Source organism: Cyanistes caeruleus, chromosome Z (assembly GCF_971803275.1).
Source record: "Cyanistes caeruleus chromosome Z, bCyaCae1.hap1.1, whole genome shotgun sequence".
Taxonomy (NCBI): Eukaryota; Metazoa; Chordata; class Aves; order Passeriformes; family Paridae; genus Cyanistes; species Cyanistes caeruleus.
The window spans coordinates 2,265,160-2,409,338 of record NC_141732.1 but is presented as its reverse complement, the minus strand read 5'-3'; the positions used below and the strand labels follow the sequence as shown (position 1 = coordinate 2,409,338).

General features: G+C 36.9%; 5 long non-coding RNA genes across 5 annotated transcripts; 2 read left to right on the top strand and 3 right to left on the bottom strand.

Moving 5' to 3' along the window:
* The first annotated feature begins 53,067 nt into the window (after positions 1–53,067).
* Positions 53,068–59,976, top strand: LOC147647980 (uncharacterized). Its single transcript, XR_015280534.1, has 4 exons — positions 53,068–53,197; positions 53,928–54,048; positions 54,149–54,279; positions 56,203–59,976. It is a non-coding gene; the product is annotated as an uncharacterized LOC147647980 (long non-coding RNA).
* Positions 59,977–66,704: 6,728 nt separating this feature from the next.
* Positions 66,705–68,510, bottom strand: LOC147647979 (uncharacterized). Its single transcript, XR_015280542.1, has 2 exons — positions 68,273–68,510; positions 66,705–68,091 (listed from the first exon to the last, which is right to left on the bottom strand). It is a non-coding gene; the product is annotated as an uncharacterized LOC147647979 (long non-coding RNA).
* Positions 68,511–77,466: 8,956 nt separating this feature from the next.
* On the bottom strand, positions 77,467–82,480 carry LOC111941563 (uncharacterized). Its single transcript, XR_015280541.1, has 3 exons — positions 82,412–82,480; positions 80,071–80,257; positions 77,467–77,547 (listed from the first exon to the last, which is right to left on the bottom strand). It is a non-coding gene; the product is annotated as an uncharacterized LOC111941563 (long non-coding RNA).
* On the top strand, positions 81,855–91,757 carry LOC147647978 (uncharacterized). The gene is made up of 6 exons (XR_015280535.1): positions 81,855–82,110; positions 84,860–84,967; positions 87,776–87,827; positions 88,553–88,741; positions 89,291–89,454; positions 90,749–91,757. It is a non-coding gene; the product is annotated as an uncharacterized LOC147647978 (long non-coding RNA).
* Positions 88,457–100,433, bottom strand: LOC147647977 (uncharacterized). The gene is made up of 2 exons (XR_015280540.1): positions 99,891–100,433; positions 88,457–91,523 (listed from the first exon to the last, which is right to left on the bottom strand). It is a non-coding gene; the product is annotated as an uncharacterized LOC147647977 (long non-coding RNA).
* Positions 100,434–144,179: the final 43,746 nt, after the last annotated feature.

The following is a 144,179-nucleotide window of genomic DNA, read 5'->3' as shown; positions in this document are numbered from 1 at the left end:
GTGGGAGACGTCTGAGCACCCCAGAAGCGGTCTCCTGCGCACAGGGAGATTGTCGCTTCTTCCCCTGGGAGCGCTGCCGGACAGAAACCGGCCTGCTGCAACCAGGGTAGCTGCCGCCCAAAGAGTCTCTATAACTCCACACAGACTCCTCCGGGGGTCTCCACGGGCTGTAGAGGCCCCACGTTGGGCGCCAGCTGACGCTGCCCCTGCCGCGGCTCTCCTCGCCCTGGCTAGCTCCTGCTCCCTAGCCGCTGGCAGCGCCGGGAGTGGGGAACGGTCCGGGAGCTCGTTGTCCCAGACCGAACCTTCAGAGCCTGTAAGCTACCAAGCTCTGCGGTCTCAGGTGCGTCGTGGGTGCCCGATGAAGGCAAGGAGGAGACTCAGAGTCCCAGGTTCTCTCCAGAAACCAGGTTTTATTCCAGGGTCGGGAGCAGTGGATGGGGGAAGGACTGGAAAGGTCAAGGGTAGGACGGTCTGAGCAAGGAGCACCTCTGTGCGCTCCAATTTAAGGTGGGGAGGGTGCAAACACAGGAACCAATCAGGGCATCTCAGGGGAGGAGTTGGGGGGGAGGGTTTACAATGTTGGGGACCAATAGGAATAACACGTGGGAGGGGCGGCAGTCACAATGCCAATGGGGCTTCGAGTGAGGGATAAATGACAGGGAAGGCGCTAGAACAAGAGGTGGGGTTTACATAAATTGATGGGATTCAGGGGCAGGAACAGGGTGATGGGCAAGGAAGGTTCAGGAAAAAGCGGAGGGGTTTACAAAACTGACAAGCGGGTAAAACCATTACAACTCATGGGGGAATAACATCAGGAACAAACTATTTAATTTAATAACCTGAACAATAATAAACGGACGGCAACATACCAGGATGATGGCCATGGGTCAGGACACAAGACCTATGGATGTGGAGGCAATTAAATGAACACCTAAAGACACAGGAAGGGTCTGACCTAGAGGAGATGCGGTATGCTGCATGTTGGATAGAAAATGCGATAAAAGACAGAGGGACGAAAATCTGTAGGATGCAGCATAGAGAGGAGAAGAGTGGGGAAGGGGAGGGGAATGGGAAAAAGTGGGACCCCCTTGATTACTTGCCCCCTCCGAGTTTTCCTGCTATTTCCCAAATCTCCCAAATCCCAACCTCCGGGTCCCTCTCAGGTTCACGTGACCCCTCCTACAGCAATCCTTCCTCTGCCACCTCCGCTCTTCCCAATGACTACCCCTCCTATAACTCCTTCCCCAGTCATCATTCCCTTACCTCCTCCTAATTGGGATTTGAGCAAGCCAACATCATCATTGTCACCTTCACCTCTGCAAACTTCGGTGATCCCCCACCTACTGTCACCCCACAGTTTGGTGCTACTACTAGCCCTCAACAGAAACTTACCTCTCAAGCAGATGGTCCTAAGGCAGATGACAGACCGTATTGTAATACTCGGTTCAAAACTTGCAAGGTAGAAAAACTGTTCCCTCTTAGGGAGGTCCCTATAGGGGGGGGGCAGCTGGTGGCATTGGGTTTGTGAATGTTCCTTTGACTGCTTCAGAAGTCAGAAGTTTCAAGAAGGAAATGGGGAACTTGGTGGAGGACCTGGTGGGAATAGCTAATCAGGTGGACCAATTCCTGGGACCCAACCCATATATGTGGGGAGAACTCAATTCAATTTTTAACATACTGTTCTCCCCGGAGGAGGTCCGACTAATAAGGATGGCGGGAATACGGATTTGGGAACGAGATAATAACGAGGGCCCCCGGGAGATCAAGAAGTACCCTTAGCAGATCCCAACTGGAACCCCAATGAGGAGGAAGGGAGGAGAAACATGAGGGAATATAGGTCCTTCATGGTGAGGGGCATAAAAGAGTGTGTCCCCAGAGGGAGTAACACTAAACTGGCATTTGATGGTTCGCAAGAAAAGGATGAGACTCTGGCGGCTTGGCTAAACCGGTTGAAATGAAACTTCCAGCTGCATTCAAACATTGACCCAGATGGCCCGGAAGGCCAGATGCTTCTAAAGATACAATTTGTGACAAGGGCTTGGCCGGATATCAGAAGAAAATTAGAAAAGATGGAGGACTGGCAAGAAAAAGGTATTAATGAGCTCCTAAGGGAGTCCCTCAGAGTGTATCTACGGAGAGAAGAAGAGAAAACTAGAACAAAAGCTAAGATAATGGTAGCAGTTGCTAAAGAAAGTGCAGGATCAGAAAGGGGACCAGTGGCAGCAACCAGTCAAGAAAGGCCAAGGCCAGCAAAACCGTGGAAGAGTTATCCAGAAAGACCGGGGAAAACAAGAGTAGGACGCTGCTTCTATTGTGATGAGATTGGGCATTTTCAGAAGGACTATAAAAAGTTAGGGTTTGACAAAGCCATTGTCCTAGAACAAGATCTTTTGGAGAAAGTTTTAAAAGGAGATGACTAGGTGTCGAGGGCTTTATATAGTGGAGGACCCCATGAAACATCTGATGGAGCCCTTGGCAAGCTTTGAAGTGGGTCCATTGAGGGAGGATATGGAGTTTTTAATAGATACTGGGACTGAAACATCTAGTATAAACAAATTGCCATCGGGAGTCACCTTAAGTGAGAAGATGTGTGAGGTGATATGAGTGGAGGGGAAACCATTTAGAGCTCCGGTGATTGAAAATGTAGAGATATGGGGAAACTCTAAGCAATGCAAAGTGAATTTTATTTACTTACCAAAGCTGGAGAGTAACTTACTGGGTAGAAACCTTCAAATCTGTTCAGGAGTGGGAGTAATCCCTGAGGATGGGAGGATGATAGTAAAGATCATGGCACTTACCCAAAATGAGATGAAAGAAATTAACCCGGAAGTATGGGTTGGGCAAGGGAAAAGGGGACTCTTGAAGATACCCCCAGTAACAGTGGAAATGGTGAAAGATACCCCACCAGTGAGGGTTAAACAATACCCCATCTCACTGGAAGGAAGAGAGGGGCTAGCCCCAGTAATCAGACAATTGTTAGAAGAAGAGGTCCTAGAGCCCTGTATGTCCCCCCATAACACACCTATCTTGGCAGTGAGGAAGGCCGATGGAAGTTATCAGCCTAGTGCAGGACCTACGGGAAGTCAACAAGAAAACTATCTCTAGGCACCCAGTTGTGCCAGACCCTTACACACTCCTCAGTAAGGTGCCAAGAGAACATCAATGGTTCACAACCGTAGATCTGAAAGATGCTTTTGGGACATGTCCCCTTGCAGAAGAAAGTAGGGACTGGTTCGCTTTTGAGTGGGATGATCCCACTACCAGGAGAAAACAACAACTTAGGTGGACACATCTTCCCCAAGGATTTTCAGAATCTCCTAACCTCTTTGGGCAGTCATTGGAGAAATTGTTAGAACAATCTGATTTGGAAGAAGGGGTACAAATCCTCCAGTACGTGGATGATCTACTGATCTCAGGAGAAAGCCAAAGTCAAGTGAAAAATACCAGTATACGATGTCTGAATTTCTTAGGGGAACAAGGATTGAAGGTATCACAAAGTAAATTACAATTTGTAGAACCAGAGGTGAAGTTCTTAGGCCACTTGATTGGAAATGGATATAAAAAGTTAAGCCCGGAGAGGATTTCAGGGATCCTATCCATTGAGTCTCCAAAAACTAGGATGTGAGGAAAGTGCTGGGGTTAGTAGTAGTTAGTACTGCAGGTGGTGGATAGAACGATATTCAGAATGTGTAAGATTCCTTTATGGGAAGTTAGTCAGCCCAGAACTTACACACTGGACAGAAGAGGATGAAGCGCAGTTGCAAGGCTTGAAAAGCAAGTTGTCCACTGCCCCAGTCCTGAGCCTACCAGACCTAAGCAAGGGGTTTGATTTGTTCATAGATAGAGAAGGTGGGACATCATACGGGGTATTAACCCAGGAATGGGGAAACTGCAAAAAACCGGTGGCATATTTATCTAAATTACTGGATCCAGTGGCCAGGGGATGGCCAGTGTGTCTACAAGCAGTTGCAGCCACTGCTGTCTTGCTGGAAGAGGCCCAGAGATTAACACTACATGGGAAGATAAAAGTGTATACCCCACACGATTTGAGAACGGTGCTCAGTCAGCAAGCACAGCAGTGGCTCACTGATGCCCTAATTTTGAAATACGAAATCATTCTGATGAATGCTGACAATTTAGAGATTGCCACCTCCCAAGTGTTTAAACCTAGCCCAGTTCCTTTCTGGGGAGCCCCTAGAGAACTTGGAACATGACTGCATTGAGCTTATATCATTACAAACAAAGGTGAGGGAAGATTCAGAAGATAAACTTTTACCGCACAGTGAAGTCATGTTTATAGATGGATCTTCAAGGATGACAGGTGGAATGAGGGTCTCAGGGCATGTGGTAGTAGATGGGAGAACAATGAGGATAATAGAAAAAGGGAAATTGCTATCGAACTGGTCAGCACAAAGTTGTGAGCTCTATGCTCTAAAAAGGGGTTTGGAATTGCTAGAAGAAAACTCAGGAACCATTTACACAGATTCGAGATATGCATTCGGAGTAGTGCATATATTTGGGAAGATCTGGGAGGAAAGAGGTTATATCAACTCAAAGGGGAAGAATATAATTCATGAGAGATTAGTTAAACTACTTTTGGAAGCCCTACGAAAACCATCAGAAATAGCTATAGTTCATATAAAAGGACACCAGAGAGGTAATACTCTAGAGGTGAGGGGAAATAGGATAGCTGACCAGGCAGCGAAAGAGGCCACATTGGGGCTAGAAGATCCAGTTAAATCCCTCCACTTGAGGGAGGCACAAGAGCAGAAGGAAGGGGACATGGAACCAATATATAGTGAAAAAGAGAAAGAAGCAATTAAAGAACTGGGATTACACCAAGAGTGAGGGGGAAGATGGCTGACTCCAGATGGGCAACAGTTTTTAAACCAACTTTTAGCCAGGAAAGTACTCACTGAATTACATGAACAAACACATTGGGGAGTACAGGGGTTATGTGATCACTTCCTGAGGGAGAATCTATGCGTGGGAGTGTATGGGCTGGCTAAAGCTGTCACTAGGGGGTGTGTAATATGTCAAAAAGTTAATCAGAAGGTCATGAAGAAAACAGAACCAGGGGGGAGAGAAATAGCTCAAAGACCATTCCAAAGTGTACAGATAGATTTCACAGAGATGCCTCTGTTGCAAGGTTATAAACACCTCTTAGTCATAGTTGATCACCTGACCCACTGGGTAGAAGCCTTTCCTACAAGAAAGGAAACAGCCCAGGTGGTAGCCAAGATCATACTGGAAGACATCATCCCGCAATATGGACAAGTAAATTGCATAGATTCAGACCGGGGTCCACATTTCACAGCAAAGGTCTTGCAACAGGTTACGAAGGCGTTAGGGATGAAGTGGGAATTACATACCCCCAGAGCTCTGGCAGGGGGGAACGAATGAATAAAACTTTGAAAAATGTACTTACTAAGTTGATTGAAGAGACAAAAATGAATTGGTTAAAGTGCTTGCCCCTAGCTCTTCTACGAGTCAGGACCAGACCTCGAGCAGACCTAGCGGTCTCCCCATATGAGATGATGTTTGGGCTTCCCTTCCTCACTACTTCCTTCAGGATTGGGAACTATTCTGATGGAGAAACAGCTACTCGGGAGTATCTAAGAGCTATAGAAAGAACTTTAGAGGACTTACGTAAAAAAGGTTATCTCCCTCAGACTTCTCCATTAGATGTCAGAGTGCACAACATCAACCCGGGAGATTGGGTACTGGTTAAATCCTGGACTATTGCCCCACTGACTCATAAGTATGAGGGGCCTTTCCAGGTCCTCCTCACGACGAACACTGCAGTGCGAACGCAAGAAAGAGGATGGACACACATCACTAGAGTAAAGGGACCAGTGACACCCCCTGACCCGGAACAAGGCCATCCTAAACCTGCAGCGGAACCCCCTCAGTGGACAGTGTCTAAGGACCCAGAGACCTTAAGATTAATTATCAGAAAGAAGACCTCCAGTAAGAAAAGACCTTGAACTTAAAACCAACACTAATTACATTTCTGAAATTATAAACATTGTTAGAGATTGTTATTGCCTTCTTGAAACTGTAAAAGGTTGTTGCATCCTTAGTTGTAAAACTGTTATGAGGTTGTAGGTACACTTCTAACTTGAAGATTGTTACAAGGTTGCTGTAGTTCAGTGGGAAAGGCAAACTTTGCTTCCATGAAAAAGAGTATCTTAGGGTCCTCCGGAGTTTAGGCCAAAACCCCTGCTAGGATCTCCCCTATAAGGAAGTTGAGAAGAGGATTCAGAACAGAAGGAACTTCTCCCGTGCACCCCTTTGGAAATCCCAGGAGGCAAGACCGGGTAGGCTGATCTCCAATGATGGCCTGTACCGGACTCCTAGGGGGTATGGTGTGGCTCCTGCTAATTCAGGTCTCTGAGGGAGATCCATCAGGACCATGCACCAAGTGCTATCAACCTCTTTACCACGAAGAGGAGAAGCGTTCCTTGCTACAGATCCACACAAATCTGAATCTTAGATGCATAAACTCTTCTCTAGCCACGCCATGTCAGGAAGATGGACGGCGATATTGGATGGCTAAAAATACTGCCACATATTGGCAGAGAATACTGGGGGAGTGTCCTGTAGGACAATGGCTGTGTTTTGAGAATGAATTAAGGCAAAATAGACCCATTGACCTGGTAAAAGAAATAACTAATCCCAAGGATGTGGGAGGAGAATTAGACCTTCCAAAAGGGAAAAACCTATTTGTGGACCTAGTGGAGAAAGTCGGGAACTGAATGTAACCAACTGCTGGGTGTGTGGTAACACTCAAATGACTGATATCTGGCCTTGGGAAGGTATTAGCCTAGGACCATTGGAACTACTCAAGTGGAAGAAAAGCAAGCCAGAACTCCGGTCTCTAGGAATAAGAAAAATGTAACAATGGAGTTTAAAGAACAAGGTCATAGGTGAGGAATGCATTTTGAGGAGAGGGGAAGGACTTGATGTCCCAGTAGGAGACATGGCATGTAAACATTATCTGAAGGTTAAAAAAGCAGTAACTCGATGGGTGCCTAGGGCCCCTGTGAGGTATTGGTCTATAGAGGAGAACCCTCACAGTTGCACCTTTCACGAAGGACATCAATTATATGAATGTGCAGGCCAGGAGATAAACCCCTTCTGGGCGATAAAGGAACTGTCTAAATTCTGGCAGTCCCCTTCAGAGATCAGTAACAATTTCTGGGAGACACCAGAACACTTGTTCTGGTTTTGTGGAGACACTGAATACACGAAACTTCCAAGCAATTGGGCAGGTACCTGCACGATGGGGATAGTAAAGCCTACTTTCTTTCTATTGCCAAAGGAACTTGGGGCGAATCTAGGGATTCCACTATTTGATGATTTAAGAAAGAACCAAAACCGACAAAGGCAAGGGACCATCCAAATGGGGAGTGATCAAGAGTGGAAAGGGAAAATCTGAACCCCGGAAGAAATAATCAAAACTTATGGACCTGCTACCTGGGTCCAAGATGGGTCCTGGGGTTATCAGACCCCAATTTATATGCTGAATAGAATAATTCGGCTGCAAGCTGTACTCGAAATAGTTTCCAATAAGACTGCCCTGGCTCTTGATCACATTAGTGATCAACTAACTCAAACTCGGTCCGTAATCTACCAAATTAGGCTAGCAGTCGACTATCTACTCGCTGATGAAGGAGGAATCTGTGGTAAATTTAATAATTCTGAATGTTGTCCGGAAATAAATGACAAGAATGAAGTAATTAAAAATATATCCCAAGGAATTAGAAAAATTGCCTATGTAGGAACCCAGCAGTGGACACCCCTAGTCAACACAAATTGGTGGGACGGGTTCTGGTCTTGGAAGGGAGAGTGGTGGAAGAAAATCGCATTTATTACCATTTGTGCAGTTACTGGGTTAGTTTTCTTGCCGTGCATACTTCCTTGTGTGACCCGATTGATTACTACCACAGTAAAAGCAAGCCTTATGGCCCCTGAAGAATTAAAGCAGTCAGGAGAAATGAGTAAAATAATGGCACTAAAAAGTCCTGACAACACAAACCAGGAAGGCGCTAAAGAAATCTATCTCAGATTTCAAAACCTGAAAGGAATTTACATCCAAGATTCTGAAACAGCAAATTGATGTGGGTTTATAACCCGATCAAAGAAATAGAGTTGGGACTGATATGAGTAGGCCTTACCTAAAATCGGGGTTTTTGCAAAAGTGTTCTTTACAGCCTCTGTTCCAGGCTCTGAGTTAGAAGTGTTCCGGTTCTGAGTTCCATGTCAAAGTGTTCCTTGTTACCCCTGCCCTATCACTGCCGGAGTTGGAGACTTCCCAACATGGCAACCGGGGTTTATGTAAATTAGACACCGAAAAACACGATCACGGACAAGAAACCCGATCCACGGAGTATCGGAACACGAAATAGAAGAACCAAGAGCAATGCCCTAGAGTCGGAATTGAGAGGCACTACCCACCAACTCCGCTCTCCTTGCCATGACCGATAAGAGACTCGCTAAGAATGACATCCCTGGACTTTGGAGCCAAAAAGGGACTCTGGGTTTACCCGTGAGGACAGAGATCCTGGCTCTGCCTACATTGCACCCCGTAGGAAGAGCCGCATTCGTCCTCCTCCGAGTCGCTCCTGGGAAGCAACGGCGGTGTGCACGTGATCATCAGGCCCCCACCCCAAGCTGATTCTAATAAAGGCTTTAAAACAGGAGAAGAAAGTCTCCTAGCCCTGTTTTTAGCAGTAATATTAAAAAACTATGAAAAAAAACCATAGCAAAAATAAGCATAACCCCCCCCCCCCAAAAACCACAAGAAGCTCAAGAATAAGAATAGGAATATTAGGAAGAGCAGGAAGCAGATGAAGAAATAGTAGTACTAGGAAAGAGAAAGATTAAGAATAATAAAAATAAAAGGATGCGATTAAGAAAATGATCAGAATTGGAGTGAATTAAGGGAAATACTAAGAGTAAGAAAATGAAATTAGATTTAAGAAGTATAAGAAATATAACATGAATAACAAGAACAAAAAGAACAAGAACAAAATGTGTATCAATTGACAAGGACAACTTAAAGAATAACATGAAGAAGAAAAAGAATAAGAACAAGGAAATGAAGAAGAACAAGAAATAAAAAGAGTAAGTCTGAGAGCAAGAAGTATAACAAGAATAAGAAGAAAACAAGCGCAAGAAGAAAAGATCAACAAGCAGAGGCAGTGAGAACAAGTCACAATCGCTGCAAGGTCCCCAGAGCTCTCCCCAGGCTCACTGCTGAGGCCTTGCAGCACAGCACTGCACGGGATGCAAAGCCATGCAGCAGATGCAGAGTTTGCTGCACGAGGCTGTGTCCAGGTTCCCCCAGGCAGGGCAGGTCCCTGGGTGCTGTCCCTGGCCCAGGTGTCTGTCACTGGCTGAACTCGATGTTCTCGGGGGAACTCTCAGCACTGAGGAGACCTGATGGAGAGCGTCAAAGGGACGGCATTGGCATGCACAGAGGGGGGAAACTTTCATTGTAATCCCTTCCCTTCCCTTCCCTTCCCTTCCCTTCCCTTCCCTTCCCTTCCCTTCCCTTCCCTTCCCTTCCCTTCCCTTCCCTTCCCTTCCCTTCCCTTCCCTTCCCTTCCCTTCCCTTCCCTTCCCTTCCCTTCCCTTCCCTTCCCTTCCCTTCCCTTCCCTTCCCTTCCCTTCCCTTCCCTTCCCTTCCCTTCCCTTCCCTTCCCTTCCCTTCCCTTCCCTTCCCTTCCCTTCCTCCTTGTCCTTTTTCCTTTTTCTCATTTTCATCATTTTCATTGTCTGTGTGATACATTTGTTCCAGTATAGAAAAGAACCAAAATTACCTCATTCCTCTTTTCTGCTGCAATAAATTGTTTTAAAATAAATCTGCCTCATTTAGACAGTGGCCATTCTGTGTCCTTTCACCCCGAGGGGTGAATTAAGAGGAACCCAAGTTGCCCTGCCTCAGAGGTGGCTTGAAAAAACACCTTTCTAAATTAAGAAACCACTGCTTCTTATCATGTAAAGGAAACACTGAATCTGAAGAAAAGTTAGTGCCATTTTCAGGCTAAAAGCAAGCACTTTAATTCCAAAGCGAGAACACTTTCAGCAACTCCTTGTTACGACAGAGCTTTGCTTTAGGTGGTGGTGTCTTCATGTCAGGCTGAGCGTGGGTGATGTTCTGGCTTGTTTCCATCTGTATAGGACTCTAAAGCCTGCCAAGCAGAAAACTAATACCTACAGAATACAAATTTCCAGATGAAATCATATCATACTGTTTGTTTTTCATGTTTCCTGTGATTTAGGCATTTTCCTTTGGATTTGCTCTGACAGAGAAGTCCTAATGCTTCTGAAGTTTGATCTTTTACTCCCTCAATAAAGGCAGGTTTTCCCTTCAGACACTTGGCCTCTGGTTAAAGCATCAAAACCAATTAAAAAAAAAAAAATAAATGTAATACTTGAGTAGTGTAAATTACGTCTTCCCGGGATGATCTTAGAGCTATCTAAAAAGAGAGCTAGTAGAAAAAAATGGCAATTCAAGATTCTATATTGCTTTCCTTACCAGCATCTTTTACCTATTGGTTGTCTTCTGATGAGAAAATCAAAGGAAATCTAATGATACTAATTTTCTGGCCTCCGTGAAATCATTAGTGCAAGTTTATTGCAGGATCAGTGGTGTTATTTGTGGCCTGGCTTTGTGTCACTTTGGATAGTAATTCCAACAGGTAGAATGATCTGTTGAGTTTGGACTCTGTAAATTCCTTCCAAGCAATATTTTAACAATTCCGTTATAGTTACATTTTTTTTTTTTTTTTTCCACTGTGTCCTGTTTTCATAGAAGCCACCCATTTTGTTTTACCAGTGCTCATTTGTGCATTAAATTCAGTATTCTTTAACTTCATGGAAAATAATTTGATCATAGGATGTCTTTCCAACATTAGTCACCTGTGAATAATTGTGATTTTGATAATTCTTTGTTTAAGTGTGTGACTATGTCATGTAAGAAAAAAATGATGACTACACTTCATCTCTAAGTAGATGGCATTAAAAAAACAAATATGGTTACTATAATAATATGTTTATAGAGTCCAAAAGTTTTAAAGTCTGAAACTACAAACCAACACAAAATGTGAAACATCGATTTTTATTAAACTGATAAATTGGGGTTTTTTTATTTTCCTGGAAAGTGTGCTGTAGCAATGGAAATATTTCACTTAGCTTGAAGATTACCCCTACTCTAAAAAGTAAAAAATTCAAAAATCTTCCAAAAGTACATAATGGAAGTTACTACAAAAAAAAAATAAAAGTTTAATATGTTTTAAGAAAAACAATTAGGTAATGCAGGTGCATCGTTTCTATTATTTGAGAAATAAACAGAATAGATTAAGCAGCAGCCATGCTATGAAGAGCATCTTGCTGCATTTTAATTAATCTTTAAATAGCATGGGCATTTAATTTATTGAACTTTCACAGAAATCAACAGTAGCCTTAGAACATACTTCAAAGGGAAAAATAGTGGCCCAGGAGCTAGATACACATCCTCCTAAGTACCCACTTGGCTGGCAGTCTGGAAAGTGCCAGCTTCAAAGGATTAAAGCTTTTTTTGAGGATCCTAATTTGAAGTGTTACTGTGGGATGTAATGGTATCAGTGGTCATGGCTTCAAATAAAGCAGAGAGGTGTCACTAACCCTAATTGACAGTCCCATGAAATGGGAGATTAAGGCAGCCTTTTTGATTCTGATGCAGAGCCCTTTATCCCCTCGGCTCCTGAGTGGCTCTGAGGGACAGCGCTTTTCTGGCACAGTAAAACATTTTGGGTCACTCTGCACCAGGGCAGTTTAAGAGTACATTAACCTGCTTGGCGCAAAATTCCTCTAGGCTCCAGTCAATATTTGTGGAGTAGGTGCTTCTTGGAAACATTACAAAGTTGTTTTTTGGTTTGTATTTTTTAGCTGAGTATTGTTCAAAAGAGAAGACAAGGTGCAGCTTTCAGATCTAATAACAACAGACAGAGACAAAATGTGAGCACCTGAGCCCAAAACATGAAATGGCTGAAGTTACCATCAGCATTCCAAAGATCCGGGTTCTTACTTATGGTTGGCAGAGGGCTCATCAGGAAGTTATTGTACCAGAAATACACTTTTCTCTTCAGAAAAAAGAATATTTGGGCTCTTTAGTCTTTGGTTCATGTCTTTCTCCTACAAGAAGGCTGAAACCTTCTGCTTCTCTTTTACTATTATTGATATTATTATTATTATTATTATTAGTAGTAGTAGTAGTAGTAGTAGTAGTAGTATTGATAATAAATAATAACAATGAAGTTATAGGTGCAGTATTATTGAGTTCTCGTCCCCCACTTTGACTAAATTACACTTTTCCTTCTTTGTTATGTAGGTCAAAACAGAGAAAATAACAGAAAATTCCGACTTTTTTTTTGAATCACTGTGGAATACAGTAATTTATTGCCAAGGTTTAAAATTTAAAAGAGTGACAAGAAGTTAAAATAAAGGTGAAAACTCCCATAAAACTGAGACACTGAGTCCTGTGGAACTCAACGTGAGCAGAGAAGAGAATAAGCTGACAGCAAGTCACTGTGATACCATTACATCTGGAATCCCTCATTATGAAGTAGAACTCCCACTCACTAAACATTTATGAGAATTAACATGCGAGTGTTGGGTCAAATACTCTGCTCATATGAAATTCTGTGCTCCATTGACTTGGATGTTATGTTGATTTATATCAGAACAAAACTACTTTTCCTGTGGTAGAACTCTTTTCAGGTAATTGAGTCATCTGATTATTTCTTATTACTTCTTTTAGAAAACTTTTCCTTTAAGAATCTGAAAGATTTAGAGCCATTGAGTCTGCTCAGTTAGAAATTAAATTATAAAATGTGGAACATAACACTTAACAATAAAGCACATAATGGTAACAAAAGCTTAATGTATTGCAGTCCTAAGGGGCAACAGGAGCTGTTTTATTCTATACTACTCCTTGTTCAGATTGAGTGGTGCACTTCAGTACATATTGTCTTTTCATTACACTCATTAAAATGAATGAAAAGAAGCTGAGATACATTTTGCACCCACATTATTTGAGAAATGTCACCAGACACAATTTATAAGTTCTAGATAGGATTTTTCTTTTATTTTGAAAATTAAAGTTTCAAAAGACCTTGGCAGAACTGGAGCTTGGCAGAAATACTGTCTAAGTAGTTTTCTGTTACTCTCTAAAATATAGGACAGAGAAGTAGCCAGGAATTGCTCTAGGGGGAATGTAGTGGAGCTCTAAAGCTCTCAGGGTTCAAAGGTAATAGAATAATCCCATAACATCTTTACTCTTTTGAAATGCTGGCTCCTTTTCAATGTCACTAGTTATTTTTCTCTATAGTCCCCAGCATTTAAGCTGTGTCTTCAGCTGAAAGACACTTTATGTTCTACGCTTCCATTCACCCCTGGAGAAAATTTCAAATAGACTCAAACAAATGAGGTTGTGGAAGACACCACTCAAAACACTCAGCAGATGAAGGGACAAGCAGGGACTTATTTTTTCTTTTTTTTTTTTTTTTTGCTGAAACACTAAAATACAGAAGGATAAAGCAAATACAGAAGGCAGGAGCGTGCACATTTTTCCTGCTGGCAGAGCAAACGTGGCATCGTCCTGACAAGGGACGCTCAGAGAAGGTTTCCTTTAAAACACAGCAACACCAAGCTGTATCTGATTCATAATTTCATGGCATGCTGAGCACGTCCTGAAACACGCCTAGGAAAAAATTTTCAGCAGCTCTAAAAGTATTCCTCAGATTGATCAGGCTCTTCTGGAAACAAGCTTCACACCACACCATGTAGCAGTGGCATGCTTTTTCTGTCTTCCCTTTGGACTGTGAGATATAAAAGAAGTGTAAAAGAGGTGTTGCAGTTTTTACCGTATTTTCTGGTCAGTTTTGTGCCTTGTACTTTGTGAAGGGGAAAAAAAAAATCATCTAAATATTTAAAACAAACAGCATTTCTTGTCCTTATTTGTGGTGTAGTCACAGAACATTTATTGATCTCAATATACTGGAGCAAATTCATCACTCTGTCAGCTCTCTTTCATAAGTGAATTGGCTTTAAATGAAAATAGTGATTCTTAGATTGGTGTAATAGCTTTTTACAGCTGGGGTAATCTTAATCCAATACTCCCTATGGGTTCATATAAATGTTCCATTTATTCAGTGCTCCAAGAACTTGAATCTAGTTTATCTGCTGTCACAGACATTGATAAAGGCAGACTCATGATCAGATGCATTCTTGCAATCCTGAGTTGCTCAGGAAGTGCTAAATAGAGTTGCTGCTTCTTTCAGGGCAGTTTCTGGGTTTTTTTGTGCAGTAACTTGGGTATTTTTCTTTGAACCTGTACTCCTGAGACAACAGGTGTGGGGCATCCATGCAGGTGAGTAAAAAAACTGGGTTACTTATCATAACCTGGCTGGTGTCCCCTTCCAAAATGGAGAATTGTATATGGCACAAGTGCAATTCCAGTTATTCTTGTGAGAAAAAAGGGTGATTTTTTTTTTGTCATTGTTGTTATTTTTTTTTTCATCAGGTGTTTATGAAAACTTCAGTTAAGTGGGATAATTGTACTCTGTGTGGGCACATGTGCATATACAGACGGGGGAAAAGAAAATTACCAGGACTTCATACCTGAAATCTCTAATATAACATTGTCTCTATTCACAGAGTAATGGAGTATTAAATTAGAATTGAATTTCATACCTATTATTGATTGTGCTTGCCTATTAAGAAGTCTGATTTAAGGGCCTGATAAAGTCTTTGTAAAAATCTAATCTGTGATTTCACTTTTACACCAGGTATGTCACTCATTATATTGATCATTTTTTTATGCATTTACATTCTTGTCTTTAGAAATTTTTTTCATATGATTGTACTGAAACTTTATTTTAAATTAAGTTATTAAACATTTTATAAACTGATAAGCTTTCCTTGATAAGGTGTTTTTTGTCCCTACTATATGACAAGAAGAGCAAGGTAATTCAGGATTTTTACAGGTTTTTATGGGTAGTGTGAAATGTTTGAATTGGTATAGTTTGAATTAGTTTACTTAATGCAAATGTAATCTCTTACTATTGAAAAATTACCATTCATTTTCAGGTTTTTTCTTCTTCTTTTTCTTTTTTTTTCCTCTTTTAAGAACTAAATATAATACAATTATCAGCTCAGTCCTGGTCTATCGTCTGCTTTCAAAGTGGAATTCCTGAATCTTTTTCTGAGGCATATCACCCTACAACTACACCTACTTTCCATAACTATTCTGGTGACAATTTCCCCATCACCCCAATTCTAGATGATGTTCATGGCTGCTATTATACTGAAAAAGAGGTATTGTGCAGAAAGAAGAGCCATAACTGCTTTTGGTGCATTACTGGCAGGGTATCAGTCTTTTTTGAGAGGAATTAGAAATTACCATTAATAAACTTAATAAACTCTCTTTCCACTTTTTTTCCTTCAAGCACTGAGAAAAGTGCAGCTCACTACTGAGCAAGCCAGGCAATGTACACACACACACAAGGAATTCTTGTAATTAATAAAGAAATGATGTAGCTTGTAAGAAACTAATGTTTATAAGGTTGTAATAATGATTATTGCCTTCAGTATTTGGATAGCAGCCTGGGTTTTGGTTTTTGTTTTTTTTTTGTATTCTTCCTTGATAGTTCCTTTGACCCTGTGCCAGCTTGTTAGAGGAGGCTGCCAAGACTTATTTGTGTATGTTAAAGCTGGGCTGGGATGTTACCTCAATATCAGCACTGCCAGCTAGAGAGACAGTGTTAATTAACAAATGTCTATTGCCCTTGAAGCCTTCACATCCAGACAGAAAGAGTAGCAGCACTCTGCTCTATCACCTGTGAAAACAGGGAAGAGAAGGCTGGATTTTGGAAAGCTGAGGCACGCTTTATTTAAGAACCAGATCTTGCAGAAGTTGGCAGCTCTGCTGAGACACAGAGGGGAAAAAAAAAAAAAAAAAAAAAAAAAAAATTTTGCAGACTTGCAGGTTAAAAAGAAATCACATGTTCTGAAAACAAGCTGGCTAGTGTTCGGATGGTTACAGCACCAGGGTACAAATCTGCCACGTTCATAACAGAGCTGCAGGGATGCAGAGGGCACGTCTGTGACTGAAGATCTCCTGCCCACACTCAGATCTGACAAGGCACCAGCCAAACCCTGCCTGGGAGCCATATGGCTCCCTGTTCTCTCTCCAAGGCTAGCACCTGCCTGCTTGGCATCTCTGTGAGTCTTTTCCTTCTTCACACCACCTCGCATCCACCCACAGCTGTGTGGATAAACACGCTGCTCCGTCATCCGGACACACGCTCAGCCCAGTCCTGCTCCTGGGAGTTCAGATTTGGCACTTTTTCATCACTATTTATCCTTAATCTGAACCCACAGGAATTAGCCCTCCTGCTCTCTCAGAGACCAAACCTGCGGATCCATCCCCAAGAGCTTCAGAATGTATCTTTAAAGTGAAAAATCAGAATATTGGCAAAAGCTGTAGCTGAAAAATAAGCAGTGGAACATAAAACTTTAAGCAGACCCCCCCCTCCCCCTTCAAGTTATGGACTTCTGACATTCAAAAATATTTTTGAAGACAACTTCCCTAGTGTAAATGCAATGTATGTATCTTCATTGTTCAATAAATTACATAATTCCTAAAAAAATGACAAATTACTGAAAAGTAGGTCATGGTGAGGCCATTAGCCTCACTTTGGGATGGCCAGAACTTGGCTTTGAAACAGAAATTTAAAACAGGTTTTAAGTCAAAAAATATTTAAATCATTAAGGAACATGTCAAAATCTTTAAGTTAAGCTAATTTTGTGATTCCTGATGGAATTAAGCATTAAAAAAAAAAAAAAAAAAATCTTGTTAGGTACTTGACTGTAACACAGATATTTGAACAGATTTTATGTTCAGCATTTCTCCTGCTCCAGAGGAGTGGCTGACACAGATGTCAGCAGTATCTGGATACAGGTATTTTTTGATCATCCTGTCTGAACTTCTGTTCTTTATCACAATATAAAATGTAAAGTGATTCATTGTTTTGCTAAGGAATGTCAGTATGAGGTGTATGTAAAAATGCAGATTGGCTGGGCACCCATGAAAAGGGCAGACCTTTAACTAAATCCCCTACAAAAGTTACTTGAATCCACATTTTAAAATAAATATATATACACAAATATAAATATATTATGAAAAATTTAATATTTACAATAAAAATAAAGAGAAAAATTACTCAGCATATTGAGGGGAAGGACTTTGAGTCACTCTTTGGCTGCACAACCCAGGCAAATATGCACCAAGCATTGACCCAACCATGATGGTCTGGAATCCAGCAGAACTGTGAGCACAGAACCATTCCACTTAATAGTTTAGAGAAAACACTGCTAAACGCCTGTGAATAACAAGAATACTGATTTTGAAAGCAATTATCTTATCCTTGTCAGCAAGGGGGTTTATTTGCTCAGCAGCTCTAAAGATATGCTGCCTTTTATAAATTATTAACCAAAATAAAATAAGGAAAAATTTGTCAAATATTCGTCTTCCTCAGTTTTGTTGTAAAAGAATTTAGCTAGGAACACCACAAAAGATAAATCAATGAAAATGCGTTTTAGATACTTACCCTTATAGAAATGACGTGAATTTAAAATTAGATTTAAAAGAGGAAGCAAAAACTACAAATGCATTTGAATGGAATAATTTTGAGATACAGACAATATTTATTTTCCCTGCCATGCTAAGCAGCAGGAATATATATTTAGAGTAATATTTTTCATTTTGAAGAACTGCATGAGAAACAGTACATAATGTAGCAATATCGTAGCAAAAGAAATAGGCTTTGAGGAAATATATTTTACACAGAGAAAATGGGGGAAATATATTTTATTCTCCTCTGTGAAACTGAAATTAACAGGTCTAGTGCAGTTGCCAGTAATTCAAATCTAAAAAAAAAAGCCCAATTCTTTACAAGTCTTGTATAATACTGAGATATTAAAGATAAACAACAGATTTAGCCATTCATCAAAAGGTGGAGTTTTGTTTTACACACAAAATACTTTTCAGAAATTATACAGGGAGATGAAAGATACAGAGTTTTTGCTAATCCATCTGGAGCCATGCAAAGAAGTTCTTTCCTCTATATGGCAGAACCCTTTTAGAATATTTTGTTCCTAAAACCATAATTTTTATCCTTGGCACATTCTGAAATTTTACCTCTTATTTGTGCTTCTGGGAGAAATTCAGGAATTTTTAGCATTATTAATACTTATATGTTTTACTTATGTGCACTTCAGAAGAAACTGAAAAAAACCTAGAAAACCATAATAAAAGTCTACTGATAAAAACTGCATCTGTTACATCATCCTTTTGAAGGGGTCTTTCTTGGGCCTGATGTTATAAAATCTTCATAGAATTATTTTATTTTTTTTTTAAGCCAAACCAAAAAACCCCAAACCAACCATTATGAGACTTAAAATAGAAAGTTTTAATGATAAAAAACGTGGTCCGTATTTTTTTATCAGGGTCCTACATTGTCAATCTCCAATGTCAACTTTTGTAAAGTCTCAGAAAATAGTTTATATTTAGAACATGTGTACTGGATACTTTGAAAAATGAAAGAGTTTTGAAAAATTTGGTAGCTTTTCATGAGAAGGATGCTAATGCTCTCTTCAGTCTTGTTATAAAAAGAGGTAAAAGAACCTGTCAGAAGGCACTCTGAACTAATTTCACAAGTATTTAAAGTAGATTTTCATAGTTAACTGAAGGCTTGGCTGTAATATAAGAAACTCTTTGGAAATTTAACCCATCATTTGAGATAAAAAAATGTAGTAAAATAGGATCTTTACAAAGGTATATTGTAGGATTTATATTAATTTCTTCACTTAGACTAAAAGAAAATAAATGCAACTAACATGCAATGAAAATAAATTGATAATTTGAATAGAGATAAAAATGTGTAAGCAGTTGGCTTCAGTTTAGGAAAAGAAAATAAGATGACACTAAGTCTGGAGGAAAGTTAGTAAGAATAATGAAACTAAAGAAAGATTTGTATAAAAATTAATACACTGAATTACCACAGAATCGAAACTGCGGTAACAATTGATGCAAGAAAAGGTAATTTGAGATCAGTTTATTTAAGAATAATAAACTTTCTCCCTCTCTTCTGCAGCGAGGTGACTGACCTGATTTTCTAGGAGCTGGGTGGATTTAATCACTCTGGGTTTGGAGCAATGGATGTGGGAAAAGAGGAAACACCATTAATCAGTTTAGCAGCACATGAATGCAGGAATCATCCCACAGTGAAGAACCTGGTGTAGAGGTGGAGGAGGACCATGAACACACACTCAAAAAAGAGGGGAAAATTAGAAAAGATGTTTTTAACAGCAGCCTCCCCAAGTAATGAGCTTTGGTTAAACAAGTCGCTTATATCACACGAAAATGTGATGTTGCCAAAATAAACCAAAATAAATACATTATTTTTTTTCTTTATATAAATATATATATTTAATACATAAAATTACATATATATTTATATTTATATATATGATACAATATATAATATATATATATCTATTTTATGTATACTTTATATATATATACATATATATACATATATATACACACATATATATATATATATACACACATACACACACACACACACACACATATATATATATATATATATATATATATATATAAAAAAAAACTCTGGACACCAGTCTTCAAGGAAGAAGTTAAAACTTCTAAGAAGATTTTTCGTAAGATAATTTTAGATTCATTAAGTGAAAAATACACTCTTAAGCAGGGATCAGTCCTAAGAAATGCTATGACTGCAGCTTATAGATGCATTGGAAGTCAACTCTAGACCAGAAGAAAAGCTTTTGAAGCCAAAATTTGGTGATGTGGGTGTAAAATGACAGTGAATGTATTTAGGCTGGGAATACAACCCGAATTTTGGGAGAAGGTGTTTCTAACATGAGGAAGGGGAATTCATGTTTCAGAAAAACTGATCATTTTTAATTTGTCCAAATAAGAACCTGACAATCTCTACAAAACAAGGCAACAAACTGCATGCTCTCAAATTACAAAAAATGTGATTTTTTTCTTTCTGAAGGAGCAAATTCATATTAATGTCTGTCTGAGCCTAAAATTATAATTAAAGAAATAGGGTTTATTGGTTAAACCTTTTTGCCACATTTTTTCAGAAACGTGGCCTTTGTATCAGAGCTGAATTACGGATGTTCATCTCAGACAGAAAGCAAAACAAGCCTGAGATTTCTATAAAAATGACATAGCCATGGATTTTGCTAGTTGTATTTCCATTAAGCACTGCCAAAGAGAAATAACATATAAAAATTGAGTTCCTATGGGTCTCAGCAGAACACATGTTGCTTCTCCTGTTGTTTAAAATCTTAGATGCTCTATGAAATACTTGCTGGTCCTGTAGAATTTATTGCAACTGGATCTGCATTGAGTGTAAGATTCCCATTATGTGTCTTCAGCAATCTTAAAATCACAAGACCTTCAGAAAATGATCACATTGCAAATTACAGTTGAAGTGCATTTATGCAAGACATAGAACATAAGGACACCTCAGAAAAGAGACACTATTTTGGCATTAAAAGCTGCTAATTAATTGATAACTTATCTTGCAGCCACACCATATTCATTTTGAGTTGAAGAAAACCCGAAATTATAAGTAGGATTGATAATTGTTAGAGTGAGTTAATTATCTGGAGTGCAAGACGCTTTAATAGGAAGTGTCTGCTTCTCACAAGATCCTTCAAAAACTGTACAGCAGAGTTTTATTTCTTAAATTACTCTATCCCTTTGAGAAATCACCACTTAGCTGGTTGAGGATATCTTCAATGTCAGAGGTTTTTCAGGTTAAAGCATTAACAACAGTGTGTATTGAATAGATATTAATAAAATCTTTAGCAATTTTAAGGAATTTTTAGATTTTTAGAAAGTAAGTTTCACATTCTTGAAGTGCACCTCTACATTAAGCTTTATAGTAGCAGAAAGTTTATTATGGCATTCCAGGACTATTATTGTTGTTGTTGTTGTTGTTGTTATTATTATTATTGTTATTGTTATTTTTACTGTTACTGTTGTTATTGCTGTTTTTGTTAATGCCTTTTAAAACAGACAGATAAATTATTACCCATTCAAGTTGTGTCTACTTAAATCTTGTCAAATGTGAACAGAAAGTTATAAACAAAGCCATAATTTGAGGGAAAATACCGTGTATAGTTCTGAAATCCAGTTTTCACAGAAATAGTGATAGTCCAAGCTCAACATTTAAATGGAAATGGACATTTCTCACCTTCTTTGTAAAAGGAAAGATTTTTGACACCCCTGACCATGGCTGCCCTAAACTATTGCTTCAGTTTAGAAGAATCCCAAGGAAACACACTGCTTTATCAGGTTTATCAGTAAAATTTGGATTGAAAAAACTTTATTTATAGAAAAGTGAAGGAAAAAGCCTGAACTGTAAAACTGGATAACACCTGTTTCTGAAATTCTTGTTTTTCTTACAGAAAGCGCAGTGAATCATTCTCTGGCACATTAACAGTAGAGCAATGTTTGTAAAGCTCCTTTTGAATGTGAACAAATAGAAAAATGTATTTTAATGTCACCAAAAAAAACCCCAAAAAAGGTGATTTTTTCCTAAGTGGAGAGAGGAAAGCATCAGGAATAATGTGCTGGAAAGTGCTGTCATTAACGCTGTTGTTTTTACGAGGCAAGATGGAAAAACACCTTAACTCTCAGAAATATATCAGCTGAGATGGCCAACATAATTAAGGTCAAATTGGTAAATCATTACATCCTTCCAGAAATTTCTGACAGAAGACAGAATGCATTTTGCTGCTGCCTAGAATTGTTAATTAATATTTCTAAAGCTGATTTAATATTAGTGGAGGCTGGATAGATTATTTTTTTATTTTTACATATCTATATCTATATCTATATCTATATCTATATCTATATCTATATCTATATCTAATCTATATCTATATATCTATATCTGTATCTATATCTATATCTATATATATTAGATAGATAGGTAGATAATTTATGTATATACATATATATAAATATTTCTATTCTTCTATAAAAATATATATATATATATATATTTTTATTTTTTTTTTTAAATGGGAAATATGAGTGTTTGTTCTGACTTGGATCTTTTGGTGATTTTGTATTGCTACCTGAAATAGATGCCTAAAAGCCTTAAATCTGACTCTTTTAAAATCTTTTATTACTGTCCTGACCAGACTGGAAAGGTTTCTTCAGCTGTCACAGCTTCTACGGTCCTTCTAAGGGTGCATAGCATTCAAGGAAAGCATCCCAGACATTTTTAGAAGGGAAAAAAAACCCGAAAAAATGTCTTTATCAGCGTAAAGGAAGGTACAAAGCATTGCAGCAGCACCCACAGTCGCACCTAATTGGGAGGGAAACTTCAATTTAATCTCTCCCTGGCAATCAGTTCATGCTCTGGAGCAGGAAAAGTGGTGGCATTTCCTCACCTCTGTGTTTGCTGGTGTCCAGTAAAGGTCACAGATTCTCTAAAGGACAAACATAAACCAGATGTAGCTGCTCTTCTCAGGGAGCACAGCTGACAGTCCAAAACTCTCAATGGGGATTTTTATCCTGTGTGAGGAAGATGGTAAATTCTCTGATGCAATAATTACTGAAGACAAAGAGGACAAGCAGCAAACAGACCAAAAATAAACCTCCTAGAAGTGCACAAGCAGAGCATTTGCATCCCTGCAGCACCTGCTCTGCTCCACAGTCCCTTTTTATCATGAGGTGCTGGCCTTGCCACAGAGGAAATGTCCAGTATGAGCAGCCAGAAACCCAGCTTCCAGAATTAAACTTGTATAACCCAAAATAAAATAATAAGATATATAAAATATAAAATTATAAAAGTATATAAAAATGAAAAAAAATTAAGAATATAAAAATTAAAAATATAAAAGAGAGATTATCTATATTAATTAATTATATTAATTAATTATATTACATTATATGTATTATATATTATTATATTATATTATATTATATTATATTATATTATATTATATTATATTATATTATATTTTAAATAAAATTAAATTATAAAAATATATTAAAATGTAAAAATATTAAAAATAAAAAAGTAGAAATAAATATAAATCATTATATTATATTATACTATATTATATTATATTTATTATATTATTAGTTAAACAGAAATACATAAAACATATAAAATATAAATATACTAAATAAAAAAATGTAATATTTTTGAGGAAAAGCTGCTTTTCCTTTTTGAAAATGCTCCACAAATATGTTGTGTACATTATAGCTGAATCATAATCAAACACTCTGAAGAGGGCTGGGGATGGGGGAAGGAAAAGGCTTAACTATTACTTTCAGTGACAACAACAAGAACAACGAGGAAAAATAAAATGTCTGAGGAGAACAGCAGCATTACTTATCTTAAGCACTCTGTTGTTTGGCTTTTTCCAAATGTTTAGAACTTTTAGTTCTCTCCAACATTGTCAAAACCACTTATGGGCATCCTATCTTCAACTCACAGCACTTGTCACATCCCCAGCCCGTATATGAAATTTTAAACACATTTGGCTTCTGTCTGTTGTGGTGTAAGGGAAAGTTTTCCAGCTCCATTTGTCACATTTAATGACCATAACAGAGAAAATGGGGGAAGTAAGGATTGTCATCTGAATTCCTCATCCTGGTGTGGTTAATCAGGGAAAAAGTGAGTCAGCAACCTGAGAAACATTGGCTGTTCTACACACCTGGGCAATTAGAGGTGATATAGAATTAGTGACTGGAAAGCAGCACACAGGAGGTAGAGAGGAATGATCAAGACAACTTTTTTTCTATAATCATTACTATTTCATCCTGAGGTCTTGTGTGTAATTTATTGACATTAAAATAATAAATTTACTGAGGCTCAGGGATCCTGGGTTTGGTCAAAAATGGGTTGTTTAGGCTGAGAAGGGTAAGAGAGAAATATTGTCTCATGTGTATGTGTGTATCTCTGTATGTATGTATGTGTCTGTGGAATCTCTAAAGAATTAAAATGGATTCAGGAAAAAAGATACTGAGGATGAGCTTTCAAAGTAAAAAAAAACTCCCCTCCCCCTTTCTTTTTTCTCCCTTTCCATTTCAGAGATTATAAAAAAGTTATTTAATTACCTTCTAGGATTAAACTCTCTCTTTTCCTATAGAAACACCTCAAATTCCATCAAGATGCATATCCTCTTAACAGAGGATTGACTTTGGGGTTAACTCAAAACCTTGATGAAAAATAATTGCATTACCACTTTTTAAAAAATCACACCTTAAGTTTCTTTATATTAGAAAAACATTCTGCATCCTCTAATCCCCTGTCTCAGACACACCACAGAACAACATGAAATTTAGATTACAGAACACTAATTTGGAACATAAAGAAGTCACACAGAAGGTTGAAACAGACAAACTTCATGAAGGCAGTGAAATCTGCTTTTAAAACTACTTGTGGTGACTAATTGTAATGAACTACATATAAAGGAGTTGTAAATACCTATCAGGTTTTTGCTTCCATGTCCAAAAATAATGCCCCAAAAGCAACCTCTGGAATACCTTAGGAGCTGCAGAAGCACATTTAATTATCAGGGGGAGATGAAAGCTTTGCACATTGAATAGTGATGTGACCATTGAATCTAAGTGTCTAATGTGGGGGGGGGAAAAAAATACAGAAAAAGTTATTCATCCTCAACACTTCCTTCCTCCTTTAGTACTTTTCACCTCAAATTGCTCTCTTTCATGCTTCCAGTTTAGTGCTTTGAGGGCTTTATGTTATATGAAGGCAGAATGGAATCAGTAAATCTGAAATAATAGGATGAGAGACAGACTGGCTGTCTCTGGGTCCATGAGGCATTGTATTTGGGGAAAAAAGAAAATTAAAATCTGCCCAGATTTATTCAAAATATTCAGGTTTCTTGTGGAATCACTTTGCAGGTGGGAAGAAACAGAGATGAGTTGTGTCCCCGGCACTGAGGCCTGAGATATCTGTCCACACTTTTCCTTGGCTTATTCACCCAAATTTCTATTTTTTTTTTTTTTTTTTTTTAAATATCACTTCTCTAAAGTGTTAATATTCATATACTCACAGTATGTTGATATATAAAAAAAAATTATGGAGCACCAGTAATTTGATTCAGTCTGATGTGTTAGTTAATGCCTTCTTTCTTCACAAACAATATAATTCTTGAAAAAACCCAAGCAGCTTAAAGGAATCAAGAGAGGCCCTCCAGTTCATTCTTTCCAAATACAGATAAAATTCAGACTGTGGGTTGAAGTTTTGGGAAAGGTGGGTAACTACTGACTTTGTCTTTTATTGACAGGAGAAGAATTCAAGGTCAGCTGTGAATATTTGCTTGAGAACCGAGCAGATAAAAGGGGAAAGAATAGAGAAAAACATCATACATCCCATTCTTTCCCTGGAATGTTAAACTTATTTCACAGATGTGTGGAAACTTCTGTTATGAAGACATTTGCAACAGAAAGGATAAATTATTTTTATGTTGTAAGCTTAGAAAATTTATAGATTTGTAGGCAATGTGTAATAAGTTCTGTTCAGTGGAACAGAATCTCCTGGGAATGAGAAATCCAGGTTTAGAAAGTTGCATTTATGACTGTCACTAACCTCTGTTCCATTTTGATGGTAAAAAGCTGGTAAAGGTTTAAACTGACAGATGACATCATTTTGGCTATAAAGCTTTCTGAAATTTTGTGACTGCAGAATTTAATGTGGTGGAATTCCTGAAGCACAAACTTCGACGCTTTTGCACAAAATTAAAAAGAAAAAAATTAAAAAAAATCAGATGAGCAGTAGCATTTAAAGACCAAATGAGCTGACAGACTCATTTAAGTCACACCAGCAGACTCCCACATCTCATGTTGCAATCTGTTTTACGTTCCTCACCCATCAGAATTCACCATTTTAACAAGGAAATTATTATAATTGAGGGTTACCAGCAGTATTCCAGTGCAGCCCATGGGTTAATTCAGTTTATTTTAAACAAGGAATAAACCATGGTGCTCACTCTTGATGTTCTTATGCTTCACATTATGTGTTTGATCCATGGAACAGAGCAGAAACTCAGCTGGGAAAGCTCTTTTTACAGGTTATTTCAATAATTCTTTCCTGGAAAGGAATCATATTGTCTAGCCATGTACAAAAAAAAAAAAAATACAAAAACAAAAACCAAAAAAACCCACCAAAAATACGAACAAACAAAAACCAGACACTTTATTTCTGAGACACAGACTCCTTAGCACTGCCCTCAGGCCAATAAGTAAATATTTAAATAAATAAACATTTAAATAAGTAAATAAATAAGTAAATAAGTGGATAGATAGATAGATAGATAGATAGATAGATAGATGATAGATAGATAGATAGATAGATAGATAGATAGATAGATAGATAAGAAAAATAAATAAACATTTATTTTGAGAGGGGAAAAAATACCCTTTACTATTATTTTATGACAGTGTGCTTGTTAGGCTTTTTCTGTTTGAAATGGCTGAAATTTGTATGCTTGAGCTGATAGTCTGTGATAATTTGGTGCAGCAAGCATTAAAAAATCAAGTTTTTAAAGTGCTAAAATGCAAATTTCAGACCACAGGTGAATAAGGAGATTATTTTAGTCATCCTATTAAAACATCACGAAAGTTTAGAACAGGTAAAACATTTTTACCAGGGGCTTGAAGGGTAAAAAGCTTGTCTGAACAGGAAAATAACTGAAAATTCCACAACATTAATTGCATTTGTGCAAATGCTGTGTGCACAGCTGTGTAGATGTCAGAATAATTTCTGTATCAAAACAGGTTTTTCCTCAATCTTTTTTTTTTTTTCAGAAATACTTCTGGAGACACATCCAGAGTACAATTTGGAATTAGATGTAGAATTATGGACAATCCAGTGAAATCTGTGATTGACGGGAACTGCTTTCAATTTTTAACACAGGTTTTAAATTTGCCTGTTTTTGGTATACCCCAAATTATGCTAAAATATCTAAAATCTACTGCTCAGTGCAGGGAAGTAATGCTCTTGAGAGTAATATCAAGATAAAGTTCCAGTTTTAATTGTTTTATAAACTTACAAAGATTTAAACAGTTTAAAATACTGTCTACAGTTAACATCAGTAAGTTTCAGAGGTCTATTTTTTTTGTTGTTGTTTTCTTTGATTAAGAGTCAGAATATGAAAATAAAACACCCAGTCTGGGATGAGAAGATGGTAGATATATATGATTTAGCTGTGGTAGAAGCTGCTGCATATGAAAGGCCCAGAGCATGCACTGAGTGACTCTCAGAGATTGCAGGTGTGGCACAGGTGAGTGGATTTGGAAATGTACACCCTGACATGGGTTATGGTTATAAAACAGACTCATAATTCAAATTTAAGGAAGTGTGGGCATGGACAGTGTTTGAATATCTAGAATTTTACACCCTTGATTTGCCAACAAATTGGAATTCCATGGTCAATCCTGTGCCTGTACGAAACATAACTGCTGTAGAAGAAGGATAAACTAAGACAAAAATAATACTTTTAATCTGGGATACAAGATTATTTAAAAAGGTTAAGAATTTTTAAGAATGACAACAAGCTCTGATGGATTTTTATTCTTATCTCATGCATCTCCTTAGTGAATTTTTGGAACAACCTACTAACATGTCATGATGGAGAGAACTGTCAGCCAGCCAAGATGCTGAACCAATCAGAGCAGGAAACAAATTTGTTTTTGACAAATTTCTTGACAGATTTCCTACTCAAAGTGAAGGAGATGTTCACAGCACTGAAGTTGACTCTGTATGATTCACAGTAGTACAACAAAGAACAAATTCTCCTTTGTTGCACCCACAGGATAAAATGTCCCAGCTGAGAGCTGCAAACCAGCTGCAAAATTTAAGGGGAGAGGCAGAATCATGCTTTAATTAAATATTTCAGAAATTCCACTGAACACCAGTTAAATGTATTTACAAAGTGGTGATCTGGTGTTGCTAAAGCAGGAATTAACTTTCTCTGCCACATGGCAGTTCTTTCATGGCCCCAAAAACTCTTGTGCCTGAACCCTGTTTCCTGCTGAATGAGGCATTTTCTCCTCTGTAGCTTTTCTTTCCATAAAGTTAAAACGATCTAGGTGAGAGAAAATGCCTCTGTGCAGACCAGAAAACCTGGAGACTCTTTAGATCAATGTGAATTTCATAAGGTGTCACTACAAATGCACATTTTGATCCCATCTGAAACACTTTCAAATGTCTTCGAAGCCCTTGCAGCCACAGGATGCCCCTCCTCTACCAAATTAACAAATTTTAACAAGAATGACGATTCCTTGATTAGCTGAACCCAAATGTGATTGATTTAATTTTTATTTTTTCTCCCTTTGATTGCACATGGGGCAACCTGTGAGTCACCACGTCAGTTTTGTGTCACTTCCACCTCTTCATAATTCCATGTTTAATTGGTTAATGCATTCTCTACTTTCCCTACAGGTATAGCTGGAGATCTGCAATTAGCTGAGGAGGAAAAAGGGGTTTCAGGGAGCATCCTGTGGTATTTGTGAGCCCTGGAAAGGTCAGAGCTGTGTAGAGCACCCTTGATCACCAGGGAATGTGTAAAGCAACAGAATCCCCCCCAAAAAACAGTGAAATCTCTTCACCAGGTAAAAGCTCTGATGTGAGCAGAAAATGTAACCACATTAGCACCCTACCATGAAGATAATTGCAAATAATTGAATTTACCTGCTCCTAATGGGCTGGGAAGTTTATCTTTCATTTGTTTTTGGGGTTTTTTTTGTGGTTTTGGTTTTGGTTTTTTAATTTTTGTATTGTTTTGGTTTGTTTAGTTTTGGTTTTTTTTGGTGTATTTTGCTTTGCTTTGTTTCATTTCGTTTTTTTCTATTCAAACCTGACAAGCAGCTGAGTGAAATGCTTGGTGGAAAAAAATGCCTGGCAGAAAAAAATGAAAAGTACTGAAGTGCTGGGTAGCTCACACTGTCTTAACCTGCATGAAGATTTTAAAGACTGTTTTTTAAAATGTAAAATAATTCAGCAATCTGTGAAATGCACTAGTAATGATATTACACTAATAATCTTTACACAAAAAATACTTTCAGGATATTATCTTCCACTGAATCAGTGCCTAGCTGCTATCTAGAATATTCTCACAGTACTTTCCCTTCTCAGGCAGTAAAAGAACAATTTTATTTTTTTACCATTTTCTGGCAAATCCCAGATTTCTTCTCCTACTGATGGAGCTCTCCTATTTTAAAGAAGTCTCATTCTGTGTAGCATTATGTGATAATTTATACTGCAATATCATAGCTAAGAGCATCTCCTTACATGTAACTTTATAACTTTTTATTTTCATCAAAGCTTATACAGTTATAGGAAATGTGGATACAAGAGTTCCCCGGAGTCATAAATATTACAAGGAATCGAGCCTGGGTTGACTTCAATATCTGTGAAACAGCAACAATAAAATGTTTCAGCAATTTCTTAATACTGAGAATTTCAGTCAAATATTTTTCATCAGGTACAGGTTTAAATTCTGAATATTACATTGAATAAATAAGGCCAAAGATGAACAAATTAAGTGCTGTAAATTGAACAGATTAGGTGAAACAAGCCATGAACAGCAGTAACTCTCAAGGATCTTGGTACATCATAATTAATTTTTAAAGTACATTATGTTGTTTTCCTTCCAAATACCTTGAGGTAAAATGGAAGAAAGCTCTGGTATAAAATTAAAAATGAGAATTTTCTTTTTTCTGCAGGTGAGGGATGTATGTAACATGAGCTGTGAGTTTAGTCATTGAGAGATAATTCAACCATGGGTGGGAACAGGTTTCTGCTTTTAGATTCATCCTACTTGGTAATGAGAACTAGCTGAGAATAAGTCTTGTGAATATTTGCTACTGATTGTATGGAAATGATTATAGAAACTTCAGTCCTCACAGTACAGGTGAGAAGTTTATATTATTTTTCTTTTTTTTGCCTTCCTAAAAGAGATTCATTCACTTCTAGATTAAAAAAAACAGAGAAAAATAAAGAACACCTTTTCTTGTGAGATGGAGTTTTTTTAATTAAAATAAAAACAACAAAAAAAATAACATCCAGAAGTCATTAGAACTTTTTTTCTTTTTTTAATTAAAAAAAAAAAAAAAAAAGAATTTAAAAGTTAAAAAAAGTGCTGGTACACCAAATACTTGCTGGTGATGTGGGTTCAGATATTTTTCACATGAAGAATGTGATTAATGCTGGTGAGAGCCCACTCTCCATTATTACTACTGATAAATGTAATCCATGTAAACCAGAAACAACGGTATTATTCTTTATAAAATAAATAATAATAAAATAAATAAATAATAAAATAAAATAAAATAAAATAAATTCTGTATTTTCAGTTTTGGAATATTTCTAGAGCTTTAAGCCATCACTAATTCATAAGAACAACATTCAAAGTTGTGGGGATAAAAAAAAATGAAACCTAGTTTAATTACTTCAAGGAATTGACCCTCATGGATTGGTCTGAGAGCTCTGGCTTGGGTTAATGAATGTGCAAATCAGAATTAAATTTGACCTTCTAATCTCACTTTGGCATCCAAGAAGAGTCTGGTGACGTACCAGCATTTGAAAAGAGAAATGAACAAAAGTACCAAGTTATATTTTACAAGGCCCAGAGATGTTGTTCAGGATGTTGAGAACAAAGGCTGCTGTGTTTCTCTCTGGTCAAGCACTGCTAGGTGAAATGTTGTTTTACAATTGAACAGAGTGCCTGATGTGATTATCAGACACTCACATGTATAAAGGTCTGGCACCCAAAGGTGAAATAAAAGATCTGAGGTTCTGGCTTTTTCTCTAAAATATTGCCAGAACAGAGCTGGAGGGAGTTCAGGAAATCAAAGTGTCAGCACAGGGGGAAGAAGACTTCTTTCAATAATAGAAATCATGTGTCTTTTCATTTTTTTGTTTTTTATTTTTTTATTTTTTTTCGGTAGTCTTGTAGTATTTTACTGACAAGTCTAAAAAACAAACCTGTGTGGGAGTAAAGCAATCTCTTACTTCTCTTGAGAATAAGGTAGCAGGCAGATAATCAACCCAAATAATTAGCTAAGACATCTTTCAGCAATGGAAAACACAAAAATTCTTAATATTTGGGATGAAACACGTGGTTGAATCATTTTACCTCATTAAGAGACACCATAATGTGGGGGAGCCCTGGAGCTGCACCAGCTGGATTAGGAAAGGAGAAATACCCCAGAAGCTCTGGAGGTCAATATAGAGACAGAAAAAGAGTCAGGAGTGATTGCAGACTGTGACATTTCTCCACCTAGGAAGTCAACAATTATTTCAAAGGTCAGGTGCACATATATACTATTTCAGTATATTTTCTGACAAATGCTTTTGTTCCAGAAATGCAAACCCTCCAGTTGGTGCCAGCTGTCTCACACACTGGCATTGTTGAGGTGCTTCAGAAAATTCTGCATTGATAGAAAGAGAGGTAGTGATTCAAAGGTTGCTGGAGCGAGTGCTTTGAGGGGCTGTTTCAGGTAGAAAGGAATTTACTAGACTAGCCATGTCAAATCTGCTATAAATGTGATTTTTTTTTCTCATTACAATTTCCCTTAGCACTAATCAGTGAACTACAGTGCTTTCCCCAGACCATCTTTTTGTTTTATTTGGCTATTTGATTCCTTGGGCACAGATAAGAGCTACATGTTAGTCATGAGAAGTAAATAAAGCAGATGTTTTTACAGGATTGCTTTGCTTTAGGTATTGTTAAAAGTTCTAATAAAACAAAACCAGGAATACCACGTACATTTTCCTTACCTAATTTCCTTATGGTTCAGAAACAGGAAAGTTCAAAAGCAGCTTTCTGGAGATCCTTTTTCTTTCATTTTCATGGTTTTAATTTTGTTTGTTTAGGTCTTGATTTTTTGTTTTGGATTTTTTTGGGGTTATTTTTGGGGGCCAGTTTCTGGGGTGTTTGGGCATTTTTGTTTTTTTGGTGGGATTTTTTTGTTTGTTTGTTTTTTAATTTGCTTTCTGGTTTGGTTTAGTTTGGGGTTTTTTGTGGGGTGTTTTTGTTTGCTTACTTGTTTGTTTTGTTGGGGTTTTTTTGCATGTAGGGGTGTTTGTTTTTTTGTTTTCTGGGGTTTGGTTTTGTTTTGGAGGGTTGTTTGGTTGGTTTTTAGTTTTGGTTTGTGGGGGTCTGTTTATTTGTTTGTTTATTTGTTTGTTTGTTTGCTCATTTGTTGGTTTTCTTTCATACAAACTTTTCCATGAGTTTGAAGATGCAGAATGTTTCACAGAGTATTTCCCCCTGCTACAAAAGCACAACCCCATCAGCCATTGCATTCACAATTTCTAAAATTTCTGCTGGCAGTCCTAATGGATGCTGAAAGCAGTCAGGGAGCACAGAGCCTGTGTGAAACTGGGTCATGCAAGGTTCTCTCTCTGGCCTGGGAAAGCATAAGGAAAAATCCAAAAAGTCCTTGGTAAAGGACAACAATCTTTGCAGGTGTTGTTTAGGAAGCAGTCAAGGGGTGGTGTTCCACCTAACCAGTGATGGTGATGTGTAAGTTTGATGACAAATGAGAGTTTTACCTCTCAGACCTTCTCAAACATGTCTATAAAAGAAGATCAAGAATAATAAACTTTGCTCTCTTGGACAATGCAGCTGAGAGAGTCACGTCGTGCTTCTCACCTTGCCTAATACAGTGCAGCAAGTCCTACCACAGTGCAAAACATCTTGTCTCTGGGTAGTACTGGTGAAAGGCACCTTTTACCACCAATTTTTGAGATAATTCTTAAATATAAGAGTTATTCCCAATAAAAAAATCTCATTGGCAAGGCTGTGCCTATTTCTTTTTGGATAGGGCACGTAAAATGCCCACTGATCATGATGACAATCCAGTTTTAGAAGCAAAACAAACAAATATGTTTACAGTAAATAATATTAAGTATCCTTTGTTTATTAATACCAGATTAGCAGCAGGACTAAAGGTTGTACAGAATATACAGGGCATCTGCAGTTATTGCAAGAGACAGGTCATAACATCAGAGTTATGATATATAGTTAGGTTTGTCTAACTGAGTAAAATAGACATGAAAAACACATAAATCTAGCAAATGAGGCAGAATCCAGAGGTGTGAGCCATTGTTGGGTTTTACAGCTGGTTAAGGGTCAGTTTTCTGACACACTTTCCTGATAATAATGCAAGATAAACTTCTCTGAGAGCTGGAGACGAATTTGGAGAGAAATTCTTTATACAGGTGCCATGTTGTATCACACAGAAATACAATAAATCACAAATACCAATCTAGACAGAGAAACAGATTATACAGAAAGAGAGAGAGGATACACAGACAGACAGATATAACTATAGATCTAGATATGCATATACAGAGAGAAATATGGATATATAGAGATTATATAGATAAATACTAGTAAAGATGGAGATATAGGTATGAATATAGATAGATGATATAGATATTGATATAGATTATATAGATAGATATAGATAATATAGATAATATATATATAGATAGGTGATAGATGATAGATAGATAGATAGATAGATAGATAGATAGATAGATAGATTAGATAGATGATATATAGATATAATTAGATACAGAATATATATATATTTTATATATAGAGCACTGCCCTGCTCCAGCTGCTGTCACCAGCACCCCCAGGGCCTTTCTCAGCTTGCCAAAAACTTTTCCCCCAGTCTGGAGAGCTCCATGGGGTTTTTGTGACCCCAGGGCAGCAGCAGGACCTGAGACTGAGCCTTGTTGAATCCCCACCATTTGTCTCATCCCACTGATCCAGCCTGTCCAGATCCCTCTTCAGAGCCTCCCTGGCCTTGATTTTCTGATCCTGTCCTCTGATAATCAGAATCTGATGAAAGTTTTTACTCAAGTGACTTTCCTTATCTTTACCATGATCTGTCTCTTGCCATTTTCTTGTGTCCTTGTCACCAGGTAAAAAGATATCATAAATTGTGCAACAATATCAGATTACCTAAAACTCTCAGGAGCTAGATGTAAAGTTACCAAATACATATATAAAATAACTACTGCAAGTCTTGTATTGAAAAAAGTATTGAAAAAAAAGGGGGAAGTATCCAAGGCAAACAAAAGAGAGACACGCATGGCAAAAATTCATTACTCTTGCATTGCATCTGTAAAACAAGGGGAATTTTATCAGTTAAGATAAACCAGCTAAAATCTGGAATCTCTGACAAATAGTACAATTATACTACAGATTCTCATATATAGGAATGTTTGGAGACAACCCAACAAACAAAAAAGTCCAATGAAACAAAGAAACAAACATGCACAAACCCTTTGTTGGTTTCTGCAACTGAAATTTAAATTCTCACTTAGTGTTGTCAGTAGTTTTGCTATTTCAAAATCGAAACATGCAGTCTAGCTGTAATGTAATGTAAAGTTCAAAAACATTTATGTCACCAGCATATTTCTGATCTGAAAAATAAAACTTGGGGTTTTCTGCTCCTGCTCCAAGAGAACAATTGAATGGATTGTCTCAAAAACCTAAACCACATCCATAATTTGGCTGTGGTTGTAAAAGTTGTGTTTTGCTGTCCTTATAACCTTAGTATTCATTTGCATTTCTTTGCATTTCTTTAAATCCTTATTAAACCAGTTAATTCCGTGAACCACAGGAGCATCTGGCTCTTAATTCTCTTTGCTGTCCTTCCAGTTGTGCTCCTTCTGTGGAACAGGATATCAAGAGAGAATAAAGGTGATTGGCACTTCAGCAATTTATAAACAAAAGTCTTCTCCTTTCACCTTTCCCTTTCTGTTTCAGAGCACAACCTCACTCAAGAACTGCAAACAAAGCACCTTTCTTGTGTTTGCTTCAATGTCCCTGTGGAAAATTGAATGTTCCTCCTTGAAAAGAAAGAATTTCCTCATCTGAATTGGCTATTTTTCTTCAAACTAGTAGGGAAAAAGACATCCACATTTCTTCTATGACTCCCCATAATTAAAACTATGAATTTTATGGTGGCCATGCTTAGAAGAAATAAAAAGAATCTCCTTTCTAGTTATATATCTACTAAAAAAGACATAAAGACATGTAGTTCTATCTCAGAGCAAGAGGATAAACTCAGTGACCTCCTGAGGTCTGCACCAAAATTACTTTTTTTATTTCTGTGATAAAATTACAATTTTTATTATTCTATTTGTCTTTGTGCACGTAATTTTTCTGGCATACTGATTTTGTATCAGAATTAGTTGCTTCTATAAGTTAGGCCTATTGCTATTTTTTTCAAGGCAATGCTTGGGAATTTAAAGTCATTACTTCTTCTCTTAGATTTGTTGGCAAAGATGGACATATCCACTAGAATAACAATATCTTTTTCTTTTGACACACATTCAAACATTACATGCGGCTCAACTTATAATTTGCACTGGGAAAAGAAGCAAGGAAAAAAGGGATAAAAAAATTAAAAGAAAAAAAATATTCAGAAATACAAAGAATCTTGTCTTGTGTCTACACTGCAATTAATCTTATCATAGTAATGCACAAGCATTGTGCTATAATTTGGGGCTATTTGTAAAAGTGTAACCTGCCCAGTAATATGATCATTAATATGTATTCATGCATGGAAATTTATTTTAAAAAAAACCCAATCAAATTAAAAATATAGTAATTTGTTAGAAAAGACCAATTAGCAGAAAAGTCTTGTCAACATAAAATTTTGAAGGAACCAAACCAAACAAATGGGGGGAAAAAAATGAAAAAGCATTTGGACTTACTTAAATCCAGAGACTGGGAAAAAATGTTCTTGTCTTTGCAGGTGGGATGGCAAGGCTTTGATACTTAGGTCAGATGGGAATTTCTCAGAGTCTCAGTGATAAAATATGAACACACAAGCCAAAATAAGCAAATACAAAACAAATACTAAAATTTTCTGTTTATCTGTTTTAGCTGAACAAGCTTTGTCTGGAACACAGGTGGCTGAGCAGGTACCTGGTTATTAATTATTATAATTATTTCACCAGCATTGATCACCCCTCACATTTTGTCCTGCATTAATTTTCCTACAAACTGTACCTACTTAAACCTGGATTTTCCCACTCCCACTTTCCACATTCCAAAATTTTTATTTAGTTTTTTTGTCTGTATGTTTGTTTTGTTTGTTGGTTTTTGGTTTTTTTAAACAAATACAATTTAGTCACCATCGTGGTACACAGAGCTACTAACAATATATACACTGTGAAATTTCCTTCCCACCTCAAATTTTTGCAAATTATATCAACCCTCAGACTTTTCTGAGAGTTTCAATCATTTGTATTAGAGCACAAAACAACAAACTTTCAGGGCATCAAGTATTGAAAAGGCTGTTCAGAGTAATTTAGAGATCCCTACACTCTTCTAACAGCATAATAGAGCGTTTGGTTAGTTAAAATATTTAAATTTGTGTGGAAATATATTAGTGGACCGACCATACAGAATAGGTAGCGTCATTAATTGTTGGGAAAATGTACAAGAAATGCAAATGTAATTAAAGAATCACTTGTCCAAATGTTGCCTCATTCTTCTGTGATATTATCTTTATAAATAATCTTAGCTAATTGGTGATCTCAACACATAACACCTTGGGTTTATTGCTTTTCTTCTGTTGCCACATCTTTCCTTTTAGGTACTGTTCTACAGCCCAGAGATTTTATTTTCGATGTGAAATTATAGAAAGAATAGAAAGCATGTAAAAATAGTAATATTTTGCCCATTGCAGCAATTAGAAATGTGTTTCTGCCCTCACTCTTTGTAATTCTACATAAATTTTTCTAGAAGTTCTGAAGTTGGCCCTGCACAGCCTCTCTAGGGGGGAAATAATACACTTATTACAGATACCTATCTGCTCAAAACAGGAAGGTAGTCTTAAATAATATTAATAAAAATAATAATAACAACAATAATAAAATTATTCTAAAACTAGTAAAATGAGGAGAAAAATAAAACAACCTTGGCAGCTGTACAGAACTAAAGGAATCATAACTTCCAAACCTGTCATAATATGTGATGTGAAAATGTTTCAGGGGTTTTTTGTTGTTGTTGTTTGCTTTAAAAAGTGATAACAATCCTCTAAGAGAAATTATGATGAGCCAAAATTTTTTTCCAAGCCTTACACAAAGCAGTAAATGTAAATGTGCAGTAAATGGACAAGTCTATATCTGGAAGAATAAAACCAAAGATTTAAGAAGGGTTATACAGACAATTTTTTTTTAACTCATCACCTAAACTGGAGAGAAAAAAGTTAAAAACAAACAAACAAACAAACAAAAGACAAAACCTAAACCAACCCAAAAACCCAATGTCATTAAATCAGACCAAGCTTTATGGAGTATGGTTTTTAAAAGTATGAGAATGAAATCTGACTGGACGTGCCTGTAACTAAAATCTTCTTCTAGGACATTGAAGAGAATGGAAAAAGGTGAATTATTCACCTTCCTTTTACCTGGTATCCTCCTACAGGTTGATGTCCTTATCTAGGATAGGAAAGGCTTGTGCTGTGCTTCTTCACCCCTTTCCACATCTTTTATTCTCCTGACAAATGCTCTCAGCCCTAACATTTAAAGGAAGCACGTGGAGAATTCATTTTTATTTTTTTTTCTGGTATCTTTAGGATTTATTAAACAGATTATTTTGTATTTATTTTAGCAGAGTACAGAGAGACCCTTTTGAGGTCTTAACACCTATATTGGAGTGTGTTCCCCACAGGAACACATTCCCGTGTCCCAGGAAGGACTGACCTTCACAGCTTATGGAATAAGACTCTTAAGTTAATAAAATCATGACAGGTTAGGGTTGGAGGATTGCTGGTGACAGAATCTGACTGCAAAAATGTATTCAGAGAAACTGTCAGACAGCTATAATCCCCAAGAAAAGCCACTTTGGGACAACCTTTAATGGGATTGCACTGTGGTTCTCACGCAGCCATGGATGAGGAGAGAAGTTCAGCCTGTCCCAGAAGCTCTGCTGGGACTTCTCTCCATTCTCAAGTTGCTTTTATACTGTTTATTTCACATTTAGGTGGAGCTTGAGTGACTCCAGTCGTACATCATGATCAGTGAGGGGTGGTCATACCTTGGGGTCAGGTAACTTTGGGGTTGATGTCCACGTCAGGATTACACCTGGGGCAAGTTTGGGATGGAGATCCAGGTGAGGATTACATCTGGGGTGAGTTTGGGATGGAGATCCAGGTGAGGATTACATTTGGGGTGAGTTTGGGATGGAGATCCAGGTGAGGATTACATTTGGGGTGAGTTTGGGATGGAGATCCACATTGTCATTACATCTAAAGTGATTTTGGGATGGAGATCCAGGTGAGGATTACATCTGAAGTAGCTTTGGGAAGGGTGTCCATGTCAGTGTTAACTCTGAAGAGAATGGTTTTGCCATGCTTGGTGGCTCTTTTTACCTCCCTTGGTTGACAGCTTGTGTGTGGCTTGTCAGCTAACAAATCCTACCATATTCCATCTGGAGAGTACCCACATTTACCCCAACAATTTCCCTACAGTTATAAATGTGTCTACAACTTTCCAGTTTTCTTCAGTTTTAACCCCAGCCTTTTTTCCAGATGTATTTTTCAGAAAAGAGAAGAAAAAAAAAAAAAGAAAAAAAAGCCAGAAGCTTGCTTTCAAATTTTTCAAATTCAAGTATTATAGATCCCCTCCCATAAATATTCAAATTGGTTTTCAAAATCCCGTAGGAAACTTAGGACACAGCCTATTGATATTCCTAGAAGTATACTCCAAATTACATGTATGCTCTTGAAAATTCTGTTCTGTCTTTTTCAATTCATGTTTGCAAGAAAAAAGCCTATTTCCCACATGCTATCCCCGAGCTCCACATTTAGTTTTAACATTTGAAATTTTCCATTCTTCTTGTACTTGCCATTTACATAAATTAACCAGAAGAAAGCAGAAGTAACATCATATGACTTATGCAACCAGTCAACACACCCTGAATTATGAATATTTATGGCAACATCTTTGTGCACTAGACATGAAAGAGAAAATTTCACATGGAAATTAATGAATATTTGTGAGCAACTCTTAGTGGTGAATTTCACAATCCATTTGCAAACAACACGCAGGAGAAGAAGCAGTGAGTGCTAATGAATATTAATTAGCGCTCCTTCTTTTGTCTGACATACACACCCTCTCCCCTATTCAGCTCAGTAAAGTGGTGTAGCCGCACCAGATGGCAAAATTTGGTTGACAATATGTGTAGCAATTGGTATTCATATTCACATGTAGCCACATTGCAGTGTGCTCTCGAGTGCTGTCTTGACAGGGACTGTATTTTGTGTTCCAGCTACAGCAAGAGATGTCAAACTGCAGCAGCAGCTCATTGTTTGGACTCACAGGACTTCTGTCAGTGAGATATTTCAGAAAGGTCACCCAAAATGTTGGGCTCACAGGCCAGGAGCAGAACTGACCAAACAAGCTTTGAAATATCTTTTACTTTCACCACATGGCTTTCTGATACGTTATCGTGAAAACTTCTTTAAGCTCGGGGGGAAATTTAAAAATGCATTATTTTAAAAGCTTGTACACCCTGACTGGTTTATTCAATCAAAGTTGCATAAGAAAACTGTCTCAGGTGGGCAGGTAGAGAAAAGAATATGTAGATCAAAGACTCAAAAGAGTGTCTGCAGGCTAAATTTGAAAACAGTTCAAGCAATGGGAATCCCACACCTTCCCATAAAGTATATCATTAGTATTTCCTGCACCACCATCCACAGGCTGCATCTGCCCTAATTTCTTTATAAAGATTAATAAACGTTATGAGTGCAGCATGTATTTTTACTTTAGATTCTCTTTCTCTCTGCATTCAAACTGAAAACCATCTGTAACCAAAAGCAGCTCGTGCTTAGCTTCTTGTCTGAGGGTATCCATAAAGTTTTCTAAAATATACACCCATATTTCTAAAGGGGGCAATAGTTTTCACACTGAAATATCCTGGATATTAGCCAAGAATGGAAAGTTAAAATACCTCTTTTTGCTGCAAAAGAAGGCAATTACAGAGATTACCACTTTGGGCTTATGCCAGTTTGATGCACATGGAATTCCCCCCAAGAAAAATATCCATCAGTCTTGATAAATTCAGCACTAGTGCAAACTTGGTTATATGGAAAAAAAAAAAAAAAAAAAATATTTTGTGTAGCATTAGAAAAATCCATGGATACAAAGGTAAATACTGACTGACAAGAAGAAAAATTCAGCTTTTGGGTCATCTTGCAAATTAAGATTTTTTCCTTTTAAGTGATGATGATATTGACCACTGTAGACCCATCTGGTTACTCAGAGAGGGGAAACATCCGTGGCTTTCATATTCAGCATGCCAGCAGCACTGTCCTGCTCCTGAACTTTCTCTTCTCCAAATGCACACACTCTTCTTTCCTGGCCCTGGGTGTGACAAAAGGAAAAACAGCAGCTGATCCCTTGAATAACACTTGGAAGCAGAGCTGAGCGTGATGAGACCTTGACCTGCACAGAAGATGCTGGCCCCTCAGCTTTTATGCTTGGTGCTACAGCTGAGATATCCCCACAGATTTAAAAGCTTAAGTTCTGTCTCAGGAGTGGTAAAAAGTGAAAGTCATCCATTTTTAGAGCTGTTTTTGAAGTTAATATATCACATGCATCTTTCCTGAGGTGAAAAACCTCCCCAGTTTTACTCAAGTCGCCCTTGAAAACCTGTGAGAAGCAAAACAAAACATCCTATTTCCATTCTAGGATAGGTTCAAAGACATTAACCAAAAATTACTTTTAAACAAGCAATTTTTATGTGTATTCTTTTTTTTTTTTGGTCTATTTTTATTCCATTTTATTAGAAGATTTCCCTATTGAATTACAGGAAAGCTCATATTTTAGAAAAGCCTTTGATACCTGTGTGGATAATTCTCACCTTCCCTTGTGTCTCCCAGTGAGACAATTTTTATTTTAGGAAGGCAGCAGCGGGGAGCAAAGGAATCTTACTGTTTACTTAATCAGATCCTAATCCATTTCCTAACCAAAGAAATTAATTTCCATCTCCTCACTGTCAGAACGCAGAGGATTAACAGCTTTGTTTGTCTTGTGGCTGGCTCCACTCTTTTCTGGCAGAAACCATCTCTCCACCACCCCTGTGCCCTTTGCTTTTGTGTCTCTGCCACATCCCTGCTCAGGTCTGCCTCAGTTTCCCCTAATGACCACTGGGGTTCCTTGGCAGAGCTTCCCCAATGCCTTGGAGTGGTCAAATCCAGGATTTCCTGAGTGAAAACCCCGGAGAATCCGAGTTAAAGGAAACGTTGCCGTGTCTGAAATGTGGGACACGTGTCAGTGTTCACACAGCCACACCCCTCACCATCAACAATTAGCAACAATCCCCTAATTAATGATGCCTGTACAGAAGCCAGTGGTAAAGTCTTCATTTCTGACTAGATGCTACAAGTCTGATTCTGATCTTCTAAATTACTTTTTTAATGATTTTTAAGAGTCTGTATAACTAAAAGTGGTACAGGATATACATTTTTGATTTCCCTTTGCAGATTTGGTTTTACACCTCTCTTCACCAAAGTCGCTGTTGTTGTTACTATTATTATTATTATTATTATTATCATTAATTATTATATTATATTATATTATATTATATTATATTATATTATATTATATTATATTATATTATATTATATTATATTATATTATATTATATTATATTATATTATATTATATATATTATGTTATGTTATGTTATGTTATGTTATGTTATGTTATGTTATGTTATGTTATGTTATGTTGTTATTATTACTATTATTATTATTATTATTATTATTATTATTATTATTATTATTATTATTGTAGTTGTTGTTGTTTGTTGTTGTTTGTTTTTGTTGTTGGTGTTGTCGTTAAAAGAATACACACAAAAAAACCTCCATATCACCATCATAAAATGCATTTTTACACTTGGGAATACAAACTCTCTTTGAGTCCATTTTTCCCTAGAACTTCAAATGCTCCCAGGGCTTTTCTGTAAATATCTCCTTGCAGGCTTTATACTTCTTAAAATGTTTGGCACCTACTAAGTCATACAATTGCATTTATTTCACTTCATGGGGTGTAATCTAGTCCATCTTCCAGTACAATATATAATGAAATCCAAGTTAATTTTACCTCTGCAGCTAGATATATTGTTGTTACATTAGCTATTAATACTCACAGATTTAAAACTCCTCTACAGATTATTTTTTTATTGAATGACCTCCTAATACATAAATTTTGATGCTGACTTACTGATCTCTTCACAGCCATTCCCAATACTAAAAAAAAAAAATAAATAAATAGAAGTGCAGTATTTGAAAAACTATTTAAGAAACTGTTAGACTTACAAAGAAGAACCTCAGAGTTTTAGTCCAGCCTACACTTAAACAGAGGTTTGAATATGAATATTTCTGCATAATCCCATGTGCTTTAAGAACATGACAGCATGCCCAGCAGGGGAAGCAATACCTTATTTTGGAGCATTACTTAAGCAAAGGGATTTGGTTAAAATATCCGATTTTTCGTGCCCTCATTCTGGCTTCAAACATATCCAAAAGTGTTCATTAGACAATATTACAATATTGATTTTCTTGTACAGTTAGCAGGAGGGAAAAAGAAAATAAAAATGTACAGGAGTGCTAAAGTTTTCAAAGGGAATAAAAGACAATATAGAATTCCCAGAGAGCTGTTCTCCTTGATTCTACAGGAAGCACAGAGTAAACTCTTTACCAGACTCAATCCAGAAAATCCCCTCAACCTGCTGAAGACATTTGTTTATCCATTTCAGAGCAAGAGGCAGAACTGGTTCCAGAATTCTGGGATGGTCCAAGGACCCTCAGGAGCACCCAGCACACCCAGAGGTGGACAATATCAGGGTTTAAAGGTTATAAGTCACATTAAAAGCACTGATGAGGCAGATAATTTAGAGTGTAGAACACCCCAGATGTAAAATTCCTGTTTTTCCAGCTGATCATCTCTCCGTAGCAATTTCAGATGCAAACCACACAGTTCAATTTGCTAATTTAGCATTGTCCTCTGCAGAAACTGATTTATTTACAGCCAGTATAAATAAGATTGTTAGCAGATGTGTTGGGTTAGTCCATCCCAAACACAAATAAAAAATGTGGGGTTTTAAAACACATTTAAAAATGTATTTTTTTAAAGGGACACCTCATGGCACTGCTGTTTGCAGCCCACAGGGAATACACAGATTATATCTTTCAATGCAATACTTTCACAAAGCCTCTTGGTACTCTTTGTTTCTGTGCACAGAGAGACAATAATTGCAGGAGGCAGCCCTTGTGGAAAATGACATTTAGCAGAAGTAGGAGCAAAGTGTCCTTTCTTCTTGGAAATGTGTAGCTCCACATTTAGTCCCATACATCGGGCTTTTTGAAAAGGCTTTCCTCACCTAGAGTCAATGTAAAGCCAACACAACACAAATTAAATTAGCTGTACCTTTTTCCCATGCTGTAAAAGATTAAAAAAAAAAAAAAAAAAAGAATAAAAAATGATGTGTTCCTATCAGCTGTGAAACCTCACACAGATCATCTAACAGAAAATGAAAATACAAAAGTAGTGCAGTGCCCTTATGACTGACCAGCTGAATGAATGTAACTAAACCAGAGATTCATGTAAAAATTATTTTATTGTTAAACACAGTGGTGTGTCTTCAAAAAGAATTTGAGTTTATAGTTCATACTTATTAAAGGAGAAGAACAAATTCTAGTCAGATATAAGTTAGACATCTTTTGGATAGGGTAAGAGCTTTGAATTTTTTTCAAAGAGAGAAAAGAATCACTGCTATTGAATTTCCTTTCTGAGAGCTTGTTTACTCTTAGAAGACCTGTCAGGGCCAGGACTGGATGGTCTTTGTGGGTCCCTTTCATTTCAGAATATTCTGTGATTCTGGGATTCTCTGTGAAGACTTTTATAGCATTTCTCCATGGCTTAAAAAAAAAAAAAATCAACAATTTGTATGCATAAGTCAAGTTTTATGAAATGATGTTCATACTTAGAAAATACAATTTAATCAGGTTAACAGGTTTAACCACCTCTGTTATTTGCTCTTGCTTTCCTTCCTTGGGGTCTTCCCTAAGGTTTTCTAGTTAAGAGTCTACAAAAAGAAAAAAAAAAATACAATGCTAAAAAAGAAATCAGTGTTGTTGGGTTATATTACCACTGAATCCTGAGTTTCTACAGGTGATTTTTCAAGATCTTTCAGGTTTGTTCAGGCTATCAGAAATATTATGGGGGGGAACGTTCATGTGAACAATGAGTGCATGCCTGTGTGAAATACAATTCCTGCTACCTTTGTCTGCACTCATTTTGGAGTCCTTTTAGTATTTCCCCCAAATTCAATCGTCTAGCACTTATGCATTCACAGTCAATAAATTTCCAACATTTATCACATTGACTGGAGATTTCAGAGCACTGAGGTTCCAATTTGTTTTCTGCTGAGCCAAGGCTTTCTATAAAAACAAGAGCTTGCAGGACTCCTCGGCGCGGCGTTAATCTTTCACACGAATAATGACCCAAAACTAAATCAACACCTGAATTTTGCGACAGTTTTAAGAGTGTCCCATCAAAAATGGAAAAAAAAAAAATAAAAATGGTCATTGTCAGGAATAACACACATTTTCTTGGGCAGGTATTTATATTGTTGGAAAGTAATCTTGAATGTGAGATTACTTTTATGCCCGCGAACGCCCTGCGGTAGCATTTTCAAAAGGCTATTAAAATTCATAGAAATATCAGATTTATGTATCTTCTAGCAGTTCCAGCTTATAGAGAGGATCACAAGGCTATTTATTTTAAAGCTCTTTGGGCTGTTCCTTTGGGTCAGGGTTCTAGAGCTCTTCTTTTTCACTCCTGTCTTCAGTTGCCAAAATCACCCTTAAGATGGATGTCCTGCAACACTTCCTCCCCCTCCAACAATTCCTGAACTCAGTTTGTTAAGAAAAAGAAAAGAATCCCCAAATATCCTGTTTCAGGCTCACAACTGAGCTCTTCTATTCCCTGATTGTGTCTCTCTCTCCCTAGGAGTGGCAGAGATGTTCTTTATCTCCATCTTTACAGATAATGTACCTGTCAGCTGCATTAGTTTTGCCCCCAAAGGTCACAATTAATTACCAGTTTATAACTGTAACGAGACTTCAATGCTAGCTGCACCAGCAAACATTAAAATGGTGTGAGGAGAGGAGAACACCAAGATATCTTCAACCACAATGACAGATTTTAATAAAAACCCCATCTCTCCAAGGTTCTGGAAATGCTGGAAATTGCCTAGGAAGGAGAAGAAAATTCCAAAGTGGCATAAGATAATTTCAATAACTCAGAATCATTATTTTTCCATGTGGGAATCAACAGTGAATATTTACATCTATGCCACAGGGAAACAGCTTTTCAATTCAAAAGTGATCATGGTTTGTTGTTGTAGGGGATTCCTCGAATCTTTAATTCATTCATGGAATGGAAGTCCCACAGCTCTCTTTCCTATAAAACTCTGAAGTGGAAAGAGAGGTAAAAATTTGCCAGAGGAATGGGTTGTTCAGTCTTTGACAAGAATGCAAATTGTTCTCCTTTCATACATTCCCATTACTTGAAGTAATGAAATGATGGAACCACTATTTACAGGGAGAGAGCCATCAAAATGAAAAATTATGAAAATGTGATTGCACTGAGGTAGTAAATATTTTGATTGCCTCATGCAGTCAATTAATATTGCACCTTTAGACAGGTTTTTTGAAGTGGATTATGTTCATCTCTCCTGGTGTCTCAGAAGAATAAAGAGATTTGGATAATCTAACTTGTGCAAAGTAATAGTGGTTTCTGGTTAGTCCTGAAACCAGAATAAATTCAAGCAGTTCATTTTTTTCAGTGTGAAGATGCTATCATTTTTTAAACAGTATTGTTTATGCCCAGAAACACATCAGAATATACTGCAAAAAATGACAACTACAGGAGAAATTTAATTTAAAGACTGGTAGAAAGCATGCAGTGTGAATATAATATATATATATATATATATATATAAATTTAACCAAAAAAAAAGAGAGAAAGATTATCAGGGACATTTTTGTTTAACAACACAAAGGAAACAAGGTGTCACCCAGACACAATATGTTCTAAAATCTGTTAAAAAGTTTCAAGTGTGGGAAGTTAAATCTCATAAACAGCATTTTCTAATCAGAACAACCTGATCAGGTGCTTGTTTTGTCAGAAATTTATTTCCTTTCACTTAAGATTACAATTTTCAGACTGTCAAGAAGGAATTACAATATTTAAGTGAATAAAGGGATGTCTGCATGACAACCTGCTGTTCACTTGTTGATGTGGAAATAAAACAAACATTTTCCTTCACCCCATTAAGAAGCACTAAATACTGGAGTGAGTGAGTGTGAAGAACAAATTACCTCAGTGCCAGAATTATGCATTGAGGAAAATACTCAGGGTGCTCCTCTTGTTGAACTTGGTCATTTAATACATATTTAATACAATAAGGCAAAGGTAATGTAATAATTAAATTTAAGTATCTATAGGGGAAATGGGAGAAATGACAGAAAAAAAAAATATTAAAAATCCCTGTCCAAGTGCAGTACTCTGAAAAGCTCCTTTTAGGTGTTCCATGCTTGGAAGGTGCAATATTTAATATCAGAAATACTTTTATAAATGTAGCTGATGTCACAGGAGGTTCCTTAGCTTGCTTTCATGACCTGTGTTAGAAATGAGAAGTGTCCTCACTCTTCCCATGCTGGTCTGGTCCTCTCTGTGTTGAAATAAAGCCAGGTTTTCTGGAAAAGCTCTGCTCAGTCATGTCCTACATTATTCCCTGAGCTCCACAGGTAAATTTTCCTTGGTCACCCTGAATCTCCTTCCATTTTGGAGATTCCACCTGTCGGAGTTCCAAGAGTCACAAGCTAGAAATGGCATTGACAATTTTTTTTTTTTTCATTTATTTTTTAGTTTTTGTTTGTAAATAGGATCTCCTACTTTAACTAGAAGAAAACTGTGAGCTTTTAATGGTGCCAGAACTTATCAAGAGTCTGTAAACTTTCTGTCACTAGGGTTTTTTTGTTTAAACAGAGGTTAGACGGTATTTCTAAAAAAAATTTTCTGGTTTATGACAGGTATCCCAATTTTAGTTTTTGTCTCTTTAACTGAAGCGTCCTCCAAGTTCAATCAAAACACTGAAACTTAATAGAGGAAGTTCAGCCTTCATTTCTAAGATAGTTTGGACAGATTTCTGCAGGCCACTTCACTTTATTGATGTTTTTTCCATTTTCTACCATAATTGACCTTTCTTGTCCTGATTGAAGAAAAGCATCTTAAGCTGATACAGATAAAAGGTTATGACTATTAAAAAAAAAAAAAAAAAGAAAAGAAGGTTGACTATCTCAGCCCAGCAAGTCTTAAGGAAAAAAAAAAGAAGCCTGACTGTAGAACAGTTTCTTTCTGTTCATTTCACTCTAATAATGCAGGAAGGAAGACAGGGATCAAAGTGTCAGATACGGGATTCTCTCGTTCACCTTCTGATCCTCCTCTTCAAAGCCTGAGCCCTCACAGAAGCAGCAATATCTTGGCAGTGAGTGCAGCAGGGAAAGAGGTTTAACACTGCTTAAACCATTTCCTCCAGGGATTGAATTAGGTGCTCTGTCTGCTAAACTGCCCTATCAGCCCAGATACACGAGCAGATCCTGCTCCATTTCTCTCTGTGATGCTGCCAGCTCGCTGATAGAGATGTGCTGCATGCTCCAGTATTTCCCACAGGAAAATAAAGCCTCTTTTCCAAGCCAGGAGTGGGCAAGCACTGTGTATTTCAGTTTTCTGCAGGTGAGAGAGGTTTGTCTTTAACAGGCTGATTTTGTTCATCTTCTCTACTCATCTTCTGTGCAGTCACATTGTCAGGTTTTCTGGTAATGAGTAGGTAGCTATTTTCCTCACATTTGAGATAAGAATTAAAAAAAATAGAAAAGGAAATCCAGGTTAGAATCATAAATACCAAGAATTGTAATCTCAGTGTTGTCACTCAGTAATGTTCACTGTTCATAAATGGCCAGTGAGAGTAACTCACAAAAAGTGGTACAAAAAATGGTGAAGGCAGACAGGAAAAAACTTTAAACATTCAAATTATTCTTGGCACCACCCAAAATCAATCACATAATGGTTTGGTTTGGAAGGGACCTTAAAGATCATCTTGTTCCATCCCCTGCTGTGGGCATTGACACCTTCCACTATAAATACTGTAAATATCTATAAATACTCTTCTGCTCAATAAATCAAAAGATGTTAATAAAGAAACAAAACTGAATTGAGACTGACTTGGTCAATCCAACCTGCTTTTGATGCTGTGAATAGAGACATTTGGCAAAACTAAGAGAATTCCTCTGAAGAATTCACTATGGATAGGAAAAAATCGACATTCCTGATTCATAATGATTAGTCTAGAGAAAAAAGGGTTTATTTTTTAACCACTGATAAATATATTTATAAAAAGACTTGAAATTAATCAGCACAGATTCTGGATGGCCCTAATTTAAAAAAAAAAAAAAGCAATTTCTATGTGGAGGAAGGAACGTTGACCTTGAGTTTTTACTAAAGCCCATCACATTTAATATTCCTGCTGCACCAATGTCTCAGTGTAAAAACACAAATTTGTTTTTCCTCCTAATTTTCTAAGCCTTTAGCTTTATTGATATGTATCAGGGCAAAAATCTACCTGGCATGCTACCTGATATTAGCATTATCCCAGGACACAAGATCAAGACCTTGGGCGCACACCCTTGCCAACAAACAGAATGTTCATAAAATATTATTACATTGTCCTGTCAAGGCACCTGAAATTCTATTATTGACTCACCTGAAGTTAAATATTCATCTAATCAACATTTATTTAAGTTTTATTGGGCTGAAGATGGACAATCAGAAACTTGTGTCTTGAGAGGAGGCACAGCTGAGAGAGGACCACATCCCTTCTCTGGGATGGTCCTGCTGGAGCAGAGGTGGGACCACATAATTCACTGGGGGCTCTTTCAACCTGACCTACTCTGGGATTCTTTCTTTAAATTCTTCAATTTTTTTTTTATTTTTTTAAAAAATTTTTAGCAGAAAACTAACACACAAACCCAATTACTAAAACAATTCCTGTGAAATTCTCCAGCCTCAGTTGGTGTGATGATGAGAACATCAGCACCACAAAAGCACACAGACATTTTTTTCAGTAGTTGTTATTCTATTCTGTATTCTATTCACCCTATGCTGCTCCCTGGGAGGGTCACAGGAAGAGTTTTATTGTTGTAGAGTTCCCCATAAATTCTTTCACTAAGTGGTGCCAAAAATTTAAAATTTAAAACCTGAAGAACATTATTGACGTTATGCTGAAGCTGACAACTATTTAGCTGTTTACTTATATTTAAATTCTGACAGACCAAACACAAAAAAACCCAACAAACCCAGGCACTCAAGTTTTCCATTCTTTGGTAGCTGCAGTGTAGGAGAACAGAAAAAAAAAAAAAAACTTCATCCACTGAGGAACCAAAATCAGCTAAAGAGATGTGGGGCAAGTTCAGGACAGAAAGAAAAGAAAGCACTTCACAGAGAATAACAGAAGTTGTTCTAAATATATGAGTTACAAGTACAAACTCATTAGTGTTGTTTAAAATAAATCTCCTTGGGAAGCAACTGCAGTCCTATACATACATTTTCTGTAATGAGAAATGGGAAGTATGCTATATTTTGCATTTTTCACTTGATCTTTCTTGATAAATACTAAGGAAACTTTGCTTTTTTAGCCGAGTGCCTTTACATGCTGCAAACAGGCTAAAACTATTTCTCCGACAACCCTAATACTTTTAAAAAGAAATAAAATCCCCAAAAAAATTTTTTAAAAGAAAAAAAAGAATTTAAAAAATAAGACAGCCACAGCCAATTCTCCTCATCCTTAAAACTCCATCTACCAACATTGCAATCAGGACCAGCTGCTTGGTCAGTGATGCTGGATTCCAAGAAAACACTGGAATTTCTACAAGGTCAGAAATAAAGTCTACAATATTTATATTATTTATATGTATATGTATATGTATATGTATATTTATATTTATATTTATATATATATATATATATATATATATATATATATATATATATATATATACCAATATGGGGCATGACATCTTCTTTTGACAGGTTCTTATGTTAAGGAAATCGACATTTGTGTCCTGACTGGCTTTCCACAGAAACAGAAAAGAGGCAAAAAATAAAAAAGAAACCCCAAAAGATAAAACCAAGCATACCAGAAATCAAGGATTAGAGGGGATTTAAAGAAATAAGAGGTAATTGTTTGTAATGTGTTAAATGTGCTAAATTGTTAACATTTTCAATAATTTGACAGATGCTTTATCTAATAAAACACTGGAGCCACAAACATTTTGAGTGACAATTTATTTAATTTTATTTAAAATTCTGCTTCACTTTAATAAATTCCTCCCAAACTGGCATTTTTACATGCCATTAAGATTTATGCAGGAGAAACTCTGCACACCGTAAACTTCAGTGTTATTTTAGTTATAGAACAGATTGTTCTTGTAGTTGGAAAAAGCATAATATTTCAAACAGCCAAGATGAAACATTTAAAGATCTGTTCATTTGTCGTGGGCATACACATAGAGCCTGCAGAATCATAGCCAGTTTGAAATAATTATTTTTAATTGAAAGCATAAATCAATTCTTTTCAAGCATTGAAACAGTGTCCTTTTTACTATTCAAGAAGGGCTGGTGTATAATTAGATGAAACTTGGGTTCATAGATAAATATAGGCTTTGTTGATTGCACATGGCATTTCAGAGTAAAGCAGCTGCAGAATTACTGAGGGAATCAAGATTTAAACAAATTCTCTGGCATCTTTTATCAGAGTTTTACTTACTGTCACAGAAATTGATCTATTAGCCCTGTAGTGAAAAATAAAGCAAGAAATATTACACATCCAGGTTGGTTTTGCAGTAGATGATCCTCACCTCAAGAATACTTGGAATTCTTAGAACCTTCAGGTTATTCCTAAGTAAAACAGTATTGCCCATTACACTTGCCCAGATGTTGTGTTATCACAAAGATTAATTTCTTTGACAAATCTGCACCAATTCACCATTTCTTACCATTTCTGTGCAGAAACTATAGATATAAAACCTGCAAATATCCTCCTGTCTTTTTAATATGAAGATTAAGGTACTGTTTGAATATAGAACTTCTATAGTTTCTTAAAATCTGCAGTTTCAGTGATAATCTTATAAACCTGCATGCATATTTTGTTCAGATTAGTGTGGTTTCACATAAAAAAATTTTTAAACTATCTGAACACACCATTCAGCACCCTCTCTTTGAGAAGCATTTGTTGTTTCATTAATTACTTCCTTTGTAAAGAGACAGACTTGCACATTTCCACTCGTAACACAATGGAATTGTCTCCCAGAGGAGAAAAGTCATTAAAAGATTCACGGAGAATACTGAACCACAGAATATCATGAGCTGGAATGGACCCACAGGGATCATCCAATCCGGCCTCTAGGCCCTGCACAGACAATTCCAGACTGTGCATGCCTGGGAGAACTTTAAAAAGGATCCTGGAGCTCTGGAAGCCTCAGGGCCGTGCCCATTCCCTGGGGATCCTGGGCACAGCCAGAACCCTCTGAGGGAAGAACCTTGCTCTAAAATCCAACCTAAACCTGCCCTGACACAACTTTAGGCCATTCCCTCGGGTTCTGTCCCAGCTCACCAGAGCCCAGGGATCAAGAGCTGCCCCTCTCTTTCCCCTCAGGACCAAATGACCTCAGCCAGATAAATATTTTCTCAAATGTAGCTTCCTCTGGGTAATTATTTAGGGGACAAAAAAAAAAAAAAAAGGTGAGAAAATGTATAGATATTTGTATAGATTGTGTGACTGTGCATTTTCATAGTTCAGTAAAGATGGTCTTAATGCTTCTTTTCACAGGCCATGCCTTGGCATTAACATACACCTCAAGATGTATTAGGTTGTGGATGGACAGATGTCAGCTGCCTTGAGTTCTAGTTGGTAAGAGAATTTATCCACTGTTATTTTATCTTTATGTTTCAGCTTTTCTTTACCTATCTACACTTGTGTGGTTCAGCACAAGGTGTGTCTGAAAATAATGAAATCTAGTGAAATACAGGCATAAGGTGATGGCAGGTGCATTAAATTAAAAAAATAAGGGATGGACTGATGCCAGATGACGAGGTAATAAATAGTTCTTCTGTGGTCAAATACTGCTCAGGGAAGCATAGAATTATATGTTTCTACAGAAAGGCCTGTGTTGGAAGGGATGTTAAAGATTCAACCCCAGCCATGGCAGGGCCAGCTCGCAGTGTCCCAGGAGCTGCCAGCCCCAATGTCCAGCCTGGCCTTGGGCACTGCCAGGGATCCAGGGGCAGCCCCAGCTGCTCTGGGCACCCTGTGCCAGGGCCTGCCCACCCTGCCAGGGAACAATTGCTGCCCAAGATCCCATCCAGCCCTGCCCTCTGCCACTGGCAGCCATTCCCTGGCTCCTGGCCCCGCAGCCCTTGGCAATTGTCTCTCTGCACCTTTCCTGCGGCTCCTTCGGGCCCTGCGAGGCCACAGGGAGCTGAGGCCAAAGCTTCTCCTGTCCGGGCTGAGCAATGGCAGCTGTGGCAGCCTTTCCTGGCAGCAGAGCTGCTCCGTCCCTCTGCTCATCCTGGAGCCTCCTCTGGGCCGGCTCCAGCAGCCCCAGCTGCTCCCTGTGCTGGGCCCGGGCTGGGGCAGCTCTGCAGGTGGGGTCTCAGCTGAGGGGCAGAGGGGCACAATCCCCCCTGCCCTGCTGCCCACGCTGGGGCCCAGCCCAGCACAGCCCTCGGGGCTCCCATCCCTCAGCAGCAGCAGCTCTGCAGGTGGATAAAACAATTGTCACGAACAACAAACACTGAGCAAACAGAAAACACATCAAGAAGAACAAATTTGGTTGGAAAGAAGAACAGAAAACCAGTGAGGAAAGAGCAAGGTGCGGTCTGTGGCAACAAATACACAAAAAATTACCTGAAGCAGTGAGGAGGGAAGGAAGGACCATCAGCACAAAGCAATTTTGGCGACAACCTCAGAACAGCGGCAATGCACCACACTCCCAAAAATCCTTTGCCTTACACCAGTCACCTCATAGGGGAAACAAAGCATCAAAAAACTGTGAGGGTAGAAAATAGTAAATGTGGGCATGATAATCCTAGTTGTACATAATATGGAGCATCAACATCATCATCATTGTGATAGTAATAAGTTAATATGCTTCTTAATCTAACCAAAATCTTAACAGTAAAATCTTGACTTCTTTTAATGCACTTTGCCCCTCCACCCATAATCAAGCAATTGTAGGCAACAAAAGCATAACATTTGTAAAACAGTTTGGACAGATCTTTTTTTTGAAATTTCGTCTGGTTAGATAGACATCCAATTTATGTTGTTTCATGAAACTTTTTCAATGAACGTTTTATGCAAATATGCTGCTGTAAAGAGTATTTTAACTTTAAATTCTGCAAGTATATGTCAAATATGTTCTGATAATGCTCTGAAAGCACAAACCCGAAGATTCAATCATAGACCTTTAATTTAAAAATATTAAAGTTAAGTATGCACATATTTAATTAGTTACAGATTTGGAGGTTTTTTTTCCCCATGAACAGCTTTGTCTAGAGCACTAAAGAGAGGTGATTCAAATGCACACTCTGGTTTTTTTCTAGACAGAAGAGTGAATAGTCTCAGGAGGATAACATTAGCATTTATATTATGCACGTACCTGTTAGGCTTCTTATCTATTATTTGCAAACACAGAGAGAGGCAGCAAATGAAAGGAAAACAGAGGTGAGTCAATTAATAACAACTAGAGATGATTTCTTGTGGTCTCTCAGTCAGTTTTATGAGGAGCAGGTCTGCTGACCAAAGTGATACCTGATTTCTACAGGGAGGAATTCAGTTTTGGGGAAGAGAAGACACACGTCTTGCAAATTTGTCTCACTTTAGGAGGAAATCATGGATTCACAGATTTCACAGAATATTCTGCATTGGAAACAAAAGCAATTCAAGTTCTAGGAAGTAAGTGGTGAAAAACTAACTTTCAAGCAATCAGCAAAACACTGTAATTTTGCTTTTACCAGCTTAGCTAATGGCAGAAGATGGACTTTTTTTTCTGATCAGGTTCAGCTTTTCTTATAATCTAAGTTAATTTAGTTCCCTTTGCCAGTGGAGGGAGCTTTTCATGGAGCCCTCTCTGCTGCCTCAGAAGACATTCTTCCTATGAGTAATGAAAAAAAAAAAATTGTATCCAAGTTGAAAAGATATTACCCAGGTTTTGTTTTCTTCATGGTAAGATACTAAAATGCCTCACTAGTAATCAATCAATCCATTTTCAATTGTGAAGAACAGCACGAGTCTGTTCTTTCAGAGTCTGAAGGAGGATAATGTGTTTCATGAGGTCTTTTCCAAGAACCTCAGTGATCCTGTCATTTAAATAAATGCAGCAGCTCTTGTCAGACAGCTGTAGACACTTTAATACAGCTTAGTTATCATACTTGGAACATTTAGAAGAATTAAACTCCCACATAAAAAGAAAAAAAAACAAAGCCAAAACAAAATAAATCAACCCAAGCCCCTGAAAACTAACAAACAAAAAATCACCAACCAATAACAAATCCCCCTCCAAAAACACTCTAGAGGACCCCACTTTTAAAGATTTTTGTGGGTTTTTTGCTTAACAAAGTTTTGCTGGATTTTTTCCTAAATGACATCCCTGTTCAATTGAGTATGTTCTGATTTTGTAATTTTAACATACATTTTAATTGTAGTTGGTGCTTAACCTGTCCCATTAATAATTTGCATCTAATTGCAACTACCATGAGCTATTCTATTATTTGCAATAAGTGGGGTGGAGGGGGGCGGGGCTGGGTTGTTAACTTGTAAATTTAATTTTTTAGAGTGGAAAAAACACAGAATCCATTCTTGTGTCTATATGTAGAGCTGTGTAATTGTATTTTTGGTTGGATATTTTTTCTTTTCTGGTGATATTTATCCTTGTTTGAAAGCAGGTTCTATTTGAAAGTCCAACAAAATACCCAGTGCCTTTCCACCACTGTTTTCTTATAACATGGAAGAACCACGAGCTGCATTCCATAAATTCTTTGGGGCAATTTTGCCTCTTACAGTAGAGTTTTTTCCCAAAGAGTTCAGAACACACACTTAAAATTCTAAGGGGGAAAAAAAAAAAATTAAAGAGGGAATAGCATTTTTCTTAATTTTTTAACTACCCTTTTTAAAAACTAGTTCCAAAAAGTTTAAAATATGTAAATATATTTATTTGTTTTTAATTCTATTATAATTTTTATATAGGGGAAATCATACGCTGATCTCCATGCCACGTGTCTAATTTTCTAATAAAGTTTAAATTTCTAATAAATTTAAAGTTTAATTTTCTAATAAAGTAGCTTTTGGGAGGATTGATTGGAACTATTTTGGACTTTGCTGTTATTATTTTTTTTTTGGTCCATGGGCATCTACAAATCTTCTCTGCTCCCCTCCATGTAGTAGTCAGAGACAAGTCCAACTTTCTGAAGGAGAGCAGGGTTCCAGGATTCTTTCAACAGATCCACCTATAACCCAATGCTTTCCTTTCCCCAAAAAAGTGTTTCTTTAAAAAAGAATGTGTTAATTTCAGAACAATAATTTCAGTTTAATTGCATTCTGTTATCTCTTTTTGTCCTAAACAGACCCCATAATTTCCAGACAGCAGAAATAACTGCTTGATGGAAGTGATAAACTCTCTGCCATATGAACAGGCAAATTTCATGGTACAGAAATGGTACAGAAAATGTGTAAAGAAACTGTGCATTGAAATAATGATTTCTTCTTTCCCTGGCCAAAATAAAGATGCTTTTTCTATGTAAAAAATACATCTCATGTAATAAGTTTTTATAACATTAAAAGCAAGCAAAGAATATAAATAAATTTACTCTGTCATTTCAGGAAAAGGTCTTGAACCAAGTTCTTACCTGCTCTATAACTCTCCGAAGAGGTTTTGGCTGTACTCTGGAGTCATTGATGTTGGAGCTGTTCTACTGCACACAAAAAGCAGCCATCAGGACTAGAGAAGCAATCCTTCCAGTCTGATCTATTCCTGGTAAAACTCCTTGGGATAACTTTGCCTCTGTGGATAATGCAGGAGAGTTTTGAGAGGTGTGAACATGAGCATCTTGCAGCAGGACACGAAACAGTTGAAAAGGAACTCGTAAGGACAAGGGAAAACTGGATTTTGACACTCAGCAGAGGGAAAAGGAATCAAAACTTCACTGTACAGGCTACATCTGCTTATTTGTAGTTTAAAGTGTAGCACCTTTTTTATTTAGTACCTTTTTTTTTTTTGCTCCTTTCCTCTTTTCATTTCAAAGCAGCGCCTTTGAGAGTGAGTGTAGCAAAGAGATTGCTAAAGAGAACTGCTCTGAGCACAAGTCTTGGAGTTGATTAGAAGAAACCTGGAGAGATTTCTGAGATGTTAAAACATACAGATGAAAACTGGTGTATTACACACAGGACACAGGAGAAGGCTGAACTAACAAGGCAGAGCAGAAAAGTGAGAATTTTCTCAGACGTCCTCCCAGCCGCAGAACTTTTCTGTTTTTCTAGAGAAGATTTTTTACCATTTCTCTTTTTCTTTAATTGCATCCTCCTATTCAAAAAAAAAGTAAGTTTTTCTAAAACCCACACTCAGGCATTGAAAGCCCTTACAAGCCCTTGAAAGCAGTTTCAGGTTCAATATTTTAAATGTGGGAGATTTTGTGGGGTTTTGGCGCTGGTGTTCTGGCTTTAGGTAGGTTTATTTTTTTGCTTATTTTCCTGGGGTTTTTGTTGGGCTAATTTTGTTAATTGTTTTATTAAACTAGCTTTGTGGGATAGATTAGTGAGCAGTTTTTTCCCAAAGCCCTGATCATGTCATAAGGTCAAGTACTGGGGTTTTCGTGATCAGGGCCACTGCCGAAGGTGCTGGAAAAGTGGAACTCAGTATTTGCTGCGGACACACTTAAATCTATTTAAAATTAATTAAATGAAATAAAAACATATGTAAGTTTTATCAGATTGCAAGCATTTTACAATAAAATCATAGGGAAAAAACCTACAAGCACCTAGGTTTTGGTTTTTTTCACTGCCCACATTACAGCTGCTGACAGCAGGGCATCCCATGACTTTATTGCACATAAAATGGCTGTAGTCTTCTTTCTAGCAAAAAAAAATAAATTCATTTCTAGTTTGTGATAAAAAATTAACTTTAACTAAGGTTCCTCTGACTACAACAGGTATCAGAGTACCTCAGACATGGAGGACTCACATTATTACTACCAGAAATTAAATGATCAGCATTAAAGGCAACGTAGTTCTATTCATCTGCAGCTCACCATAATCAAAGCAGTCTAATTCCACTTGCAGAGGAAGAGTTCTCACTCCCAGAAACACTTCTGTTAAATGCCAATAAATTAATTTTGAGATTCTTAAGATTTTTTGAGATATGAAACAGACAGAGTTGGATTGAATATCAGAGTGATTAAGTCTTTAATTTATTTTACTCCTGTTCAATCATGCTTAAAAATATATACACTTCTTCCATTATAGCAGCTAGGGAGTATGTGAGACTATTTCTACATATATCAATTCTAATTACCTCTGAGCAATTAATAAAGATAATCTATCATAGCTCAGAGCAATCTGCTTTTAGGCGCACTTTGTAAAATGAGTGCCATGAATATTTAGATCATGTTCACTTTAATCAGAAGAAAATAACAATGACAAATAATGATAATTTTTCAAAAAGAGAGCCTTTATTATTCAGAGGCTGATTCAGAAAACCAAAGCCCAAAACCAACAGAAATATCCTTCAGGAATAAGTGAATTTCATGGCCTTGCAATGTTCCAACTTAGTGACAAGAAATCAAGTGTGGCACTTTTGCAAAATACAAGGGAAAGGGTTATTTTATACTACTGTTCTGCAGCTCTCATAAAAATGATTTGGGGAAAATTCTGTGTATTTAAGTAGTAGAACTACCTCCCTCTATCTGCTACTTTGGTGATCTCTGCTCTACAATCCAGGGGAAAGAGGAAGATGAATCACTTGCATGTTCTAAATGAATTTATTTCTCCAGCCCTTTTAAAAAAATTTAACAGAATTGCACTGCTTGAACTTTTACTCTATAGCCCAACCTAATATCTTCTCTCTGTTAGCACTAAAAGGACAACAATAAAATAAATATTTCACTACTAATCTAATATTGAGATGACTCAATTGATGTGGCCAATACAGCTGTACGCGTAATATTCAATAAATAAAAATTCTCATCGGAAGATGTAGAATAATGTAGAAAAAATGGCAAGGGAAAGGTTAGAAATGTGAAGCCAAGTGGATGGTCACTTTCAGGACTTTCTCTTCACCAGTTAGGGTGGGTTTTTTGCCTCATATTTGACATGCTCACTCCTCCATGCCACACACCTTTGAATTACCGAATTTTAAACAGAAGGGACAAACTTAGGTCACCTCACTTTCCTTCAAGTCCACAGGTGGAATCCATGCAGACTCCACTTGGTTTAGGCACAGAAGGTGTTTTTGTTTCTGTTGAAGTTCCCCAGGGAATCTAAAACTCTGCTAAAGGACACGCTCAGTTTGGCAAGCTTAGTTTTTCTGGGAAACTAAATATTCACAACTCAAGCTCTTTCCTCACATCATAGTTAAGTGAAGCTGGAAGTCTTGGAACACCTTGAATCCAACAGGAAGGACCAAATTCCTCAACAAGAGCACTTGAAACTCTTTTCTGAAACTGATTCAATTCAGCATCATTCGGATTTAGCACTTTTCCAAGTTTTATTATATAAAGTCAACTCACTTAAAAACTGTGGAATTAGATGACATTTACCATACACCTAAATTCAAGTGACAGTTCATGTCATACTTTCAATTCTTATTTAATTTAACCTTGAAAATCAAAGTTTTTGTGATTTTATAACATATCCACTAAAATATAGTTATATGTATGAGTAAATATCTTTTAATAGCTGAATTATCTCAAGTACTAGTCCTTAAAATACTTTGATAAAGATGTATTATTTAAATAAAAATCTATTATGAATGGAGTTTTCTTATTTGACGTTAATTCAAGTGTATTAGATTTGGTGTTTCTCCTTATTAAGCTCATCACTACTTATTCAATAATTTATTGGTATTTAACAAGTAAAAATAGTGTGCTAATCTAATCTAAAACTCTGATTATAAACTGAGCTGTAGCAACACACATCAGGGCAGTACCCTCTGCTCTGTTAACAAAGCTTTATTTAGGCTCCAAATATTATTTCAGTTGGGCTGTGTAATATCCCTGTTCTACTTTCTAATGCAATATGCTAAAAAAATGGTGGCTAACACCTTTACAAAATTGAAGCACAGCAATTTTTCAGGCAGTTGTTGCATAATGAAATACTTTTTAATGAGAAAGTTATTCCTTCCTCTCTTTTCATCCTTTCTCTCCCTATGTGCTGCCTATTTAACTTTTAATGTAATAATTATTCTGTAAAAAACTGCCATGTATTGCTTTGTCAAATCTTCCAAGCTGCCAAAGTCTGGTCATCATGGAATTAGTAAAAAGAAAATAATTTGGTTTCAGTAGTTATCTTTAAAATATATTTTGTTGTCTTTTTCGTCTTACTCAGATGAGGGTAATGGTTATTTTCCACAATAGATAATAAACATTTCCTCAGAGCCCTTTCAAATATTAGTTACAATATGTAGATATTGTCAAAATTTGTCAGTGACAGAGTTTTCCACAGGCCAGGACCAAGTCTGAGGTCAGAGAATGTTGCTCAGGGTGTGACCCAGTTGAATTTTGGAAAACTCCAAGCATGGAGGTGATGCAGTCTTCTGGATGACCTCTTCCAGCTCCTCAAGGTGGTAAGTCATTTTTCTTACTACAGCTGATCCACATAAATATGCAAAACCTGCCAGCAAAATAACCCAGTAAACCAAAAAAAAAAAAGTATTTTAAATATTTGCTTGTAAAGTTGCAAGTATTGCTACACCTCTACGTGGAAATATCATTTAAAGAAAACAGGGCTCTTAAAGGAAGAATGAGGCAGAACTCCAACCCTAAAGAAACTTGACAAAAAGTTTAAATTAAGGAGAAGCTTTCAGATTTTTAACCTGTTGCATCTTCCACTGTCTGGTTTTTTAATTAGAACTTTATTTGCCTACTTATAATCAGAGAGCCACAGAGCTTGTTGATAACATGGTCTTTAAAGACCTAATTTATTTTCATGAAGACTGCTAAGAGGATGGGAAAAAAGTAATTAACTATTATCTCTTTTTTTTCCTAATAACCATAAACTTATTAAATGACTAATAGTCAAAGTGTGGGCATGCAACATGCATTTTAGCATCATTTAATCCTGAACACTTAAAGAAAAAATGTTAACAAAACCCAGAATTATTTATGGAGCTATGGTAATGCACTGATACCTCAGCATCTGCATATACATGCAGTTTCCCTTTCAAGTGGCCTGGATTTTCAGGTTCTTCACAATTTTATGGATAACCTTTAACAAGAAGCTGTCAGTAAATTTGTCCAACTGCTTTTTCTCATGCTGTGCTCAAAAACTGCTACTTCACTGTGACTTAAACAAAAAAAAAAAATAGTCTTCATAGATAAAAGCTTATTTAACTTGCAATTTTTTTGAGACCTATTGAATAAGAATTTTGCTCTTGCTTTTACATTAAATTATAAAATTTATGAAGAACTTGGCTAAGCATTAATCTTGATCCTACAAGAAAATTTCTTAACTGAAAATATATGTAGACAATAAAAACATATGAAACAAAAACCTAAGGAAGTCCATACAAACATCCTTTTAGGTGCTAAAATGTATTTGAAATAAATAATGTGATTTCAGCAGGTGTTGAAGGCACAGATGCTCACAACAAACTACTTAGTCAATTATTTGTGTATTTTTAAATCTGCAATCTGATATTAATGAAAATTTTGAAAAATATCATTGTTTGGTTGGTTAGTTTTTTAAGTGGTTGCACACTTTTTGTCTTCAAACAAAGTACCCTATTAATAATTTTTATCATTTTTCTCTCCTTTTAGTTAGCAAAACTCAAGATGCACAAATCAGAAGGTAATTTCCAGAAAACTGCTGGTGGTGGTGAGCAAGTGATGTAGCCTAGAGAAAACATTTCTGAGAAGAAAAGATTTCTCCAGAACTAACAAAGACTTGGTTTTTCCTAAAGTAAACATTACTCTAAAGCCAATTTTAGTAAAAAAAAAAAAAGAAACAAAACAAAAAAATTGGCCTTCTCAAGAAAATAAATATTTATGCCTAAATTCGTATTGAATGAAAAGCAACCAAGTTTCTAAACATACTTAGGGCTTGAATTTAAAGCCTGGGTGATCTCCCAGGTGCTTTAGAGGATCATGAATCATTCAAAGGTCACAAAAATGCACCTGTCCCCAGCCTTCTGAGCAGATATATTTGGCATTTCCTCCAAAGCCAGCACCTTTACCTAAACATTAATTCCTTTAATGCCACGTTTATCCATGGTTGGTGGGGAGAGGAAAGGCTCAGAGAACACTGCAGAGTTCTTTCAGCGCTCCTGACTGCTGGACTCTCCTTGGGAGCTCAACCCAAAGGATGGAATAAAACCCTACCAACCTCCCCTGGCACCACGTGGCAGCAGGGCATCCAGTGAAAAACAACGCTAAATCCTCACAGAACACGTCAGCATCGCTCCCAAAAGTGAATCCCAAGGATTCAAAATCCCTTTAAATGTGGTGCAATTCGAAAGGGAATTGGAGCAACTTCATTAACTGGTGCAGATTTCATAAGTTTCTCACTGAAAGCACTTGACAAGGTTTTTATTTTAATGAAATTAAGATTAATCGTTTCCATACGACGAAGAAAATGTTTTTAATATCCGAGAGGTCTTTCAGAAAGATTAAATCTAACAAGAAATTATGTTTGAAATACATTATTAAGAGCATTTCCTCCTAACCTCAGGTTGGTGCAAGTAATACCACACATTTTAAACGCAGCCCTTATCTGTAGCAATTCAGAAAACACACACCACGTGTTTAGAAAGAAGGGAGAAATAGCTGTAGGCAAAAACCTCCCATTTAAGCTGAGAGAGACCAAGAAAACACACACCACGTGTTTAGAAAGAAGGGAGAAATAGCTGTAGGCAAAAACCTCCCATTTAAGCTGAGAGAGACCAAGATTTTGTTGTTTTTGGGTTTTTTTTCCCCCAAATGGTCAAATGTTCCGTGCACTTGCTTTCAGCTGTAGCCTGAGACCCAGTTACAAATTTCAGTTCACCACCCTTCCTCATTACTTGGCTTACAGTGCTAATAAACTGAAATAGAAATTATTAAAGTTGCAATTTTTTAGGAAACCAACAAAGCTAGGAAACTTTTACAAGCTTACAATCATAGAAATTAATCTGTTCGTTTGGAAAGGATCCTCTTAGGGCTGTTTGCTTCCTACATGTCCTTCGTAACATTACTGATTTAATAATACCCTAAAGATATCTCAGTTATTATCGTGAAAGTATTTAAGGATGGTTACAAGATGATAATTTTCCTAATTATTCTGATACCAATTTTCCCTTTAAATTCACCTTCGAGCAAAAACATGACTTGCCTACTGTTTCAAGTATAAAGTATGATTTTCTTAGGCTGGTAAAAATGAAAAGGTTAATCCAGGTCCAAAGTGATGTCTCTATTCTTTTCCTGTAAATGTGGCACTAACCTGGTCCCTCCATTCCAGCAAACTATAATAGTCTTTCATTTCAAGGCAGAAGAATTTTGGATACCTCCTCATGTTCCTCTCTCATCCACCAGGATCTCCCAGTGATTTCATTAACACACAATTCAGACTGCAGACACGGTTTAGGCCCTGAACTTGCCGGCAGGGCTCATCAAATAAATTAATTTATCATGCACAGTGGCAGCAGCAGTGTCCCACCACAGGCTACATCCCCTAAGATCAACCTGTAGTCACAGGTCTGAAAGAAACTTCCAGTGCTTCAGAGAAAAAGGAAAATTATAGAATGTGAGCAAAAAATGGCTACTCTGTTTTATTATTCTGCTAGATGTTAGTGTATTTCCAGCACAAAAATGCATATGAATCAAAATTAATGCAACGTCAGCACGAGTAATTAGTGAATTCTCTGTCTTCCTGCTAAAAGAGGTTCCACATAATTTTTCTTAATTGCCACAGCACCACATTACTGATTCACTGCATTTTATTAACTGATCCACATGAATTTTGGTGCAAGGATGGCCTTTAACACAGTTTATGCCTTTTAATGCATCTGTTTGAATGATGAGTTCTGCTCCTGTGCACACCCCCGGCCTGATGTGAAGATGGGGTTGTTTCATCACACTCTCATGGGCAGTGTAAAACTGAGGGGAGAACTTCATGGGAGGTTTTAAACATCCTCCCAAGGCTGCCAGAGCTCCAGGAGAGTGTGGAAAATTCTTCCAGGGAGGGAGTGCTGGGGTGTCTGTGCAGGGCCAGGAGCTGGGCTGGATGGACCTCGTGGGTCCCTTCCAGCTCAGCATAGTTTATGATTCCATAAAAAAAAATAATAAAAATAATTTCTTATATGTACACCTTTAGAACTCAGACTTCTCCCCATACCTGTGCAGCTTTGGCAGAGTTGAGCAGCTTTCTTCACGTTTTTCTAAGGAGAAATGTTGATTTAATGTGCTGCCTACAACCACTGTGTGTATTTTCTCATATAGGAAAGCGTTCTTCTCCTAATATCTATCTCCTAATATCAATACAGTGTTGAATACACGATTTAATTATTCTTTAATAATTCTTTGAATTGTTTTGTCTTTATCTCTGTCACACTTGCTGGCTGGACATGGAACAATATGTCAAAAAAAGGTGTACAGGGTACTTAAAAAGCCATTAATGCCTCGCATCAAAGGAATCCTGAATCCTCAGTCTTTCTGGTCTGAATTATTATATGGCCTACATAAAACTAATTTATCAAAACAGATAAAAATGACCACATCTGCATAGAACTCTAACACATGTGAATTTTCTTTTAAATCATGAACCTGTTTTTATGAAACTTGTCAAAAAATGGGCATTCCTGCATGCAACTCTTAGTGTGATCAATGCACCAACATTTCAAATTACATAGCCCCAGACAGAACAGACTCCTTTCTCTAGAATTGAGGAAAAAAAAAAAGTGCAGCTTTAGTTATAAAGAACAACAAAGAACTAATACTTTGTGAAACTGGTGATTTGCAGCGCTGCTGGAAGCATGTTTACACGTTCCAGCACTCTGTGCCCCATGTAGAGTTCATTTTATTCTGTCCTCTATGTTTATGGGTAGTTTGGTGTTCTTTCCTAAAAACTTTTATCCACCTTCCCCTTCATAACACTTTTACTGAAGAAGGACTGTACAGGTGTTGCCAAAAATTTAAAAAAAAAAAAAAAAAAGTTTTAAAAAAATTATAAATAGAGGTGCCAATGAAACTTAAAAAATAGCTTTAAAATAGGTTATTAGGTTGGTGATCATTAATAATTCTGGACAGCTCCAAGTGACACCATGTTCTGCTGCAGCAGAATGTTCTGCTGGTGGAGGGTCAGCCCCCATAACAGAGGCTGACATTGAATTAGAATCTCCACTCTTTTTAATTAAACTGTTGTGAGGGTGGTGGATCCCTCATCTTAATTCAGGGTTAAATAGAGGTGTGTAATTATACTGTTCCATAGACCTAACATCAGGACAAATCTAAATGGTTTTAAAGCCATTCTGCAACGGTGTTAAACTATTTTACATGCAATGTACTATATTTCCCTCTAATTAGCTGTATAGCTAGTAATAGCTTAAGTAATTGATATGATTTATTTAAACCTAGGCACAGACCCCTGGCAGAATTGGGCAGATAAATTTGAAATTAGTTTAATATCACAGTCACCAGATTACATTTAACTCTCTCCCATGCCTCAATTTCCTACTCTTCACCTGTAAATTAGTGAGAATATTTTCTTCACTGGGTCACAGTGCTGAGTTTCAGGAGAGGTTTGTGTGATCAACAGCAGTTTAAGCTTTTGAGCACTGCAGTTTTAGAAGAACAGCATTCCAAATAACTCAGCCTTTAGTTTTATAACACGAGAATTTGTCTTAAATTATTTTACAAAGCTGAAGAGAAAACACAGGGAGAAAATGGGAGATGTCTCTTTAGTAGTTTTATTAAATCCATATATTTGAATATTTGTATACCACTGCAGTGCCCAGATTAAATTCACTTTGTGGCAAACCTGAGAAATATTTAATCATTGTTCTTTTAGCCTTCATGCTTTGGCTTCCTTAAAATGCATGGAAAAAAAAAAAAAAAACAAACCCAAAACTGTAGGATTGACACCAGAAGACCACAGATCTCTCACCTGCTACTGCTGGCCATGGCCACACAGCCATAATTCTTCTCTGTGTATTTTTTTTTTAATAAACTTCACTAAATTGAGACAAAGAGTTGCTTCTGTGGATGACAGGACAGACCAAGGTTTGACAGCAGGGTGCTGCCATCATCACCCAGCACACCCATAAGACTCAAGGAGCTGCTGGTTTATTTCCTTTTCCACCCTCTTTCCTCTCCCCTTCTGTTTCCAGCTGAGCTGAAAAGGGAGGCTTTGGGTCAAGTGAAATGGAAAGGGAGTTTTTTCCCCCGATGGTGGCAGTGGGTTTCATTTTTTAATCAGTGCCATATCTGGCTGTGGATGCACCCCTTAGCAGCAGCAGCAGCACCTCAAAGTCGTTTCTAAAATAATTAGTTAAATTGGTTTATTTTAACCAGTGTTTTCTCAGCTGTTTATTGTCAAATACATTCTTTAGCAGCAGCCTAGCCCCCCGAAAAAGGGACAGCTGAAGGGATTCCAGTGGGCATCTGCTTCACCACAGCCTCCAGAATTTATTGGGACTGTGGGATTTCACCCCTCAAAACCCTCATGGGAAAACTCAATATTGAGTTTATCCCTACTGCACTTTTATCAAGTCACAAAAGAATTTTGAAGCAGCTGCTTTTCTCCTTCCTTCCCATCCCTGTCTCTTCCTGGTTTTAAAAGTTTTGATGATTGCATGGCCTGAAACAGCTAAATCAGAGGAGTTGAGATTTTTGAGCTTTTTGATTTGGTGAGTGCTCAAGAGATCTTAATGCTGATCAAAGTGAGCTTTTTGGAGTTTTCAATAATATATCCAGCTTTCCCTTTTGGTTTTTTAATTTTCTGACAACGGCCATGAGTTCTTCAGCTTTTGTCAGCACATCACACAATACAAACATCTTTTGATGTCTATTAAGCTGTCAAATATATAAATTTTAAATATTTTTATAATTTGAGTTTTTTAAATGTAGAGAATTATGAGTTGTTTTCCAGTACAGAAAAAAATTACAAACTCTTCCTTCTAACTAAGGATTACATACCTCTAATTGACATTAAATAATGTTATTTCTTTTATTTTTATTTATAAATTCTGTGAGCAGTAATTTTTATTTTTTTGTAATTTCTTCTTTAAATATTTTTTTTTCTTAGGAAAACATCATATTTAAATTAAATTTCACTGAAAATTTACAAAACAAAGTAAAACACAGAATATTTACCATCTTTGGAAGGTCATCAAAAGACAACAAAGGCATTTTAAAAAAAACCAAAACAACAAACCAGCTCATGATCACCAACATCATTATGCCAGTAAGAAAAGGATTTTCTCATTCCTGAATTTTGTTCAAACTATTTTCTCTGAAGTACTGTGTATCCCCAGCATAATTTCTGAAATATTTTATATAATTTAAAGTGCTGTTCATAACCCATTAGGGAAGAGAAGACACTGCTTCCCTTAGGCAGAGGGATTTTGGGGAACTTTTAACTTTAAAAAAACCCCAAACGATCATGACAAACCCATGGTTGTGGTTTTACAAGTGATGTTTGACAGAGAAAAACAATTTCTTGCTCCACAGATATTTGTGGGTGCCACTCTGGGACACAAAATCCAGCACTGGATTCACTTTTGATGGTGGGAGAAGAGATCCCTGACAGCAGCACTAATTCTGGCCACATCTCAGCTGCCTTCAGTGCTGTTTTAACGCTGTTAAATGGTGTTTCTGCACATCTGGAGCATCTGAGAGATTTCGTCCATGCAGAGGGAAGCTTCACACAGCTTCCCCAAAAGTTAAGTGCTGAGAATAGGCTCACAGTGGAATGATAATCAAAAAGCTGTACAAAAGCTCAGGATCAAAAATAAAAAAATAAAAAAGAAAGTAAAAAAAAAAAAAATTAAAATCAGGAACAGTACCAGATTATAGAAAGATTTTAATTTGGTTTAATGCTTCTGCATCTGTTCAGCCACTAAAATTTTCATATGCAACAAGCAGTATAAGACAACTGTTCACAATCGGTGTCTAAAGAGCTCCAAGTCAGAAGTGTTACTCTACAACTTTTTATTTTTAAACCTAAAAAGAGAGAATGCTAAGGGCATGGGGAGAATTAGAGAACTCAACTAATCTCAAACTGAAAAATAAATTTTAAAATGTTCTAATCTGTGTAACCTCCAGTAGTATTCTCATCAGATTTGGACGTGCTTAAACCTGAGTATATTAACACACCAAATTAGTACATATTTGAGTATACTTAGATATTTTCAGCAAGTGAGCACACCAAGAGCTTGTTCTTTGCGTTAAGTCTCTGAACAAAACCCATCTGTTGTGCATGCTTCAGCTCAAGGAACTAAAAATAAAATTTCCAGTCTGTTTTCTGATGACTGCTTTGTACAGAAGAGCAAGTAATTCCGGTGATATCAACCTTCTGATTGTTCAGCAGCTGTTGAAGGAGTTAACATTGAATTATTTAAGCTTTGGAAGAAATCACCCTTTAAAAAATTTGTACAGAGATAACATAGCATATCTAAATATCCAGCACAGCTGAGCCTAAAAAAATATCAAAGTACAACAGCAGGAGGGAATTCTTCTTTCTGAGGAGAAAGATGTTTATGGTTTTATACCTTCATCCTTGTGCAAGTTTTTATCTTTGTAAAATGCAGTCCCTAGATATAAAAATCTTCTTTTCCCCCAGCCAGCTCCTTCATTTGTATAACAGGAGTGCCCCACCTCTGTTTCCCAAGGAGAGCTTTGAGCAGTGGAGTTGACTCAGTCTGTAAATCCTGGCTGGCAGAATTTCCTTTCCCAGGTTCACCGGAAATTCCAGCAGTGTTTCTGCAGCCCCGGGTGTTAATTAACCCTTAACACAATAATTAACACTTAACAGAAAGTGTCGTGCAGCTGAGCACTCACAGCACTGCACCTACTTCCAGCCACAGCCACTTTTACTCATCCCCCAAAACGCCTCAGCACCTCTGCTGTGGAAGCAAATTAGAAAAAAAACAAAAAAAACCCCACAAAAAACCCAAAAACAAACAAACCAACAACAACAAAAAAATGGAAAACAAAAAAACCCCAAAAACCCACCAAAAAACCCCAAACAAACAAAAAAACCCAGAAGAAAACAGAACAAAAAATAACCAAAACAAACCCACCAAAACAAAACAAAAAAATACCCAAAAAACCCAAAAAAATCAACCCAAAAAAACCACCACAACACTTATTAGCACTTGCTCACCTAGCAGGACTGTTTTCATGCAGATGCCTTAATTTAAATAGGCTCTGCCATGGTTATTACCTGTAGATGCAGCCTTGTTTCCACCTGTGGAGGTGAGAGACAAGGTTTATCAGGTGTGTACAGCACAGCCTTTGTTGTGCTCACACTTTTTGGGGTTTTTTTGAGGCTATTGATTAGCACTTTTAGAAGACTCCTTGTCAAACTGTTGACCCAGGGCAGGCTCCTCGCTATTACTTACCAATTTTAATATATTAATTGAATTCCATTAATGGCAATCTCTGAACTGTGAAACTGCTGTCTATTCCCCGTGACCCGAAGTTGTCCTGTTTTAAATCCATTAAATTAAATTATGTGATACAAAGGTTAATTAATCATGCATACCCAGCAGCAGAAAATCAGAGGTATAAACAGAATATTGATATTCTGCTGCCACTTGGAATCGTGATGGAATTACCCACAGGTGTCCTTCATGAGTGCTGGTGATATAATTAATGGTAATAAACTCTGGCCTTGGTAACTAATTTGATCAGCTATGGAGAACATTTCACTTAAGTGATTTCAGGAGCTCATGAACTCTTAAAAACAGAAAGTTATTCTCTTTTTCACATGGATACAGTTTGGAAGCATCAGCCATTAGCTAATAAAAGTTGAATGATATGCCATCAGGCTATAGTTTCTCTTAATAGCCCAGTGCAGTAAAGCTGGCACCATTAAAATCTAACATACTAAAATGACTCTCTGCCACAGGTGCAGTAATATTTTACATTTCCTTTCCGAAATGAAGAAGTACCTCTCTGTCTTTGACACAGTATCACTTCTGACATCAAACTCTCCTGCTACATTCCCCAAAACACTGAGACCAAAGCCCTCAAAATCCTCAAAATCAAAATCCTGCAGTAGTTGCAATGAAATTTTGAGATTTCCTTCCTTATGAAAGATATTCAAGTAGCGCTGTTCTCCAATTTTAACTTACCATGCTTAACTTAATTCTTGGAACCTTGCACTGCAGCTCTCTGTCTTCAATGCTTTACCCCTCATGAGAGAAGGATTTTCATTTCCAACCCTTACGAAGAATTTTTCTGCTAAAGAAATCTTAATCACAATCTGCCTGGAAATAGTAAAATTTAAAAAAAAAAAAAAAAATAAAAATTTCAAATTTTAAAAATTTTAAAAATTTAAAATTAAAAAAAAAAATTAAAAATAAAATTACAAATTCAGTAATTTGTTGCTTTTGGAAATGGTGGAGCCAGTGTGGAACTACCTCATATGGACTTTAATGGGGTTTCAGGGTGGGATTAATGATGTGAAATGCATCGTCTGTATTGATGGTAATGTGTCTGTAGGAATATTAAAACAGGATTGAGAATGCTGCACTATGGACAACCCAACTGGGAGGGAGAAAGAGAAAAAAAAGAAAAAAAAGATATTTTTAAGCCTCATTTTTAATGTTCCATCTGTCCTGCAGCCAGCTTTGTAGAAGACTGGAAAGGTCCAAGTTTCACAGAAAAATGTGAGCAGATGGAGGAAATATTCAGATAGCTGAACTTTTAACAGGTGCAGGCATTTGTCTTTAGATAAAGTCTAACTCAGTCTTGTTAGGCTTCCACAGGAAAGATAAACCTTCTGGAAAACAGGTATGGAACTCTGGAGATATTTATTAATAACACAGGAAACCCAGTGTTTGAATGAGTTTAACCACTACTGAACAGGAGAGAAAAATAAGTGTATTCCATGATCTGTACCAGGTGCAACAGCATCCAAACTATAAAAAGAAGTGTAACATGCATGTAAGAATATATAAATATGTTTACAATTCCTTTTAATATATTCTTATATATGTAGAGATCAAGGGATTAAAAAGAAATAAAATAAAAAGAAATAAAATAAAAAGAAATAAAATAAAATAATAAAATAAAATAAAAATTCATGCATAAAACCAGTCCAGGCTGAATAAAAAAACAGCACTGAAACTGAAAATAGCACTTAGAATTTAAGGAGAAGTTACATTTCTCCATAAATCTTGCTTTCCCAGTTCTAGGCTAAGATCCAGTACAAGAACATTATTGCCCCAGACTCAGAAAATAAATTCTTAATTTTTTTTAAACCCCAGCTCTACCAGTCTGGAAGTAAGTGGAGCTCCCAGCTCATACAGCAACATTCAGGTAATTTTGTAAATAAGGAAAAAATTGGTGATTTTGTTACTGGTTTTGTTGGTTTGTCTTTAATTTTTTTTGATAGTTTGGTTTTATTTTTAAGCCTTTTTTTTTTTTTTTTCAGAGATGTCTGGCTCATAAGTTTCTTATAGACCTGCAGTTTTATGCAGTCTGGAGGAAAACAAGTAATTAAAAATACATAAATCTGAAGGTGTGGGCTTGAGTCAGGCCCCTGCTCCCCATGTTATCAGTTTTCTGCCACAAACCACCTCAGAAAGCACAAACTGTCACAGGAATAAAAGATTCTGGCGAGTTTTTGTTCTTACTTTGCCAGGCCTGAAATGCCCGGCTGTACTCACATGAAATGCTCACAGCATATGGAACAAAAATTGAAATTACACCTTTATACACAGCAGTCCAGTTTTGTCAGGGGAGAGAAGATTTATTTCATCAGCTCAGTTTTTCCCTCAATATAGGAGAAACAGGATTGAAATCTTCTTTTTCCTTCCCTGCCTTACACTCCAAGGCTGAGGAGCTGGGTCAGGACTTGTGGATCTGAGGTTAGAAACCTCTTGTTGCTCATGGTCTAGTTAGGAAACTGAAAAAGGTCTGGTAGCATAAGAGAAGGTGTGGAGATTTTGACTTTAAAGTAAAATATTTAAAATTTATCTATGTTTTACACAACAACCTCAAGACCCCAGTTGGATCTATCCTCTTTTTTCCTTTATTCCTTAAAAAGAAAACTAACCTTTGAAGAAGGAGTGTGAAATGCAAAAAAAACAAAAAAAAAACACCCCAAAACAATCAAAAAACCTCACAAAACAAAAACAAACAAAAAACCCCACAAAAAACCTCAAAACAAAACAAAAAACCCAAAAAAACCCCCACCCCAAACATCTGGAAGTTAAAGAACTCAAGGAATTCTAATTTTAGGTTTTTAGTAATTGAAAGTGGGTGACAGAGCTGACATGATTAGTTTAAAAATGGGATAAATGGGACTGGCATATTACAAGCAGGTGTTAGAAGCCTTCACAGGAGCAGGTTACTAACAACACAATTGTGCAATATTTATCTGCATCTTATAAATATCAAAGTCCAGGAAAATGAAATAAATCTCGTATTTTAATAACGTTCCAAATTAGTGCAAAATACACAAGTGAAAGAGAGGGAAAAAAATAGAAAAAATACTGGATTTTAAAGGTAGCAGTTATGCAAACAGCAGTGAAAGGAAGGATTAGTAAATTTCCAGTCATCTGGAAATTTAGGAAATTTCTAGGTAATCCCTGCAGAAAAGTCTGGAAGTATTGATCCTCCACCACTCAATGGGAATATAATACTCATAACACTATATCCAGTCACATTTGCCAGTTTTTAATCATGCTGGCTCTTTTTTTTACCCGGAAAATTTCTCTTTTGTGACTAAAGGAAACTTAAAATAAATAAGACGAGGACAAAAATAACCTAAAAATCATGAAAATATCTTTTAAAGCATATTAGAGCCAATTCCTCTAATATTCCTCAGACTCCCATTTAACCTTTGAGACTCGGATTTTCTCTGTTCAGCCAAATTTCAGAAATGATAATTTTGTTATTTGTGGAAGCTGATTCCCTAAAATACCGAGGAAGAGAGTTGAAAACTGCATTCAAATGAATTTTGAATTAAAAACTGCATTGAAATGAATTTTGAACTAAAAACTAGGAACAGAACACCTTTATTCCACATACCCATGAATCAGGACACCTTCAAGATTTCCAGACCAAGTTTTCTTCTCCCAGCAGCACAAGGCAGTAGGAGGAGAAGGCCTTTGGAAAATAACTTTAGTCAAAAATTTGAGCTTAAGACTCAAATTTGTTGATGTTGACTGAATTGCATCCCCAAAAGTAGGTGTTGCTCACTTCATCATCAGAACTTACAGCTTCCATATCTATAAACAGCCAATGCTGAAACAAAAAGAAAAGCAAGAAAATAAACAAACAAACAAACCCCAATAATACAATAAAATAAAAAATAAAATAAAAAAAATGGAAAACAATTAAAGAGCTTGGCTCTGTTTAGGAATGATGCACAGAAAACAAATTGTGAATTCAGAGCTGATAAATTTTAAATTCAGCCCCTAACCCTCTCAGCACGCTTTAGCTGTTCTGAGCTCTTGGCAAAGGGAGGACAGCAGCTGCAAATCAAAAAAGAAGCAGAAAACAGGTCCTGTCTGCAGCCACAGACACCATCAGCAGGAACAGCCTTTCCTGCCACCATTTCAGAGCCAGGGCTGCAGGCAGAAATGCCAGGTTGGAGGATTACTGACACGCGTGTCCAAAGTTTCATTAGCACCCCCTGGGAAGCATCCATCTACATAAATGAATATTTTTTCGCTTTCCTCTTGCCTCAGAATTAACTCAAAGCGCGATTAATAAACTATCCTGACAATTGTTACAGTCAAGATATAAATTCTGAGGCAAAAAACACTGGGATTAAAAAAAAAAAAAAAAAAGAAAAAAGAAAAAATCCATTTTAAGGAGTGTTAAAGGTCTGAAGGACAAACTGGCCCTACCTCCACAAACACTAATGACCTGCTTCTGCTGGTTATTTTAACTCAGTAAAGTCTATTTTTATAAACAGTTGGTGACAGAACTTAATAGTTACGAAGAAATGGGCTGGACCAGACTGAAATGAGTGAGATCCTGACCTTTGTCATGGTACAACGACTTGGACAATCAATACTTTTAATTTCGTTAAAGCAAACCTCTGATCACAGTGTCTTGAACCATTATTTAATTTTCTTCCTTGAATGAAGTATCCTAAGAACATTCAAATATTAATAGGGTTTATCTTGGTTTGATAGCATAAGATAGTGCTGTGCAACAAACCTCACGTCTGTTTTCTTGTGCAAGTGTTCAGCTAAAGGAAAAATGAATGTTTTGAAGCATCTTTTATGGCCATTATGTTTTCAGAACGTGGAATTCATTTCTCTTTGTGCTATTAATAAGATTAGAAAACACAGATTAAAAACCCACGGCTCTGGGGATCTGTCCACCTCACACATTGATGACAACTCTGGGAAAATAAATCCCAGACTCAGTAACAAACAGGAAGGTAAGCACCCTCTTTCATGGGTTGTGTTATGTGTGACAAGAGCCAGCTCAGGAGGGATTATCATCTACAGATCCTGCATCTGGGATACCCTTCAAAAACCTTTTGGTGCCTGTGGCAGGGACACAGCAACACTTGACAGAGTTTTTGGAAAAGGAACCTCCCACCCATCCCACTGTACAGGGAGAGTGGGGAACAGCAAGACTGAAGCAGGAGGAAAAGAGCTTCCTGGCAAAATTCCAGCAGCAAATTAAGTGAGGCCTTAAGGAGAGAGATGAGCTACTTAAATCTGTTCCCATAAAGTGCAAAGCCAAAACTAATTGGCAGTACTCTGCAGGTTTTATGTCTCACTGTGAAAATGGCTCTCCCTCTACGGTGGGTACATTTATTACCTACTGTAACACCTTCTGCCCTTGTTTCAAATCTTCTCTTCTTTCAACCACAAAACATGCAGGGGTTGCATATTCCCTCTGGAAGTGGGTGAAGGCTGATGTTCCAGGAAGGAGAAAATTCAAGTTGGAAATCTCTGGGGTTCTGGTTGGGGAGGATTTTTTTTTTTATTATTATTATTATTTTTAGAGCTGCATTCAAGCCTGAACTTTCATACTGATCTGAGTCTGATGAATCCCAGCTGCCTTTACAGATGGTCAGAATTCTTCCTTCCATTTTTGCCTCCTTAAGTGTAGGACAAGTGACAAGTTACCAGAGACCCCCCACAAAAAAAAAAAACAAAAAAAACCAAAAAAAATCAGCATGCTGCCTCAAAAACTTGTGACTAGTGAGGTAAATATGCACCAGGAAAAGCAGTGCATTCTGTAAGTTTCTGAAAAGATCAATAAAGAAGAAATTAAGATTTACCTTCATGGTTCTCTCACAATGCATCAATATAACAAACTTTTCCCCAGCTTAACATTTCTTTTATTCAGTTTGCTGTGTGCCAAGTATCAGTCTCCTTAATCCTGCAGCATTACAGCCTGGCAGGGCTACTTTGGAGCCATCTCCAGAGCAGCTTTGTTCCCTGTTTATGGAAGGATGTTATTAAATGTGTCACTCCATGGCTTAACACAGCAGCGAGATGCCTCCTGCCAGGATGTACACCACTGAGTGCAGATAAATTTTAGTTAAACTTTTCAAGTGATTTTTTAGGAAAACTGCGCTTCTGCAGCCCGGGTTACGTAAGACTGCTCTGAGTTTGCATCAGTTATGAGTTTTATCTTTCCCTCCAAACTTCTGGCTTTAGTTTTATAACTAGTCAGAAATGTAAGTCGGTGTTGTAAATGTTTGAGTAGCCTCATGATAAAGAACTGTATGAATTTCAGCAACTTTCTGCAACCGATTATTTTTGCCCATTTCATGAGGAGTGTAATAAGAAGCAGGTGGGAATCTTTTTTGAGGGGTCTGCTGTGTCAGTCCGAGTGAAATACAAGTGTCCTTTTCTAATGTAGAAATTCAGCTTATTTCATAGTTGTGCCATTAAAACACTGAGAAATGGAACACTCAGGAGACACACAGGCATTAAGTATTTGGAGATAGGAAATAAAAAGGGACACAGGTTTTAAACTGCAGGGCACCTGATGAACTGGTGTCTTTTAAAGAATCAATACATTTCCATAATTTAATCGATGAAAGCACTAGAGATGGTCAATCAAATCAGCAAAATAAGTTATTTAGACTGCATTAAGATTTTACAGCATTGCAGAAGACATAATTCAGGGTCTCAAGACCTGAGCTTCTTTAACCTGAGATGTCTCTCAATTACAAGGAAATTTTTGGACACTTATTAAGTTGGGCACTGTGATTACTTTTGCTGTTGAAAGACCCCAGTAACTCACCATGGCTTCCCCACCCTCACTCTTCCTGAGGAAGGACAAAACTCTTCATCCCAAGGACCCCAAGGAATGCCAGAAGATCAAGCACCACACAAAGAAAACTAAGGTAGAAACAGAGAAAACTACTTACAATAAATTTAGCTACACTATCATTGTGAGTTTCCTGTAATAATGATATAATTTGGATTCACTTTGATTGTATTTTAAATATTTGATGCACTGAATATTGGGAGTGACACATTTAATGTATGAAAGGTGTAGCTAGCTATTGGAATCTTCCCCCTCTGGTCTAATAGAAGAGAAACTTTCAAAGTGAGGCAAAACTTTGTGTCATAAACAATGAACTTTTATTTTTCAGACTCGCACACCAAGTCTTCCCTGACTGTACTGCTATTCTGGGTTGATAAGATCTAGTTCTTCAGGGATCTACTAGAATTCTTGATCTGAAAGGAGAAAATATCACTATATATCAAATAAGACCTTGGATAGCTTATGTCAAAATATGTCAGAAAACTACCAAACTTTATTCTAAAGTAATACATAAGTAAGCAACTTCTCTGCTCTTCCAGTTTGCTGTTCCATTTCACATATGTAACTTACTAAAAGGAGTCGTTTTGGGGCTAGACATGAATGGAACAGCATGTATTTATTTTACAAACATTAATAAACTTCACAATTAGGAATAAGCATTGCACTAAGTTTGCTCCAAGGGTATCCCACACTGTGGTGCATTGATCCTGGCTGTATCTCTCTTCAATTTTTCAAGAGAAAACACAAGAAAAAGCTGGTGGGATTATGTAACAGCAGGAAAAGGTGACTCCCAGAGTAGTTATCATCACAGGCAAAAGAAAAAAACAACCAAAAATGAAAAAGAAATCCACTTAGGGAAATTAATTAATTATCAATCTAATTATCAATCAGATCTAAGCAGGGCAATGAGAAGTAACAACATAAAACTTAAAGTATCTTCCCCCCACCCCTCTCTTCTTCCCTGCCTCAATTAAAATAATGTCTTTTGTACCTCTACAATTATAAAAACCAGATTAAATATTCCAGAGCATGTCATTCATTATCAGAAAACTGGACCTGAGCTTGGGTTATCTCATTTTGCAGTAGTCCTTGATTTGAGAGTAATCCTAAAAATTTCAGGAAGACATAAAATACTCCAAAGATTCTAAGTTGTTTTCTTTTTAGCCTATATATTATCTTTAAAAGATGAGACAGAGATAAAAATATTCATCATTTTGCAATGGGATAACTTTCTGCTGAAATAATGAAAAAGATAATAGGAAAATTATTGTGTATACATCTACCTACACCTACACTTTTCATAACGGAAGATTAGTATTATTGTTGAGACAAAAAAAAAAAACCAGTAGGTTTCAATGAATTCTGCCTGCTCTCTTCCATCATTTTCATTTATTCTGTGTTGTTTCTACACACTTTGTTTGTCCATAATAATTAGGAACAATCTATTACATACCCCTTTTGTTTACCTCTGGCAAATTACCTCGTTCCAGCAGCGATATGGAAATACAAATGAGCAGTATAAATCTTCTTGAAAATCATTTAAGGTAGATTCATAAGGGTCCTGCTTATGTGAATATGAAACAAATGATAAATATGACAAAGGCTGCAGGAAAAAAATTCATCAGGGTGAAGCAGTATCTCTGTTATTTTGTAAGAAATACAAGAATGCTCAGAGGCGTGGAAGTCAGAGATAAATTAACACCTGGGGAGCTCCTGGAGTCCTAAAAGTATAAAAAAAATGACCTTTACACTTCAGCAGAGCCACTGAATCTTCTGAGAGTAAAACACATCTCACGAAGGAAAGCAAAGAGAAAACAGTGTAATCTTCCCTTTTTTTATCTGTGCAATCCAGAGACAATGGTTCTGATAAGCACAATCTGTCCTAAGACTGAGATTGCTTTCCAATTGCATCAATTGACTTCAAACCCATCAAGGTACACCAAATAAACACCCAGTCTTGTTTATTTGAAAAAAACAAATAAAGTTGCATCTCTCCTGCTTACAGAGGATCAGCCATTACGGCCCTTAGTGCAGATCCTTGTTTTTTGGGGGTTTAAAGTTAATGTATATAACACTAAAAGCAGATGCTAGCAGCAACACACAGCTCCACCACCAAGATTAAGAAATATCTGAATGAGCTGTGGTGACAAAGTATTGCAGTTCAAGAAACTGCTGAAGGTTCCTGAACCAAAATACAGTGAAAAAAGAGGACAAGATCAAGGCACAGAGGAAAAGGTATTTTTTAAGTCACCCCAGTTCAAACTGTCTCATCAAGAAAATATTTTTGTTTAGGAGTTGTCTTTTTTATATTGATTAAACTACACATGAAAAAAACAAAACAAAACAAAACTATCAAATTTAGCTTAGTTTAAGTTTCCACTGTGCCAAATTATCACACGAAGTACAAGAACAAGGGGAACCTCCCTTCACAAGAATATGAAAACTACATCATCCCTGTGTTTACAAGGCTGGATTTTAGGTGGGATCAGAGTTATCCTGCCACAGGATGCTCCTGGGTTTCACTATTTCTGTGTTTTGTTCCTTACACGTAACCTTATGGCTGTTAGGTCTGAGTCTATGAATGAGGCACAGTGTGAGCAGCGTAAGGATTTCTGCTTTGACCACTGACAAGATGCCATGTCAGTTCTTAAAATGTTCCAAAAATGCTCATTGTGTCATACCAGTGTGTGATTTTGTGGTTGGGATTCACGGTGGAAAAGACAAATGGCTTTGTCAAGGTAAAGTGGCTTTTGCTCCAACCTTAAGAATGGATTTTCTTTCTTTCTAGAGCAGGAAGAACTAAAGTTTGCAAGCAAATCCACTTTAGAGTAGCTTCCAGTCTTCCTTAGATAGGAAAAGCTGGGAGAATTTAAAACCTGAATGGAATCCATTAAGCAAAGTGTAAGAACCTCAGTTACTCCTTGATGAATACCAGGTGGCTACAGCTCTGAACTGCATCACTTTGTGACCTGTCACCTGCTTGGCTGAGAGAGCCAAAAACAGGAGCACCTGCAGTGCACAGGTGTAAGAAAATGGAATGGAAATCTACCCTCACCAAAAAAAAAAAAAAAAAAAAGGCATAACCTGTGATTTGTGGAATGCTCATTACATTTAACAACTAGCTGGAGCTACAGGAGAATTTCTTAGGGAGTTTATGACTTCATAAAGTACTAAATGTTTGAACTTAAACTTAAAAGGTTCTATTCTGGAGTATTCAGAGAAATTATCTTAATATTCTTGGGGACAAATCAGTGATAAGTGGAGTATTTGTGCAGGAAGCTACACATCCATACCCATACAAATGCCCACACCTATCTGTGGAAAAAGGATATGCCAGGTGCTTGGGAATTGATTGAACCCTTGCCATTGAAAATCCATTTATTTCCATGGATTTTCTCAAGGGCAAGTCCTCATGTACAGAAGAGATATTCCTCTGAAATCATTAACCAGTATCTTGGACGCAAGAATTTAAGAGTGATGAGGTGAAGGCAACAAAAAAGTAAAACATTACAGATTAAGCAATCATAGGGAAATATTTGTTTAAAATTAAAAGCAGAAAAAAGTGTCAGAGCAGCTTGATTCTTGTCTTTGAACCAAATATGTTTTCTTCTCCCTCGATCTTTTAGTGTTTGATGAGTATGGATTTTTGGGATTAAAATGTAATGGAAGGATATTTTCAGAGAATGGTAACGTAATTGCAGAAAGCTCTTTATTTATACCAGGAGATCTATTTTTATAAGGTTAGAAAACCCAATATATGGTTATTGGTGAAAACAGGCAGCAAAGAGGTTTCCTGTGGATTTAGTAGGATTTGGGGGTAGAAAGCTGAGGAAGACTGAGTAAAACCAGAGTAAAACAGAGTAAAATATTTCTCTCTTAAACATGCAGAGACATTGTGATCAGAGAAACAGCAGGCAAACTATAGAAGCAGCTATATCTATATAGCTATATATATATATATATATATATATATAATCTCAAGATATATATATATATATATATATATATATAATCTCAAGAGAGCTGGCAAAAAAAAATTATTTCTGAGGTAACTATGAATAAGAATATCATCAATTTGCCTCACCAAATACTGATGGATGTCCAGGATGTTCCTCAGTAGTAAAGTAACACAAGAGGATTGCTCTAGGATCCGTCTAACTTTTGTGAATGCTCATGTAACTCCAAGACTTTGCAGTGCTTCAGAAAATGAGAGAGGTGGTCTGCTGCAGGGCAGTCAAAGAAGTGCATGACCATGGACTTGTACTTTCAAGCTGTTAAACTGCAGAATCACAGAATTACCTGGGTTGGAAGGGACCTTGAAACTCGTTCCACCCCCTGCCACTATTTGGGACATCTTCCACTAGACCAGGCTGCTCTCAACCCTGTCCAACTTGCAAAGGATTCCTTACCAATATTCAACCTGAACCTACCCTTTTTCAGCTTAAAACCATTACCCATTAAAGATGTTGTTAATTACCCGGCAGTAACAAATAATGGGAACCACAGAGAAGCTGTGTTATAGCAAAGCAGGTTTTTCTTGGACATGAGGCCATAAAAATGTTTTATTTCTGTTCTGCTTATGGGTCAGATTTTGTAGGTTTTTAGGTGTATAAAAAGTGTCAGGAGGTTGATATTTCTCCTCTGTACCTAGAAGCAGAAAGGATGTCACTTTATGGGATTCATCCAAATCATTGATAAAATGGTTCAAAAAAGCATTAGTGTAAGGGAATAAACTTTTAAAAAGCATAAATTACAAATACAGCATTGGTGTTGAAAGATAACAGAATTGCAATAACGGCTCTAGAAAAGCAAGACATGAGGAGGTGGCTGAAGATATTGATGGGAAAAGACAATATTACATTTTGTCAATTTTCTTTTTAGAGAAATGAGTAATAAGATCCTTGGAGACAGAAGGAGAGAAAGAAGTGAACTGTCTGAGGTTTGAAATTAATGATATCACAGAATCTTTTGGGATTAAAGGTGAGGCATTAAGCAAAATTAGAGAAGTTGCTGCTTACAAATAGGTAAAAACAAAACCCAGAGACTGAAAGGACATTTTCTACTAATGAAAGTCAAGCATTATTTTAAGTGAATCATAGCAGAGACCCTGCAGTCAGAGTAAATAGCCTTACAATCAATTAACCTGGTCTAATTAACCTTGAAGAAATGGATAATTTATTACATTTACTATTCTTAGTTAATTAACATATTATCTGGAAATTACTTTCTTTATCAATTTTGTTTTATTAGGTCTCAGGGTTTGAATTCAGATTTTAATTCGGTGGCGTGGGTGAAAAATGTGGGCATGCAAATGTGAAACAACATGGTTTGATGTTTAAAACAATTTACTTAAAGGGATTCAGCATAGAAAACATATGTTTATTATTTCACAATTATAACTACAGAAAGCTTCTGTGAAGAATTTGAAAAGCAGCTGAGTATTTTAACAGCAGGAAAACACTGCAGTCTCCAGATAATATTTTCTGTTTAAACTGAGGCATTTTCCTTTTTAGCAAAAAAGAAATTAAAAAAAAAAAAAAAAAAAAGGAAAAGAGAAAAGGGAAAAAAACCAGCATTGTAAACTTTTACTCAAGAAATAATGCTGAAAACTTTGGCTTTAGCACTTATTCTTTATTACTCCCACCTCAGGCAGCACAATTAAAGTTGTCAGGCGGCTTTCTGAGGCTTGGAAATCAGGCTGAATTGTTCCCTTCAGCAAAAGAGTCTTTTTGTGCATATGTTTAGATGCCTGAGTGGCCTGGCCCTCTCCGACTTCATTTTTACCCCCTCCTCTGGTGTTAATGGATTGAGGGATTTTTTTTTCATACAAACGTAGCGATTTAGAAGAAAGTGCAGCAAATACCTGCTGAGACAGCGGCCTGAGGCTGCAGAAGAAGCAAGGCCCCTGCTTAACTCACTCTGGGTGAAAGAATTGAAGGGTCCAGACCTGGAGGGAGCTGGAGCTGCTGGAGCCGGCCCAGAGGAGGCTCCAGGATGAGCAGAGGGACGGAGCAGCTCTGCTGCCAGGAAAGGCTGCCACAGCTGCCATTGCTCAGCCCGGACAGGAGAAGCTTTGGCCTCAGCTCCCTGTGGCCTCGCAGGGCCCGAAGGAGCCGCAGGAAAGGTGCAGAGAGACAATTGCCAAGGGCTGCGGGGCCAGGAGCCAGGGAATGGCTGCCAGTGGCAGAGGGCAGGGCTGGATGGGATCTTGGGCAGCAATTGTTCCCTGGCAGGGTGGGCAGGCCCTGGCACAGGGTGCCCAGAGCAGCTGGGGCTGCCCCTGGATCCCTGGCAGTGCCCAAGGCCAGGCTGGACATTGGGGCTGGCAGCTCCTGGGACACTGCGAGCTGGCCCTGCCATGGCTGGGGTGGGAATGGGTGGGCTCTGGGGTCCCTTCCAACATAATCAAATCCATGATTTCTTACGGTCATGGAGAAAGCCAGCAGTGCTGAACCACGGGCACCACATCCCTGCTGCTCCTCTCACCTCCTCTCACCTCAGAAATTACAGGAAGTGGCTTTCCATTGGTAAGAACTGGCCAGAAAGAAGTATCTGAAAACCACTTTTTTTTTTTCTTTTTTTTTTCTATTTTTTTTTTAAGAATTGTTTTCCTGCACCACAATTAAAATCTAAACTGGAAAAAAAAAAAAAAAAAAAAAAAAAAAAAAAAAAAAAAAAAGAAAAAAAGCCAAAGAAAATGGCTTTGATTTCTTTTCTGTGAAAGGGCTTGGAATTGCAAAACCGTGTCATGCTGTGTGTTTTAATATTTTTTAAATCAAAATTGCTGTTCAAGCTGGAATTATTTTACTTCGAAGTATAAATTTAATTCTATTTAAGAATTTTTAGCAAAATGCTAAAAGAAATCAAGTTATTCCTATCCACAAAAAAACCAAACAAACAAGCAACACATCTTCTATCTAGGAGATACAACAATACATGCCAGGAATTTTAACAATCTACTTAGATTATTGGTTAAACACAACTTCCTTTAGAATTATCTCTAGATGCTGTCAAGACATTTTCCCAGCTGTTTTGTAGTAACAGAACTTATTGTTAAGTAAAGATAAAAATGTTTTACTACAACTCAGCCTTTCACGGTTCCATACATACAGATGAATCAATTTTATTTTTTTTTTTTTCCACTGTTCTTTACACATTTCCTCCGTGCTCACATACATAAATATACACCTTCCTATACTTTTAGGCATTTACTGATTTCTTCAGTAAAGAAAACTGCTTGTAGTGGCCCAACAGAACTTTCCTCATGTGCTTCAGATATTTTTTAACCCTGCAACCACGATGTATGTGGATCTGGAGCTTGACCTCCTTTGGCCCATTACTCATGAGTGTATCTGTCTGAGGCTTGGAAATCATCACATTTTCCAAGCTCATAGGAAGCATTAAGATTATCCCTCAAAGCAGTGAAACTAGTTATTTCTTAAAGCTACAAATAAAATATATTATATTTTAAATTTATTTATTTCAAATTTATTTTATAAAATAAAATATGATTCTGCGTGGATGACCCACCTCAAAACCTGTTTGGCAACAGAAAGTCTAGTGATGAGAAATGGTCATAACTCTATGTTCTTACACAAAGTCAATAATCATTTTCAGATGGTCTTGTGTGGAAGCCTACATGCCTTGGATACAAGTTTACAACAATATTTTTCCAGGGAAAGCAAGTTCAGTTAAAAAGAAAGGATTTGTTTGCTGTTTTGGTGTTTTGTTACTTTTTTAATGTGGTTTCTAAGAGTTATAAGTTCTTCTGGGGAACTGTAAAAAAACAAACCCACTCTTCATTGGGACTTATTCTGAACCCAAAATTTTCCATACCAAGCACAGAGATAGACAGAGTGATTTACTGGCTTCTTTTACAGTTTTTGTCTCAATTCAAACAGATAGATCTGAGGTTTTTTCCCTATTCTGAGTTCTGTTTGTTTTTTTTTTACAGAAACATGTTGAAAAAGGGATTTGAAACTGAGAATGTGTCCTCTGCTTGTTTATTTAGTCATGGTGTTTTTGCAATGCCTTTGTCACAAACTCCTGCTAATGTGCAGTAATGTCTGCATCCAGGAATTATTACCTTTCTGTTTCAGGAAAGGGCAAAGAAAATAGCAGAGAATATTCTCTTTTCTGCAGGAAAACAATATTCTCTGAAAAAAAATCCCATGTTCAGTCTTATTTTTTGAATTATACTGCACATTGATTTTCTAGTATGGCAGAGGAAAAGCTTAATTTTTTCCCCAACCTTAAATTTCTGTAGAAAATTTTATTTTCAAAATGATTTAACCATCATTTTAAAGCATCATTCAATTCAGTTTTCAGTTAGTTATTTGAATGAGCTTTAAAGAAGGCTGAAATTTCCTCCTTTTTCCCCCCAGAAAAGTTTTTCTCTCACTGTTCTCTGAAATGATTTTTCTTTTTCATGATAGAAGAGGTAATATAACAGCTGATATCCAGTTATGTCACTGTGTGCCACTGTCACATTCAGACTTAAAAACTCAATGTTTGATGGTGTAACAGTATGCCTCTAAGCCCTTTTTTAATTGTCCTGTTCCAACGGCATTGCAAGATTTAGGTATCCATACAAATATATATATCTAGGTTTGAAACTATATAACTTTTTTGTTATGTAAAACATTACAAGGTCTAGAAAGTAATTTTTACTAATATTGCCTTCTTCCCATTCCTAGGACGCCAGCTAAGGCCTTAGAGGGTTGGAATTTTAGAACAGTTTTGTTTGAGATATCTCAAACAATTTTTTTACACATAAACTTTTAAGAGGTTGATTTTTATGTGATAAACATGGAAAAAAAAAAAGCGACAAATTAAAAAATCTGAGTGACGAATTATTTTTCTCACATTTGTAGTTTTTCATCAAAGATAAGAAGACAATCAGCAGCTTAATAATTCAGAGAGAAAAAGAAAAGTCACCCCTGTGGAAAAACCTGAAGATCAAGGACAGCTAAGACATAAAGGTGCATTCACAAGCCTAAAACCCAAAACTTTCTTCTTCAAAAAATTTTATATTTGGGAGTCAACAGCAAATTGGTGCCCAGTACTGGCCTGCCATACCTTAAAAAAATAGAATATTTCTATGATACAATGCAAAAGTTGTAATATGAGGCCATACTGGTATTTAAGTGACTCTTGGAACCAGTGAGGAATTTAGTGGCAATTTCAAATTAGAATTTATCTCCTAGAGACAACAGAGAAATGGTTTTACATCTGTCAGGAGAGATAATAAGGCTTGTTCCCCATAACTATACACCTGTACATCTAATATTTCTCATTTTTATAATGAAAACCAGAGGAACACCTTTTTTTTTTTTTTTTTTTCTTTTTATCCAAATATTGAAATACTGTATTTTGAGCACAAGATGATAATCCAAATCCATGCTCTTCAGAAGGCAACCAAAATTTTTCCCCACATTTCAGATAAGTTTTCAGATATCCATTTTGAGGTGAATCTCAGTTAGTTTTCTCATTCTTCTTCATGTGCACAAGGAGGAAACCACCAGAACCCCAGGAAATGATCACACATGTATCTGTCAGTCACTCATTAAAAATGAAGTCTGACTCTTACAGGATAAAACAAATCTCAGAGTAAATGTCCTGGCAATCGTTTTTACTATCACTAAGTCTCCAAAATCTGAAAGATAATCACATAGGTTTTGTCCTTACCCAAGTGCAAAATTAATGGACCAAGTAAAGATTCAGAAAAAAAATATCCTTTTCCTATAACATTTTTTTACTGCAGGGAAAAAAAAAATTAAGAGTAAAATTTGACTTTTGAATGAGATATCAGTGGGGGTTTTTTTCAACACTTAGAAATAACATGAAATCCAAAGATTGTTTTTTTATTAATGAGTTTATGTTGGTTTATTCAGTATATTATTGGCCAATAAAATATTAAGTCACAACAGATTATCAGAAATGTTACTGCTAATGACTCCATTAAAGTAATTTTTCAGTCACATCCTGCTGCACAGACTTTGAGATCTAAACTTATCTTTTTATAATTAGACTCATTTACAATGGATCTGGACTCAGTTCAGGAATCCAATGGCAGTCACATGAGCAAATTATAAATAGGGAGAAATCACACTGTAATACATACCACATATGTCAAATTTAAGACCAAGTAATGAGCAGTAGAGAGTTTAATGCTCTTCAGAAAATTTCAGTGTCAAAAATAAAAGCCTTATAAAGCAACAAGTCACGAAATCCTGAGGGTTTGCTTGTTTGGTTTTTTTCCCACTGAATCATTAGACTGTGAAATTTCAAAATCAGTTGCTTTATTTAGGGTTGGTAACAATTAATACCTGACATATAATTTGGGGTTTGGGTTATTTTATTTGTTTGCTTATTTTCAGATAACTTTCTTGTTTATCTCTTTATCAAAACCTTGAAAAAATCTTTAATTTAATCTTAAAAAGTCACTGGAAATGAATCAATGCTTTAAAGTTGTAATACTGGAAAAAAAATTAATATTGGAATAAAAATCAAAGATCTCCTTCTCCTGCATTTGAGTGGCAAACTATTAAAGTAGAATGAGAAAAAAACCCAAACAAATATTGATCTCAGAAATTAATATTTGTTAAATTAAAATGAGAAAAAGTCCTAAACCTGAACATGACAAATCCTGAGATTTTTTTATTTTTCATTTATTTATTTATTTGCTTTTTATTATTTTTATTTTTTTGATTTATTTATTTTTATTTGCATTTTAAAATCAACCTGTATAATTTATTTACCTGAACACATGATATATCCTTGGCTTTTAACTGTGTTTGACTAAATAACCTAATTAAAAATATGGGGCTAAAGATAACTATCTCTGTTTGACCTTGAAGTGAAACACCATGAAATTCCACTGACAGAGAGTTAGATTTGTAAATTCAGTTATTAGTAATATGTCTTCATTTACCATTGATAACCATTTTTGGCAAGATAATAATCACTGCTTAAATTCTTGCTGCCTCTGTGAGTGAAGCCAGAGTTTAACCTTGTGCTGTGGGATCTGAAGTAATTTTTTTCCATTAAAATTAAGGAAAAAATGACACAAATTATTATTATTATTATTATTATTATTATTATTATTATTATTATTATTATTATTATCATCATTATCATTATCATTATTATCATCATCATCATCATCATCATTATATTATATTATTATATTCTATTATTATCTATTATTATCTATTATTATCTATTATTATTATTAATAATAATAATAATAATAACAACAACAACAACAATAATAGTAATAACAATAATAGTAATGTACAATAGGTGAAATTTACCTTATGAAACCTGCCTCCATAGTGCCACATACCACAGCAGCCAGATTTTGCTTGGGTTCCTTAAGTAAATATCTAATTTGTTTACCCTTCAAATAAAAGACCAGACCAACTTATGAGCAAAAACAAAAGGCTCTTAAACATAAAAGATACAATTTCTTTATTCTAGAAATGGTAAAATATTTTTGTCTTAGAAATTAAAGTGAGAAACTGCAGTGTACTTGCAAAGCCAGTGCTTGCCACTTTTGATTTTCCACTTCCACATTAAAAAAATTTAAACATAATTATCTTTAAAAAATTATATTTAAACTAATTATCTTTAAAATACTATTTTATAAATCATAGTTTACCCCACCAGAAAAATATTTATATAATGAGTTCTCTATGTAATTTTTTTTAGGAAGTTAATTTCTGATTTAAAATCTAAGGAGAGCAGAATATTTTAATTATTAAGACAAAATATTAAATATTTTGCAGCAATTGGCAGAAAATATCAGAGAAAATAGGAAACATGACACTACTTCTGAAGGTAAGGTGTGTCTAAAGGTACTTAAGTTTACCTCAGAGATCGTTAATAGTAACTGTGATTAATTTACTTAAAGTTACTAAATTTGGTTAAGAGGATCAGGGAGCAAAAAAATAATTTTGAGCTGCCCTAGTAATATTTTTAACTGACCTCTTTTTTTATCTTTTTTTTTTTTCAGAGAGGTTTTATAGAATTATTTAATAAGTTTAATAAACAGACTGCCAAATAACTGCTATGTAGTGGTAGTGGTGGTAAGCTGCCCACTTTTCTATAAAACCTAAGTCCACTACATGTGATTTTATCTTTGTTATTAGATAGATGTGTAATTAAGGGTTGATATTCTCAAGTGGGGAAACATATTTGAAGAGGATAAAGACTGTAACTTGTCAAGTAAATAAAAATGCAAATCATCCCCTTTTCCTGTAGTCATTCAGAAACTGCCTCATTAATTTTATAAATTAAGCTGAATTAAACAGATGAATTAAATGTCTCGTATGGGTAAAAGCAGGAAACCTGCTATTGATTTTTTCATTTATGAGACCCAGTTCTGACTTTTTAAATGTCTGATGTCAGGCTGCAAGAACAAACCATGAATTCAAGCAAAAGTTAACAACCTTAAAGAGACTGAGATATTGCTTATCATATGTTTATTTTTTTCTTGCCTCCATTATAACATGACTAGATATTTGTTTGCTTATTATATTTTAAATGTTATGGAAAAACTACAGGGAAGAGACCTACACTGTAGCTGGAAAATTTTGCTGTAGGGAGTCAAAGGCAAGATGGGTCTTTCACTGTGTCCTTGGAAGAACTGAGTGAAGGATTCTACAGAGAAAATGTGAGAACAGCACTTTTCCAGTATAAATGACCCTGTGTTTCTGAAAACAAAGGGAAAACAGAATCCCAGAATCACAGAGGTAGGAAAAGATCACCAAGGCCATGGAGTCCCAGCTGTGCCCAATTCCTTGTCCCCAGCCCAGAGCACCCAGTGCCATCTCCAGCCCCTCCTTGGGCACCTCCAGGGATGGGCACTCCAAACCTCCCTGGGCAGTTCCAAGGCCTGGGCTCCCTTTCCATGGGGAAATTCCTGCTGCTGTCCCCCCTGAGCCTCCCCTGGCCCAGCCTGAGGCCGTTCCCTCTCCTCCTGTCCCTGTTCCTGGCAGCAGATCCCAAATCCCCCCGGCTGTCCCCTCCTGCCAGGGACTTGTGCAGAGCCAGAAGGGCCCCCTGAGCCTCCTTTTCTCCAGGCTGAGCCCCTTTCCCAGCTCCCTCAGCCCCTGCTGGGGCTCCAGCCCCTTCCCAGCTCCGTTCCCTTCTCTGGGCACGCTGCAGCCCCTCAATTCCCTGTGCTGAGGGGCCCAGAGCTGGACACGGCACTCGAGCTGTGGCCTCAGCCCAGCACCGAGGGACAATCACTTCCCTGGTCCTGCTGACCAGATAAGAACAAATAAACCCTCTTTCCCCAGGCTTTGGGAAAGAAGAGCCAACCCTAATCCTTGAAACTGAGCTTGAACCGTCTGTCCTACCTGAGCATACCCAGGACCATGACAGGTCTAGGTCCCCACTGGAAGATTCACTGAGCAGGGAGGACCTGTCCTTTTGTGGAGCAGAGGAAAATCCCTTTCTCCAGGTAAACAGGAAAGCAGACAGGCTGTTGGATGCTCAGAGGGCAAAAAATTCTCTTAATGTTGCTTATGTGTTTGATCTAGCTCCACAATGATTCATCTCAAATCCTTCTGAAGGAAAGTGACATTTTATCTGGTTTGGAGATACACTTAAACACCCAGAAATGACCCTAAGTGACTTTAATATATTTTCTCCTTGAATGAGGAAAACAAAGTTAGGACTAAATGGATATGATCCATTAAGAGTTCACAAATTGATTCTCTTGTGCATGTATATAACTTCTATTAATCATGATTTAAAATGAATCTAAGAGCCTGTGATCCTATTAGCTTACATTTTTGACCATTGACTCAATCAAGCAAGAAATATTAATCAGCACATTTTAAGCACTGAAAATAGCAGCAAATCCTTAAAAGCAGACCCATGTCAAGAAACCAATACCCAAAGAGCTACCATTAAATATTCATTATTCATGCATTACTTTTTTGTATGTATTTTTGATTCATTTGTGCTTTGGAATGTCAGTCTGAATAATAACTCTTTCAATAACTCTGTTTTTATGGTTGAAGAGAAATTCTAGAGGAAATTTCAAACCAAAAGTCTAAAAAAACTCTAAGGGCTGACTTCTACTTCAGAAATAGTATTTTCTACTTCAGAAAAGAAAAGTTCACTTCTAAATGAGGTCTTCCTTGATAAATAGATTGAAAATCTAAATTAAAAATTGAAGAGCATTTCAAACAAATCACAATGTGATATGTTATATGATTAATGTGAATTTGATTTAAAAAATTGTTGCACTTCTGCTAATGGACTAGGCTTAATGAGAAGCCATTTGCACTCATGCTAGAAATGCAGCTCTTATTTCTGATGACTCTAGCTCCATCAAAAGTTAACTAGTCTATATATTTATATCTGCTTTCCTGAAAATCACATGTTTTGCCTGCCAAGTGGCACAATTTGTCACACTGTAGACATCCACGGGTTTTCGCTTTCCATTTCACAAACTTGCTTCCTCCATCACTCATTGGCTGCTGGCACTCCATCCTCACCTCTCCTGAGGCAGGCAGCTCTTCAAACCCTCCTCATGGCATTCCATGACTAAAACTTCCAGTAACAGCCACGGTCCAGAAGTGTTTGTCAGACCAGAAAGGCTGAATTTATGAGCCAGTATAATTTAAAGTGCAGAATGTTTAATCCCTTCAATGCATGCACCAAGGACCTTGGCTTGACTCATTTTCAGAACTCGTTCTGGTTGTTGATTCTGTCCTGAGTTTTCTGACTTAAACTTTCATTTGCAGGTTGGAGGAGGATGGGATCTTCCATCAAAGTTTTATTTGCTGAAATATTGTGTCTGCAAAATTGATATCCACTGTGGTGAAGTGTTTTATTTTGAGTTTCTTGCACTGTGAAACACATTTTTTTGGGGGATAGTATTACTTACACTGTATGAATTTAGTAGTGTGCACTTTTGGGAAGGATTTTGTTGAATTGGTATGGCTTGGTTTGGCTGGGTTGGATTGGGTTGGGTTTGGTTGGGTTGGGCTTTGTTGGTCAGATCAAGATAAAAACATTCTAAAGTTTAAGTTCTTAGCTTTTAATTAATCCAACTTTCTACCCTTCTTACAGTCAACCCCTTCTTGCCTCTATTTTTCTGGAAAACTCAGTCATGTAATGCGGACGAGCTTGTGCTCAGGTTATTAACTACAAACCCATAAAACTTTACACAAACCTGCTATCCAATTCTGTGGAGGCAAAAAGTCAAGCTCTTAACATTTCCTACCACCTCAGGGCAAGAAAAAGACCTTTAAAACTTTTTTATAAAGCCTGGGTTGTTCAGGCAAACCCAGACAATTTAATGAGTTGTCCAGTTCCTAGTTGAGCTGATGTCAGACAGTGTTGGGCACATTCAGTCTGGGTTGGATATCATCCTTCTGCTCCTCCTGCCCTCTAACCCTGCCATGTTTTCTTTTCAAATAATGTTTTCAGGTTTGCAGGCCACAGAAACCAAGATTTGATGCACTCCTCCTTCTGGCACACAGTCCAGACTGTGACGTTTCAGAGGTCGAAATGAGCCTGTGGAAAAACATGAAATTGGGGCACAGATTTAGGCACCACTCTCATGGTATCTAAAACCATGAATCCCACCAAAATTAAGAGTTATATGTGTGTTTAAGTGAGGATATGAACCTAAGTAGAGCAGAGTTAAGAAACAGCAATTTCATTTGATAAGCACTGTGCTGTATGAATAATCCAGCTAAAGGAACCTGAACAACTTTTAAAATAAAGTATTTTTCCATTTGAGTAACAGTATTGTAATCTGGACCATTTTTATTTCCTCTTATTATCTGCTGTAATAGAAATCTAAACAAAATCATGATGGGAAACAAACAAGCAATTACAAAAGCAGTTCCAAGATTAAAATGATGCATTCCTCTTTTATTTTGCATTTTGTCTATTTGGTATTATTAGTTGCACACTGTAGTTACAATGTCAAATTTTCTTGACTCAGCTCTGATTTATTTTAGGACATTTATTTATTTTAAGAGATTTATTTATTTCTATTTATTTTAAGAGATAAAATGAAAGAGTGGGCAAAGTGTAAAATGTAAAAAGCCTTTCTCCCACTACAGGTGACAGCAACCTTAAGGTCATTAATTTGCTTTTCTTTCAGCTGAAATACTGTGTATTTCATGTAATGAAAGCATGTCATTAAACCTTAAAGTCAACCATAATCTTGCAGGACCATTTTATAGTCCTCCCTTTGTCTAGACAGTGTTTTCTTTCAAAGCCTTTGAAAGTAATCCAACAGCTAAATCATTTTTATACAGCATGCATGCCACACATGCTATACAACTTTTTGACAGAACTATAAAAAATTAAAGTCAATTAGTAACCCCAATAATTGTTCAGTGACCTTTAGCATGCTATAAACCTAGATCTGCTTGCCTTGAGATGTGGCCATCCTGTTTTAGAGCTATAATGAATGATTAAATCACTGAAACTATAACATGGAAATAAAAAAGCCACTAAATTACTATGAAGGAGTTATTTATTATATGAATAAAAAGCATTATGTGTGTGTGCAAATAGTTAAATGAAACAACTAGGGTTTTCCCAAGCCTTTTGGTGATAATTTGAGTTCAGAACCACTCATATTCAGAAATTTTTGAATAATTATTGCTCAATGGTTGAAATGCAAGGCACAAAGCTTTGGTTATCTCATATTTAAGATGCTGTGATGAAACATACAATCCTCCCTTCAGCATCACAGCCAGTATAACAACCAGCAGAGATGGAAGTTACATTCTTTCCCTTTCACGTGTTGCCTGTCATTGCCTTCTGAAAACAGCTTTATTTTGAAGCACAGTGGGCATAATGGAAGTAGAAAAGCTCTCCTGGGAGCTCTGGAAGACTCATGAATTCACCCTGTGTCTGAGTGACAGTGTGAATGTATCTCTGATGTGATCTGGGGACAGTGGAAGCAGGTGATGTGTTGTAAATTTACACCCTTTCCCCCTTGTGTTACAGTGAGATCTCTGACATCTTTTCTGGTTCTCAGTTTGCCAGTTTTTCCTCTTTTATTACAAAGTGTGTTTTCCAAGAGTGGTCCCTCACATCTTCCCTGACAGAGAACACAAAAACTTTCCCTGCAATGGCACATTCCAACTCCACAGCCTGTTTTCATGATAAAGAGTCACGTTTCCCTTCCCATCACATAATTTGTTTTCCCTCTCTCCACCAGGTCCCCAGTTCACTATATTAAACTGTCAAAAAAGCAGATTTCTTCCTAGAAAGGGCATGGAGGGGTTTGAGACAGTGATTTTCGCGAGAGGGTAGCAGCAGGTTTGGGAAGAGGATCCCAGGGTGTTGATGGCTGTGATGAAGACAGAGCAGGGTTTTGCATCACTGGTGGTTTTTGACCGCAAGGAAAGAGAAAAGTGTGAGCTCCAGCTGATGGAAAGAAATGTCATGATGTACATGTTTTCCTGTCAAATCTGTTCTGCCAGCTTCTTCAGGCAGAGGCGAAGAACTTTGTGAAAACAGGGCTGCAACAAGGCTTTCTTTGGAGTTCGGACCCTTCTTGAAATAGACCTGTTTAATCAGGACAATCTCAAACCATTTCCTACTCCTCCTCTCCACGTTCAGATCTTCAGTCAACAGATTCCTGACCCAGAACAAGATTTTTAGATGGATTTTTAAATACATTCACTGACACATACTGAAAACCAAATGTATCAAAATCACTCCTTAATGAAAACACTTTTTTTTAAATTTTTGAACAGAATTATTTTGGCAGCTGCTCGTGCAGCTAACATGCTGCTAACATGCAACCTGGTGATATTTTTGTACTCTGATAATTTCAAAGCTCTGGTTTCATTCAGATTAATGGCCTTTCAATTCTTTTGAGAATTCCTTGGTTTTCTTATTTCCCACATGAATTCAGGGTCCAGAGACAGCATTTCTATCCTTATTGTTAAATAAGTATTTACAAGAGTTGGTGAAATACAGCCACAGTTTTGAACATTTGTTTGTCTTTCAATCATTCTTCTTTGGACCTGATAAATAATGTATTCCATTATGTTGTTGGCAGATCTGAAAATGTGCACTGTTTTGGGTTTTTTTCCCCTCTTAATATAAGGTATTCAAAACCAAGGCGACGCTTAAACCCCATTAAAATTAATAAATGTTTATAGATCTTTCCAAAACAGAAAGTGAATAAACTCTGCGTTGTTTCCTAAACCCTGATTCATCAATATGAAATGGAAAAGTGTGAGAATTTTTCTTTAATATTTTATAGATAGAGTTTTCAATATAGCAGTTGCATAAAAAAAGTATTTCCAATTAATGTCTGATCTTTGGAGTAGATGAAGAGAATGCTCAGAATCTCAGAGGTGGTGAAAGTATTTTTTCCTACTATATTTTGACAAAATATATTTATGGTAGTTATATTACTCTTTTATTTGGGACAGACTGAGAGGAAAATTCAGTCCATCAAAGAGGATACTTTTAGCTATATAACTCTTAAATTTTCGTTTATTGCTCACTTAGATGATTTATTTTGTCTTTTATTTCATGTATCCTTTCAGATCAAATAAAGATGAAGTGTTCTGACAACATCAGGTGAAACAAATAAACCCTCAATATTTAGGCTGTCCTTTGCCACAATCCTGATAATGTGGAAACACTGAAAACTTTAATTGTAAGTTCCCAAGCCCAGCTCAGAAGGACACAGTGCCCTCCATATTTTCTGTCACCTCCAGAATCTCTGAATCTGACAATTTCACATTCAATGTTCTGATCATTTCAAACCTTTCCTTCACCAGAAAAGAATTATCTTGAAATTACTCTCAATTATTTCCAGCACTTCTTGTCTTGCAAAAACAATATTCAAACTATAATTATAATTACTATGGGGTTTTTTTCAATAGCTTTGTGACTGAATCAAAATAAAAATTGAAATAATTTTAACTGAACAGTCAATTAAAATAAACATTTTCAGGATTTGGGGGAATTCAAGCAATTCTGAGGTCTGAACATGAAATGTTTCTTTGGTCAGTTGTTAACAAAACTTTATGAAAAAAATGGAAATGAAAATATTTAAAACTTGGATTCTGTTCAATCATTCTCCAACTATTGATAAAGCCAGAAGCACTGGATATTCCTGGCATTCTTCTATTAAAATGTGCAATACATTCAAAAACAGCAAGACTGGGACTTGATGAAAGTTTGAGTGACTTTCACACCAGAAAAAGACATGCCTAGTGGGAGCTCCCAGTATCTTACTGAATTCTACTGTAAAACAGAAAGAAATTGAAAGCATTTTTCATCATATTTTGAGTCAAGGGTAAGCTTCTGTCTACTTCAGAGTAGAATAAGACTGCATTTGTCACTTGAGGTTCTGACAACTTCTCTTCGCAGGGAAGTAAAGTGAATTTTTTCAAGCGTCTTTTAACTCCTAAATCTGAAATTAGCTTAAATAATAGATGCACAATTCTTCCTCTGTATTTTTTACCTTGATCTTGCCCATGTATGCTCTGAATTTCATGAAGGGGTAATGGTGCTTCATGAATGGTGCCTTCTTTCCGAGAGAAAATAAATTATGTGCACCTGACTCTCGGAAGGAACGTGTTGATAACCGTGGTCCTTTGATCATGGTGAGGGAAGTCAGCCACACCACAATATTTCATGATCCTTTAAACCCCTAGAATGTTTTTAACTCCTGCCGTGGATGAACAGCAGCACTGCCTAACTTTTATCCACATTTATAAAGCTGAAGAGAAATAATGTAGAAAATCATTCTTTCTGATATTTTGGAATCTTTTTTCTGGAAATATCTCAGGGTTTGGTGTTTTTTTTTGTTGTTGTTGGTTGGGTTTTTTGTTTTTTGATTTTTGTTTTTGGTTTGGTTTTTGGGGTTTTTTGTTTGTTTGTTTGTTTTGGGGTTTTTTTGTTTTTGCTTTTTAACTCTTCTGAGTGAAGGACCCAAGAGGTCTTTGTGGCTTCAGTAAGGTGCAGTGCCCTTTTCCATCCACTGACAGGAATTCTCAAAAAAACACAGATTAACATTTTCCCTCCTGTCATGGTTCCACGACCCCCAGCCTCTGCAAGAAATTACCACTCGTGCCAACCAAAGCCTGAATTAGGTTCAGTGCATTCAGGAGGCAAGGATCAGGAACTGAGCTCATAATGAAAGGGACCAGCTATTTTTCAACCCAGCTTTGTTCAGATTTCTGATGCTTAAGCCCCCACAGGAGATGTGCTGGAGCTTAGCTGTGGCATCAGCATAATTATGCTGTATAAGGCTGTCTTTCATTTTTCACCCAGAAGTGCAAATCAATGTTGCTGTGGTGCTATAGTGATCTAAAACACGATTTCAGACAGCCAGAATTCCTCTTTAAATAAAGAGCAGGTTACAGATAGGACCAACACAGTCCCTCGACTCTGAAAGTAATATTGAAACATGAGAGCAGAACTCTTTAATCTACCCAGTGGAAATACTTTTTTATCAGAAACTGAGAAACAGAATCTGCCACATTTACATTAAACAGAAGTCTTACGTGAGATAGAAAGATAATATCATGAACAGCAGTAAGTGGGATTTGTCTTTTGGGAAAAAGTAAAACAGCCTATCTCACAATCCTTCTATTACAAATAACACCTCAACCTTGCCCATCACATCTCTCTTCTACGGAATCAGATTGAAATTGCCATTTCATACGTATTTCTCTTCCAAAATTTGTTCAGCATCTTTTGGGATTAGGGCAGAATGTTTGCTTCTTTCACTGCCTTGAGCACCTTTCCCCATAATATTAATTCAACAACTTAGGGCATCAAGAAGGATCAGAGGCATCATTAACACAAGAGTTTTTCTTTATGTCTTGCTCATGACTAGGCTTTTTAAGGTTGACTAGAATAAAAAATAAATTAGAAAATTAAAAAAAAAAAAAAGGAAAAGGAAAAAGAAAAGGAGAAAAAGGGTCCTGTAACCTCTCCTCATCCCATACCCTGAAAATTTCTATACATACAGGATTAGGGCAGGTTTTTTAGGCCATGAATAAAACTAATGGTCAAATACAGGATTGAAGAGTCAGCATAAAAGTGGTAGAGTGGCAAATGTTATCAACAAAATGAAATAGGTTGTTTTTATTTGGGAATTTTGCTCATTCTGGAGTATAAAATGGTACCTAAGAAGAGTAGCAAATTTTAAATGTGCTGCTGAAGAAAAAGAATAAAACAAGAACTTCTCTTTGTAACTTAGAAGGTAGTGAGAGAGGGATTGTTTGTTTGTTTGTTTTTTACATCCAATCTATTATTTTGAAAGTTTGAAAAAATATGGATACAGTAGATCCTGGAGAAACAGGTATTTCTAAATGATAAATTAAGATATTTTGACTAATTGCAATAAAGACAGTGAAATTATCTAGATGGGGTTCATTCCTCTTCACATTAGGTTGTTAGCTTCTTAAATAAATTTTAAAAATGGTATTAAAGTTTTAAACTGTTTTTGGTTTGCTTTCAGCAATGGAATATTCCAACACCATAAGGCACAACCATAAAATCATTAAGCATAGTCAATAACTTGTAAATTTCTCTGTGAAAAACAGGGTGCTGTGGATGTTCTGTGTTACTGCAGACTTGAAAGACTGATAATTTTTTTTTTTATGATTGCAAATAATATAATAAAATTTCTCATTTTTCATTTCCCATTTATGCATCAATAAATAATAAGATAATATAAATAGCAATCATATAATAAAACAAATAATAAATAATAAATAATATAATATACATAATAAAATATAAATAATAATAAATGAATGTTATCGTGTTTAACAATTCCTCTCCTTGTAATCAGGATTTTAAGAACTAGTGCTAGTAGCAAATATAAAATTATTACATATGCATTTTCATTTTCATCATCTCAGAGCCCTTTTATCTTTTTAAGCTGTAAATGGCAATTAGTGTCTGAAGGAAGGCCAGATGCCAAAAAACTTAATGCTATAAAAAAAGTTTAAAAGCTTCACTGCTTTTATTCTACAGGTCATCATTATTGATGCTGTTATCAATAGATGAGAAACCAGAGCACCTGAATCAATTTAAGGTGATACTGTTAAATAAAAGTTCCTCAGAAGCATTTAAAACACAATATAAAAAAAGAGTCAGTATCAATTCAAAACAAAACTGTATCCAGAAACCAGAATTCCAGAGCAGACTTCCAACGGTGGTTGAGAGATTAAGATATTTTGATTTTCAGAGGAGCTGGATATAACCAAAGAGACTGCATGACAAAAAGAGGGGGATACCTGCTTTGGCTATTTTGATTTGTAAATCCCATGTATTTTTTGTGCTGTTATTCCTAAGCAGACTTAAGGGATACTAGTTCTCCTTTTAGCATTTACAGCTAAAAATGTATATGTTTAAATATACATGAAATATTTCCTAGAAGCCACTGAACATTGCAAGAGGGTTTTCATTTCTTGTTGACATTTTGCTGAGATTTCAGGGTGAAAATGACTTTTCTTTAGAAACGGGACAAAACTGATGGAATATTTCAGCGAGTGCTAGAATTATTAATAATTTTCACCTGTTTGGTTGATCTGTCTTTCTTGCACACCCAGGCCAGGAAAACCAGGTGGATTGTGGTTCGACCATTTGTATAAAAATTATTACTACTAATATTATTATTATCATCATCATTATTATTATTAATAATAATAATAAAATAAAGAAGAAAAAGAAGAAAGAAGAAGGAAGAAGAAAAAAGAAGAAAGAAGAAAGAAGAAGAAAAAAGAAGAAAGAAGAAGAAAGAACAAAGAAGAAGAAAGAACAAAGAACAAAGAAGAAAGAAGAAGAAGAAGGAAGAAAAAGAAAGAACAAAGAAGAAAGAAGAAGAAGGAGAAGGAGAATGAAAGGCCCACACCAAAGAAACAAAAATGCTTATATTAATTTTTCCAATTTTTCTCTCATTTTTCCAGTTTGGAAGGTATAAAATTTGGGACAGGAAATGCCATTTAAGAGCAGGCAAATATAATTACAACTAATCTCAGCACAATGAGGGTTATGATGTATAAATACAGTTGAGTAGTTACTTCAATGCTGACTTCAAACTTACATATGTCCAGAAACACCTTTTGATTTACTCCCAGTGAAACAAAAGTATTCAGGATTGCTTACTGAAGAGTGTGAAAAATAACAGTTACCTGAGGAATAAGGCTGTATGATGATTTTCTTTACATTAGAAAAGTCCCCTAGATAAAGCAAACTAAAGGAAGCCTTTTAAACAGAATTTTGATTTCTTATTTTGATTTTTTTTTATTATTCCCATGAAAAGCATGAGCTCTTCACAATCTTTTTGGTGTCAAATATAAGGGGAAAAAAAAGATACATACTTGTGCAGCTTATAATAACCACTGCAGAAAGTTATACGTCCTATCATCTTAGAAACAAGAGTAATGTGAATTTTCCTAAAACTGAAAAGTGCTGAAATGGAATCAATCAGAGAGGCTCTCACAGTAAACACAAAGCAATCTTGGGTAGGATTGCAGCAATACTCCCAGCAAAATCATCTTAGCATATTTACCAACTAAAACAATATTTTTCTTTGACAAGGCACTTTACACTGTCTTCTTGAATTGTCTTTATCACAAGTCTGATACAATCTAGAGATAAATCTTCTTTTATTTGGTTATGCAGAGAGGAAAAAAAATCATAGCAGACTCTGCTCATTTTTTCCAACACAGGCTGATATTTTACAACTGATATTTTACAATTTTAAAACTGAGCATAATGTCTTACAAAATTTGCTCCAAAATGTCTCATAATTACCTACCGAATGAAACATATGTGACTACGCCTGACTATACCTTAATTAATCTGCATCTAAAACAAAAGTCTGTAAGTCTTGTTGTTATTGAAATAAAAATGGAAGTCATTACAGACCTGCTCGAAAATGATGCTAAATTATCTGTGATTTCAGTTTTGAGGATAATAGAAAAAAAAGAAGGAAAAAAAAAAAAGAAAAAAGAGAGACGGATCACACGTTCCCTTGCGTATTACAGAACTGCAGAATAGTTTGGTTTTGGAAGGTTCCTGTGGAGCTCCCTCAGCCCAGGCCGTGCCCAGCTGGGGCTGCCATGGCTCCACACAGGGACACTCCAGGCCCTCCCTGGGCAGCTGTTCCAGGCCTCTGCCCCTCCATGGACACAAGTTCTTCCTCCTGCCGGGCTGCCGCTCGCTGCCCTTTATTTTATTCTCGGCAGCGCCCGGCAGAGCCCGGCCCCATCCTCTGGCAGCCCTCGGAGATGTTTGTGTGGATCCACGGGATCCCCTCCGGGCCTTCCCTTCTCCGGCCTGGCCGGGCCCGGCTCCCGCAGCCTCTGGAGCTGCTGCAGAGCCCAAATGCTGTGTGCGGCCTCCCCTGGGCCCTGGGCGGCAGCTCCTGGGCTCTGCTGGCCTGAGGAGCCCGGGGCTGGAGGCAGCGCTGCACAGGAGCCTCAGCTGGCCGGGGCAGAGGGGCAGGATCCCCTCCCTCACCTCTGCCCGTTCCCTCACACCCAGGCTCCCCGGGGTCCCAGGACTCTCGGTCACCTCACGGCCACCTCGGCCCCCAGCGGCACCCCCGGCACCCCCAGGCCCTGCTGGCCCTGCCCGTGCCCCTGGGGGAAGAACCTCACTGGGTTTCTCTCCACTCAACTCTCCAGCTCAGCAAGATTTGTTATATTAGTAGGGAAATGCCTGAGTCCCATTGATAGAGGCAAATGCCACTAAACTCCCTACCATATGCAAATTTTAAAATTAAGTTGTCTTTTATTAGCATTTCCTCCTTAAAACTTCCTACACGATTCAGCCTAATTCACAAAAGAAAGGAGTCTTAAATTAAGTCCAAAGGCTTAGTACTTCTGAGGCAGAGCAGAGGCAATTTTAGACTGGCTTATCCTTCATATCCGTTCAATTAACCTCTCGGAGCTTTAGAACAAAAGTCAGCGTGATGGGTGTCATTTGAATTGAGCAAATGCCATCTCTCCATCAAAGTATTGACTCACATCAGGCATTCCAAGCCAAGATCAGGACTTTAAATGAGATGGACAAACTGAGCTAATTGTTGCTGTTCCAGAAGCCTTACCTCACAGGCTGCGCGAAGCTTGACGTTTGACAAGCACTTCCCGCGTGTCTGAAGCAGTAGCTCTCAAAGTGGTCAATATTGTGTGCAAAATCAATATTTTTACAGTTTTTGGGGGATGGATCTTGATGTAGGGACTTCCCGGGTTGCCCAGAGAAGCTGCGGCTGCCCCTGGATCCCTGGAATTGTCCAGGGACAGGTTGGACAGGGCTTGGAGCAAATTAATTTTATCTCTGCCATGCACCAAAATTAATTGAGGGCTTTTCAACAAAAGTTGAGCAAAAACCCTTCAAGTTTTTTTCAATCCCAGAATCTCATGTTTCTTACCTGAAAGGCCAGAAAGTGATTGAACATGAATTTTTAGGGTCACCTTTTTCCAGACAAGCCTTTATCAGATTGGACGACCAATGGAAGTTGCTGGTGAAGTTGAAGTGAATGGAATTATCACTTTGTTTTCTCTTCCTTGGTGACCTGTAATATTAAAGTTCTTATAAATCAGAAAGCTTTAATTAAAAATCTGTCATTTGCTAACTCAGAATCCACAAGGCTGCCATCACAGTTGCTGTTGATAATGGTATTTGTTTGTATCATCATCTACCACAAGTAGAATTCTGGTGAAGGATGCTTGAAAAAAGAAAAAGTAAATATCTGATTTAGTGTAAAACTTCAGCTGTCTTAAATCACTTCTATTTTCACTTATCTTTCCAAAATATTGTAGTTGAAATTCATGTAAAAATGAAAGAGAAAAATATCAATTTCACTTTGAAACTCCAGAAAACTTGAAATGCATATCCAGAGCTCTTCTGTACACCTTTGTAATGGAAACTTAGCATGAAACACAGAAAAAGTCTCAAAACTAAGGAACAAAATCCCTTTGATGCACCACTGAAGGAAATACTATCCAAAATATTTGGTCTGTAGTCCTGAGAAAAACATCAGTTTTTTCCCAGGAATTAGAGATATTGGATAGTACTACTAAATTTTGGAAAGATGTTTAGAGGCTGTGTCTTGGCTTTGTATTTTTTAAATGTCAGATAACTTTGACATTGAAGTTTATTATAGGTTTCACTGTAATAAAACAGGTAGGAAACACTTGAGCCTGTGAACAGTTTTGCATATCCAGAATTTTAGTGTAAGAACATTTTTTTAGTGCCCCTTGGAGAACTCTGCTGAAGCTTCAATGAGATAACAAAATTGATCCAAAACATATATAATAACACTGATAGATTTTTATTAGCTTTGTAATTAGCATTTTGACTTGAAAGCACATTGGCAATGATTGTGCTTTGCAAAGAACCTTGGAGCATCCAGACATTTCAAAAACTTTTTTTTTTTATATTTTATTTATAAACCCTTAGCTGCTAAAAATAAATAATTATAATTTCTGCTTATTAACAGGAAAAATGCTGAGATTAATTGAAGGTTAATGTCTTAAGTAATTCAGAAATATACCTCAAAATCAATTTGGGTGACTTTATATTACATTGTCATCTGGGAGTGAAAAGTAATAATCTCCTTTATTCCCTCTGATTTTGAAAACTTCAAGGGTTTAAATACGTATTTTGAGCAAATATTTCTTCTTGTACAAATATTGGAGATCAAACTGATAAGGTTTGGCTAGAAATTTTTGGCAGTGCTGGAAAATTATGGATGAAACGCAGCAATGTTTGATTGCACAGCACACAATGCATATGAGAGCAGCAAAGCACCAGAAATGCACTTGTGCTTCAAACTGTCATTAATTAATCTGCTGGGTAAATGCGGGGTCATTTATAAGCAGAGAGATTAATAAATTTTGTGTCCTGTCTTTACAGAAGAAGCACACAAATCCCCGAAGAGATTTCTTGTTAACACACAGCGCTCCGCCTGTGTAAACAGGCAAATAGAGCTCGAGAGTCTGACATTTAATTACCAAAAACAAATAAGGAGATCCACACCCAGGGAGTGAGAAATAAAAACGCATATTTAAACAGTGAGATCTTGCTTCAAAGTGAAATGCAAGCCCCAGCGTTAGGAGAAGTTTGTCCACAGGCATTATAATCCCTAATATTGTTGATTTCCAGCCCGTTCAGAGCTAAGGGATAGATGCCAGGATTTTCAAGAGCAAGGATCACTGCCTGGATTTTGTCACGAGTCCCACTCCTGGGTAAATGTGCCCAGCACGCTGAGAGCAGTGCAAACAGATTTGTGACTGCAAACTCTCTTTCCGTGCCAACTTAGCTTCCCAAACACATTCCTAATAAATAAAATTCATATTGATAGAATATCTGGGTCAAGGAAATAAGGACATATTTTAGTTTCATCCACATATTAGTTAATATACCATATTTTTCATTATCTCCTGTTGCTTTCTTTTTTGTTTTTTGTCCCCCATGTAAATTCCAGTTTTTGGAAACTTGGCTTTCAAACAGTGATGAGACCACTCAGGCTCCACTGGGAGGACTACTTATTATTGATTAGGCAAGATTCCTGACTATAACCTGAGGCAATATCTATGTTTGGGTGTTTGCAGTCATGATCCTGAAGGAAAAAAACTGGCACTGAACTTGATAAGCAGATTATTGATGAGGAGAATGGGTGATGGGAACAGATGGACACAGAGACAGATGGAGATTTGGGCTCTCCAAAAAAACCCTCCTGGTGCTTTTTGCGTTTTGTGCTTGACACTGACCCAACACAGGTGCCTTTAAATGAAAGTGAAACCAAAACCAGCTCAGGGTCCTTCTCTAAAATCGAATATTTCATAAAGAACTCTTACTATAACCTCACTGGAGTTTCCTGTAGCTGAGATAGAAAGAAGCATAGAAAGAGAGAAAAATATCACTCTGGATGGAAACAAAAGATTGGACCTATATTTAAACATTTGTTTATTTTTATTTAATTTTTTGAAAAAAAAAAAAAAAAGGGAATGGTAAAGAGAAGTATTAGAAGATGAACAAAGGAGCAAGGAAGACCAAGTTTTGAAAAGTGACTGCTATTCTAAAAAGTTTTTTTCCACTTGCTTCAGTGTTTCTATACTTTCACAATTGAACTGCTGTACTTATTTGTTTGCTTGATGGATTCTTCTCCAAAGAGGTGCTATTGCAAAATCAATAGAAAATTTTTGGCTGTGTGAAGGGTTTGCATAACTATAGAAGTCTACAAAATGTAAGGTAATGGAAAAACCAAATAGCAGGTTTCTAACAATAAAATTAGATTAATAGTTCCCATATCTGCAGTGCAGCATTTTACAATTCAATAACCATAATTTTATTACAAAAGTAAAGAACAGTAAGGGTATAAAGTTTCCAAGTAAGATTTAAATTAACATCTTTGCATCAAGTGGGAAAGGGGATCAGAATGTGTCGAAACTTATGGCATCAATTTTGTTATTTATCTGATTTAAAAAAAAAAAAAATCTGACTGATTTTTCAGTGCAGTCTCTCCTTACTGTTACCTCCTTTTCACTTGAAGGTAAAGGGGTGTCTAAAAAAAAAACCTTCTTACTTGAACTTTGGCTTTTAAAAAGGGGAGAAAGCAGATGCCATAATATAATAGCATATTTTACTTCTCTTTAAATTGTTTGCTCCAACCCCCAAAATTAACCCCCTGTGTATACCAGAACGGGGATCACCCAAAAAAACCCCTACACTTCTCTAGCTGTTTAACACCCAATTTTTACAATCTCATAATTTCTCAATGAGGAGAGTTGTGTCTGTTTAATGGCTCTTTAAGGGAGGCAGTTTAGATTTTTCGGTAATTTTTGGTTAACTAGATGCCTCCTGTTTAAGGAGAAAGTTGTGGAGCCTTGCTGACAGGATTTGTTGTACCTCAAAAATCATCCCACACTCTGAATATTTTGTCTCCCAGAGAAGAGGAGAATTTCTAAGGAAAATATGAGGAAAAGCCTATAGAAAAAGGATATGTATGTTTGATATGGTGTTTTAGGACAGCATTTGGGGTCGTGTAGCATAGATGAGCAGTTTTGGGAAGTAAAGTTTTCTGGTTTTTTTGTGAAAAATATGAATGTTTATAGTCAATTTTTGAAATCCTTGGAAGGCAAGCTTTCAGCCTAGCTATCTCTCATGGTGCGAAATCTGTTTGTGCAATTTCAGAATGTGTATAATTATTTCAGAATTATTTTAATTATTTAGAATGCAATTATTTTATTGCATTCTTGTTTTGCCCTTCTCTCGGCAAATGACAATGAGAGAAAAACTTGCACATCAAGGACTTGCAAAACTCAACTTCTTCCTCCCCCCCAGAACAGGAGAAGGCAGAACACAAGGATGAGCAAACATTCCCTATAAATGGGCATTTTCAGTCAATTCAAACTGAAGTGTCAATGCAAGTTATTCCTGATTTGTTTGTAAGACAAGAATGGAGTGGGGACTGTAAATTCTTCCTCCAGGTGTGCACAGCTCCTTTCTGGAGCTGATTCTGCTGCACAGGAAATGATGTGTTCTTATGTAAACTGCCAGGAAGAAAAGAAAAATCTGGAATTATGAGTTGAATAAATAAAATCACAAAAATTCACTTGGAGTAAAAATTAATATTTGAGGATAATCACTTAATTTAATGGTATTTCTCATATTTTCTGGGTCCAGGAGGCTAAACCAGTTTATTTATATCTAAGACACACACATTTTGTAAACATCTGCATAACTGAAATATAATGTTGATGTACATTTATCCTTAAACTGTAATATTACACCCCCAAGTATAACAGCTTTTTAATCACTTTATTAGTAGTTGTTTAAAATATGACTACTAAAAATATAGGTGAACATGGTGTTATTCTTGCTCATTTTTCTGTGCATTTAAATTCAGATGTTGGTACAGCATTTTGGAGATTCCAAGCAGGAATATTTAGAAAAGTCCTTGTTTCACAATGTCACTGTAAAATAGTAAGATTTGGCTGCAAATGACACTTTGTCAAAATTACATTGTCTAATATGCTGCAGTTTTGAAGATAATGTAGTCAGTGATAATTACCTTTTATTAGATAAGACACATATATAGCCACAGAAATGGTTATAAAACCTCCAGGCTGCTATTCATTTTTAGGTATTAAACTGCAATTTCTGACCAACCTTGACTTGGATGAAACACTTTTTAGGCAACACCCACTATTCCAACCCCTGTGGTGTAATTATAGCTGAGCAGCTCTGCAGCCATAGCTATAATAAAGAGACTTTTGTCCTTCTTTGGAAAAGAGAAAACTTGTCTTGATCCTTTAGGTCAGTTTATTCTGTTAAATTCATCCTATAAAGGTATTCTCTGAGGCAGGACTGAAGGAGGATGAGATGGTTTTTGTAATGCTGACATCCTTCAGGTTAAGAGTCTTAGTTGCAAGTTTAGAAACTGCAATTAGGACTTAATGTAGCACTCTAAAAACACACTTTTTTTGCAAAATCTTGAATAGTTCTTCTGGTTGTTTTTTTTCCTTTCCTTTCTGAATATATAAAAGGGTGATATGGAGATGATTCTGTGACCTCAGCATGACTGGATAAAAGACTGTCTTTGGTGGTGTAATGTGTTTAGGATAGGTTTGGGTCACACAGCTTGAACACAGACCATACTTATATTATTCCTACAATACCTAAATGCTGCAACTTTATAATGAGCCTCTGTATGATTAAGCAACAAATCAGGCACATATGATCTGAAAATTCAAGGCATTTATTTGCTTGCACGGTGACCCAACTGGTTTACCTTCGAATTTCCACCCTCAAATCCCAAAAAAGTTCTATTTCAGATAGTTGAATATTTGTATTTCTGTGTTTTCGAATCTATCCCTGCAGACATAGCTGGTTAGCAACCTTCCTATTTTACTTGCAGCTCCAGTGTTTTCCTACTCTATGCCCAGATGTGATGATAACTGCTGTGATGAATTGCATTGCAAAAGTTTTCATTGTTTTTAACAGTTGCTGAAGCTGCTCTGATTCTTCATCTTTATCTGAGCAGCACTTGAGCTCACAAGTGATGTTTATCAAAGGTACACAATAACATCTGGAGTCATCGTCTAGAAATGAAGCTGTGAAAGAAAAGGAAATTGTCTTTTCCAGTCTCTCTGATCTCAATCTGCCAAGAAGAGCAGATTTTATTTTACTTTACTTTTTATTTTACTGTGCTTCAGTACGACCTTTGTAAATAAAGAGCATTTAATAGCATCCAAGCCATATTTAGAACTACACAAGTAACAATGTCCTAGAAAGATGATTTGCTTCCTTTATGTTTTAACTATTTTCTTATTATCCCAGGAATATGCAGAAAACTGGCTCCATTTCCTTATCTGAGAATGCAGCTGAGTATATTAAATTCTACATCCATTCCTGGTCAAACAGGGTTCTCTAGTCTTTGAGGTTTGAGAAGTTTGGGTTACAGATTAAGAAAAAATATTATTTTAATTGCATGTAGCTTAGCCAGGGGAATGTAGTGCATCTTGGTCCAGTTTCGTATCCTTTAAACTTGAGTTTTGTGTCATTTTGTGAATTCCATTGCCTGTGCTAAGCACCTGGCTTAAGAAAGAAGAGAGAAGAGAAGAGAAGAGAAGAGAAGAGAAGAGAAGAGAAGAGAAGAGAAGAGAAGAGAAGAGAAGAGAAGAGAAGAGAAGAGAAGAGAAGAGAAGAGAAGAGAAGAGAAGAGAAGAGAAGAGAAGAGAAGAGAAGAGAAGAGAAGAGAAGAGAAGAGAAGAGAAGAGAAGAGAAGAGAAGAAAGAGAAAAGAAAACCCCAAAACAAAAACAAATACCAAAATAAACCAAAACCAATCCTGACCAAACACAACTTCCCCTCAAAAAACCCCAAAAGCCCAAACCACTCCCCCATCCAAAAAAAAATAAGAAAAAAAGCCCTGTAATACCACTGTGTCCACAGGAGATAAAATAATAAAGCAAAATGGATATTTTAACTTGTTTTTACCTGTGAATACACAGGTTTCTAGTGGAAATTGATACCTCCACTTATGCTGTGGTGTTGATAGTGAGAAGAAAGACAGAGGAGATTTTTGTCATTGTTCAAACTCCCTAAGAAAGGTGCAACAACTTAGTCAATATATTTTAAAATCAAAAGAAGGATTAAAAACTTCAAAGAGCAGGAAGAGTCAGTTGATACTAATTTTGCAGCTCTGTTTGTTTCCCATCCTGGTCTCAATTAATAATATCACACTAAAAAAGGAGGTTATGTCCTCAAAGACTGTATGGAGGATTAGAAAAAAATGGCTGCTAAAACTTACATCCGAGTGATTGACAGTGACAAATTCAAATTCAATTTTCTTTTTATCTTTTTTTTTCTCAAGAGTATGAAAATGTGTCTAGGACTTCTATAATGATTTTCTGAGTGAGACAATGAGAAAATGCTTTTTAAACTTTCTCATTCTGAGTTCTCACATCAAACCTTCAAGCATCTATGAGCTACCAACTTCAATAATTACAGTTGGAAGAAACTAAGATATGTGTTTGTCATGTCACAAACAGCCAAATGAGAGTGTTGACCACATCCTTAATTTTGTGAATGAGCCACCTTGGCTTTGACTAGAACTTTAATGTCCAATTCCTTGGCACTTAAAACCTTGCCAGCTGAGATTGTTTCCTGTTAGTGTTCTGCACAGAACAAAATGTGCTCATAATTCATCACCAGATCTGTCAAAGCACCCAGGGAAAGGTGCAAGGGATGGATCTGGGGATGAGCAGCCCAAGAGCAGCCCTGGGACAAGAATTTAGGGCTGCTGGTGGGTTGGATGGGATCTTGGGCAGCAATTGTTCCCTGGCAGGGTGGGCAGGCCCTGGCACAGGGTGCCCAGAGCAGCTGGGGCTGCCCCTGGATCCCTGGCAGTGCCCAAGGACAGGTTCCGTGGCTTAAATTCTACTCTTTTCTAATAGAAAATTGACATTTCCTGTTTAATGCTCACTTGTGTCAGCAGCCATAAAATATTTGTGTATTACTGTTAGTGGTGAATAGCAAAACTGACTGAATTAAAATAGTTTACACTGAAATTTTAGCTTCAGTTAAAGTTTCATGAGAAAATTCAATTATATAAGCTAGAATTAATATAAGTAAGGATTGTTTTGAAATTATGGGTCATAGCTGATCAGAAAAATTTGGAATCAGAAACCAATTAAGTTCTTTGAGGATGCAACTTTGACACTTTTTTTCCTTCAGGAAAGGTGTTTTCTAGTGCAACTGCTCTATGTTTTATTCCAATGCTGATTTATACAATTTTTGAAGCTTCTACAAGGTTTCCCTTGCCTGAATGCTATTTTTAAATGTCTAAGCTGTTAAAGCAATACCATGGGATATATAATGCCTGAGTTTCACGTTTCTTTATTTAGGTCCCAGAACAAAAGGTGTTGTAGTGTGTGGTGAAGGGGAGAAGCAACTTGAGGAATATAGGTGTTGAGGAAAAGGGGACAGGGAGTTTTCCATCATCACAAAATGAAGAACAATTCCCTATATCTTTAACACGTTGGGTTCAGGTTTTGTATATGCATTTTATTAAAGTAAAGATGCTTGTAAATTTCATGGTGCTGCTACCCAGAATAATGGAGTAATATAACACTGCTGTTATTAAACATTATTATTCCCAAAGACTTTGTGTAATAAATTCCAGTTTATTTGAAAATTCACTATGTATAAAATATTCCCCAAACCTTTTTAAGAAGAATTCCATCTGCATGGGCTTTAAGGTTTATCAGCATTAAATTCTTCCAGCAGACCATCAAAGCACATGAAGCTTTTCCTCACAATGAACTTTCTTTCCACTAGAATAATTTAGGTGTTATGAATAAACTTTATCTTCTATTAAAGTTTAAAATGTGTCATCACTAGAAAGATATTAGAACCTCAGGAGACAATTCAGGGAAGGAAACATTTAATGCCTACTTAAATATTTTCAGATTTTCAGATTAATAAATGTCAAACTGGTCAGATTTATATATTTACCCAAAGACAATTACTCATGGCATCAGCAAGGCAGTTCAGAGTTCAGTAGTGGAAAGTTTGTATTGATTTGAGCACAAGACCTGAGGATTTTGCCTTTGAGTTCAGGTTCCTGTTCAGATCTCTTTCTCAGGTTTTGGGCCTTCAGATTTGTTAATACCAATAGGGAAAACACTTTGTACAAAAGCAGTAATTTGAGGTAATCAAAGACAGAAAGCAATGGATTCAGGCAATTTGTTTTGGTTTCTTTGTGTTTTTCTGGTTTTGTTTTCTTTTTCCTTCTTCATCTTCTCCATCAATTCAACATAAGAACAAAATAATAAAATTGCCAGTAACAATTTCAAAAATTCACCCAATCAGTTTATGGTTCCCTGTGACACACATAAAGCATCTTCTAACTTCTACAAGCTCATCACGAGTGTATTCATAATTCTATTAGCAGATGTTTCAGAAGAGAAGTGCTGTGTCAAAACCACAGATTTTTACAAGGCCTTGCACCAAGTTCTAAACTGTAGGGACAATTCTGGAGATAAGGGCTAAAATATCTCATTACATAGTAAAATATTTAATTTTTTTCAGCCTAAATTCACATTTTCTAATATTAAATCACCAGCTATCAATAAAATAGGCAGTCTGTCAATGATATTTTATCACTTTTCCAGTGTGCTACTTTTCTTAACACCTCCTGCAGGAGAGGCTTTTTTCCTCTGTGTAATTTATGTGATCATTTTTGTTTGCTATTTTTACAGAAATGGGAAGAGTGCTTGGAAATTTTAAGATCAGCATTAGGAAGGGAACAATCTTGTTGTCGTGTCATCTCATATGCCTTATGAAAGGATTAAAACATATCCTATGCTCGACTGGTTTTAAAATTGCTTTTTCCCCAACATTTTATTCAAGTAATGTTTCCATGAGTGGATGTTGCTAACATCTTGAAATCTCAAATACACTACTTAATGTGTACTCAGATATTTCTAAATGTCCTTGCTCATGTTTCAATAAACCATCAGTGGTGTTTTTGATATTATTTCCACTTCTTGGTCAAGCCATTTTCTGAAACTTTCCAGGCCTTCCATCTTCTCAGATGCACCTGGAGCTAAAATAATTTTTTATTAATGAGCCCGAACGAAGTTAATTCAATATTAAAACTGCTGTTCTTTCTTTGGAATTGGCTCTTTAGATACTAAAGAATTACCTTTTCATACATTTAACTCTTCCTGCTTCAAGCTGGTGCTGCACTGAGCAGCATCAGGTGCGTAACTAAGGGGAACAGCAAAGGTGAAACAACAATTTTGTGTATCCCTTTAAGCATTCCAGCCTGTTATCTGCCTTTATGGCTCTATTTCACATGTGTGTAATGAAAAGGCTGTTATTCCTAGACATGAGTAGAACATCTCTTTAATTAACAGTTTTAATATGCTGCTTCTTTCCTCCAGGAAATCTGTTCTTCTCTGAGTAACTGCTCAGCCTGCTGAAGCAACTGGGTGCAGACATCAACATGTATGATGAAATAAAGGAGAAAATAAAGCTCTTGCCGTTTAAAAGCAGCCTCTTGAGCAAACATGCCTCCTCTCCTGCTTGCTTGGAGTGTGCTGGCTATAATTTCAAACGATTTCAGCATTTAGGATGCCTTTAAGCCTCAGTTTTTGTGCTGAATATTTGGCTGAGCGCTGCAGGATCCTTGTTCCAACTTGGTGTACAAAACAGATGCATCAACGCAATTAATCTTAAAGTAATTGAAAGGGCAGAGCCAAGCCACAAACATCAACAGAGCATTACTTTCCTAACTGCATAATAATGAAGCAATTCCATGTGTGTACCATTTTGGGTCCTGATGAGACTGGTAATTCCTGATTTTCCATGGGCAGCGAGCGGCTCTCTGCAAATGGAAGCCCACGCTGACAATGTCTACAGTTCAGGATTGTTTTGTTGCATTAAGCAGCACTGTGCTCTGGTGCCTTATTAATTATGGGGCCTCTCACTGATCCTGTGATCGTTTTTTCCCTCACTTTGTGAAAACACAGCTTCTTTCTAAGGCGCCCGTCACGCTGAAGCAGCTCATTAACTCCAGTCTTCCTCTCTGTTTGAAATGACAGGCTTTGCTAACTAACTTTAGATGTAAGGTAATAAAGTTTTATCTCTTTTCACAGTAATCCAAGACAGTTCATCACGCACTTCGCTTGCAGACAGAAAGCTAAACAGACTTGAGCACATCAGGAATCCTCCGTACATCACATGGCCACAAAAATCTAATTTGAATGAGGAAAATTGCTTAGATCAAAACACACAGAAGCTCGTGCTCCACAGAGATAGCAGAGATTTTCTCCCCCATCTCTCCAATCTTTTCAATTTAGAAGGCCTGAAATTTCATCTCCTGGATTTTTTTTATTTTTTTTTATTTTTTTTTTACCTCACTGCACATTCATTTCATACAAGGCTGGACTTTTCTGTAGGAGGAGTCATGTGGGGCAAACAGAAGGTCAAGATGCATTCCCATGACTTAAAGGATAGTCAGTTCCCAGAGGTCAAGGGTAGTGAATAACAGATGAATGAAGTGAGGGAATAAATCTTTTATATCTCAAGAGAAAAGGGAAAAAAATGTAGGTTGCAACAATATCAGCCTTTGTCTGTTTCTGCTACTGAGTTTTGTTTCAGAGTGCAGTGCACCTTCAAACCAGTCACCTCACTGCTTCCATTCATACTGAGGCGTTTTGGACCTCGGTGGTTAGTGCAGAGTTCATTTTTGGAAGGCATTCAGTGTTAAGATCTGATTATTAGAGAGAGATGCTTCTGCCTGAATTAAAGTGCAAACGAGACCATATGTTGAACTCAGCTTTACAGATTTCATCTAACAGCAAATGTGAGGCAGAGAGAGGGAATAGAAAAGAAAAGAGAGGGGAGGGAGATGGAGAGGAAGAGAGAGGCACCATAGTTGAAAGATCCTCCTTATCTCTGTGTTCCAGTGGCAGAATAAAGTTAAAATCTGATCTATGGCCTCCACCCACCAGACCCAGCCTTCTTTATTCCTCCTTAGATCTCATTTGGAAATAGCACCACCTTTAACTTCTTTCAAGCTCCTGCCTGCTGGTTTAGCAGGAGGCACATTGGTCTGGGGGTGAGCTTTGGTGGTTGCAGCTTCTTTATACCAGAGTGGGCAAAACCCTTCAAATTCCTTTACAGGAAAATTATTATTTTCAAGTTTCTTGCATTCAGTCAAGTCAGCTTTGCTCCAGAAGCTCATCAAGTGTGGTGTGAAGTGTTGGTCAAAAGAGAGTTCTGCCCTCCAGCACATGCCACGGAGGGGTCTCATCCAAAAACCCAGTGACACCCTGAAGTGTTTCCCATGCAATGTGAAGGGAAACACAGTGTGTTGTGTTCATCTCTCTTGCTGTTATTTACTGAGGGCACTTAAACTGCTCCTGCAGCTTTCTCCTGCTTCTTCATCTTCCATTCTGTCTTCTGCTCTTCCCTTCTTGTTCTGCCTCCATGGCTGCCCTGCTTTTCAGATGTCCTTATGCCCCTTGGTGAAAGATAAATGGGTTATTATTGATGCTTTATTTTTCCTTTCTGTCCCCCTAAAGTTACTCTTGGGCCCTGGCATTAGCTTTCCCCACATTAAGAAAAGCAAGATACAGAGATGCTGTCTGGAGACCAAACAATTCAATCTCTGCTGTGAGAACCAGAAGCTTTTAATCAGGGGGTTTTGTCTGGAGAGCTGCATTTTAGGTCTTGTGTTTGGTATATAAAACCTGATGTGATGGAGGCAGTGACCCTGAGCCAGAGCAAACACAGTTTCAGCCATGTCAGCTGGCACCAAATGAGGAGGAAATTCAGCTGCTGCTTCCAAGGGAGAGCTCAGGACTCCTCAGGAGCACACACAGCCCTGGCAAGGCACCGTCATCATCGAGGTGCAGAAACCCTGGGACTGCAGGTGCTGTGCCTGACACTTCATCTTGGTCTTGTCAGCCTAGATACTCCCAAAGGAGCTCATTTAAAGTCTTTAAAGCCTTTCTCTTCATCTGTGAGGATCATTCCTAAGCCTCTTGTGAGATTTTGAGCACTGGCTCAGCTTAACTTTTGGACTAAAGCTCGGAAGCATCCCCCTGCCAGATTTGTGCACAGTAATAGTTTCAGTTCAGACATCTGAGATTGGATGGATGGGATTCCTGCGGCTGCAAGTTGCTCAAAGCAAGGATTTTGGTGTCCATCTCAACATTTGTGAGCATTTGGAAATGCCCTCATACCCAGGGTGGGATTGTTGGGATGTGCTGGGCAGGGACAGGAGTTGGAGTGGATGATCCCAGTGACTCCCTTCTCACTCTGGGTTTTCCATGTTCTGTAATTTCATTGGTGTGCTGAGTTTCATCAAATGCTCTGTACCTTTTCTAAAGGCACCATCTCCAAATAGAGGACTCTCTGTTGCTTTCACACACTGATTTTGAGTCTAGACTTCATTTTCATTTTCATTTTCATTTTCATTTTCATTTTCATTTTCATTTTCATTTTCATTTTAATTTTCATTTTCATTTTCATTTTCATTTTTTTCATTTTCATTTTCATTTTCATTATTTTCACTTTCATCATTACCATTATCATTTTTCACTGAGCATCCTCCAGAACGTGGGCCCCACTGACCCTGTAAAGGACCACAAATTTCTATTGTTTTACTACTATTACTAATTTCTATTGTTTGCTACTTTCATTGACCCATTTTTGGGTCCAAAACTCTTTCTGTTCATGTTGGGCATTGCCTAAAAAGACAAATTTCAAGAATCAGAAGAGAAGGAAATTAAAGAGTTCACAGGTTGTTATGGCCCTGCAAAAAGATCTGTTTACTTCTCAAAAAACACTGTTTTAGGGAGTAGGTTTACAACCAGAGCTGTTCTGGGAGAGCAAAGGAAGTTTCTGAGGTGGTGGGAACCTTCTCAGGTGCCAAAGAGGTGCCTGTGATTCAGCTGCAATTTCCTGCTGATTCCCAAATGATCCCAGGATGAGGATAAATGGGTTCCTTGTCCTGTGGAAAAGCAGAAAGTTGCACATAAAGCCATTGATGATTTGGGCAGTGAGCACTGAGAGATTTCTTGCTATGCAACCGAAATAAATATTAAAAAAAAAAGCATTTCTGCAAAGAAAAAGGAAAAAAAGGGACTGACTAAAGATCATTATTATCAGCATGTGCTTGATGTGTCAACTCTTTGCCCAATAATCAAAATACATCATGTCAAACAACTTGCAGGACATAGGGAGCAGGCATCTGTTTTCTCTCTGGAGGAGGAAGACAGATCTTTTCCATTTATAAAACCATTTCTCTCTGAGTAAATTTTTACATTTTTTACAAAATGAAGTTACGTCATTTATTTTCCTGAGGTGCTGAACCTGGTTCAGAAAAGAACCCAGTCATAGCTGGAATTATTTTGGTAAATAACACATGGTGCAGTTTATTCCTTTTCCCTACAAAACTGGCATCATTACAAAGTGCTGCGAGCTTTCCAAATGATGTGACAACTTTTCTGGTGCTTGGAAACAAAGACCCTCCTTTCTTTGGAAATATAAAATTGTCTGTATTGAGGAGGAAAATTGAGAGGTTTTACACTGGATTAATACTCCCAGTACCTCGGTTACAGGTGAGTATGTCAGGATGATGAAATGTGTGACATGGAATTTTCAAATTACTGCTTGTGATCCCATTTAGTTTGGAATGAGCTGTGCTTGTGTGAAATGACCTGTTATTTTCAATCTGTTCCATTTAACAAATTGGCACTCTATAGGAAGGGTGGTTTGGTCATTCCTTACATGATACTTATTTGCATAAATAGGAAATGTCCCTTTGTATATCTTTTGAAGGGTGTTTGTTTTATTATCTATTCATTGCTAGAACATTGTCAAGGCGTAGTAATCCTGGTCCACATTATCTTTCTGGGCTTTTATTGCCTTTTCTTTCTGTTTGGATGTTTCCTTCTGCTATGAGGAAATGGACCCATAAAGAAAAGGATGTTCTTAATAAAACTTTTTGTGTTTTTGCATTTTTTAAAGTATATACAGCTGCCATAAATGGAATAAAAATTAAATTATCTTGAAAACAAAACAACTGCTCTTACCAATAGCACAAAATTGTTACCACTTCCTCAAAATTTTGCAGTCTGTAATCCTGTGATTATATGAGAACTCTTGCTCTTGAAGACTGAGTTAATTCTGCTTTAATCTTGTCAAACTAAAATCACATTGGTTAGTCTTTGAGGAGCAGAAAATACGGTCTCAGACACTGAGGGGAATTAAGTCTGAAAAAAATAAAAGCAGCAAATATTTTTTTCTATGACATAAGGGTCTCTGAGAGAGAAGATACTCTGCTGGGAAATAAATTATTTGGAAATTAGGCAGTAGATTGAATATAACATTTAATCAGCTGATTGGGCAGACAACTACAAGAGGAAGAAATGGCTCAGGAGTCAGGTTCTATGATACAGAAAATGGCTACAAATACGGATTCAGAACAAAATTGGGTTGCTGCCTGTGCCTAAAAAGGCTTGTCAAGGTGGTTATCTCTTAGTGGCATCTCCTAGGGATCATCTGCTAAAATCCAAGCAATTTTTGTGTCTGTCTTGTAAAACTGGTGGCTGCACATGCCAGACATCCTCTTAACTCACATCAAGTAGGTCCCAGAGTTTCTACAACTGTGTGTCATGGTGCAGGCATTTCTGTCCATGTCCAAAATTAGGCGGGGAGAAACCCAGTCTTCCACATGCTCTGCCACACTCTTTGACACCTCCTCAGGAGATCAGACCTGGAACAAGCTGATTGTGCCCAGTTTTCAGCAGGGCAGAAAGGTGGGGTGCCTTAGTCACATCTAGGATTCACAAAATCATGGGAATCATGGGTTGTGGGGGGGGATATTAACCTTCCATTCCCACCCCACTCCACTTCCCACACCTCCCAGTGTCCCAGGAGCTGCCAGCCCCAATGTCCAGCCTGGCCTTGGGCACTGCCAGGGATCCAGGGGCAGCCCCAGCTGCTCTGGGCACCCTGTGCCAGGGCCTGCCCACCCTAAAAACCAAAATATTTTTTTCTATCATTTAATATCTGCCACTTTGAAGTAGATTCTCCTTATTCATTCTGGAAATTTACAAGGTGTTATACAAGGAGCCTGAAGACTCCCTTTTTTTACGAGGCACGGCACTTTCTTTTAAAAAAATTGTGCAGAGGGTTTGTTCCATAGACTAACATTAGTTCTGTTTCTTTTGAGAAATAAAATGCCTGCCTTTCTCCTAATTTGGTGAACTACTCCTTTTCAGCTCAGTCTGAAAGAACTGTTTGGATTCTCAAGTTCTCATATGCTCTCCTCTTCCTCAGGCACACCACGTTTGCACCCAGTGAAACCATTCTGCAGTAGCTGATTATTTGGCATATTTGTAAAATGCTGTGCTATTGCATGGTTGTTGTGCTTAAATTTGAGTTAGTTAGGTTTCCAGGTGTTTGTGTTCCAAATGCTGCAGAATTTCTCAAAATATATCCACTTAATGTCCATTTAGTGAAAATAAAAAGTAATTTTCACTAAAAATGTATCTTTACTAAGAAAGTAACATGGACTCTTGCACTATGCTCTACTATATATTTATGTGCCCCAGTTTGTACCCCATTTGTAGAATGTGAAAATCTTGATGTCTGATTCTTGTTCTTTTCTTCCCAGGACATTTCTATTTGTCATTTCTGCCCTCTGTCTCTTACACTAATTATCAGATGCTGAAAAGGCAAGCAGGTATGGCCAGAGGCCATTTGTAAAACCTTAAATTAACCTCTAAATTAGTGTTATCAAGTAGGTCTTGACTAATTTAGATTTTTGAAGTGTTAACAATTAAAAGTCAAGCTCTTCTTAGGCTCATTAGCCAGTCACAAAAGACTAAAGTACAGAAGCCGAGAAGAGAGAAAATAAAATTACGGGAAAAAAGGTATAAAAAAAAAACAAAACCAAAACCAAAACCAAAACCAAAACCAAAACCAAAATAAAAACAAAAAAACCCAAAACCAAACCAACAAAAAATAAACAAACAAACAAACAAAAAAGAGACAGAGAGACAAAGGAGTGAGATCAGAATTTTAAGTCAGACTCTTGGATTTACTGCTGTCAGTCAATCCCACCCCAGCTTCACCTGGAGCCACTGAATAATGAAAATTTCCATGGCAGCTGCAATGTCCATGAAATAGGACATAGGGAAGGTAGGATCCATGTGTCTACTTAAAAATGACACATCTCCACAAGCTTCTTCAAAAAGTTTCTTATATGCAACATCTTGACATTTGTTCTCTGGTCCCATGGGACTGCTCCTTGGAAGAACCAAAAATAAAGGGGAGCCGAGTTTGAACTCTATATTGCTAAATTTCAGTAATTAAATGAAAGGATGGGATTGCCCTTGTGAGCTAGAAAAAGGCAGGGAATGATGTGCAAGAACTAAGCAAAGTGATTCAATCTAGAAGGTGGTGTTAGCCACCTTTTTTAACAATCATGGAAATTTCAGTTTCTAATGTCTTGCTTGATTTCCACTATTATGCGTGGCTTTTTATTTCTGTGAGAAGTCTGAATTGATGTGATTTTTGGCAAAGTTTGATCATATTTCTGATGATACAGAACTGGGGGAGTGTCTGACCCACCTGGAGGCTGAGCTGCCACTCGGAGGTGCTCTTCATGTACTTTCACTCCCAGTTGCAATGGTCTGTCAATCCAAAAGGTGAAAGCAGCTATTCTGCCACAAAAAATTTGCCTGTGTAAATCAAAGGCATCTGGAGATTTCATTGCAGTTCTCACAGTTTAATAGCATAGATAGCACACAGAAATCTCTCCCTCTAAGTTCATATATTCTCTACCCCTGGTTCTTCTTCAAAATTAAAAGCATGGGTGAATTTGAAAAATGCCTGGCCATTTATTGGGTTTTCCCGGTCTCCAGATGACAGATGAGTCTTAGGACTTATAACAGCACAAGATTCTTCAGGCTTGCAGTTTTGACATCATCAATCTTATTTCCAATGGGTGTGATCATACCATACTCAAAATTCTGTTGCTTTTTAAAAAGCAGTATCTATTCCATATTGCACATGACCTTGAGGTGTTTGACAGATTGAAGGATGCCAAGAGGGCTCCATATTGTTACACTGAAGAAAAAAGGGAAGTATTTAGCTATTTTGATGTACCTTAATGTTTTCCTTCCTGTTCAGATTCATTTTTTTAAATGGGAGAGACAGCCCCAACATTTTTAACTTGGAACTCTCTCTGCTGATCCTTAGGCCCATTATTGCAAAATAATTTGAAACTCCAAAGTTCCACAGATGGAAGACAGAACAGGAAGTTACAAATTTTTTTCTGACTTCCTAGGATATTAACTTTTTGAATTATTTTATTTTATTTTATTTTATTTTATTTTATTTTATTTTATTTTGTTTCATTTCATTTTTTATTTTTATTTTTATTTTATTTTATTTTATTTTATTTTATTTTATTTTATTTTATTTTATTTTATTTTATTTTATTTCATTTTTTATTTTTATTTTTATTTTACTTTATTTTATTTTATTTTATTTTATTTTATTTTATTTTATTTTATTTTATTTTATTTTATTTTATTTTATTTTATTTTATTTTATTTTATTTTATTTTATTTTGTTTTGTTTTGTTTTGTTTTGTTTTGTTTTGTTTTATTTATTTTCCTGTGTAAATCTTTTAGCCCATGATGATAAATCTGCTGATTTCACACATTAGCTTCTGGATACACAAAGAACACAAAAATTCTTCACAGTTCATCAGAATCAGATCATTATCCATTAGCTGAAACTATTTCCACAGAAACACTATCTGAAAAACATCGTGGCCCTTGACAGGAATCTTCTTCCTTTTTACAGAGTGCAAGTATTAAACTTCAAACTGTAAAAACTGTAAAAAAACACCCTGTAAAAACTTCAAACTCTGTATGTTGAACCTGCCCTGCCAGCCTGCTGTGGAGGCAGCATTTTTCAGGGTGTGAGGTTGGTTGTTAACCCTGGCTGTGATTTGGGGCACTTTGGAGGATGAGAGGAAAGGAAGACTAGTTGTAAACACAGTTATGCACAGGACACACATCTTGCTTTTTCACCCTCGTTATCAGGTTGTTAACTTGAAGGGACGACTGTAACATCCTTCCATCTCATTAATGCCCCGCAGTACCCCAAAATGTTTTCTTTGGGGAAGCAGTTGTCTGAACACCACTCCTCACCCTGCTTTTAGCTGCCAGCAATCTCAAGGTAATGCGGAATATCAGGTAAGAAGTCCCAAAGAGCACAAAATATTCGCTCAGTCTGAAAGGAAAAATTATTTCTTAATTCAAAATTCCTAATTTCTTCAAGGGTTTCTTTGCCTTGCTGCTCCTATTTAGGTTTTCACAGCTTCTGCAGATGTGTGGGAGGGAAGGGCTCTGCTATCTGTAGTTTAACTTGGTGTGGACATCCTTCCTATCCCAAATTAAAAAGAAAAAAAAAATATTACTCAACTTCTCTTTGATGTAAAATAAGTTGTAATGAGACCCTCAGCATCAGAATTTCATTGCAGTTTTGGAAGGAGTAGCTTGACCTCTGACACTGAACCTGTTGATAAAATCAGGACAAAACTACCTCTGTCCCAGCAGCTGCAAGAAAAATATATAGATAAATATTCTTGTTAAAGTAATATATTCTCATTTAAATTTACCTTTCAATCTTGAGGTTTTAAGAAAAGATAATTAGATATTTTGAAACAAAACAGCTTTTTTCCAGAAGATTAAATCACAAAGAGGACAGTGTTTTAGCCAATGTTCCTCAGCATCTTTTTAAATATATTTATATTCAGACTAAAGCAGTGCTGGGTTTGGATAGAATCAAATAACAATAAACTGCCAAAAATAAAGGGTTTGGTTAATGAGGCATTTGTGTTCCTTCCTGTAGCTTGAAGAGATCGATGTTTTGCAGAGAGACAGAAAGAGAATTGTTTCTCATTTCAGCTGGGTGAACTTTCCCCTCCTTCTTGCTCTGCTCTCGAAGGGATGCTCTGCTACTGACCATGTCCCAGAGAGTCCTGCATCGTCCTGCACCACAGCACCAAAACCTCCACAAAAACCTGGGTGAAAAGTTCAGTTTTGTGGGAATTCATCCGCTGGGATGAACTTTTCCTGCCATCCCAAGGCATATCCTGCAGCACCACAGCAGCCTTTGGATTTCCTCGGGGGAATTCAATAACCATGTTCTTCAGAGAGCTGAACCTGTAGCAGCCTTTAGATGAAGGTTTTTCATGATTCACGTCCTCAAAGAACTCCCCAGGCCATTTTCTCCCTGTCTAGATGGGAAACCAATGAGTTGGAAATTATGTGAGCACACCTAATTTTCAAACATTTCAACCTCGTGCTTTTTATTGCTCCAGCAATAATTTGAAGGAATTCATCATCCTCTCTCAGATCAAGATTTCTGGGCACACTTCACAATCAAGCTGCTCTAATCCTTCAAGCTAACCTTTCAAGTTATGTATTAAAGTTGATTACATTTTGTGTCGCGTCGAGAAAATTAATTCGGTCAAGATAAGAACCTCTTGAATGTTTTTTCATTGCTTTCCTGGACCCAGAGCTGAAATGTTGCAAGGGGAAGGCGGGGTGGTGGGGGGGATCAAGGCTGGGTAATACACTTGTTAAAGTGTCTGCTTCTTGTCACACAAATCTTTCCTAATGGCAGTTCACTATTTCTTCCTGTTTACCAAGAAAGGCAGGCTATGCTAAAGCTGCACGACACAGTGGATGGCCAGAAGAGAAGGCTGAAGGGAATGCTTCAAATATTTAGGCATGAAAAATAACTTGTATTTCAGAATACCTTTTTTATTTTTTTTTTATTTTTTTTTCCTAGTATTATTCATCCAAAAGCAAATTATGTCTCAGCCAGCCGTCGCTGCATAACAAAATGCTGTTTTGTCATCTCTCATTTTCCAGCTTTCCCCCATAACTCCCCCAAAATAAAACCAAAAATTAAATGAGGTAGAAATGTCCAAAACCTACAAGGACTAGTAGGAATAAAAAAAAAACCTCCTTTCACTGAAAGAGGGAATGAAAGTGCACAAAGATAGGGGGGGAAAAAAAATTAGCACAGTAGGAAATGAAATAATGTGAGAGCACTGAGATTTGTCTTTCAAATGCTCTGTGTGAGCATCGAAGTTTTACAGCACAGAAGAAGTATGTGATGTAGTTAACATGCTACTCATCGAGCATTTAACTAAGTTATAGTTACTGCATATTCTGAATTCTCGTGCAAGCACAAGCGTTAACACCCTCATCACAGTTGCCAGCTTCGTTTAATCCATTTGTTTCAATAATTAACAACAGTGGAGGTTGAGGTCTCAGCAGCACTTTAACCTGGCAGGTAAAACAGGTAAATATTGAATTGCTACAGGCACCTTCCAAAGAAATCATTAAGTGGGGATTATTTAAGGCACACATGTGGAGGAGCTGGCATAGTTTGAAAGCAAATTTTCCATGGATTTCAAGTCCCTGTAAAAGAAAACAAAAATCAAATTAGTTTCTCCATAGTATTAAATACTTAAAAACTGAGGAGCTTTTCTTTTTTCCAGAAAGACTGAAGACCAGAAAGGTTCACCAAAGCATAAACCCACTCAAATATTCTATGCATGGTCAAATATTAACATGTATAAGCATTTATATGGGGATTATTTTTATCACTCATTATTAACTGATGGGTTTACTACATATTGATCTCTCATTAATTTAGGAGTTCAACATAAAAAAGATCGGTTTTGGCTGATTTTGTGCATCTCTGCAGTTGAACATAGAGTGGAAAAATGTCCTTTTAGTCTTTTTTTCTCCAGAGTCATTTTTATATTGCGGAATGAGGGTCCCAAAAGTTTAATTTTGTTTAGAAGTTCCTCCCTCATGGTTATGAGCAAAAGCTCGCAGACTCACAGAGAAATTTGGGTTGGAAAAGCCCCCTGAGATCCCCAGCACTGCTGTTGTCCCTTTTCTGCACCACTGTTGTTAAAAAAGCCAGGATCAGGATTGAAAGGAACTGAGCAGTTTGCCACAAAACTAACTTGGGGAATTTTGGGAAGTAGATGAAGTATTAGCACACAATTATTCATAATTCTTGTTAACTATTTCTTTTCTTTGAAGAGTCAGCTGCATATTCATCTGCTTTAAACACCTGCTTATTTAAAATGTATGTGTGCCACATATTTCAACTCTAAAAAGAAATAAATTTTTTAAAAATTAACATCTAAAGCATAATCTTTTCCAAAAATAAAAAAGTCTATGTCTATTTAAAAGGCATAGTTTTTTTAAAGATAGTAACAATTGCACACACTGCTTACAGTGAACTGTATATTAATCCACCAATCACCCACAAAAATTCAAAAATTGATTGTGAAATTTGTGCCACTAGGTTGTATCTCTAAGATTATGTCTCCTGTAAATATATCCTTGTCTAACAGGAAATATCAGTAAGGTTACAGGAATATTTCTTTCAGCTGTCATTCAGTAAAGAGGAAGAGAAGAGAAGAGAAGAGAAGAGAAGAGAAGAGAAGAGAAGAGAAGAGAAGAGAAGAGAAGAGAAGAGAAGAGAAGAGAAGAGAAGAGAAGAGAAGAGAAGAGAAGAGAAGAGAAGAGAAGAGAAGAGAAGAGAAGAGAAGAGAAGAGAAGAGAAGAGAAGAATGAGCCTAGTTTACATTAAAAATAAAATATAGATGAGTAAAAAACAAACAAACAAACAAATGCCAATAATGCTCACTTATACTTTCAGCTCCCTTCAACAGCAGTGCATCAAAATACTTTGAATTACTAATTTGAGTAAATTCATCTTGATGTATACCACGTTTTTACACCCCTTTAATTAAATGATTGTTTCCTAGCCACAGGCCAATCTAATGCACTAAAAAAGAAAAAAAAAAAATCAGATTTTCTTTGTTTAGTATTGGTCTTTAGTATTTGAGAATCAGGATGGCCACACACCTGAGAGCTCCTAAAAGAAAACAGTGTCACACTCAATGAGTCTCTGGTGGATACTTTGAATTCCAGCATGAGGTTCCAGCTCATTCTTCTCAGTTCAGCTAAATAATATGAAAATCCAAAATAGTAGCATACAGACTCCTGAAATGCTGAACATTACAATATTAGGCAATTGTTTTTTTGTTGAAAAGTCTTATTTTTTAACAGCTCAAAAACATCTGTGGGAGGGAGGAATACAAGCAGCAAAAGGAGAAACAGGTTTTAGGAGAAGCCTTGAAACATGAAGTTACTCTTTACCAAGTTCTAATATTGACCAGTATCAGATTATTTTGGATTATATTGCAAATTAATGACCAAAAATTCATGATACTGTAGCAGGAGCTTCTTGGTGTTTAGTCTGATGCAACAGCTTTCATCACAAACCATGTGATTTCAGCTTTCAACACTTTTTATTTAGGCAGGAAAACTTTCGGCTTATGTAAATATTTATATACTTACTATATTTTCTCTTAAAATCTGATGTTCGTATGTTTTCAGCACTCAAGTATGGTTTCATGGCAGTGTAAATATTGAAAGAATGTTTGATGGGAATGGATTTGCATTCCTTTGGGGTTTGTTCTTCAAGGCATTTCCATCTTTTAAAGGAAATATCTGTGTTCCATGGGTCAACACAAGACTTACCTGGTAGAAGTAACCGGTTCTTATATTCCCAGATATCTCACACACATCTGTAAGAATTTCAGTAGAGAAATTCTGCTGTGAAGAAGGGTTCTATGGTGGTTCTAGGATTTTCTTTCTCCCCAGGTTCATGCCAAAGAAAGCTAGCAGACAATGCTGCCTTTCTGGATAGCTTAACCTTTTACAGTTAAGGACTGCATTGAATCTCTTCCAAGTGCAAAATCTTTTCATATTTCATTGCAAAGTGAAAATTCAATTTAAGAGTTGTTTTTAACCTTTGATGCTGAGGATTCCAGAGCCAAATAAATTTAGAGCATTTATAAAAGCAAATTTATTCCCATTATTATTTACAGAGGAACAAGTAATCTCGTTACTCCATCGTATTGCATTGTCACAGGAACAAGGGGAAGGACAAACTTTGGACCTACACGTTACTTGAGACAAAATAATGCCAAACACTTTGTGACTTCTGATGATGGGTGGGTAATGACTTTATTGTGTTTTCATGAATAATCCATATGTTTACATTTTTGGAGCTTCAGCTCCTTTTAAATTCAATTTCCCCATGTTGTCCTTGCTGAGACTAAACAGGTGACCATAACAGAGTAGCAGGAGTTCAAATCTTTAGGTTTTCCCTTCATATCCAGGGGTGAACAGAGACATTGAAAGAACAAAACTCATAAGGAAATGTGGCCCAAAACCTGGGGGATGGAGGAGATGGGAAAAGGTATTGAGCTTTGCAGGTGGAAAGAGTAAATAAAATTGTTGCTTTTGTCACATTTAGCCATGGAAATCAAGGCTTGAATCAGTTTTACAGAGAAAGTTTAGACCAGAACTTCAGGTGCTGCTGTCCTGTGATTGCCTGATGATTTCAGGAAGTAAAATGTCCTGGGGGTACATTAGACTTTGACTTTTTGAGGTGCAGAAAATATTCCACTCTAATTAAAGGCAATGTTACTGCCTTTTACAGATGAACAATCAGGGATTTGATGCTTTAATAGCAACCACAGATTTCTTTTCTTTTTTTTTTTTTTTTTAATTTAATTCAATGAATGAGCACTTAAACTCTTAAATTCCTTCCTGAACTGCTGCAAACAACCAAATGCTTAACATTTCAGGAAAAAGCCAGACCACTCAAGTAAATACCTTTAAAAAAAAAGATTTGTGGTCTTAATATTAGGATCCCACTTAGAGAGGAAATCTTACATAATGTAATCAGCATTATATTAATTATATTACCAAACTACAACTCAAGGACACACTTGCCTAAAGTGTAGCCTCAAATATGAATAATTGGATTAAAACTGCAGCTAGAAAAAAGCCACACTTCAAAGAATGAGTTTGTTACTTTATTGTTAAATAGCAAAGAGATCTCTTGGCTGAAAGGCAGACTTGGGGGAAAGGACAGAAAGATGTAAAACAATAATTTCCTGGTCCAGACTGAAGGGGAGAGGCAAAGAAAGAAACCCAACTGGGAAATTTAATGCCACCAAAATATGAAAAGTATTAGATTCACACATTTGCAAGTTTAAAATAATAACTTCCTTTGTATTAAAGGAAGATCCACTGAATAAAACAGTGAATACAATTTTAAAGCTGTGTGGAACAGTGGATTTTTAATGATTTTTCAAGGCTACTGTAACAAACACTAAAGGCAGGAGAAAGAACATAGGAATTATCATTGGAGAAATTTTACTGCAGAAACTCAGCATCCTCTGCTAAACTCTCTGGACACAGTTCACAAAATTACATTAGGAGAGCAGGTTAAATAGGCTAGGAGTTTCATTTACATAATGTTTGACATTCTGAGAGCTCCTCCAATTAGTTGATCGCTGATGACTTCTTGCATTGTGAAATGGCTCCCTGTAAAATTAGGAGTCTTAGTTGTCAAGTATTTAGCAAAGTATAATTCAATTAAAAAAGTAATGAAGCCACATTATCATATTAAATGAAATATGACGAGCATTTTCGCCCAGGTTGCGAATTTTCGTTCTTTGAAACCCACTAGAGTGTGACTAAGAATTTTTTATTTTTTATTTTTTTTTAAATCCAGGCAACATTTTAGTAACTTTTGTCATCTCACAGGAAACGTGATCACTGCCTGATCAGCCAGACAAAGCCTGGCTTTCTCTACTTAAAATTTCATTTTTTAGCTTCAAATTGTGGTGGGGAGAGGCACCACAAAAGCCTTTCACGGCTGCCACTCTCAGGTGCCACCAAGAAAAGCAGAATTTCTGGTGGGAAAGGAGCTTTTTTTTTCCATTCTGCTGCCAAAGTGGCACATCAGAGCTCTGGTGCCAGTGAGTCAATAATCCCTGTTTGGAAGCTGTGTGGTTTCATGCTGGGAATGGGACCTGCTCTCACACATTTTCAGGGTCTGTTTTTGCCTCTCTCTCTCTAATTTTTGTACTTTCTCTAGTTTAGGATTCCCAGATAATTTGCCTCCATTGGGTAGATGTTTATGACTCTAAAAAAAATATTAAAAAAAATATTATTTTCCTTGAAGTACACTCATTTTCAACAGAACTTACAGATCCTATATCTGCAGACATTTTCATCAGAAATTCAAATCACCTGCCTTTTTTCTACAGGCCTTTCCCTCCACCATGGAAAAACTATTGCTGATGACCCTCTGTGTTTTAAATAGTCTGTCTCATGACACTGTAAAATACATAAATATTTGCAGCAACAGAACGTTCTGGGTGCCACAGGCACTAAATTAACTTTTTATCATCTTTTGTCTTAGAAGGTTTTATCAGAACAATTGTTAGAAGATTGAAATAATTTCTTCTTCTGCCTTGTTGCACACAACCTTTTAAAGTACAGGCAGCACAGAGATAGGTCTGTGTATGAATTGCAAATGACCTTTTAAAACTTTAAGCTGCAGCTTATCAGTGGGGCACCTGCTGAAACATCTCTGCAAAGTTTATTACTTTTGGGCATGTTTCATCCAATTTTTTTTAACTATTTGTTGGTTTTTTTGTTTTGTTTTTTTTTTATCTTTAAAATAAAAGACCCAAAAATCTCTGAATTTTTCATCTGTTCTAGGAAAAAGACCATTAGGAAAAAAAAAAAAAAACAAATAATGGCTTTATTGATCCCTTTTCTATTTAATTTTTCTGTTTTTTTTTCATTCAAAAAACAAACACAGTTAAAATAAATGGCACAAGACATGAAGTTTAGAGGGAGATTTGTGTAGTGAGAAATGATACAACCTTCATTTCAGATTCACTAGAACCAACAAAGCCAAACAACATAATCCTGATTTTTAATTCTGTTTTTTTTACAAACACTGCTCACACAGAACTGACCCTCTGCACTGCTCTTGGTGGCTTTGGCTGGTATCTGGGTTGACCACTTAAATATTTTAAAAACCCACCCATTTTTCTTCTTGAAATGCAAGTGGCTGTTGTTTAAAGACGGTCACTTGCCCATGTAAATAAGGAAATAAATTCTTTCTCTATGACATGGCAAAAAGTCAGGAAAAAGTTGGGGGCAGGAGGTGAAAACCTTGAGGGTTTTCAGCTGCTGAGGTGGTGTGGCCTTTGTGCCTCTCACTCAGGAGTTAAAAATGCACTCTTCAGAGTCAGCACATTTTAAATATATAATAACAATATTAAAATTAAAAACATAAAAATAGAAAACAATTAAAGTTTAATTACATTTTCATTTAAAATAAAAATAAATACATTTATGTATTAATATATCAATTTTAATAAGTATTTAATATATAGTAAATATATAAGAAATTATAAAGAATAAAATAAAATCAATTATACAACACCACCACCACCACCACCACTAATAATAATAATAATAATAATCATCATCATCATCATCATTCATATTTTATCAAGTGTCAGCAGCTCTGGCACTTCCTTTAGACTTTCTCTGAAATGACAAAGTTTTCATAAGTGCACCTAGATGTTCCTTTCAAAGTATTCCTGTAAATATTTTGGAGATAAAAAAGGGAAAGCACCTGGTTGCAGAGAAGCTCTGTAATTTTAACCACTAAATTAAAGTTCAGAGCCTCTCACCTTTTATGTGCAAGGGTTAATGTGGGTACACCTTATAAATCTGTGGTTAGACTTTCAATACAAAGAAGCATTTTAAAATGCAGAGATTTATTATTTTAATTATTTATTTATTGTTATAATTATATTATCATTGAATGTATTTATAATTTATTAGTGTGTATTTTAATAAATATTATTAATGATATTATTAATAATAATTTTAATATTGATTAAATAATTATTAATTATTAATAATATGTTATCTTAAAGAAGAAAACCCAAATAGTTAAGGAGAAGTGGATGACACATGCTCAAAAGTAATAAAGTTTTTAGAGATTCTGCAGGTGCATAAAGTATGGATGCAGGAAATATACTAAGGAGGAAAAAACACTAAAAAGTAAAAGGGAAAATCAACTTGTTTCTTCTCCAGTTCTTCAGCTGCTGAAAAAACCATTTTTATCAGCAACAGCAAGAAGCAATCAAGGATCTTGAAAAACACAGTGTGGATAATCTGCATATAATCTGCATACTGATGAGATTATTTTGGTTGAGAGTGGTCCCACAGTGTGGGAAAAAGTGCATTTTATCCCTCCAAACACTGAGCAGCAACTTCTCACCACTTAATGAACTTAACTCCCCTGCTTTCCCTGCTTAGTAAATGATGTGACAGTCATGTCACAGCTCCTCATCTCAGATTGCACAAAGCACCATCTTTTTTTTTTTTGCCAGGAAGATACAAAACCAAAATGTGTGTGGAATAGAAAGCAAATCACTCCTGCAATGAGGAGCCAAACAATTTAGTAGAGGGGGACAAAAGAGAAATTGAGTTCAAATTTCTGTGTAATGTAATCCACTCCATATCTCTCAGCCAAATATAAAGAAATTGGAATTCAAATCACCACTAGTGCAAACAAAGCTGTGACCTGTAATCATTTTATGGGAGGCAGGAAGAATGCTAAGATGGTAATATCCTAGGTTTTTGCCAATAAAGTATCATATTCTAGTTAAATTGTCTACCCTAGGAGCCTGAATATCAAGTAGCTCACTAAAACACAAATTTTCCTATGTTTTATTTTTTTTTTTTCTTATTTCCAAAAGACAAAATTAATGCTTTTATGATAATTCCTTCTTCTCAGCATATTTAAGTGGAGTGAATTAATCACCTGTTGCAACATTTGAAGGAAATTACGCAATCTGGTTCAAGATGACAGAAAGCCAGGCAGGGTATTTCTGGTTTTTTGGTTCCAGAAAGAGCATCAGGGCCTGAGATACTGCACAGGCTATAAACACAGAAGGTAATGATTGCAATAAATATGATCACATGTTGAATAATTAATGTTAGTAGGTTTTACAAGGACTTCCCCCTGCTTTTTCCTGACAGTCAGAGGTGTTCTCCTTCAGCTGTGTGTAAAAAGCAATGAAAAAGAATAAAAAAATAAAAGAAAAAAAGCAAAATTAAAAGTAAACCCAGAAGTCAGACTTTTAAGCATTTTTTGTTTACATTTAATAATAAGGGTGAAGAAATTGTTCTCATTTATTTTTCTTCTTTTTCTTTAGTTTTCTAATTTATTGTTCTTAAAGAATTCTTAATTTCTTTTTACCACTGAATAGAAATTTTTCAGCTTCTATCATGAAATCCACAGAACAGTCATCTTCATTTCCCTTATAGTCTGAAACAACGTTTCTATGTTAAATTCTTTGTTTTCTTTTGAACTTCTTAGTCAGACTTTTCTGTCTTGTATCTCTCTGTGTGTTTCCCCTGTGTTTATCAATTCCTTGTCTTCTGGGCTCTTTCTTGGCATGTGACACTCAGTTTTAACAGAAATATAAAATTTGGGTTGTCTGGAGTATGATTTACTGTATTTCAGTACTGAAAAATAAGAGCTATGAAGAGGGAGAGAATGGAACTAATTCTAAGGCCATTGAAATGACAGAAAAATGAACTTTTTTTTTGTGAATTCTCATGTTTTAGTGGGTCAAATAAATTTGAAGACTGTCTTGTGAGCAGAGCAACAGCCATCAGGTATTGCAGTCAACCATATTTTGCTATTCTAGAGCTGAAAAAAGATGGGTAAATTTGTCCAAAGGAAAGCTAATGGGATTAAAAATTTAAAATATGATGAGAGCAGCAGGGAAGAAGGGTGTGTTGTGCAATGGGCAGGTTTTGAGAAAGTCAAGGGCACAATTTCAAGTAGGCCAATGGCGTGGATGTGATCCTTTATGAGCAACTAACAGCAAACACTTTTTATTTCTTCATGGTAGTCTGGTTTATATAAACAGATTTTATGCAAGATTCGTTATACCAAGGACTCGAAAATTGAATTTTAATTGAAATCTGGTAACATCATTAGAAACGTGAAGAAGAATGGAAACAAAACTTGTGTACTCATACATACAAAAAAAATAAAACTGCTCATAATCTTCAAAGTATGCATTAAAACAAATTGTGTCCTCAAAACTGGTAATACACAACTTTCTCTTTTGAGGATAAATGCATTTTTAATGATTGTTCTTGTACTTCAGCACAGCAATTTGTTGTGACATTTTTAATGAATTGTAAACTGAAAATGTCTCAGATAAGGGAAAGTGGAGAATGAGAATTAGAGTCTGGATGTGAGGAAAAGCTTAATTTTCATTACATTAATAGATCATATGTGCATCATTGAGAAAAATGGAGAGTCCCTGTTGGGTGTATTCCACTTTTTTATTGAAAGTGTGTGAATATTGAATATTTCAGGCAGGTTTCATTTAAAAACAAGCTACACCTGCTAAAACTTTAGAAATCAGATTTAGAAATTGTTGACTTTTATTTGTTTACAAAAATCCTAATAGGATAATAGCACATCTTGGTTTTTGCACACCAGTTCTGTTCAAGTTCCATGAAACATTTTAAAAATTCTTGAAGCCTCAAAACAGACTCATTGGAAAGATTTTTAAGAAACAATTTAAGCGCAGATAGGTTGCCTAAAGTAGCCTCTAAACTTGCACCTGAAGAACTAAATCAAAAATTAGAACAGGATTTAAAATACTGTGGTAATTTTCTTGCACACAATAGAAGCAAAATTAATAGCAAAATTAAAACCAGTGATCACATGACTTGATTGTTATTCATCAGTTTTTGATTCATTCTGGTATTTCTCTTTGCATCTGGTTGCACACCTGTGTGGCTTTGCCACTGTGACCATTATTTTTGGGCAGTTTTTGCCTTTTTTCCTCCTCTAAGCCTTTGTCCCATATGTCCAAAGGCTACTTTTGTGTGAAAAAGTACCTTCCTGCTAAAATATCAAAAAGCATTGGCCTTTAAGCTAAGTTTTCTCTTGAAATAAAAAGAACATGACCTGTGTGTTGTATCAGTTTTCAGTGGTGCTGTCTCCCAGAAATGGAAAACTGAAAAAGTGATGACAACTGGAGTGATTCTGTTTGATCTTCTCCCCTGTAGCTCTTATGCAAATTGCTGGAATATACTTTTATTGTGCCTCTCCTCTTGCTCCCTTTAAAATAAACCAGCCACGTGCTCCCAATCTCTCTTCAGAGGAGAGTTTTGTGTATTAAGTCATCCTAATCACCTTCCCCTGGAAGGCTTACACTCCTCTGCTGTGTGTTTTCAGACCTGGAATACACAAAGTGTTATCCCAGATGCTGGAAAGTCACTGATTTATAATGTGTCATCATGTTTTCTGCTGTTTTCCCCACCCTGTTCCTTACACATCATTACATTTTGCTAATTTCCTTTTACTCTTGCTGTGCCTTGCCCAGAGACAGGTGCCAACCCAGGAAGATTGGCTTGCTCCTCTCACAACACCCTGATCACCTTTTTATTTCTTCTTGGCATCCCTTCAGGGAATTTTTCCCTTTTTCATGGAGATTGTGGTGGTTTTGTCCCTTCCTGTCTCCAGAACAATACAGGGTAAAGAATATAATTTTATATAATTATTTGCTAAAACTAAGCAAATAATTTTTATTTCTATAAATAATGAAGAAAAATAATTTTAGTTAATTGTATTATCTTTAATTAGTTGTATACAAGTAAATAACAAAGCAACACCTTCAGTTTGTCTTTTTTCTTTTGGATTCTTATTTTTATGCATGTGCCTTGCATTTTTTTTTTTTGTCACATTGTGCTTAGGGGCCTAACAAACTCTACTTTGTCTGAAAAGTTGTATTTTCAAAATAACGTATCCTGGAAGTTTATTTTCCATTTGTATGCCTGGCATAAACCTTGTACAGAGCAGCCAAAAAGGGCAGAGCTTTCTCACCACTAGTCAATGGGGTTTCAATATTAACTCCTGACTAATGACCTGCTCTTCAAAAATAAAAGATAATTGATTTTAGCCCATGTCCTGTAGCAGAGAAGTCCATCTGGGCCGTGCATTGCAATCAAGACGTTGAAATGGTTGTTCTGCTATGAAACAACCAGATTGGATTGTCCCTTCCATTCCAGCAGAGGCAATTCCTTCCCAGTCTAAAATGAAGCCTGCAAATAGAGTGAGTTGTCTGCAATTCACTTAAGAAATATCACCCCCATTAAGGATAATGGCAAAACTTAGGTGTTATGATTTTGCAAGAAACTTCTTTTATAAAAGCTGTGCCAACATAAATTTAGAAAGCAGGGGGGAAAACCCAACTCAACAGAAAAAAAACCAACCCAATCCTTGTTTCTAGAGTGGCACATTTCCAAATAATAACTTATTTTATACAGAAAGAGCTGTGCAAACCTCAGATTTTATTTATTTTTTTTCTCCTCATCTTTCCCTAAATCTCTCTTCTGGGTGTCTCTCCCTGGAGCTGGGAACTTGCTCCTTAAAATGTCTCTTTCCAGCCACCCCGCTGCGAAAATCTGTTTGTTCCACATTGTTTTTGCCGTGGAACTAAATTAAATTGAAGAGCAACCCAACCACCGAGGCATGGTGGTGCCTGCCTTGCCTCTGCCATCCCGTGGCAGCACTTCAGGAGAGCCAAAATAAAACAATTTACTTCTTCAGGATAGCCAAAATAAAACAATTTTCCTCTTCAGGATAGCCAAAATAAAACAATTTTCCTCTTCCTCCTGGGCTGCAGAGGTGCCTGACAGTGCTGTCGCTGCCACCACCCAGTTTTGCAGCGGAGAGGTGCCAAAACCGCCGAGGATTTTGGCAAACCAGAGTGGTGTTTTGCGTGTCTGCGCTCTGCTCATCGCAGCGACAGCTGCTGGGGCAGATTTCTGAGTCTTTTGCTCGGTGCATTTCTGTCCTTGGCAATCCTTTCAAGAGGAGGAAATGCCAGCTGTTACTCCTGGACACCAGAGCAGCAGCAACAGCCTCCTCTTCTCATCACCTCTAAATAAATGACTGAGTCAGGCAACTAAATCTAGGCTTAGGAATGAGCTCCAGACTGATGAAATGGTATTAATTCGACAGAGCTCCAGTTGAAAGCAGCAGTAAAACCAAAAAGGATGGAAATGGAAGCCAAGGAGGATGAAAATGTTTGTAATTGGGGGTTTGGCCTTTTGTGTTTTTTTCTCAAAATACTTTTAGCAGGTAGCCAATATGGGAGTTTTTATCCTTCCAACTGTAGGCGCTTTATCTATTTTTATATACTCTATATACTTTACACACTCATATAAATCACTGGTGCAATGATAATCCATATCTGTAGAAGAGATAAAAGCGTATATTTATGCAGGGTCGTTCAGAAAGCTCACTGCACATCCTAAAAGCTGCAGTTTCAAAAAATCTTGAAAATATCTGTGTTCTCTCTGTTGCAAGCACCAGCAGAATGTGCTTTCTCACCCTTAATTTTCATTTCTCAGGTTTCACCTTTGGGCTGCACCTCTGCACATCATCACCTGCACGTTAAATGTGCAAATTTGAATTGCATGTAGAAGACACGTTACAAAGTCAGCCACAGCCATAAATGAAGGCAAAAAGAGTTAATTTACCATTGATAGATGATAGAGAAAAATTAAATGGACATCATAGCCAAACTTTCATAATTTAGTTCCTTCTTGAAGTCAGTGTTTATTTTCACAGTAATGTCTTTCACAGAAGCCACATTTCAGTCAATAGCAGTACAGGTTCCAGTTTCTGTACAGATATAAAAGTTATTAATCCCGCTGAGATGCTGGGCAAAATTAGTAAGAGTGCATTTTTTTCAGTTAAGCTAGCTGCTAACAGCAATTTTTAAAGTGAAAAAACAGTAATCAGCAGAACCCTTCCTATGCTGCACTGGTAACAAGTGTGTCCTCCAAAGACCACAGGGGACAATTTCTTAATTTTAGACCTATCTGCTATTCTAAAAACAAAAAAAACCAAACAAACAAAAACCCAAAAAACCCACCCAAGAAGAACAAAAAATTAAAATCTTGTTATACACCCCAGCTGGGCAGCAGGTCTTCTTCAGCTTGAAGTTCTGTGGTTCCTCTGGGATTAGAAACTGGCCCTGAAAATAGAGCATGTCAGAAGGCTGAGCCACCACAACCCCTTGGTGCATGAATAAACAGTTCTCCACTTTATTCACCTCTGTTCTGCCCAGCTCTGTGGTGTTCAGACCTTGGTGATGTCTCCTGGCATTACACCCTTTACGGGCTGCAGTGTTAATGTGTTGAATATTCTAATTGCCACTGTTTGCTAAATCTGTTTTGTTTTCGTTTTTGGGGTTTTTTTGTATGTGTTTCGGGTGTCTTCCAGGAAAGGCTAATCCACTCAGAATTTTTGGGTTGTAGCAGGTGATTTTTACATACTGCTGCTGCTGACAATAGGAAAGGGAGTGTGGTTACCACAGCACACTGTGGGCACACGTTCACAACGCCCCTGCAGCGCTGTCTGTCTGTGTGAGCATCCTGCTGTGCCCCTGGATGTCTGATAATTCAGCTCTGCTTCCCTCAAAGACCTGAGACATTGCTAAATGTCTTTACCTGTTATCTGCCACACAATGCACATTCCCGTAGCGTGGGATTAAGCAAGCTGCAAAAATGAGCCCTTTATTCTCATTATTGGAGACTATGAATGGCTTTATTTCATTTCCAGATGCATGGAGAAATAAAACTACCAAAATTCTGAGTTTAATCTGAAGAAATAAATTTTGGCTTAAACTATGTACACCATGTCTGCTTTAGAGAATACACAATGCTACAGTTGAGAGAAAACAGACACACAAAAAAAAAGTAATTTTAGCAACAGACACTATACATTTTCATCCATTTGAAATGGCTTCTTCTGGCATTGCTTGGAAAAACATATTCCTGTGTTTCAATTTCATCTCCTCGTAAGACCTTATTTTAAAGCAGAAATATCTATCAAACCTTGGAGCATAAACACAGAACACAAATTCATGATCCAGCTCCCGGTTTGTCTGCTGTGAATCCTGCCACACAAATGGCCCTTTCTCTCAGGGGGTGAGCTCCCCTCGCACAGGCATTAATAAGAAACTTCGACTGAAGTTTCAGGGTTTCATGATGCCCATCTGTCTCTTGATGTACAAGCTAGCAGCAATCTGGAGTTAAACCATGAAAAATGCCAGGTGGGTAACACAGCTCTGTCAGTGCAGCCAGGAGCAGGAGGCTGAATTTGAGAGAGAGGCAGCAGCAAATCTTGCAGATAATGTCCTTCCCCAGCTGAGCAGATGATTTAGTTAGTATTCAATGCACCCAGGCACCTGGCAATGAGAGGATGAAGAGGGATAACCAGCAGGGATGGAATCGAGTGGTTTGTACAGAGTAAAACACAGAGCTGAGAAGAGAGGGGAGCTCTGGTGGGCACCTGGAGGTTACTGGGAAGTTTGATTCTTCATTTCCCTGCAACCACAGCAGTTCTTCCAAAGTGGCAAGCACTTTGACTCACCTAATGTGTCGGGGGGGAAAAAAAACCCCAAACAATAATGCTCTTTATTTGTCTCTCCATTGTGTTTTTGGGCTGTCAGTGAACTGGGGAATTGGGACTGAATTGGTACAACCCTTGGGGATGTCTTTGCCTTGGTTGCTGAGTCTTTTTGGAAGAAGTAGAGACTTAGGTCTAGCAGAGGCAAGTTTGGCTCACCACAACTAAAGGCTAAAAACCACTCCTGCCAGGATGTGTCTGTTTGTAGACGTCTATGACACAAGAAGATGCAAAGCTGATTCCTAAAAGCAAACCAAGGGCTTTGAAGGGTGATTTTAACACTCCACAAAGACTTTACCAAATGCCCAAGCTGTACCAGAGCATGGGTAAGAGGAACTGGTTGCATTTATTACTAAGTTTAACCCTTTCAGGCTACTCAACTAAAGCCTCACCTGGGCTTGATTTAACTTCTCTACATCAGGACTTCCAGTTTGCCTCAAATACAGGTTCAGGAATTTTCACAGGCTCCTGCAGTTGCAGTAATGACACAGATTTTGACACATGACAATGAGGTTAGGTTTAGAAACGCAGAGTCAAATTGGAGCTAAACTGGGAGCCATAAAAAGGCAGCCTAAACAAAAGTGATTGCCCCAGAAAAACAAAGGAGAAATCTGAGAATAGGAGAGAAAAAAAAAAAAAAGAGGGGGAATGTGATAATGTATATGTAAATTGGAATATCTTTCTTACATCTATGAAATCTGTGTCATTGTTTTCAAAACTTTGTAACCACACAGCATTTTCACATCTTTAAAGTATGATGGGTAATTTTTAAGTAGCAAACTGTAACTTTGGAAACAAAAAGCAAAACACCTTGTTTTGCTGGTTTCATCTGTTGAAATAACCTTTCTGATCATGAAACATCTCTGAGGTTTCTGTAGCTGGCAGTGTAGCTGAAGCATTAGGCATAAGATAATTTAGTGCTCAGAAAGTACAGCTCTTTAAAATATTTGAATCATAAACTGAATATATTTTCCATATATGTATGGAAAAATACATGTAGAAAATATTTGAAAAAAAGTCCTCTCCTCTCTCTTTATCCCAAAAACTGTGATTCCAAAAACACAATAAGAGCAGCCATTTGACAACATTTAGCTGATGAAACATTAAAATATCTCTCCTTTATTTTTAATCACTTTGAATGTGGACACTAGTCCTGAAAGTGTTTTGATTTTTTTTTTTTTTCTTCCTTTTTGTTTCTCTCTTTTTTCTTCATAATCAGCGGTAAACACATTTAGGGTAACTTCAAAAACTAAAACTGTGAGGTTTACAGAAGTCTTAGCTAGTGAGCTCTCACTTCTTGACAAAGAAAATAAAAAGTTGGCAAGGAACAATTAAGCTTAAGGGGAGGAGGCTTAATTAGTTGGTGCTAATAGTTCTAACATGTGATGTTAGAAAAAAAAAGAACAAGAAAAGCAAACCTTTTTTTGTTTTTTGGCACACAACAATTCAGTATTTTTCTATTTGGTGCACAGCAGTATTTCACTATTTATTTCTCCTATTTTGCCTATTTCTCCTAATTTCTCCTGCATTGTCTGGGATGAAATGGACAATTTTTGAGTCTTATCTGTGCAACAGCAGAGGGGTTTTGTGGTGTTCTGAGTTTGCTCTAAGGTGTGACAAACTTCTCACCGGTCCTTGCCCAGGCAGGAGGAACTTCTTCCCAAACTTTGACACTTCTCATTGGTATTTCTCACTTTGATCCTTGCAGAAAAACATGGATCCATCCAGTTAAAACTTTGTTGGCTCCCAAATGTTGTGCAGAGCCAGAAGGGCCCCCTGAGCCTCCTTTTCTCCAGGCTGAGCCCCTTTCCCAGCTCCCTCAGCCCCTCCTGGTTTCCCAGACTATTCCCAGATCTGTTCCCTTCTCTGGACAAACTCCACAAGTACCAGTTTCTATTCAGAAGCACTGAAAAGAAACAGGTTTTTTTATGCATATAAATGCATTAAAGTATATTTCTTCACTCCTAAATACTGTCTAGATTTTTGATGTGCTATGAGCTTTGGAAGTGAGAAAACATTAACCTAGTGTAGATAAAACTTGGTAAAATTTTACCTCAGATTTTGCTTCTGCCTCCAGACAACACAGAAAATGACTACCCAATAGTAAATTAATGGATGTTTCAGAGACAAATTTTTGCCTAAAAAAGATCAGAGAGCAAAAACCCAAACCAAACCCACAAACAGAAACAACAAAATCCTCCAGCCAAACTGAAAACAATCAAAACCCCCCCAAAAAACTCCACAAACTAAGCCAAAACCAAAAATGCCTCCTGAAAAGAAACCAAAACTCCAAACATGACTGACTTTGCGTGCCTCCTTTTATTTACAAAGTCATGGATAATTTTCCATTGTCTGCCTATGTTGCTACAGATTTCTGCTCACCTCAGTCCTAGACTTTCAGGCTCATCTCTGAAAAATTTATAAGCCTGAATATTTATGTTCTATATTTGAATTTATCATTTGAAATCATAAATATATCATTATTTATTGAACATTTGTGTAATATATTGTGTCTATATATAATGTACAATATTGTATATAATTTAAATATATATTAACATATTTTTGGGGGGTGTAGTTCAATGCAAAGTAAAAATAAAAGTTGGCAAGGAACTATATATAATTTAGATAAATATACTTAGATTTTGGAATATAAATATAAATATAAATATATATAAGGTATACATATAATATATACTATGATACATCATAATAACATATTTTTATATATTTTAGTGTAAATATATATTTATATTTTTATAATATATGTATATTTCTATGTATAAATATATATCCATATTCAAATATGGATATATATTTTTATATAGATAAATAATAGTAATATATGTACTTATATATATTATATAATTTATAAATAATATATATCTATTAAAAATAAATATTTATAAAATGTAACTTAAATGGCTATAGATTCATAATAATGGCATTTTGGCATTCCTAGCTCTGCAAAGGGGATAATATTCCAGGGGTGCTGGAAAGAGGGAGACTCTTTTACTCCTAAGCCCTCATCTTAGCTATGACACATTGGCAGACAGGATGCCACTTGTTGATTGGGATTTTTTTCCAGCTAATTCACTGCCAATGAACACGACTTTTTGTGGTGTTTGCACAGAAATTGCAGAGCATCTTTGCAGAACACCTGGGAGCAACAGACCAGCAGATTACAGCAGCTAATGATGGAGAGGTACATCTGTATTAATCAGCGTGTGCTCAGGGAAAAAATGTTATCTGTATTTCCCAGGCCAGGAGCGTGAATTCCTCAGCAGGGCTGTGATTGAGTGCAAGAAGTTAAAAAAAATCAGGTTTTGGCATCCCTTTCTCTTGTCAGAGGAGGTCTCAAGGATGGGGGAGTTAAAAGAAGAGCATGGTAAAAGTGCACCTCCTCTGCTCTCTGTTAAAAAGAAAACAAAAAACAAAAAACAAAACAGAGTTATTCAGTGTATTTTGTACCTCAGAATCAGGTAAAACTCAAAAAAACACATTTTTTGATAATTTGTTCAGTAGGAGGAAAGAGGTAATGCAGAACTAACACAAATCTGAAACTGAAAATTTATAACACGTGGCTTCCTTGCTTAAAAGAGACGTTCCTTTTTCTTTATACACAGTTTGGGGCTTTCTAGGGGAAGAAAGGGATCCAGAACTGGGTGTGAATGCCTTTCTCAACTTGGAAAACCTTGTCTCCTCTGAAAACACCAAACAAATAAAAAAAAAAAAATTAATTACATGATTTGTACTAGGCATAATTTTCTCAAAGCTTTAGAAAATCTCAGGTAAAGTTATTCATGGCAACGCTAGAAATGCTTGTGAGAGCAGAATCAGAACAAAATTTTATTAACAATTGCTAATTAATATTGTTACTTATTTGCATTATAACTCAGCACTGTCCAGACATGGAATGAAAAGATAATTGTGATCTTGGTTACTTATCTCTTATTGAGTAGGTAGTCTAATTAATAAATATCTTGTTCTTCCAGGGTGTTCACTCAATAGAATTATTTTTTAATCAGTGCTTTCACATCCATTTCACCCAGGCCTGCTGTTATGCCTCAAACTGCTGCATTTCTGTTAATCTGGGGGAAGAAAGGGAAAGAAAGGGAGCCACAGGAGTTTATTACCATAGCAAAATACAGATGAGGAAAAGATCTTGTATGTTTATGCTTAGCATTTACCACATTTATTGTCACAGAATGCCAGAACCTGGCACTCATCCAAGCCCCATCCTCTGGCAGCCCTTGGAGATGTTTGTGTGGATTGGTGGGATCCCCTCTCAGCCTTGTCTACTCTAGATGATTTAAGAACAATTAGGTTGCAATGAAAAGGAGGCATGCAGATTTTTATTTTTTTTTTTTGTCATTACTATCTATAGAAGTGAGACAACATAAAAGTGAGACCATCACTTAAGAAAATATTTAAGGAAAAGAGGGAAAGCAGAAGAAAGGATAAGAGCAGATAGTGGAGATGAAACATCTCACCACCCTTGGATGCAGAAATAAGACTTGATTTTTGCAGCTTTTAATATCTGTGGTAGAAGAGATTACCTCAGTTGTGGTCCATCAAAGGTGGGGGCAGCCCATGAGACAAAGAGTTCCAGGGACTAACCCAGGTCCAGGTTCAGGTGGGAATGCCCAGGCACCTACCCTGAAAGGGGAATTTTTAACATCTGTGGATCATCAGCAGTCCTCTGGTGGGAAATCCCAGGAATGAGTGCTTCAGCCCTGGCTGGTGGTCACAGAAGCTGTTCCCATAACTTGGGATGATCTGTGTATGAGCCTCCCTTTTCCTGGTGGGAATTCTTGTCTGGATGTATGAACCAGGATGTGCTGAATAAACCCCACCTCCATCAGGAATCAGCATTTTCCTGTCACAAATTCCTCCCTTCTGTGCTTTTCACAAGTTGCCACTCTGGTGGCTTGCCTTATGGGAAGCTCCTTCTGTGGCCTTGACAGGAAACTCTGCTCTTTATGTCCTTCCAAAAAGCAGGATCACCTCCTCCAACCTGCTGGCCATGCTTCCTGATCCCAGGATCCCACACTGGGGAAAACACAACAGCTCAACTGGTGTTTAGGTATTAAAGAGGTGAATAACTTTACTTTCCTTGTGAGCTTGGAGGACAAAGAGCTTCATGTTGTGACAGCAGCTCACCTGAAGTTCTTAGGCCTGCAACTCTTGTTTGGCAGGGCTGGGATGTCTGATAAAAATCTTGACACTGCTGGAAAAGGGAAAAAGAAACAAAAAGCAAGTTCCCTGTTTGATAACACAATAGCAGCAACAGAGGGCTGGGGATGATGGATAATGGCAGAGCTGAACCTGGAAGCACAAGGTTGTGGAGAGATGTGAATTTGTCCTCGCAGCTTGCCTGCTCCTCTCCAAGTGCTGGATGGTAAAACCTGAGTACAGTGGCTCAGTTCTGAAGCTTTCCTGATGTACAGCCCCCATCTCGAGCCACCACAGCTTCTCCTCAGCCAAGAAACCCAGTAACAACCTTTTAAGTACTCTGTTCTTAAGAAAAGGGGTGTAATTGATGATAAAAGTCATGTATATCAAGCTCTCTTCTTGCAGATGTTACATTTCCCCATTGTTTGGGTGCAGCCTTACTCATAATATTTATTCATTGATCCATTTTTTTAATGTTCCTATAAAATGTTTTCCCCCAACAGACATAGATTCAATTCACTCTGCTCCCTTTAGAAGGAAAATTCTGCTTCCAATTCCTTTTGACACAGCTTTTCAGAAAAGGAGTTTTTAATTCCTGCAAAGAACTTGAGGCATCAAACAATGAAAACTACTCATAGCAAAATCAAATACACCCATAAATATAAATAAATATAAATATAAAAAATATAAAAATATAAACAAATAAATAACTATAAATAAATAAGGCAGCTGTTTTTAGAGTTGTGTGGCCTTTTCATCTTATTTTCGAAAAGCATTTTGCTGAAGGGACTTGATGGGCTGAGAATTAAAGAATTAAAATAAAGGTTTTCCAAAATCCTAAAAAGCAGAAAATGTCTGCATAATTTCATGGTCCCATGAAAAAAAAAAAAAAAGTGATATTGTGTTAAAGAATATTGGTGTAAATGACTGCTTTGGTTTGTTTTTTGGGTGGTTTTTTTTGGTCTGTTTTTTCTTTGTTTGTTGGGTTTTTTGTTTTGATTGGGTTGCTTTGGGGTTTTTTTGCTTTGTGGTTTTTTATTGTTTTGTCTGTGGGTTTTTTTTGTTTTGTTTGTTTGTTTTGCTTTTTTTAAAACAATGCAATTAAATTGTATTTTCTGCAAAAATATCTGGTGGAAACAACAAGTTTTATCTGAATTTGACCCTCATTTATTGATGCTTACATAATTTGGGAAACCAAAATTAACTGGGTTTTTTTGTTTTAGAAGAACATGTGTACTTTTTGACAGATAGGAAAAGTGTTAAAATATGCAAAATCATGTGTTAAGTAATAATACTAGAGATCACAGGGATGCAACAGCAAAAAAATAAGAATTAATACCCTGAAAATATTTTTTGATCTGGCAAGAAATGTGCCTTTTATATATGGAATGTGCTTACTGATAAAGGCCTAGTCTTTGCCAACCTGTGAACATACGAAGAAGCAAAATGAAATTAAAAGTTTTAGAAAAATTAATGAAAGGCTGAAACATTTATAGAACTCTCTGTCCAGGCTGGTAGAAGTGCGGGGCAGTGATCCATCCTGCCCTGGTCACGGTTTAAATACTTTGTTCTCTCAAAGACATCTCGCTGATCACGGAGCATGAACTCTGGGAGGAATGAAAGGATCATCTGTGATTTTGTTGTGTCAGGCAGGAAATGCCTTTTCTTGGTCAGATCGATGTCAAGGGCAGCAGTTATTTCAAGGGGTTTTTAAAACCACATCACCTCCCTCGAGGCCACAGAGACAGCACGACAAATTCAGGCTTCTGGCTCAGGAGCAGAAATTCCTGCTGCCCTCAAGAGCTTTAATGGCATGAGACCTCAACGACAGAGGAGATGTTGGGAGAAAGATTTGGCCAAGAAATTGTATAAATAAAAGCAGCACCTGTAATATTGTATTGAATATTGAACATTGAATTTGTATTAATAAAAGCAGCTGCTCATTGTGAGTGTCGCTGGTGTGGGGTTAGACCAGACAGGCCCAATCACCTCAGACAGAAAGTTTCTGGGGGAGGTGTTCTTTGCATTAGAAATTCTTAGGATGAATTACCTGCACTGACAGACCAAGGGATTGGGTTTTTTTATACAGGTTAATTCCTTTCTCCCCAGCATATGCTCAAGAAGGTTTTTCTGCCCACGCAAGTGAAGGGCAGAGAGAACAAGGCCCAGCTGAAACCAGCTGAGGGAAATGAGACGCACGGTAGATGAAATGTATAATTCCCCGCACATTTATGCTGGTGACAGGGAATCTCAGGTGTGAAAGCACTTAGCAGCACCCCATCTGTTCCAAATGAAGTCCTTTCCTGCCAGGAAGGGAGCAGGAAAGTAATCAGGCCTTTACCTTCCAGCCCTGCTCCACAGCGTCACTTTCGTCGTAGGAGATCTTTTCATTTGTGGGAAATAGGCAAATGTTTGATTTGGAGCAGGAGGAAATTACAAATAAAGAGACTCAGGGCAGCTCAGGATCCTAATTCTCTCTGAG